The following is a 105,722-nucleotide window of genomic DNA, read 5'->3' as shown; positions in this document are numbered from 1 at the left end:
CTCAAATCGATCTCTTTTTGTAAAACTCCCCCGTTAAAGCATCATGTCCAGAGATACGATAAAGTAATACACAGACTTAACATGAGTCAGTGCCTTACTATGTATTACTGTTGTGTGTTAGAGCCGCACATTATAAATGGCCCCTTCCCTGTAAGTCCAGCATTGTCCGAGGACATTAGATACTGATGAAGCCCCTCCAGTTATATTCATTTATAAACTGGGTGGTTCGAACCCTGAATGCTGATTGGCTGACAAAACATTTAATTTTACTGCTCTAATTACGTTGTTAACCAGTTTATAATAGCAATAAGGCACCTTGGGGGTTTGTGGTATATGGCCAATATACCACGGCTAAGGGCTGTATCCAGGCACTCCGCATTGCGTCATGCATAAGAACAGTCCTTAGCCGTGGTATATTAGCCATATACCACACCTCCTCGTGCCTTATTGCTTAAATAAACTCTACTTAGAACACTGTGGATTGCTTCTCTGCATTACATTTAGTCTGCCCTTACAACTACTAACCCACAGATATGACAACCTTCCATGTTGGAACCATTATCTCCTGAGACAAATGGGTATAAAGACAAATATATCAGGATTCCTAATGGAGTGAAGTGATTATTGTACATTTGGTTCATTGTTGATATGTACACTGAACTGTAGTTGATTAAAAAAAATAAGACCTGATTGTAAAAATGTGATGATTACAATGCACTTGTCATTCCAGAATTGTGATGTTCTGTTTTATTGATTGTCCAGCTGTTGGACTGTATTTTAAGTGTGTTCCTTTTTATTCCCTGCTGGATTTTATCCAAAGCACATTAATGAAGTTATTTGGAACAGATTTCTTTCAAAGTATTATTATCCCCTGTTTTTTGTATTATATTTGATTTTGGTGTATTGGAGCACTTGCTGTCAGAAACGTTGCCTAAAATAAAGTTTATTTGTCTGAAACGCTGAGAATTCGGTTTTATTAAAAATCACACCACTCAAAACATGTTACCAGAAACACTCAAAAAAGTACTCAATAAAAAGGCTTTTCATAGCAATTTGGGGTTTCAGTGAAGATTCGTAGCAAATAAACACACAGAAACATGAGCACTATTTGCAACTGCATATTGTTGAGAGAATGGTTGGGCAGATACATTTATTATTACTTAGTCAGATAACCTCATCCAGAATTCATTATGGAGCTCATCGCTGTGCAGGTCCAGAACTAAAACACTAGAAGAGCAGGTCATGTTGAAACAGTCAACTGTTAATTTAGTTGTTAATTTTTATTATATTCTAGAATACGGTATGTAGAACATTGTAACATTCATTTTGGCAGACCAAACAAATGCACTTTGGTCATAGGGACTTCAGATTGCAATATTTTTTTATATCGTTTTTTTCAAAACGTTATATGATATGCTAAAGTGGGTCTGCACATATGCAGCAGGATGTTATAACAAAATCAGTCTACAGGTAACTGCCAAAATAAAGGAAACACCAACATAGTGTCATAATAGGGCGTTGAGCTGCCAGAACAATGTGCCTTGGCATAGATTCTACAAGTGTCTGGAACTCTATTATTTGGCATTTGGTTGATAGTGGTGGAGAACGCTTGTCTCAGGCGCCGCTCCAGAATCTCCCATAAGTGTTCAACTGGGTTGAGATCTGGTGAAACACACACACACCCTTTGAAACCCCTATGCTCCTTTGAGACCCCTTTTTCAAAGTCACTGAGATGTAGTCAAAATAATGGGCAACTGGGCATTTTTATACGTGACCCTAAGCATGATGGTATGTTAATTGCTTAATTAACTCAGAAAACCACACCTGTGTGGAAGAACCTGCTTTCAATATACTTTGTATCCCTCGTACTCAAGTGTTTTCTTTATTTTCGCAGTTACCTGTATATGGAATATCAGAGAAAACACATCTCTTACTTTGCATACTACATTGCACTTCAAATACAATACACAATCTTAACATTGCCAAAAGTTTAAAGGAAAGGTTGCTGTCTTGTGTTAGGCCTATAATGTGCTATCAATATTCTGAAGATTGTGTTGGTACTTAGGCTGTAATTTGTTTAAATCACCAAGTTGAGTTAAAATAGTACTGATTACATGGGTAGGCCCATGGGCAGTGGCGGCTCCTGAAAAAATTCTCAGGAGGGGCAATTTTTCTGATGATTTAGGTGACCTACACACATTTTAAAAAAAGATATGTCCAGCAACAACATGAAGACAGGGGCAGCATATAAGTCAATACCAGAAGCATTTATTGACTGATCTCAAAAGTGTTGGCTTACCAGGGTTGGTGGAGCCCTCAGTTTCATCTTTGCCTCGCAAAGCTAACTCAAACACTCCGCAAAACTTCACACACTGGATTAGCCGGCTGAGGATGTGGCGGTTCTTGCTAATGTCGTAGTAAATATATTTGTTATAGTGAATATGGAATATGATATGTTGAGTAAAATGTTGTGCTAAGATCTATTTAGGTCAGGAGCTGGTTATAAGTTCTGTTCCTATCCAATAACAATGGACAAAAGGGTCCTATCTTGTCAGCCTTGTCAGCAGGTGGCCAAGGACAACACCCACGCCATAGGCCTCTCAGTTCTTCCAACTCACGAGTTCTTGCTCTGAGGACACACACACACACAAACACACACACACACACATCATCACTGTTAAACACACACACACACACACACATCATCACTGTTAAACACACACACACACACACACAAAAATCCCCTCTCTTAGGCTGAACATTTGAAGACAGAGAACCCGACTCAGAGCCAATGCAACAGTGACAGTAGCCTGGAGGTGACCTCGCCCAACTCATCAGGACCAATCAGAAGATCAGAACTACTAGATTGAACCTACTTCATTTATTGCATAAAATGTCTGCACACAATGTTTCGGGGCTCTCTTCAGATAATAATAATAATAATAATAATAATATGCCATTTAGCAGACGCTTTTATCCAAAGCGACTTACAGTCATGCGTGCATACATTTTTGTGTATGGGTGGTCCCGGGGATCGAACCCACTACCTTGGCGTTACAAGCACCATGCTCTACCAGCTGAGCTACAGAAAGTGGATACTCATGGATGCGCATTGCAATTGTAAAATGTCAACACAATTGGAGACACCACGTCATTTTTGGAGACATGTTATTGACAGTAAACTATTGTAGATGCGACTGCTAACTAAATAAAACATTTTAGCTGGCTAGCTAATCATCTTAGCTAAATGTGGGGCAAACAATTCAGTTATTTACCGTTAATTTGAGGGATTGGGGTGAAAGAAATCGAGTTACATAGTGATACTTTACGATATACTGTATTGACAATATCGCAATATTTTAGCGCTAGTTGGCTGTACCTGCACCAAAACACCATTATTGTTCCTTCATAGCTTGTTCTCAATCTTTTCACATTGGGAGCCAATTAGTTTTCAGCACTTTTATTTCCATGACTGATCAAAACTCGTTCTCATGGCTTTCTGATCCCTCTGCAACAGACATATGGTGCGCAATAAAATCACAGTATCGAATCGCAATACGTATAGAATCATGAGACTCGCAATGCTGATGCATATATCTTATCGTGAGGTTCCTGGCAATTCCCAGGCCAAGTTCATTTGCCACAACAAATCTCTTCGCTAGCAAACGCGATGTCTTCTCCAAAACGACAATGTGTCTCCAGCAATGTTTACTTTTTTGACGTTCTATGGCATCTCCACTTTCCAAGCATATATGACCACATGTAATATTTTGGTAAGTGATGCAAATAGTGAACTATGTAGGGCCAGGATGTAAAATATATGTAGCTGCAGCAATTTCTCTTATCTGATATGGTAAGTAATGGGGCATAATTTTTAGCTCCCTAAGAGTTTGACGAACGGGTCCGTGAACGCGATTCCAGATATATTTACCTCTGAATAAACTGCCTTTATTACACCATATCCACATCCAGTAAACTTGTGATTATCAACACTAACCTCATCGTTGTGGCGGCGGACAGCTAGCCTGTATCCCTCGTCATCCAGTTGAGTGAGTGGCAATGTCTTTTTTCGTTCGTACCAATTTTTGGAAAATCCTCGGGTGTAGGACTTTCCGCCTTTAGTAGAAACCTGTTGAATTATTAAATTTGGTCTGGGAGGTCCTAATTGTTTCGTTGCCAATTTATCTTAATTTGTTCGCCGACAAAAAGGAACTTCTTTCAAAGACACAATCGAGTTGGACTGAAGCCTAGCCATTTTGATAGTAGTAGTGAATTGATTGAGGCTGCTACCTGGTCTTTTCTTAGTTACGTTCATTCGTGGTTACGTTATGTATGACGAAAGCGCGTAAGTGCAAGCCCACAGACACCCATAGAGAATGTATTGAAAGCTTTGAAATGTGAAAAAAATAGATTTTACATGACAGGCTATGAGAGACTTCTGGGCGATTTTCAACCTGACTGAAATCGCCCAAAAAACGGGCGGGGCCATTTGAAGCACGACTTTAGCCTGATTTGACATTTAGTGGCTGTCAGATCAGACGTGAACACTGATAACTGCTGTTGCCGTGATATAATTTTGTATACATTTATAAAAAAAATATATATATATTTTTTTTTTTTATAATTGATTAGAAAAAAAATCCCTTCCTTTTCCCGTTTGGCAGTGCGTCGCCCATATCGCCCTATTGAACAAGCCGTCCCTGCCCATGGGTAGGCCTAAACCTTTTCGTCAACTTAAACTGAAGTCCTCATATAGCAGTGGCATACTCTATGATGTAAACAGAACATAATCTGCAGTTTTCCATAGGGAATTACCATTTTATATTTGCATGTTCTAAATGGGATTGGCTGTGGTAATGTATTAACTGTAAAAGGTTTTGTCTTTGTCAAATAGAGATGAGAGAAGTATGTAATTTATACAAGCTTCATCCTGATGATCACCACGCAATTACTGTAAGTCGCTCTGGTTAAGAGCGTCTGCTAAATGACTAAAATGTAAATGTAATTAGTTGATAAGTCAATTTTACCTAAAGTAATGGTAGGCTACCTACATACATTATTTAATGGTACGGCCTGAACAGGTGCGCTTGATTTAGATCGCCCCGGGTCAGTTTGCACTTTGGAAAAGCCTATTCGTCATTTGGTAGTTCACTGCGCGAACCCCACTCACTCGGCGCGCCAGGCAAGCTCAATCAAGCGTCCATCGTGCCCAGGTGTAAAACCCCCTGGTGATTTCCCCGTTTGACTGGCACAATGGTACGTTCCTAAACTTTAAATCCCTCTCAAGCATGGGCGACTTTGGCAGGTGGCAAACATGGCACTCCACTACGGTAGTTGGGAGGATGAGTTGCAGGGACAGTTCTCGCTTTTATCCGCGACTTCGTTTGAGGTCAAAGAAGAAAGCGAGCAATGGGAGTACACACATGGAAGCTCAAACACGGGGATACTGGACTTGAGTGACGAAGTCTTTATTCTCATCCTACGACGGCTGGATCCCACGTCTCTTTTGAGAGTTGGGAGCACCTGCCGAACCCTGTTTCGAGTTTGTTCCTGCAACTCACTGTGGACAAGACACTTCCAGGTAATGTAAAAATGTATATTGAATTAGTAGTATTAGACTTAGTATTTTGAGATAGACCCGACATTTGCTGATCCTCTTGTGAATGAATAAAGTTGTTAGGTTATGCATTGCACCAACAAACTTACAGATTGTTACACGAGAATATGATTTAACCAAGATGTTTTGTATATATTACTGGCAGTTACAGGATGGGTACTATTTGGTGTAGTACAGAGAATTTTCGACCAACTTTAGCGATACTGCCTTTGCCCTCGATTCGTGGAAAGAGTATCCATGTCGTGTCCACTTGCAGTGGGTCCGTTTGAATGTAGAAAATGCTCAATTAAAAATACTCATTTTTTGCTCCATGAAGTAATCCAACAATGAATGTATGTTGCGATCTTGTCTTTTTCATTTTCTCATTGAAAGAGACTGGTGGGTGTTTAGACCAATATCGGACCAAAGGCCTTTACCGTTACTTATAGTCCAAGGCCCATACATATTCTGTTTAAAGGCGGAATTGGCTCTGGAAGCCAAAACAGTCAAATACTCAAGCTGAACGTGACTCGATTCTCAATTGCTGTACAGTTCCGGAAACATAAATCCTATCTACTTTTTTAAATCACATTTAAAATAATTTCACAGATGCAAAATGCACACTTACAGTACACTGTTTTAAGTTGCAGCTGACAGTATTTTTCAGTGACAACACGTTTGTGGGGTCGTACTAATTAGCCATCTGCGTCGATTTGGAGAAACAGATGGCTAATTAGCACAGGTAGGCTGTTTTCTGTAGACATGCTCTGTAACATGGGAATATGGCGTTGTGGGAACCCTAACCCTATAAAGGTGTATCAATTGAACCATTTTGTTTTTGAAAATGATTTCTCACAGATATGAAAGATGAGGTTCTTATGCTTCCAAAACCTTACCGCAAGCCATGCCTGTTAATATTCAGACCCAGCGTCAGGGCTCTTAAAGCTGCAAATTGTAACTATATGTGTGACTGACAAATTCTCATAGAAATGTCAATCTGTTTTTCTCAATAAAAGCAAGTATAAGAAGTGGTAGATCTGTTCTATTTGTGGCATTTTTTATATGCTTTCCATTAAGTTTAGTTTGTCTTAGTTTCAGTTTTGTACACCAGTTTAAACTACAATATCTTTGGTTATGGAAAAGAGATTTCACAGCGGTTTAGATGGCACAATGATTTGCTACACTATCTTGCTGCTTGTTTTGTCACAAACTGAAATTAAGCAGACTTGGAATTTCATCAACCAGGAAACATAGTGCATCTTTAACAAAACTCCCCTGTACAGAAGACCCCTCCATCCAATGACTTATGTGTAATGTAATGGAACTGAGTCATGATCAAGTGCTAGTGGGTGTCCACCCCAAGGTGCTGAATGTCATAATGACAAAAACCTTTCTCGATCAATGAGAAGATTTGAAATAGACAAGATGGCGGCGTACACATTGTTGGATAACTTCATGGAGCAAAACAAAATCTATAAAAAAACGTTCATTTTCTCAATTCAAATTGACCCCCTGCAACTGGAAAGACATTTTGAGACGTGTTTCCATGAATTGAGGATGAAGACTGTATCGCTGAGGTTGGTCAAATTCTGTGTTACACCAAACCGTACCGATTCTGTAACTCCTAGTAATGGATACCAAACATCTTTGGTTAAATCACATTATCTGGTGTAACAATCTGTAGCTAGCATTGCACGTTCACTTGTAGGCTTTTTCATCTCTCTACGCAGACCTCATTTGGAGTCCCGTTTGCCACCGCCACCTGCTCCATCTCTGCCAAGAGTGTCTTCCGTTTGATCTTCATGTGGCGAACTCTCTTCAGAAACCTGCACTGTAACCGGTCTCTTCAGGAGAAGCTCTTTGCAGAGATCCCATTCCCACCACACAAGTACTGGGTCCAGTGGCTGGTTCTGGAAGAGAATGTTCCTCTGCCCTCAGTGAGACTGCCCTGCACCGACATAGAGAGCTTATGGGGAATTGAGAAGGAAGTGTTGGAAGGTAAAGTCCAAGGTGAGTTCATTTATTTTAGCAGTTTGGCTCCTAGGCATTGCCACCCCTTAATATTAAAACATGTGCACCTGCCACTTCTCGTGAAGATAGTCATGCAGATGCGGGCAGTACAGGAGCATCATGGCAAAAACTGGCCAATAGTCTTCCCCCAGACCATCAGGCTGCTGAATAGCCACCACTAGTCAGCTACCTGCTCACACTGTACCCCTCCTGCACCACTGGACTTCCCCCCCCCCCTCCCAGTGGTCATTTAACATGTTACAGTTGTAAATGTGTATTTTTGTTTCATTCTTCCCTTTAACCTGCACTTTTGGAGCTCGGCGCTTAACCTCTTCACTGTAGCCTGCATTTACATCTGCAACCCTGTGCGTGTGACTGAACTCTAAATCTGAAAAAGTTTGTCAGGTAGTGGAGGAATGTTGTTCACTTGAATATTGAAACGGTTTTGTTCTTTGGCAGACAAAGATGATGATGATGATGCGGGCAGAATGCTGAAGTTTGAATGGAAGGAGCTGTATGCCTTGGCTCTTGAGCATCATGGAAGCATTGCCAAGCTTTTCCAGCATGTTCTCAACCAACAGAGCAATGGTAGGTCATATGGGGCATACCATCTTTAGCTTGGTACTTTTTGTTCAGTCCATATGCTGTTAATTGGCTAAAGGTGGGGTATTTTTGCTGGGATCAATTTTAAGATGTGTCTGCTTTCTACAGCCAGTTATGAATTGTAATTAATCTCTTGACTGTGACCGCAATGGAATTCAAAGGTGGTAATGTCCTTTATTGCCTTCTAAGAGCCTGCTGCCATTTGTTATTCAGATGGACTTTTTGGCAGTGCAGATGAAGGCTCCTGACTGTTGTGCTGTATTACTGGCCAACTTATTTGTGAATTCTGGCCAAAAACATGGCTGTCCCAATGGGTAAAGAAAATGTTTAGTAATTTTTTTTTGAAGTTGACACCACACCTATAAGCGACGACTTTATTTCATCTTCAAAACAGAGCTCTGCTCTTACTCATCATACTCAGTCTCTTGAATGTTGTACTGGGAAGCACAACATTGCCATTTTACTCTGGAAAACCTTTGAGCTGTATCCCCTTGCTGGATTTTGGTTTATTACAGAAACTGTCTGTTTTATGATGGAAGACATCAAGGTAAAAAAGCGTATCAATTTATTTTGCTCTGCTGAGCCGCTTCAAAGTGTTTTTATCAGCTGGTGATATGGGGAGCGGAAACTAGACGCATAGTTTGTCTGACCTGTCACCCTCCGGATTATGAGTAATGTTTTACCCTCTGGACTGAAGCACTAGCCCTGCCTGTCATATACCAACAGCCTAGTCCAATAGGCAGGGCAATGTTTAGGGCAGCTAATGGCCTACAGGCCTTACTTGTATTTATATGTTCAATTTAATGATCCCAAAATAATTACACAAACTCTAAATTACTTTGTGGCAGACAGGCATCGATCTGTCCATCGATAAATGAGTCCTGTTTTCCCTGTAGCTTTTAGACTCAGCTGGCTTTAGATGGGGACTGTTGTGATGGCCATTTATTGGAACATAAATGCAATTTTACATTTGACATGCAGAGCATCCACTTGTGCTAAAGGTTTCTACCCTGATGCAGACTTCTCTCCCCTCTCCTACCCTACCAGACCACTGTGAGCTGGAGGCCATGTTCAGTCAGTACAGCCAGTGTCGGTTCCAGTGGCTCTTCACCTATTGGTTGTTCCGCCAGCCAGCGCCCTTTGACAGGCAGCTCAGGGCCATCTACCTGCAGTGGCGGAAGCACAACAAGAGGAAGGTGGCGTCCTGGGGAGGCACGTTGTGTGACATCAGGTACCTGGCCTCATTGCACCACATCACCACCGACTACTGGAGGGGCAAGCTGGCCCGTGGTGACGAGACTGTGGGTAAGTAGCAGATGTTGCTCCTCACCCTATAATTTTATTCTGCTGTGTTAATGTTATGCACAGTCATGACACACTCTTATTTGGAGTGGATCAAATCTTTAGTTTTTTTCTGGATTTGTTTTAGAACGGTGCCCCCTCAGGTCATAAATATACTTCGCTCATGTTATATTCATTTTCTATGCCCCAAGAATATCATACCACCTTGTCTTATGACTGTTAATGATATAATGTATTTATACATTAATTGGACCAGTGAGTATAGGGCAATGAATAAGCCTCGCCATGCACAGAGGCTCTTCTATGTCGCGTTACCCTGTGGTGCTCCGTTGTCTGTTGTACTTTGACAGGTCTTGTACAAAGCCTCCCGTGATCAAATGGCTCAGCATGGAGCTCTCACGCATGCTGGCTTTCATGTCAAGTATCTATTCTCCTTCCTCCCAGGAATTCAGACTGTGGACAACTATTTCTCCATGTGTAAGTCACTGGTGGCCTGGATTTTAGGGCGTGACTGGGGCAGATTGAAACGCAAGAAGGTATGTTAAAGGAGCTTTTTTCTGTATGACCTTAAATGACTTGGTGTCAGGCAAAATGAGTGTAGTGTACCTACCAACACGAGGGCTCAAGCTGTGTTTTTGCCCACAGCATTTGTAGCACCATGCTGAAAAAAGTCATAGGTGAGACGCCTTCAGACTGCTTGTATACAAATGACATCTTGCCATCTATTCAGTGGTGTCTTTAGTATTCCATCAGTGCATCTCCTTCCATTAAGAATCTCCAGAGCATTAGCTCTGTGCTGGTGATTTCACAAGTCACAGATTGAACAGGCAGCAGGAAGCTCCCAATCTCATGTAATGGGCTGCTAAATGAATTATAGACCTATCAGTGCATGTCCCACTCAATTACACTTCATGTGTGAATACAGTTGAGCTGCAAGAATGTACTCCATAGCCAGCAATACAGTCAAGGACAGTGTTACCAAGAAAATAGAAAACAACAGATTGGCACGTAAACAGTTTATTGAAGCAATTATGACTGGGATTATTTGCACATCTGGTTTACTTAATGTATAGAAATGGAAAACCACTTGTGAAATGTAGACTCAGCGACATGACGTTGCCACGAGCAGCACCGCAGATGTTGAGATGAGCGAGATGCAAGATGTTGCTCTGTCACACAGTATTTGCGCATGTGCACGGTTTCGCTTCACGCTGTTACAGCGTGGTAGCCACGGAAGTTGAGCCTCAAGCTTCAATGTTCTTAGTAGTTGCAGAATTTACACTATGCTGTTTACGTTCTGCATCGGTCATATCGCTAAGTCTACCTTAACTTTTGCATGACCGTAGCCTCAATGACATCCGTTCAGATCATCAAAGCTGGTTTCAACTCCCCTGGTCCATAATCCCTTCATAATGACTTAACTTTTTTGATTAGCCTGTTGTATTGAGTTGTTACTGTGTTACCTGCTCAGTGTACTTGTATACTTTGAAACGTTAGTATTTTATTAGTCTCTCTCTATGAAATGTTATGTGCGGCTATTTTGACATTTCTCTTGAAATAGATTTTTAATCTCAATGAGACTAACCTGGTAAAATAAAGAAATACAGACGTGGACACCCCTTCAAATTAGTGGTTTCGGCTATTTCAGCCACACCCGTTGCTGACAGGTGTATAAAATTTAGTACACAGCCATGCAATCTCCATCGACAAACACTGGAAGTAGAATGGTCTTACTCAAGAGCTCAGTGATTTTCAACGCGGCACCGTTCTAGGAGTGGTGTAAAGCTCGCCGCCATTGGACTCTGGAGCAGTGGAAATGCGTTCTGGAGTGATTCATCACACTTCACCATCTGGTGGTCCGACAGACTAATCTGGGTTTGGTGGATGCCAGGAGAACGCTACCTGCCCGACTGCGTAGTGCCAACTGTAACCTTTGGTGGCGGAATAATGGTCTGGGGCTGTTTTTCATGGTTCGGGCTAGGCCCCTTAGTTCCAGTGACAGGAAATCTTAATGCTACAGCATACAATGATGTTCTAGATGATTCTGTGCTTCTGCACAGAGCCTTGACCTCAACCCAATCGAACACCTTTGGGATGAATTGGAACGCCGACTGCGAGCCAGGCCTAATCGCCCAACATCAGTGCCCAACCTCTAATGCTCTTGTGACTGAATGGAAGCAAGTTCCTGCTGCAATGTTCCAACATCTAGTGGAAATCTTTCCCAGAAGAGTGGAGGCTGTTATAGCAGCAAAGGGGGGGGGGGGGACCAACTCTAATATTAATGGCCATGATTTTGGAATGAAATGTTTGATGTCCACATACTTTTGGTTTGGTCATGTAGTGTTTTATTTTCGCTATTCAGCTTTTAGCTGAACTAAAACGTAAGATGTAGTGTTTGATGCTCCTAAGTGTTACTGTATGTGGTGACTGAGTTCAGGTGTATGAGGACACACTGGAGGGTGTGTACCTGCTGCTGAGGAGGGAGATGCAGGAGACCCTGGTGGAGCATGAGAGGTTCTGGCAGGTGGCCAAGGTCCAGATGACCCGAGTGTGCACCTTGGAGGAGACTGCCGCGAACTACGTCAACTGGAAGATGATTGAGACACTGCCCTACTACAAGTATGTTTCTGTGTTCCAAAGTTTGGGACTCGTAATCAGGATTTCAGATACTTATTGAGGGAATATGGGATTACTGGTTGGGTTTGGAAGAAAACTGTTAGCTAGAAAAGCCTCTTGACCTCTTAGCAGTCACTGCTTGACTTCAATAACCGTCCCATTTTCAAAAAGTGTCCTTTGGTTTGGCTCATATCCTGGGCTACCTGATGAGAATTCGGCCCATAAGACTGTTGCGTGTGATTAGCTATAAAGTGATTATATTCTACTATTAAAAAGTGAGAGTTGCGCTACTTGAGGGGCGTGCTGCTGGTATGCTCTTTGACAGGGCTTTGAAGCCTGGGTGAAAAAGTGTTGAGTATCGGGGCCCTGGTGGTAGCTTCAAACACAGCGCCCGCAGCGCAGCACCCAGCGCTAGCCACTGTCAGTCTATGATGTTTGAACTTAAAGACCGCTCATCCCCCTCGACCTATACAGTGAAGTTCATCAGAAGCACTCAAACCCAGAGATGAATGACATTTTTCCAAATTGTGTTTTTCCCCTGCCTTAAGGAGAGGGGAGCTGAAAGAAAGCCCTGACTGGCTGCAGGACTGAATTTAATGACTGCTTGAGAATAAAAAGCCTTTCACAATGGTATTATCAATGTAATATTTAAAATGCCCTTAGTATTCAGAGCCTCTATCCTGGCTGGGTGAGTCACTTAATATTCTGATAATCCACATTGACACTTTGGCAAGATAGGTTGTTAGCATAACGTGAGCTCTCTGAAAGTTACTTTGGCCACACCACTTTCCTCCTCCATCACAGTAGACATCCCTAGAGATTTGGGTCTTGAATATAATGAACAGTTTCTTCTAAGAGATGACAAATCGCCTTCATGGTGTTATCCATTTTATTTTTTACTCTGTATTCTTGCACATGCTATTCTCCAGTCCCTATGTGGTTTGATAATGTGAAATGTGTCCCTGCGTCTAAAAGAATGATGTGCATATTAGCGATTGGCTCAAAGAAACTGAAAATACTCTTTCCTTGCTACTCCAAAGGGTCTCAATACGGGGCCACCCACCTGTTCATATCTGCATTTTCTGTGTTTTGTTTCACTCTAATTTCTTTTTGTATCAGGAACATCTGGAATGTATTATCTGTCATTCTTTAATATGCATTCATTTTAGCGAGATTGCCATTAGAACTGGCTGAAGTGTAACTCTCTGGCCATCCCTCAGGCTGTACATGGTGTCAGGCAATGTGGTGTACCTGGACCACGTGCAGGGCTTCCTCCACAGGAAGAGGCTGGTCCAGGACTGGATCTTCATGAAGGAGAACACCTGGGTCAGACAGCTGCTGCCTGGTGACCTCTACCCTCTGCTGGAGTTTGACACCAAGCTCTCCCAAGGTATAGTAGGACCTCTGTTCTCCTGTATATATCCACCCTATCAGCCACAAGGTTGTTCTCCAGTAGACAGTGTACAAAACATTAGGAACCTTCCAAATATTGAGTTGCACCCCCTTTTGCCCTCAGAACAGCCTCAATTCGTTGGGACATGGACTCTACAAGGTGTCGAAAGCGTTCCACAGGGATGCTAGCCCATGTTGACTCAATGTTTCCTACAGTTGTGTCAAGTTGGCTGGGTGTCCTTTGGGTGGTGGACCATTCTTGATACACACAGGAAACTGTTGAGCGTGGAAACCCAGCAGCATTGCAGTTCTTGACACAAACCGGTGCGCCTGGCACCTACTGCCATACCCCATTCAAAGGCTCTTAAATATGTTTTGTCTTGCCCTTTCACCCTCTGAATGGCATACATACACAAACATATCATCTTTAACCTGTCACTTTCACCTGGTCAGTCTGTCATGGCAGGTGTCCATAATATTTTGTACACTGTATACTCCCCCACCACCCAATCAGCTACAGAAGGTTGTGTTTTCCAGAACACCCACCCCATCAGCCACAAAAGGTTGTCTCTGAAGACTCCAATGCTTAAATTTCCCTCTTTCTATTGAGTTTTTCAAAGCTGTCCTTTCTCATTTAGTTTCTTACTATACTGAACAAAAATATCAATGCAACGATTTTACGGAGTTACAGTTCATATAAGGAAATTAGTCAATTGAAACAAATTCATTAGGGCCTAATCTACGTATTTCACATGACTGGGCAGGGATGCAGCATGGGTCATGGGTCACCAGCCAATCGGAATGAGTTTCTCCCAACAAAAGGGCTTTATTACAGACATAAATACTCAGTTTCATCAGCTGTCTGGGTGGTTGGTCTCGGATGATCCCGCAGGTGAAGAAGCCCAATGTGGAGATCCTGGGCTGGCGTGGTTACCCGTGGTCTGCGGTTGTGAGGCCGGTCGGATGTACTGCCAAATTCTCTAAAACTACATTTGGCGGCGTCTTATGGGAGAGAAATGAACATTACATTCTCTGGCAACAGCTCTGATGGACATTCCTGCAGTCAGCATGCCAATTGCACACTCCCTCAACTTGAGACATCTGTGGCATTGTTGTGTGACAAATCCACAAATTTTAGTGGCCTTTTATTGTCCCCAGCACAAGGTGCACCTGTGTAATGATCATGCTTCTTGATATGCCACACCTGTCAGGTGGATGGATTATTTTGGCAAATGAGAAATGCTCACTAACAGGGATTTAAACACATTTGTGCACGATTTTAGAGAAATAAGCTTTTGTGCGTCTGGAATTTCTGGGGTCTTAATTTTAGCTCATGAAACATGGGACCAACACTTTTTACATGGGTTTTTTTATATTTTTGTTCAGTATAGTTTAACTTTGTAGCGTTGAGGTAGATTTTTCAGCCTTTAAGGGCTCTATTCAATCTGCATCGGAAGTTCAGGTTTACAGCCCGATTTGCCTTTTACATTTCAATGTTCCCACTTTAGCGGAGACTACGTTCACGTTAAACGCTGCGTATGTCGGCACCATCTGAAGTGACCTTTACATTTCTATCGCTGAATCTTTAATGCTTCAGCTTTACAGATTGAATAGAGCCCTACCATGATATTGATCGTAATCAGTATGTTATTGGGTGGTATGCATTCCTCCTACTGTACAACGGGAGGAAATCCCCTCCAGGGTGGGAGGTATTGAATGCAAGTGGTTTTACATCATTTACCCTGGGCTGTGCTACAGCCATCCATCATTGGATCCCGAGTGGCGCAGCGGTCTAAGACACTGCATCTCAGTGCTTGAGGCGTCACTACAGACCCCCTGGTTCGATTCCAGGCTGTATCACAACCGGCCGTGATTGGCAGTCCTATAGGGCGGCGCACAATTGGCCCAGCGTCGTCCGGGTTTGGCCGGTGTAGGCGATCATTGTAAATAAGAATTTGTTCTTAACTGACTTGCCTAGTTAAATAAAGGTACAATAAATAAATTGGCCATGAGGTTGTCAACCCTGTAAAATGCCTTAGTTAGGATTTAGTACCTTGGCCTGCCCATGGCAGACTGACCCATGGTCCTGATGATCATAGATGGACACAACCAAAGAGGCCATTTGTCTTGTTTACAAGCTTCAAATAATGGCTTTTCAGGTCTGTTCCTTCTGCTGCACCTGTAGTGCTTCCAATACACACAGAATGTGTTCCTAGGAGGGTTTCCTGTAGTGGATGGCTACACAAATGCTTTTTTTTCTTCTTATACACAGGCACACAAAGGTGTGGATCTGCCAATATTGTCCTGGTTTGGTTGGAAGATGTGGTGTTTGCATGGCATTCAGTACGGTTGATGTGGTTTGTGGGGCTATTATGTTTCTGAGGGTATAGTTTCATCTTCACTGTTGTGATGTGGTCTACTGATATGTTGCGGGGCTATTGTCTGACCGTGTCTCCCTTTACAGACAGCCTGCATGGCGACTCCATGCCAGCCCAGCTGAGCAGGGTGATCTGGCTATACCTCCACTCTGGACAGCCGCTCTACCTGGAGGCAGTGAAAGGCCTGGTGCTGCAATGTGCTCAGGCCAGTCTGGGCCACTTCTGCAGCCTCTCCCCTGGCCTCTCCATACAGCCCCATGTCAGCTAGCTGGCTAACACAGATTGACCACCAGACCACTGTTTTTAAGACGCTCTACGATGTACAGTACCCCTTTTTATATATTTTTTTACTGGACCCAGTGTCCACAGTGCTTTTTCTATCACATTCAGCTTTTAGCTATGGCTGGTGAGATGGAATTGCTCTTGATTTTAAATGACTTTTTAAACTTTTTAATCTTGATGTGCAGTAGTTTAATTGATTTTATGTACTTTGTAGTAACCTAGATTGTAGAAACCTTGTTTGCTGTCATGTAATTATGCTACAGCTAACATTTGGGCCAAACCACTGACATTTTTGAATTGATCAATCATTATTCTCCTCAAATGGTGGTAGTGAATTGATTCAAAGCCTAACAATGCTTGGCCAATTTAACAACAACAGGCTAAACTTGTAACAGTGCTGGGTTGCTGTATAATGAATAAAACAACTCATTGACAAACTGATTTTTTTATTTTCTGAATTGTCTGATTAGAAGTAGTGTATATAGCTGAGTATATTCCACCATATTGGCCTAGAGAACACACTCACAAACAGTTATAGAAAAATATTTTATTTGCAATCTGTACAAATGACAATCACACCTTAAAAAATTCAAAAATACTTTTAGGAACACTGTATATAAATAAACCTTTTGGCATTCATAAAAACTAGCTGCAAAACTAAACGCTTAACATTACAGAGAAATTCCTATGTACAGTAAAGCCAACCAGTGGCTCCTAGTCCAGTGCGCACAGCCATGACAACCACACCCATTTTCCTTTAGATGAGCACAACACTATAGCCTCACCATAGACCTACACGTCACAATGGATGCCATACATGGTGCCTAACTGTTCTGTGCATCTGAGTACATTCTTCAGGTTTCACAAGAGCCTGCTATGGCTTTACTTTACCTGAGTGGCACTATATATAAATATTCTTAGCATTTCTGTAATCATACAGTGTAAAGGGTAGCCTAATGTCCTTCAGTCCTATTTACATATGATGCAGAATAGTTAGTTACATGTCTCCAGACACGTCAATAGAGATATACAGGCGCTCTTATCTGCTGCATAGATTTAAAGGCACAATAACATTTCATATCTGCTACTGAATGGGAGGCGCTAGCTGGTGCATGTGACATTGCATAGTATATTAGTTGCCATCTAACACTTAGGACTAGATTCAATCTGTACTGCTGAAGACCTGTGCAATTTAACAGCAATGTTTGCAGAGACTGCAATCATGGTAAACGCTGCATATGTCAGCCCAATCGGAAATTGCCTTTACATTTAAATGGCGCTATAACTCGGATCTTCAGTGGTATGGTTTGAATCTAGGCCTGAGTCAACCTTTGTTCCTTAGCTTAACCTGCCAAAACATTTTACATAGCTCATACACGTTTCCTTTTTTTAAGATTGGGAATACGACGGTATAATGGAATACTCTGCAATGTAAATTGTTCTTAGCACACAACTACATTTAAGTCCCTTTAAAACCGGTTACTTCGAAACATGCTAAATATACTTGGCTCTAAACTGATTACCATTTCTAACACCATTTGTCACCAGGATAAATGACAGTATCTGTAGATGCATACATTATAACCTTATAGCAGGGTTTCCCAAACGTGGTCCTCGGGACACCAAGGGGTGCACATTTTGGTTTTTGCCTTAGCACTACACAGCTGATTCAAATAATCAATCTTGAGTTTGGGAAACCCTGCCTTATAGCAAACAGTAATGTGTTGGTTGTCATGACCGGCTCGCTAAAATTCACTTTCCAATTAGTTTGAGATCAAGCAAGAGGAGTATTCCTATGACAAATAGTGGGAACGACAGCAATCGATCAAAGAAGTAAAACAGAATAACCAATGATTACACCATGGATCCATTACTCTAAAGAGCCCCCTCTACTGTGTGGTAGAGGTTGGAGGCCTATATTGACTGAATAAGATACGAGTCCCAGTAGGTAATGTAATGTGTGCCTACACTGTAGAAGTGATGCCTTTGTTTTTTTTTTTGCATTAGGTCTACAGTCTCAATCAAATAGGTGTCTATGGCTGTGTTTAGACAGCCCAATTTTGTTCTTTTTTTCTTTTGAACAATCAGCTCTGAGAAAGATCTGTGATTGGTCAAATGACCAATTAGTGGATAAAAGATCAGAATTGGGCTGCCTGTGTAAACGTAGCCCATGGAACTCATGGGAGGCAGCATTAAGCCCTGACCTTACCACAGTCATTTTGAGCTCCTAAAAACAATTCCTGAATTTAATTTGGTTAGAAAAACACCTGAATATTACCTGATGGGTTAATATATTGCTTAAGATGTTCACCAATACAACAGCAAATAATATGAATGGGGGTATTATTGCCATGCTGTCATTTCCTTTTCATTAAACATAACTATCCAAATAATCAGTCTGGGGAGATCCACATCACTGAAATCTTCCATTGAAAACCATTCATTTCCCAAATGCCGAACCATTTGCACACAGGCCCACACAGAAGAAACGCCCATAATGACAAGGCCCACACAGAAGAAACGCCTATAATGACAAGGAACCGGAAATACTGAAATGGAACGCAAGCAGTCATCTTGGTTGGCCAGTTTGTTGTGGAAGTGTGGGCATGTTGTGGAGCCAAGGGAAGAAGTGCCACTACGCAGTGTCGACTTGCGACTATGAGCAACAACTGAGGGAGTTTGTCTTTGGACAACACACGTTGCGGAGATGATGTGTGAGAGGAGAGCCATGGGTTGCCGTTGGAGACAACTTAGGAAGAGGACAGCTGGTTAGTGGAGAAGCAGTCACACACGAAGGCACTTGACAGCAGCAGTGAGTCAGTTTCCTACTGGCCGGTGAGATTGTGTGGGAGTGGCCAAACATACGCTCATACTCCCTTCTGTGCATCTATGAGGCCAGGGGTCTCCAGGTCTAAATAAGTCTGTGCATGAAGCGATGTACATGATCATGCAGGAATTCATTCTATTACACAGGAAGCACAACTGACATTTGAAAAATCAAAACATCCTATTTAAAAGACTTTCTTGTAAACTTTATTCACAGCTTGATCCTACATTCAGAAAGCTGGAGATGGATACCTCCATCACGTAGAACTGGATAAAAAAGAAAAAACTGCCTCTTGACACAGTATCTAGTTTATTATTCATTTTTTAACGCTGTTCTTCCTGGTTGTCCTCCAATCAGGATTTTTCCTGTCCTCACTGGCTGTGAAACCGTAGCCCTGGGGAGAAGGAGGGAGTGGGCACGCCATCGCTGGGCGGTGACAAGAGAAGACGGGCGTTGGTGCCCCTCATGGCTGGTGTATCATTGTCATTGCGTCACACAGTTGTCGCCCATGTCCTGTGCGTAGCGGTCAGAGATGGCGGTGCGCAGGTCGTCAATGTCCTTCCTCAGCTTGCCAACCTCCAGCAGCTTGGCCCGCAAGCTGTCCTCCACCAGAGAGTTGTCATTCTCCTCCCCTGACATGCTCATCGCTACGGGGGTCAGAGAGTCAAACACACTAAAATCTGATGGGCTTTAGCTCAAATCTACCATTGCAAGATTTCAAATTCTGTCAATGAGCATCATGTTGGACTGAGTGAGTGTGAAATACGCTCGATTTTGAGATGCTGAGTGTATGTGTATCTTCTGTCAGGTGTGTATTTTTAATCATACTGTGGCTGTGCAAAAGGTTCTGTCGAGTGTGTGTGCTGGGTACTCCAGTGAGGTTGAAGGGGGGAAGTGACAGCTCTTTTATCTAGTCTAGAGTGAAAGAAGTGTACATGTATTCAGAGGAGCTTCTTGTTGTGAGCTGACAGCCTGGACAGCCTGACTCCCCCTCTGTGTTCTTAGGGGAAATAAGTGCATCCTACTGCCGACGTGGACAGAATAGAAGGTGGGACCAAACGTCACTTTCAAAAGGAATTCAAGTAATTTGACATCACAAAGATGGTTGGGAAGTCTTCATTAACTGTAAGGTAGCTAGTGAAGTAACATCTTCCTCAGTGGAAAAACCCAATTACTGTTGATGCCAAAAAACTATGAAGTAGATATTCAGTAGCCTACAACTGAGTAGATTAGCTAGTCCGAGAAGCGGATGTGGGGTTTGCATATGGCAGTAGTTTGTGGGAGGTGTGTGTGTGCAGATAGGAGAGGCCGGAATTCAATCCGATCGTTCTTTGTAATGTTTCTGCGTTTGCGGAGACCACATTCACTGTAAAACGGATTGAATCCCGGCCTAAGAGGTTTAAACCAGACATATCTACTTACATTTGATGCCCAGTAGCAGTGCCAGGTTGGGCTCCTTGCCCTGTGTCATCTGGGTGAGGATGCTACAGAGGGCCTTGAGGTCCAGCAGACACAGGGACATCTCCTTCAGCAGGGGCCCTGCCTCTGGCCCCTGGTCCCCACAGCCCTGACCAACCACCACGCCATCCTCCAACTGCCTTTGGTTCTGCAGAAACACACGTGGCTTAGAGACCAACACTGGGTTTATTATCAAACACGGACGCAAATTCAGCAGAGCTCAGGAGTGTTCAGTAAATTAATGTAAAACACTAAATCCCCCCAATATTAATAGGATTTTGGCACCAGTTCAGAGTAGATAAAGTGTTGCTGAATTGAGAGACAAATTGGCTAAATCCTTTGTGCTGAAAAGCGTCCTTTGTATTCTCTGTCACTGCAAGATTGCATTTATTAATAAATACACATTGTAAAACGCTGGAGAAGGGCATTTAGTCGCACGCAATTAAAACTATGACAGTCATACTATTATTTCTGAACAGAAATGGATTTGTCCATTACAGTGTACTTTTGTGTTACATTTGTATTAAAACTGTGAACTTGAGAGGGAGAACTGCTGAAGAGCTGCTCAGTGTGTGTGCCTCTCCCTGTGTGTTCTCCTCTGTAACCTGTGTGGATCATCAACACTTCCAACACCCTCTCTCTGGCTTTCCTTTGAAACAGAACAGTTAAAATATACACTTTCAAATGAGTCTCTCTAAATGTCTCACAGAATACCAAGTAGAAAATTAGAATAATAATCACCATCATTATAACTCAACAGGATAATGTGGTATCGTAGCAACACTAACACCCACAGAGGGGGCAGAAAGGTAATAGTTGTTGCAAAGTCATTTTAGGACCGATTATCCAACTTCTTGCTCTCCCAAGATGGAGGCCATTTCACCACTAAAAGTTCTCTCTTTCATCTCCATTTCATCTCCATGTAACGAAAGGCACCCACCCATGTGGCTCAGTTGGTAGAGCATGGTGTTTGCAATGCCAGGGTTGTGGGTTCGATTCCCATGGGGGACCAGTACGAAAAAGTATTCCCTCACTACTGTAAGTCGCTCTGGATAAGAGCGTCTGCTAAATTACAAAAATGTAATGCTGGGAGTGAAATCGCTCTACACGGTGCTGGAGGGGACATAGAGTATGTGTCCAGGTAAATACCCAGCTTCCAACATTCACGAGCCACACAGATTAGTGGAGGGCACGGTCAAATTAAAACCAGTGATACTACGTAGACTACCTCATCTTGTCATGTCTCTCTGTCCCTTCAGACACGAGCTGCCTGGGAGTCACACTGCAGAGCCAGGCAAGGTCAGCCAGCCAACACTCCTCCATTCTCTCCAAACCAGCAACCTTCCCTTGTGGGAGCCAGGCGGCGGAATCTTCCAGCTGATAATTGCCTTTTGTGTCCCTGTCAGAGGGATAACGTATGGTGCTGTGGCGTCAGCCGTGTGTGTGTGCACTCTACCTCTCCTATGTACAGGAGACACACACACATTCCCACCTGCATGAATTCAGACCTTTTAGCGCCAGGCTCATCCTCACCTTGAGACGGGCGGGGGAGTTGAAAAATGACACCATGAATTCTAATTGGGTCCGTGTAGTAGTGGGGGGTGCTGAAGGGGCCATATTGGGTTATTCATGACTCTGCTGCTATGAAAAGATATGAGGACAAAAAGGGCCTGTAGAGGAACAGAATGGTGGTGAATGGACCTCCCCATCACCAGCTAAACCTGGGACAGAGAAAACTGTCTGTCAGGATGTAGAGTGGAGAGAGAGAGGAAGCTACTAGCTACAGTAGATACTAGCTAGCTACCCCACTCTAGCCCTGGGTTGGAAAATCAGATAAATAAAAAAATGTCAGCTCCCAAGAATAGTCCTACTTTGGGGTGAGTAGCCTTCTTTACATGAACATATTTGTAGAGGCAGCGCAGGGCTCGTCCGTGTGGGGCTGGTTACCTGGTGGAGGGTGTTGGAGAGTGAAGCCAGGTCCTCGCCCTTCTCCTGCAGCTGTTTCTGGAGCTCTTGGGAGAGACATCGTTCCTTCTGCAGCCTCTGCTCTACAGCCTGCAACAGAACAATAAGACAGCCGTCACATACTGTATAATGCTCTGATGACAGTGGTGATTTATCATCATCCTCTTCGTCATCATCATCTTCAACATTATTATCATCATCTTCTTATTCATAGTCATCATCACTCACAGACACACTCAAGGACAGACGCACAACATTACTACTACAACAGCGCCTGATTGAAGCATACTGTGGACCAAAGTAAAGTCTAATAACAGGTAAGGGTGTAACGGTACATATTGATACCGAACCGTTCAGTATCTGGACCTCGTTTCAGTCCGAACTGTGAACAAGAAAATAAAAACACTAGGCCTATAGGTTATGCCTCTGGATTAAATCTGAGTTAAAAAAACATTTCAGGCTATTCCGTTAAAACAACTAAATCCTATGCGCACGTTGTTATCAAAATTAAAAATCTTAATTGGTGCATTTCAAACTGTCCTTTAGTGGGGCGCAGCCGGGAACTAGTTATGTACAATGGCGAGTGGTGTGGTCGATAAACCAGGAGGATTCTCAATCATTATTTAAATCTTCAGTTTGGGAACATTTTGTCTTCCCAGTAGATTACAACGGCAATGGACAGAGAGAGTATGTCGCCACTGCCCAACGAGAATGGCCTATGCAGCTGCCAACACCTCAAACATGTTGACGCATTTACGCCGACAACACCCCAGTATTCCTACCACCAGAGCATGATGGAAACGCAACAAAAAAAACAACACAACTTCGATTTCCACTCTGCGTTCAAGCAGCTATTCGCAGCTGATTCTGACCCAGCCAAAGAAATTACAAGAGCGATAGGTATGTTTACAGACACGGATATGCTCCCATTCTCAGTGGTTAAGAAGAATAGGGGGTTTCAGCACCTCATGAAAGTGCTCGAGCGACGTTACGAACTGCGCCCACTCGCACTATATAAGCAAGCTAAAGCCGAAATGTGTCAATGAATTGGCTAACGCACCATGTGTTGCGCTTAGTACATATGGATGGACCTCCAGGGCTACAGAGAGCCACTTAACAGTGACAGCCCTTCACATTACCCTGGAGTGTACCGCGCTACAGACGCGCTCCCTTTATGAGAGTCACATATTTTTGTCTTTGTAAGAAAACATTATAGCATAGTCGTGGTCAAAAGTTTTGAGAATGACACAAATACTAATTTTCACAAAGTCTGCTGCCTCAGTTTTGATGATGGCAATTTGCATATACTCCAGAATGTCATGAAGAGTGATCAGATTAATTGCAAAGTCCCTCTTTGCCATGAAAATGAACTTAATCCCAACAAAACATTTCCACTTCATTTCAACCCTGCCACAAAAGGACCAGCTGCCATCATGTCAGTGATTATCTCGTTAACACATGCCGTCATCATTGCTTTGCACAAAAAGGGCTTCACAGGCAAGGATATTGCTGCTAGTAAGATTGCACCTAAATCAACCATTTATCGGATCATCAAGAACTTCAAGGAGAGAGGTTCAATTGCTGTGAAGAAGGCTTCAGGGCGCCCAACAAAGTCCAGCAAGCGCCAGGACCGTCTCCTAAAGTTGATTCAGCTGCGGGATTGGGGCACCACCAGGCAGAGCTTGCTCAGGAATGGCATCAGGCAGGTGTGAGTCCATCTGCACGCACAGTGAGGCGAATACTTTTGGAGGATGGCATGGTGTGAAGAAGGGCAGCAAAGAAGCCACTTCTCTCCAGGAAAAACATCAGGGACAGACTGATATTCTGCAAAAGGTACAGGGATTGGACTGCTGAGGACTGGGGTAAAGTCATTTTCTCTGATGAATCCCCTTTCCGATTGTTTAGGGCATCCGGAAAACACCTTGTCCGGAGAAGACAAGGTGAGAGCTACCATCAGTCCTGTGTCATGCCAACAGTAAAGCATCCTGAGACCATTCATGTGTGGGGTTGCTTCTCAGCCAAGGGAGTGGGCTCACTCACAATTTTGCCTAAGAACACAGCCATGAATAAAGAATGGTACCAACACATCCTCCGAGAGCAACTTCTCCCAACCATCCAAGAACAGTTTGGTGACGACCAATGCCTTTTCCAGCATGATGGAGCACCTTGCCATAAGGCAAAAGTGATAACTAAGTGGCTCGGGGAACAAAACATCGACATTTTGGGTCCATGGCCAGGAAACTCCCCGCACCTTAATCCCATTGAGAACTTGTGGTCGATCCTCAAGAGGCGGGTGGACAAATAAAAACCCACAAATTCTGACAAACTCCAAGCATTGATTATGCAAGAATGGGCTGCCATCAGTCAGGATGTGGCCCAGAAGTTAATTGACAGCATGCCAGGGCGGATTGCAGAGGTCTTGAAAAAGAAGGGTCAACACTGCAAATATTGACTTTGCATAAACTTAATGTAATTGTCAATAAAAGCCTTTATGGAATGCTTGTAATTATACTTCAGTATACCATAGTAACATCTGACAAAAATATCTCATAACATTGAAGCAGCAAACTTTGTGAAGACCAATACTTGTGCCATTCTCAAAACTTTTGACCACAACTGTAGGCCTATACAATGTCTGAGCCCTGTTTACATATTGATTTCACACACACACAAGTGATTTCAGTCACTTACTTATTTTAGTGTTGTTGTTGATGAGTAATCGGGTGTTTTCATTTAAGAAAATCCAAATTGTTGTTATTCCTGATGGTGCTCTCATCAGGTATTATGACTCATCAGAAACTGAACCGTGACTCCAAAACCGCAAAATGTACTGAACTGTGGGTTTGGTGAACCGTTACACCCCTACTAGCAGGGTCTTACCGTCAGCTCAAGGGTGAGTTTTCCAATCTGGTTCTTCTGATTGTCTATCAGCTGAAAAAGAGCAGAGAGGCATTGTAAACATCTGGTAGCAGCCTGGCTCATCTCTCTGAGTGACCCTGTGTGTGTGTGTGTGTGTGTGTGTGTGTGTGTGTGTGTGTGTGTGTGTGTGTGTGTGTGTGTGTGTGTGTGTGTGTGTGTGTGTGTGTGTGTGTGTGTGTGTGTGTGTGTGTGTGTGTGTGTGTGTGTGTGTGTGTGTGTGTGTGTGTGTGTGTGTGTTGTGTTGTGTGTGTGTTGTGGTGTAGACAAGGAGATACATTAGTTCTCAGTCTTTTAAAAAGTTCCAGATATGTCAACAAATGACAAAGCTTGAGACTAAGCTTGAGAATGTTCAAACCTTCTGCCAGTTGGGAATAACCGTATAGTAGGTAAGACAGTTGGGTTGTTACTGATACAGTAGATTTTATTATCTTAGCTTTAAGTGTGTGTGTGTGTGTGTGTGTGTGTGTGTGTGTGTGTGTGTGTGTGTGTGTGTGTGTGTGTGTGTGTGTGTGTGTGTGTGTGTGTGTGTGTGTGTGTGTATGCATTCTGCGTCTCACCTTGGTGGTGGTGGCTTGCTGCTCCTGTAGCTGTGAGTTCTCTACCTCCAGCTCCTTTAGGTCCAGCATGGGAAGCCGGACCCCGTCCTCAAGACACTGCTCCACCTTCTCCTGCAGGCTGGGGGAACCAGGGAGAGACACAACTGTCATCAACACAACCACAACTAACCAGCTTTGACACGCTGTTACAACTAGAAAGAGGAGTTGCAGAGGAATATTGCTATTGTATTTCTATCATACCTCTGTACAGCAGCCACCAGCTCCTTCTCCCTCTTGCACTGGGTCTCAATCAGGTCCTCTTTCGCCTGCAGCACGGTGCAGCCCTCCTCCAGACTCTTCTCCAGACAAGCCACTGTGTCCTGCAGACCCTGGGCCTTCCCCTGAACCTCCTTCAGCTGATTTATTATTATAAACACACACAGGAACAGAAAATTAGGACTATACACACACTATCTGTGACTGTCCCAACCACACACCACAGGAACATAAGTACAAAGAGACCACTAACTAAGACTGACCTGAGCAAAGGAATATCAGTACACACTACACACAAACCACTAAATAAAATTGACACTGTTTGGTTCTTATTACCATTAACAAATTGAATCTCGTTGTCTGACAATGATTTAATTATCATTCCAGTAAAGATAGACAGGGCAAACACAATAGGAGACATCATCTATTATCTTCTTGTTGACCGGAGGCTGTTAATAGCCACTCTGAACTCCCATCTCATCCCACTCCACTACTACCACTAATGCAGCCTGAAATGGCTGATCTTATCAGGTCTAATGAGATTACAGAGCTGTAATGAAGATACGCCTCCGCTCCATTACCAGGTGTTAGCTTAGTACTGAGACGCTAGCTAGCAGAGACGCTAGCAGGGTCTCACTATCTGGCCACGCTAGAGGGGGCAGAAATAAGGAGCTTTCTGACCAGTGACCACAAATCCAATTAACCACTAACCTTAAACTTTAACCCTCACTAGAAACTTGCCTTTAATCTTAACCCTATAACTACATCAAGATCATACAGGCTAGCCCATGTACTTTCTCATAATAATACAAAGAAAATGTTCTAACATGGCCATCAAATGACTAAGAAGCTTAGCAGAGATGCTAGCAGAGATGTCAGTAGAGATGCTAGCAGAACCCCAGCGGTCAGCCAGTCAGACGACACCCTGAGGTGTCCAACTACCTGTTGGGCCTGGGTCTGGACCTCATCGAGGGAGGGCAGGTCAGCCAAGTACTTCTCCAGGGTCTCTATCCTCTGCTGCTTTTCCTGGTTCTGCTCACTCTCCCTCAGACACTTCTTCTTCAGGCTGCTGATGTAGCGGTCGCGCGTCTTCATCTGAAGGGCAGGAGAGAGGGTTGATTACATTCATTAGGGTTAGGATTTTGACTGGGGTTGATCCGGGGTGTGGACATGAACTAGAGTTAGGGTTAGGATTAGGGTTGTGGTGAGGCTAGTGTTATGGTTGATCTGTGTAATGTGCCCATTGGTCACCTTCTCTTCCAGCTTCTTTATGTCCTCTGTGTATTTCTGGGTGTTCTGTTTGAGGAACTCGTTGAGGTGAATGACCTCCAGCTCTGCAGCGGCCAGCTTACGGCCCAGCTCCCCTTTGTCACAGCACAGATGGCTCACCCTATCTGGGACCTGGGGCTGGGGATGGAGCTGGGGCTGGGGCTGGAGCTGGGGATGGAGCTGTGGATGGAGCTGTGGATGGAGCTGTGCCACAGGACTGTCATATGGAGACTCCTGGAAAAGAGACGAGATACATTAGTTCTCAGTCGGTAGCAGCCTGGCTCATCTCTCTGAGTGACCCTGAGTGTGTGTGTGTTGTGTGTGTGCTGTGGTGTAGTTCTCAGACAGTTGGGTTGTTACTGATACAGTAGAATAGGCTTTATTACCTTAGCGTTAAGTAGATAGGGGTCGTCACAGCGCCCCTTCTGGCTCTGGAGGACCTGTTGCGCTCTCAGCTCATTGTCCCTGATCCGGGCATGGAGCTGTAAGATCTGTTGCTTTTGTCTGGAAAACACACATCAGACATAACATGTCAGTGACACATCACCATTGATTACAGAAGCAGGTATACTGATATCCAAGTCATACTAACATGTAAAAACATCTTATGAGGTACACAGTAAAATAATCAATGGTCACACAGTGCCAGCTCTCTCCATTATCCATATTACACAGACAACAGGCCAATGAATGCCCACTCTGTGTGGATCATGTAGGACAACATATAATAACAATATATAACAACATCCATCTCAATGCCACTAGAGTTTATAGCATATAGCATAAATATCTAGCCCTGTGTACTTCTGAGTCAGCGTTGTGGACAGGTGGTAATATACGGTGCTCTCTTCTGGGCCCTGGTTGGCCAGTAAAACATGAAGATTAAGGCTGTGTGACACAATCTCCTCTCAGTGTAAATCACTTGTCTAATATTTCTCTCTTGTGGAGGGTGCTGGCTGCATGCTATCCTGATGAGACAAGCACAATGTCACTTCCCTAACCCCCCACCCTGATTTTTTAAAAACATATTTATAATCAGCTCTTAATACCTGTATGTAGCTCTTTCCTTGACATTTTCTGCCTTTCAGCAAAATAAAATGGGAGTGTTGATTAATGCTACTGGATCGAGATAGGAATACTAAATGCTGTGTACAGATATACTGTATTAGTTTGACCACTGTTTTGTAGTGTATTCAAGGTTTAAAAAACCTTCTAAAGTTTGTAATTCCCACTTTAAAATGTCAGACTTATCCTAACAAAAAATTTATCAACCCCTATAAAAATTTACATTAATTATAATCCACATTTCCTGTTGCTGCAGGTTTATTTTCCTTCTGTAAGAAACTGGTCAAATTACTGGTCAAACTCAGTGTACACAGGTACACTGAGTATTCAAAACATTAGGAACATCTGCTCTTTCCATGATATAGACTGACCAGGTGAAAGTCATGATCCCTTATTGATGTAACTTGTTAAATCCACTTCAATCAGTGTAGATGAAGGGGAGGAGACAGGTTAAATAATGATTTAAGAATTTTTTTTTGTCATTTAGCAGACACTTTTTTTTCATACTGGTCCCCCATGGGAAACAAACCCACAACCCTGGCATTGCAAACGCCATGCTCTACCAACTGAGCTACACGGGACTGCACATAGATTGTGCATGTGTGCCATTCAGAGGGTGAATGGGCAAGACAAAATATTTAAGTGCCTTTGAACGGGGTATGGCGCACCGGTTTGAGTGTGTCAAGAACGGCAAGGCTGCTGGGTTTTTCACGCTCAACAGTTTCCTGTGTGTATCAAGAATGGTCCACCACCCAAAGGACATCCAGCCAACTTGACACAACTGTGGGAAGCATTGGAGTCAACATGGGCCAGCATCCCTGTGGAACGCTTTCGGCACATTACAGAGTCCATGCCCCGACGAATTGAGGCTGTTCTGAGGGCAAAAGGGTGGGGGGGGGGTGCAACTCAATATTAGGAAGGTGTTCCTAATGTTTGGTATACTCAGTGTATGTAGGTTTGGGTAAGACTGCCACCTGGTGGTGAAATGAGCTTGTTTTCTCATTATTTTGTGTCACATTGAGGGTGATAATCAATAAGGAGCCATACACTTGAGAAAGTCCTGACTTGAACACCCTAAACAGCCTACTGTTAACCCAACTCATGACTAGAAACATAATGGTAGGAAACCATTAATGCCATACCTAATGCACATAGCATCTTGTCTAATTCACTATAACGCCTAGGTACCACCAGTTGACCAGTCTAAAGAATGTGTAGGCTGGGCTCAAATATGTACTGTATATAAACACTGGATTGCTGATGCTATGTATTTGCCATTGAGAGGCTTTGAAGCCACCGGTCAGCCATATTGGCACTCCCCAGTAGGAGCAGTCCTCCATAGGAATGAATGGAATTCTACAGTATTTCAATTAAATGATTCAAGGACAAAATTACATGTATTTAAGTATTTTGTTGTTGTAGTGGGGCCAGTAACATTAGTAATCTCAAAAAATTATACTTTAAGGAAAATGTTTTTATATATTTTTGCATTTTTCTGTTTAGCTCACATAATACACTGAACAAAAATATAAATGCAACATGTAAAGTGTTGGTCCCAAGTTTCATGAGCTGAAATAAAATATCTGGGACATTTTCCATACGCACGAAAAGCTAATTTCTCTCAAATTTTGTGCACAAATTTGTTTACATCCCTGTTAGTGAGCATTTCTCCTTTGACAAGATAATCCATCCACCTGACAGGTATGGTATATCAAGAAGCTGATTAAACAGCATGATCATTACACAGGTGCACCTTGTGCTGGGGACAATAAAATGACACTAAAATGTGCAGTTTTGTCACACAACACAATGCCACAGATGTCTCATGTTGAGGGAGCGTGCAATTGGCATGCGGACTGCAGGAATGCCCACCAGAGCTGTTGCCAGAGAATTGAATGTTCATTTCTCTACCATAAGCTGCCTCCAACGTCGTTTTAGAGAATTTGGCAGTACGTCCAACCGGCCTCACAACCGCAGACCACGTGTATGGCGTCGTGTGGGCGAGCGGTTTGCTGATGTCAACGTTGTGAACAGAGTGCCCCATGGTGGGGGTGGGGTTATGGTATGGGCAGGCATAAGCTACGGACACAATTGCATTTTATCGATGGCAATTTGAATGCACAAATATATAAGGTATCTGTGACCAACAGATGCATATCTGTATTCTCAGTCATGTGAAATCCATAGATTATGGCCAAATGAATATATTTCAATTGACTGATTTCCTCATATGAACTGTAACGCAGTAAAATCTATGAAATTGTTGCATGTTGCGTTTATATTTTTGTTCATCATATAATTTTTAAGTATGCATTAAGGTGTCTGTAATAGAATAAGTGTGGCAAAAATGAATGTAGACATTAATAAATGCATTTCTATAGCTTCCAAAATATTTTTTACAATGGTGGGGGAGTTCCAAGATGGAGACACGGTGGCTCCAACACAGCGTCCCCTATCAGTCATCTAGTGTATATATAAATCAATGGCTGGGTTACACACTGATCTCTCCAATTCAAAGCCGGTCCAGCCTTTCATGTTAATGCCAGTCTATGTGTCGGTGCGGCAGGGTAAGTCTCTGTGCTGTGTGTCTGCTTTGTGCCTCTGCCTGTATTTCCTACAGTAATATATGGGTGGGGGGTGGTGGGTGACCCTGTCCTGTCCACTCCCCTCCCCTGGCACTGCCCAGCCTGTCCTGTCAGCGCCAGCCTGCCACTCTGAAAGGGGACACCTCGGACGTGTGTGGCCGCATGCCCCAACACTGACATCTGCTCAAGGTCATTGAAAAAATGTGTGTCTGTGTGTGTATTTGTGCCTCGAGGGGGTGACCGTGACAGTGTGTGGCCCATAGAAAAATTAATGCAGGATGTCTGCGGTGCTGCCCCATCATATCAGAGACTCCAGTGCACTAAACCTTCCCCTGGGCAATGACAACCCTGAAAGGAAGGGACACTTTCTCTCACAATGTTTTTCCTACTGTGATGAACAGAGTCAGACACAGTGGTGGAATATAATGAGGTGTATAGAGACTCAGACAGACATGTTTGCTGCTCCAACACAATAAGGCTGTTGGTGTGTTCCTCCTAGAATTGTTGTGGTGTGTTTTTCTCCAGCCTAAATTCATTCCCCTGCTTGGCCCAATGATTCAGTGCAGCCCTGATGGTTTAAATGTCCACCCTCCTCTGTACTCTGTATTACTGACCTGTCAATCTCTAGCTCTCTCTGTCGCAGCAGGCCCTCTTTGATCTTCACCAGAGTGTTCACAGGAAGGGAGGCTCCGCCCAGCATCTGCACAGGAAACATACACGTCGATCAGCGCATTTACAATAACATCTAGTAAACAGGCCGATACACATCATCATCATCATCAATATAAAGGTTTAACTAAGAGACACCCAAGCAAGAGATTACTGTAGTCCCTATCCAAACACACGAGCCACAGCTTCATTAAAACGTTCCATCTGTCTTCAAAGCTCATGTACACCTCCACACACTGTGCCTTCACACATTCCTACAGTATATCCTGTATAACCTAGCCCTCCTCTATGCAGGCGTGTGGGAGAGGGTGTTGCGGCCAGGCAGGCAGGCGTCTCTTTAACATTGCATCAGTGGGTGACTAATCTCTTGTAGCATAACAAGGCTGTATAGCATAACAAGGCTGTATAGCATAACAAGACTATATAGCATAACAAGACTATATAGCATAACAAGGCTATATAGCATAACAAGGCTGTATAGCATAACAAGGCTGTATAGCATAAAAAGACTATATAGCATAACAAGGCTGTATAGCATAACAAGGCTGTATAGCATAACAACATAACTGTCGCCGGGGAGGCGGGTAGCTTAGTGGTTAAGAGCGTAGGGGCATTCCTTACTGGTTAAGAGCGTAGTGCCAGTAACCGAAAGGTCGCTGGTTCTAATCCCCGAGCCGACTAGGTGAAAAATCTGTCGATGTGCGATGTGCCCTTGAGCAAGGCACTTAACCCTAATTGCTCCTGTAAGTCGCTCTGGATAAGAGCGTCTGCTAAATGACAAAAAAAAAAAAAAAAAAAAAAAAAAAAAGACTATATAGCATAACAAGGCTGTATAGCATAACAAGGCTATATAGCATAACAAGGCTGTATAGCATAACAATGCTGTATAGCATAACAAGACTATATAGCATAACAAGGCTGTATAGCATAACAAGGCTATATAGTATAACAAGGCTGTATAGCATAACAAGGCTGTATAGCATAACAAGGCTATATAGCATAACAAGGCTGTATAGCATAACAAGGCTGTATAGCATAACAAGACTATATAGCATAACAAGGCTGTATAGCATAACAAGGCTGTATAGCATAACAAGACTATATAGCATAACAAGGCTGTATAGCATAACAAGACTATATAGCATAACAAGGCTGTATAGCATAACAATACTATATAGCATAATAATAATAATAATAATATGCCATTTAGCAGACACTTTTATCCAAACAAGGCTGTATAGCATAACAAGGCTGTATAGCATAACAAGGCTGTATAGCATAACAAGACTATATAGAATAACAAGGCTGTATAGCATAACAAGGCTGTATAGCATAACAAGACTATATAGCATAACAAGGCTGTATAGCATAACAAGACTATATAGCATAACAAGGCTGTATAGCATAACAAGACTATATAGCATAACAAGGTCTATGTGCCAGATGGCTGGGCTGAAGCAGGGCCCCTGGTGAGGAGCTGTCACAGAGATCACGCTATGCCCTTCTAACAGGGTGCTGAAAAGGTCCCATTATAAGGTCAGGTATGTCCTCGCTCCCAGCTACTGCAGGAGCACAGGGCACAGGGCAGAGAGAGCCGAGTCATGTTCAGTAGGCATGATCGTCTTTTTAATCGGAAAGACAAAAATGAGTTATTGATATAATATTTGACTAAAACAGAATAATTACAAACCTTGCATTCATTTGTATACGATCACATGTATCTCTCTATTATGCGTGGGAATACTTGGGAACAGATTTTCAAAATTACAATCACTTGGAGCTGATTTCCTGGTGTTTTTATAGTCTTTTATGTCTAACAATAAAATAAATAAAAAAGTGGCCTCCCGAATGGCGCAGCGGGTTCGATCCCGGGCTGTGTCGCAGCCGGCCGCGACCGGGAGACCCATGAGGCGGTGCACAATTGGCCCAGCGTCGTCTGGGTTAGGGGAGGGTTTTTAGCGAGTCCTTGTGGCGGCTGAGCGCATGCACGCTGACTTCGGTCGGCAGCTGTACGGTGTTTCCTCTGACACATTGGTGCGGCTGGCTTCCGGGCTAAGCGAGCAGTGTCAAGAAGCAGTGCGACTTGGCAGGGTCGTGTTTCGGAGGACGCATGGCTCTCGACCTTCGCCTCTAACCTAATCCGCACGGGAGTTGCAGCGATGGGACAAGACTGTAACTATCAATTGGATATCATGAAAATTGGGGAGAAAAGGGGGTAAATATATATATACAGTTGAAGTCGGAAGTTTAAATACACCTTAGCCAAATACATTTAAACTCAGTTTTTCACAATTCCTGACATTTAATCCTAGTAAAAATTCCCTGTCTTAGGTCAGTTAGGATCATCACTATATTTTAAGAATGTGAAATGTCAGAATAATTGTAGAGAGAATGATTTATTTCAGCTTTTATTTCTTTCATCACATTCCCAGTGGGTCAGAAGTTTACATACACTCAATTAGTATTTGGTAGCATTGCCTTTAAATTGTTTAACTTTGGTCAAACGTTTCGGGTAGCCTTCCACAAGCTTCCCACAATAAGTTGGGTGAATTGAGCCCATTCCTCCTGACAGAGCTTGTGTAACTGAGTCAGGTTTGTAGGCCTCCTTGCTCGCACACACTTTTTCAGTTCTGCCCACACATTTTCTATAGGATTGAGGTCAGGGCTTTGTGATGGCCACTCCAATACCTTGACTATGTTGTCCTTAAGCCATTTTACCACAACTTTGGAAGTATGCTTAGGGTCATTGTCCATTTGGAAGACCCATTTGCGACCAAGCTTTAACTTCCTGACTGATGTCTTGAGATGTTGCTTCAATATATCCACATAATTTTCCTTCCTCATGATGCCATCTATTTTGTGAAGTGCACCAGTCCCTCCTTCAGCAAAGCACACATTTAAGCGCCTTTGAACGGGGTATGGTAGTAGGTGCCAGGCGCACCGGTTTGAGTGTGTCAAGAACTGCAACGCTGCTGGGTTTTTAACGCTCAACAGTTTCCCGTGTGTATCAAGAATGGTCCACCACCCAAAAGACATCCAGCCAACTTGACACAACTGTGGGAAGCATTGGAGTCAACATGGGCCAGCATCCCTGTGGAACGCTTTCGACACCTTATAGAGTCCATTCCTCAACATTATTGAGGCTGTTCTGAGGGCAAAAGGGGTTGCAACTCAATATTAGGAAGGTGTTCCTGATGTTTTGTACACTCAGCGTATAGCTCAACAGAAACATTTAAAACCCTGAAACCATATCTAAAACCCTGGAGAATCCCGTAGGTATCCTGATATGGTGGACTGGACATTGTATCTACAACACTAGGATCTCGTTCTGACAACTGTGGTGGTCTGGCAGTCACCATCCACTTCAGCCTTAGTAGCCCTAGGTGCTATGGTGCTATGTGCACAAACAATGCACACCAATAACATGGATCCTGGACACATAACCACATTCTTCGTTTTACAGCGCCTCTTATCAGATGTGTGTAACCCCTCAGTAATCCTCTCTTTAAAATAGTTCCAGTGATGGTCAGACTTTGAGTTAACCTGCCTGCCACCAGGTTAAAAATACATCTCTTATTAATGCCCTCCCCAGCAAACCGGGAACATTACCAGGACATTAGCTAACATTCCCATTAAACCTGCAATATTTGGGCGACCTGACATAATTCACGTAGAAATGTGCGTTAAAGATCTGTGATTCTCATTGAAAGCAAGTCTAAGAAGCAGTAGATCTGTTCTATGTGCGCTATTTCTATGCTTCCCATTCTTAAGTTTTGTTTTTGCGTCTTTTACTTTGGTTTCGTACACCAGCTTCAAACATCTGAAAATAAAATATTTTTGGTTACGGAAAATAGATTTCAAAACGGGTAAGATGGTACAATGATTCTCTACACTATACTTGCTTTTTTTTGTCAAAAACTGAAATTAGGCGAATTATTAGAATTTTAGCAACCAGGAAATGACGGAGCGATTTCTGCATAGTGCACGTTTAAGTTCTATTTAGGATTCTATCTAACATTAGTATGATAACATCCCTAAAACATTCAAATAATGTTTTTGATAACAAAATGTTTTTAAATGGAATGTTCTCCTAAAACTCACTAAAATGTTGTGCACAACATTTGTAACAACCACCATAGAACATTCCCGGAAGGTTCTTATTAGGTTTCCAGGTAATGTAATAACACAATGTCCCAGTAATGTTTTTAGAACCGCAAACAAAATGTGGGAACATATCTCTTGTGACGTCCCCATGCTGTTCCCACAACCTAATGAAACATTCTGGGAACCTTTAAAGAACAGACAAAATGTGTTCTGGGAACATTCTTGCAACATCAGGCGAATTATTTATACAAACATTGTATAATCATAAGCACAACTGGACAGTTTTTGTGTTATTAGAACTTTTGGGGCAACCTAATGAATGTTGTGGGAACATTCACAGAACCAATTTTGGTTTGCTGGGTCATATATCAGCTGTACAGCTCTTCTCTCTGTCTCTCTAGCCCTGGTAGAACACGGTGCTGAGGACGCACCCCCACGAGGCTTTGGTGTAGTGACAACAAACAAGAGGTGGGGAGTTTCCACAACACTGAGCAGCTGTGTGAAGAGGACAGGCCAGGGTAAGACAGGACAGGACAGGACAGGGTAAGACGGGACAGGGTCTGGGTGCCACTGCTGGCTTTGGCCCTCTCATCACCACACAGACACACAGCAGGCCTGGGACAAGGCTAAAAACATACGTCAATGCTCGTTAGCTCTGACAATATCGCCAAGCATTAGTGTTTACATGTTTGTTTTACGTGTTTTGCTGCAAAGGAAATGGAGGAAAGCCGCAACTCCCTTTTGTTTTAGGCTGGTCTAAATAGAGCGTAAATACAGAGCATGACAAGCTGAGGAGATGTCCCTGTGTAGAGGAAACTCTGTGTGTCTCTGGGAGCAGGAACAACCCTCAGGGAGCGGAAGTCACTGTCCAAACAGACCACGGTCTAAATTAGGACTGATGGTTTCTGTCCTGTCCTGCCTCTCTCAGTGACATTGCTGTGAGAGAATGAGGACACAAGGGAATGATCTGGGGATCCATCCAGCATAAGGAAATTCCCTATTCAGTAGATTCTCCATCACCCTTAAGAGGTCACACTAGTCACTAAGGCACCAATACTGATAAAACAGTCCACTATCGAACTCTTAACAGCCCTCTTTACTTCATTGACATTTCACTCTTTGATCATCTCAGTTAACAGGAAGAAACCCACTGGAGTGTGGCTCTATAGCCGCTGAAACGACATCGATTTTGTACATGGAACTAAAAACTAAATGGCATTGTATGCTGGATACCACGTTCTCTGGGAATCAATGGTGAAAGAGATCAGCCTGTTCACTTGAGAGGGAGAGACAGAGAGAGCGCGAGAGACACACAGAAAGTGAGAGAGTATGTTAAGAGGGAGGGGATGAGTGGAGGGGTGGGCTTGTGTGTCGCCATTCAGTCGGAGGCTCTTGGGCCGGGCCTGGGGGGGATTTACTTTAACATCAGGGGTGAATGCCTGGTCTAGGGCATAGCTGTCATCCCCTACCAGCTGATAGCACGCAACACAACACACCCACCGCCCTTTGGCTGAGGTCATGGGCACAGCAGGGGTGATGGTGTCACTGCTAACCTCGCACACGTTTTTATACTGCATCGGTTTTATTTCATACACCAACCGTCGAGAGACCTAAGCCTTACCCCAGCAGCCAGCCCTAGACCCAGTATCAGGTTACTTCTCAGTGTCACTGGTCCTAGAGCAAGACCATACTGTACATCTCTGTCTACCCGGCAACAGGTTTTCCAGTGGTCCATCTAACGACCATTTTGTTGCTCTCTTTCTCCACACAGTCATTCCAACCAATTACATTACCAGAAGTTAACAGCTGCTCCAACTGGGCTGCTGCCTGCTGAACGCTGGAAATGCCAAACAACAAGTTTCAATTAGGAAGCTGGGTTTATTTATCTGCCCAATACAGGGAAATAGAAACACACACACAACGAGCCTAAAGAACCAGGAACCAAATCATCTTGTATAATATGTCCCACATACACTGAGTGTTAGGGCTGACCCCATTTAGTCGACAGGTCGATTGTTTGGTCGATAGGCTGTTGGTCGGCCGAGATTTCTTTAGTCGAGCAGTCGCATCTATAAAAAAATGTTTCATGGTGTACAAGACACCTGTCTGATTGGCTCCTGTCTGAGTGGACTGATCCATAATGGAGGCCACAGGGATGGCATAGTCCATCACTCTAAGACATGTGCTACTGAAATTGTATATGGTTATATTATGTAAAAATAATGGTGCAAAACTAATAAATATAATATTTTATAACAAATGCGCTTTCTCTAGCGTTGGATACGGTCGCTGCCTGTGGTTCTGAAACATAATCTTCAGTGCGCCGTAGAATTGGTGCCTTTCCTCCCTATGTTGCTATGTGCATAATAGAAAAGTTAACCAGCATACTGGTGTTGAGAACAATGCGGCGGAGGCAGCAGCAGCAGAGACGAGGAAACAGCACCTGCCTTATAGGTCTATAATCAATAGCCTAACTGTTAATTGTGCTTGGCTTTATAAATCATCCATATATATCTACAGAAATAAGACAGATCCTGCTTCTGTTGCCTGTTTGAGTGTTTGTTTAATAGCCTACTGATTCCGTGAACACCAAGCCTCACGCAACAACAAGTCAGATAAACAATTTCATAGATTTGTCTGTGTTTAATATTTGCTATGCTGTAATAAAGGCTTTACCATTTTTCTCTCATTAGAACAGACTGGTATTACTTATAATTCATTTAGTGTTGTTTACACTGTTCCAAACAGGCAGAAAAATGATATTGTAATCTAACAGCACCTGTTTGTCACACATAATATGCACGCAGCTCTCGCTCATACACCCTCCTTTTTCTAGATCTCCTTCTTATTGTTATTATTACTATTATTATTATGATCATCATTATAATAATAAGTAATGTCATTATCATTAGTAAGCTTAGTATAGCAGCCTTGTATAACCACCATGGAGCTGTAGGCCTAAGAGTGCGTCCTGTTTAGTCTTAATACCGTAACTTACTTAGGCATATATTTCAATATTTATATAGGCTACTGTATCAATCAATCAATCATTCATTCATTCATGCCATCACACAGCATACGAGACATTCATGCTTTGAAATGCAATCAAGCATTTTAGTTTTTAAATTAAATAACAAAGGGAGCTTTGAATAATTAGCCTAAACAATAAATAAACCACAATTCAAGAATGCATGCAACTGTTTTTAGTCGGCTGTAATAAAGGCTTTATCTATATTTTTTTCCCATTAGAACAGACTCTCTGGTAAACGTATTTATTTAGTGTTGTTTACACTGTCCCAAATGGTCAGAAATAATAATAATATTGTAATCTAACAGCAACTGTTTGGCACACATAATACTCACGCAACGCTTGATCCTATACCTTCCTTTTTCTTGATCTCCAGTAGTTTCCACAACTAAGTCAAATGTCTTCTACAGATCTGATTTTCCCTCCTGAGCAACCAGTAAACATTCGCCCGTTTGGAGTTTATTTTTCACGTCCTCCGCATTCATTTTGCTGTCAACATTACTGTGTTCAGAGTCTGTTATAACCAACGTCTTTAGGTGATTATGATAGGCTATACAGTGGGGGAAAAAAGTATTTAGTCAGCCACCAATTGTGCAAGTTACCCCACTTAAAAAGATGAGAGAGGCCTGTAATTTTCATCATAGGTACACGTCAACTATGACAGAACCACACGGGGGATCTAGTGAATGACCTGCAGAGAGCTGGGACCAAAGTAACAAAGCCTACCATCAGTAACACACTACGCCGCCAGGGACTCAAATCCTGCAGTGCCAGACGTGTCCCCCTGCTTAAGCCAGTACATGTCCAGGCCCGTCTGAAGTTTGCTAGAGTACATTTGGATGATCCAGAAGAGGATTGGGAGAATGTCATATGGTCAGATGAAACCAAAATATAACTTTTTGGTAAAAACTCAACTCGTCGTGTTTGGAGGACAAAGAATGCTGAGTTGCATCCAAAGAACACCATACCTACTGTGAAGCATGGGGGTGGAAACATCATGCTTTGGGGCTGTTTTTCTGCAAAGGGACCAGGACGACTGATCCGTGTAAAGGAAAGAATGAATGGGGCCATGTATCGTGAGATTTTGAGTGAAAACCTCCTTCCATCAGCAAGGGCATTGAAGATGAAACGTGGCTGGGTCTTTCAGCATGACAATGATCCCAAACACACCGCCCGGGCAACGAAGGAGTGGCTTCGTAAGAAGCATTTCAAGGTCCTGGAGTGGCCTAGCCAGTCTCCAGATCTCAACCCCATAGAAAATCTTTGGAGGGAGTTGAAAGTCCGTATTGCCCAGCGACAGCCCCAAAACATCACTGCTCTAAAGGAGATCTGCATGGAGGAATGGGCCAAAATACCAGCAACAGTGTGTGAAAACCTTGTGAAGACTTACAGAAAACGTTTGACCTGTGTCATTGCCAACAAAGGGTATATAACAAAGTATTGAGAAACTTTTGTTATTGACCAAATACTTATTTTCCACCATAATTTGCAAATAAATTCATTAAAAATCCTACAATGTGATTTTCTGGATTTTTTTCTTCTCATTTTGTCTGTCATAGTTGACGTGTACCTATGATGAAAATTACAGGCCTCTCTCATCTTTTTAAGTGGGAGAACTTGCACAATTGGTGGCTGACTAAATACTTTTTTCCCCCACTGTAGGTCAGGCCCTATTGGTCACATGCATGTGATATTGACATGTTTCACGTAAAGAGAGTAAGGGTTGAGGGAATAGGGAATATTTTTCGTAAACAAATTAGTGATTTCGGTAACAGAACTTTTCAGTCAGAAACAAATAAGAAATGAAATGGCTGAAATGATGTTGCAGCTTCAGCACGGACAGCACAATAAACACTTGCTGTGCTGTGGTGCCTTTTGGCTGCAGTAGGGAGGAGAGCGAGACAACATGCGCCAGTCACACAGCGGGATCATCGGGCTCTTTCTGGAGTCATTAGTCTGTCTTAATTATTAAATCAAACAGTGTGCTTAAAGCATCAGACAAGCTCAGTGCATATGTAGTTGGTTTCATTCAAACACATAGAGCGTGTCTGTCTATATATGGAAAAACAAGTTTCAACATTTAGCACAATAGATTGGTCGAAAGAACAGGACGAGTCTTGGTCGACCAAGTTTTTTTTAGTCAGGGACAGCCCTACTGAGTATACAAAACATTAAGAACACCTGCTCTTTCCATGACATAGACTGACCAGGTGAATCCAGGTGAAAGCTATGATCCCTTATTGATGTCACTTGTTAAATCCACTTCAATCCGTGTATATGAAGGAGAGGAGACAGGTTAAAGAAGGATTATTAAGCTTCGAGACAATTGAGACATGGATTGTTTGTGTGCCATTCAGCGGGTGAATGGACAAGACAAAATATTTAAGTGCCTTTGAACAGGTTATGGTAGTAGGTGCCAGGCGCACTGGTTTGTGTCAAGAACTGCAACGCTGCTGGGTTTTCCACGCTCAACCGTTTCCCTTGTGTATAAAAAATTACACAACTGTGGGAAGCATTGGAGTCAACATGGGCCAGCATCCCTGTGGAACGCTTTCGACACTGCATAGAGTCCATGCCCCGACGAATTGAGGCTGTTCTGAGGGGAAAAGGGGGGTGTTCCTAATGTTTGGTATACTCAGTGTATGTCAGTATATTTATACTTAAAGGCATTGTTACTGGGAGGTCTTTCACCCTGTCAAATGACTATCTTCCTGGTAGAGCTTGTTACTTAAAGATCAGATTACAGCAGCATACTGTAATTCTGTTAGGCCTACTGTTCAAAGGCGCTGCTGGCTAGTTAGTGAGGCTTGAGTTACAAGTTACATGGCACAGCTATGACCCAGGTTACACTAGGAGAAGTGAACATTGCTAGATTGTTAGCGCCTACTGCTACTACATCTCACTAGCTAGAGTTACAAAATGTATCAGCTTCCTCATACTTCTACTTCCAACAGAAATAGCCTGTTTCACCAAGTCTATCTTGGACCATCCTGTCGAGGTCAGCATTTGGCTTTGGGGCAGGTTTAAGCTGCATCAATATGTTACCATTTAAAATGAACTTGGCACATTTGGTACAACACAACTTCCATGACTTCCTGTGGAGATGGCTAACTTTAAATGACACCTGAGAGCCAATCAGGCTAATGACTGGCTCTCTCTAAGGCTCTCTGCTGGAGAGAAGGAGGTCTAGGAGGGCCCTGGAGACCTGACAAGCAGGCAAACTCATTATACTTTAGTATGCTGGGGCAGTATGGAGGAGAGAAAAGCCTTAACCTCTCTCTCTCTCTCTCTCTCTCTCTCTTTCTCTTTCTCTTTCTCTCTCAAAATTCAATTTCAATTTAAGGGCTTTATTGGCTTGGGAAACGTATGTTAACATTGCCAAAGCAAGTGAAGTAGATAGTAAACAAAAGTGAAATAAACAATAAATATTAACAGTAAACATTACGCTCACAAAAGTTCCAATAGAATAAAGACATTTCAAATATCATATTATGTATATATACAGTGTTGTAACAATGTGCAAATAGTTAAAGTACAAATGGGGAAATAAATAAACATAAATATGGGTTGTACTTACAATGGTGTTTGTTCTTCACTGGTTGCCCTTTTCTTGTGGCAACAGGTCACAAATCTTGCAGCTGTGATGGCACACTGTGGTTTTTCACCCAGTAGATAAGGGAGTTTATCAAAATTGGGTTTGTTTTCGAATTCTTTGTGGATCGCTGTCATCTGAGGGAAATATGTGTCTCTAATATGGTCATACATTTGGCAGGAGGTTAGGAAGTGCAGCTCAGTTTCCACCTCATTTTGTGGGCAGTGTGCACATAGCCTGTCTTCTCTTGAGAGCCAGGTCTGCCTACGGCGGCCTTTCTCAATAGCAAGGCTATGCTCACTGAGTCTGTACACAGTCAAAGCTTTCCTTAAGTTTGGGTCAGTCACAGTGGTCAGGTATTCTGCCACTGTGTACTCTCTGTTTAGGGCCAAATAGCATTCTAGTTTGCTCTGTTTTTTTGTTTGTTCTTTCCAATGTGTCAAGTAATTCTCTTTTTGTTTTCTCATGATTTGGTTGGGTCTAATTGTGTTGTTGTTGTTGTTGTCCTGGGGCTCTGTGGGGTCTGTTTGTGTTTGTGAACAGAGCCCCAGGACCAGCTTAATTAGGGGACTCTTCTCCAAGTTCATCTCTCTGTAGGTGATGGCTTTGTTATGGAAGGTTTTAAGTGGTTATAGAATTTAACGGCTCTTTTCTGGATTTTGATAATTAGCGGGTATTGGCCTAATTCATGCATTATTTGGTGTTTTACGTTGTACACGGAGGATGTTTTTGCGTGTTTTGGTGTTTGTCCCATTTTGTGAATTCTTGGTTGGTGAGCGGACCCCATACCTCACAACCATAAAGGGCAATGGGTTCTATAACTGATTCAAGTATTTTTAGCCAGATCCTAATTGGTATGTCAAATGTTATGTTCCTTTTGATGGCATAGAAGGCCCTTCTTGCCTTGTCTCTCAGATCGTTCACAGCTTTGTGGAAGTTACCTGTGGCGCTGATGTTTAGGCCGAGGTATGTATAGTTTTTTGTGTGCTCTAGGGCAACGGTGTCTAGATGGAATTTGCATTTGTGGTCCTGGCAACTGGACCTTTTTTGGAACACCATTATTTTTGTCTTACTGAGATTTACTGTCAGGGCCCAGGTCTGACAGAATCTGTGCAGAAGATCTAGGTGCTGCTGTAGGCCCTCCTTGGCTGGTGACAGAAGCACCAGATCATCAGCAAACAGTAGACATTTGACTTCAGATTCTAGTAGGGTGAGGCCGGGTGCTGCAGACTGTTCTAGTGCCCTCGCCAATTCGTTGATATATATGTTGAAGTGGGTGGGGCTTAAACTGCATCCCTGTCTCACCCCACGGCCCTGTGGAAAGAAATGTGTGTGTTTTTTGCCAATTTTAACCGCACACTTGTTGTTTGTGTACATGGATTTTATAATGTCGTATGTTTTTCCCCCAACCCCACTTTCCATCAATTTGTATAGCAGACCCTCATGCCAAATTGAGTCAAAAGCTTTTTTGAAATCAACAAAGCATGAGAAGACTTTGCCTTTGTTTTGGTTTGTTTGTCAATTAGGGTGTGTAGGGTGAATACGTGGTCTGTATACGGTAATTTTCTCTCTCTCTCTCTCTCTCTCCCTCTCTCCCTCGTCTCCCTGGCTACTGCCGTGGCAAGGCGAGGTGAGCTCCACTTTGTCAAATAGCACAGCTAATAATCTGCTGCCTATTCCCAGAACGTTATCGCCCCTGCCGCCCTCCTCCCAGGGCTCTCCAGTCCAGACACCCCGGCTTTCAGCACTCTCTCCCAGCCTTGCGCACACACCTCCCCCGAGCATTGACACACCTCCCCCGAGCATTGAAACATTGGGACAGGGTCTGCCCTGATCTGAGCAGAGAATGCATTAGGCTATTCATTCAGAGCCAACTCCACCATATAATGTAGTTACAATGGTCAAGCATAACTGACCCACATGGCCTTAATGGCTCAAAATGGTGCCTGCTGGACTGCGTGTCATATGACTTTCAGACAAGTGACCACAAAACCCAGTAGATTAATCGCTGTCCACATGCTTTGGTGAGGCTGGAACTCTGTTAGTCACTTGGAGCTTAGGAACAGTGTGGCCTAAAGGGTCTCTCTGTACAGCAAAACTCAACCCATTCATTGGAAACCACTTCACAGTGACAATAGTCATAGGACACTGGTTAATAACCCTTTACATCATACCCATGTATAAGGGTTGAATATGGCTGATTTGTGCACTAATAAGCGCCTAAATTGGAACATAGTGGCTGTACAGTAACATACTATACATGACGTCAGAGCTCTGGCTCTGTGCTTCACAGCGCTGTATGGGTTTTGTCTGACAGCCGTTCTGAACTTGAGCACCACACGCAACAAGAAGTTGCCCTCATCCCTCCCGGTATTGGATTGCGTGAACAACAACAGTAACGAAACAACTACCAGTGTGCTTGCTCTACTTCCTCAACGGCACAGCTAGGAGAGCTCAATAAAGCACCTTATAGTTGAAGACTCTTCTTTGAGTCATAAAAAGTGCATTGATATTACTTAGGAACTGTGCACACTGTGGAGAGGTGTGTGGCTACTTGGAAACACCAGTTAGTCCTCACTCAAATCCTTAAAATATTTTTGTTATATGTTGCACCTACCCCACATTTTCCAGGAATAGTCTTATCATGTTACTGAATGTATCTAGAATGTTTTCAGATTTCGTTATCAACAAATGCGCAGAAAATTACACTAATGTAAAATGCACAGTGTAATGTTTGGATTCAGTCTTGTGTCCGGTGAACTGTTGTGTCCTCAACTTTGGCCTAATAATTATTCCCATAATCTCCAAACTGTCCCCTTTAAATTGCTACCATGCTTTTGCATATGCATTTCATATTTATTCTGTAATACAAATGTCAATTTAGCCCTATCCATATAGGCCAATTGTCACAAGTGTAAAAGGTTAAAAGTGTGTGTGAATGCGTACGAACACGCACACCTGCACAAATGTTTACATACGTTTCCCAAGCCAATAAAGCCCTTAAATTGAAATTGAATTTTGAGAGAGAGAGAGAGAGAGAGAGAGAGAGAGAGAGAGAGAGAGAGAGAGAGAGAGAGAGAGAGAGAGAGAGAGAGAGAGAGAGAGAGAGAGAGAGAGAGAGAGAGAGAGAGAGAGAGAGAGAGAGAGAGAGAGAGAGAGAGAGAGAGAGAGAGAGAGAGAGAGAGAGAGAAGAGAGCCTGAAGGAACAATAGGGCATCAGGCAGGGAGGAGTCAGTGTGTTGACAGGTGAGGGATAGAGCGGTGTGGTCTGGGACACAGAGCCGAGAGACGTGGATGTTCTGCTCCTAAAGCATGGCCTTGGCCTTCACACACAGCCAGAGGGCACCGCCATGCCAGCTGCAACGCACTGTGACCTGCTTATTACCTGTCTCTCTCTGTGTGTGTACGCATACACACGGCTGTTACATGCACTAAGCACAGGCTGCAAACCAACCCAAAGAACACAGAAGGTCACAGTTAACGAGACCCACACTCGTGCTTGGACTTTAATGAACTAGCTAAACAACAGCTTCCAATATACACCTATGTGGCTCTCTCTCTCTCTCCTACCCCCCCAGGGATAGCAAGCTTTGGGACAATGCCCTGCAGAGATAGGTATGAATGGAGTGTGTGTGTGCTTTGTTTCTCCACTCCAGTGTGTGTGTGTGTGGAGAGTACAATCGGTAAGCCACAGCTCAAACGCACAATGCCCCTGCTCGGGTGACATGCTTCATTAAACCTCTAATGAAAGGCACCGACCGCTGGCATCCAGCATGTGAGGGCATACCTGTGCCACCGCAGGAGGGGGTGCCAAGAACAGTACCCACCGATGCAGAGGAAACAGGGACGAAGCATGTCGCCCTAACGTTATTCGCCCCATTCGCCCTTCCTCATTCTCCAAACCAACAGCCATTTTGGAGCTTGTTTTGATCGAGTCAAGACCCAGCTCAAAGCTCCTTTTAAGGAAGACAGAAGAGCCAAAAAGGCAGGATATCTTTTTCTGTTTTGGGGCTGAAAAACTGTGCAGGAAAGTTTCCAGATCCAGAGTCCCTGGAGAGATTGATGACCACTGTGTTTTCTCTGATACAGCGGCATAGAGGACTGACTGCATGAAACAGCAATAGACAATCCTTCAAACACAAACAGGGTCTATGTGGGTTAGGAAGCATGCACACACTGGAGCTGGAGCTTTGAGACAAGCCATCCAAACCTGTTTGAATGGAAGCCAGAAAAGCTGATAGAGAACAAACTGCAGCTGTCAAAATGAATTCTCAATAAGAAACAATTAAGTAATGTTGTTGATGATTCTTTTCTCAGGAGACTTTCCAAGGACACCCGATTCATTCTCCTGAGAGAGAAAAATAACATCAACAGCAACACTGTCATTTCAGCGTGTAATTAGCAACAGAATATAGCCAGCCGTTCATGGAAATTCTCCTGAAAAACCAACAACAACCACAACATTGTGCCTTTCAGTTGTGGCTGCTCATGACTTTCATGAGTGATAATCAGGCTACATTTGTAATTTCAGAATGACCCAGTGTAACCTAATTAGCAGACAAGACTGTGAAGACACACTGTGAACTCCTCAGGGGTTTCAGATGGTTTAGGTCCTCCAGCAGCAGGCTTCCTCCTAGAGAGGGAGGAAGAGAACCAGTCCTGCTCACATCAAACCCAGTGGTAATAACCTATATATGCCAGGTGAGAGGGGTGGCCACTGGCTCTGCCCATCCATGCCAACCTCTTCCACAATAGAAGGATCAACAGACCACATACCAGTGATACCACTCCCCCCCCCCAGGCAGCTACATCCCTCTGTCCCTTCCCTCTCTCCCCCTCTCTGTTCTCTACTCTCCGCCCATCTGATTTTCCTCCCATAAACTAGGTGACATAGTGTAGAGAGCTGCCAGAGAACCTTCTCGCCTGCTGGACCCACAGCCTTTCTCCCAGCCTCCTCACCAGACTGTCTGTGACCTCCAGAGCAGAATCTATCCATCCATCTATCGATCAATCCATCCACCCCGCTGGAGCAGGTAAGAACACAATCCTGATGATTTCTCTATGGGAATGTCAACTTTTTCTGTAGTAAGGTGAAGAGGAAAAAAAGGTAATATTGTTCCAGCTAAACGTGGGCTAAAATTATAGTATCTACATTCATTTGAAACTAAAAGAAAATGAATTTTTGGAGGGCTCCAAAAAGTATCTTAAATGTAATCACCAGGTCCAGCTCTAATAGGAGTTCAAATAGATAAAGAAACTCACAAAAATACTTGAGAAGTTATACTTGTCAATAGTGTTGTTATCAAGGCTAAATCCTGAGACAATGGTGAACTGCAGTCTGGGACTAAACAGTTTTGAACATAACTGTCCTCCTGTCTAAACATACAAAGTAGTGCACAGCGCTAGAGACACACACACGAATCAGAGGCCAGCCGTGACCTATCCACAACACACACATTTGCATCTGGCAAAGGCCTGAAATGTGCATTTATTGAAATGAGCCGACGGGATACAAAGGTAGTCTGTGGACAAGAAAATGTTACCACCAACCAACAAACCACACACTGGAGGAGAGAACAGGAGATCACACACCTTTATCATGAAATGACCCATTCTGGCTTGCCTCAGTGCAGTGAACCAACCAGTAATTAGGGTTGGGCGGTATCCAGATTTTCATATCCTTATACCGCCCTTCTCTCACACCGGGATTTACGGTATTACCGGCTTAGTACACAAGGGGGCGCCAAAAACGCAAATAAAAGCCCATTGGGCGTCTATTACCAGAATGCTAACAAAATTAGCACAAGTAATAGCAACTTTCCATGGCGGCTGCTAGCTAAATAGGCTAACGAGCGCAAACGAATATAAACGAATTGCAAAGACGGGCAATCCGGCTCACAAAGTTATACATATATATGTTATTTTGATCAATCGATTGGTTGTAATTTAACATGTATTTTTCCATATATAGACACATCCTATGTATTTTAATCAAATCAACTATATGCACTGAGCTTGTCTGATGCTTTAAGCGCACTGTTAGATGAAATAATGAATAGAGGTAGTCCAACCACATCGATTTGATTGTGCCGGGCCGGGCTCAGACTTGCAGCGCTGTGTAAAAAAAATGACAGCGAGTGACAGTGTGACTAGCACCCGACTAGCACTCCCTGCTGCAGCGACCACCACAGAACAGTGTTTATCACGCTGTCCGTGGTGCTGAAGCTGCAACATAATTACTGCCATTTCTGGCTGAAAGGTTCTGTTACCGAAATCCCTCATTTGTTTAGGAAAAACATTCCCTATTCCCTCAACCCTTGCTCTCTTTACCTGACACATGTATGCATCGCATGCACATGACCAATAGGGCCTGAATTATAGTATATCATAATCACATCAATAAATTGGTTATAACAAACAAAATGGATGCAGAGGACGTGACAAAGTTAACTGGTTGCTCAGGAGGTAAAGGGGAAGTCAGATGTGGAATAAATGTGACTAGTAATACTGGAGATAAAGAAAAATAAGGTAAGGAGCAAATGCTGCGTGCATATTATGTGTGCAAAACAGGTGCTGTTAGATTGCAATATAATTTTTCTGACCGTTTGGAACAATGTAAACAACCCAAAATAAATTCTAAACGTACCAGAGAGTCTGTTGTAAAGTTTTTTTGGGTAAAGCCTTTATTACAGCAAAGACTAAAAACTGTCGCATTCATTCATGAATGCAATTTTCGAAATGGAACGGTTAATGATTGTTTATGCTAATTATTCAAGGTTCGCTTTGTTATTTTATTTTAAAACTAAAATGCTTGATTGCATTTCAAATCATGAATGACTCGTATGCTGTGTGATGACATGAACAAATGAATGATTGATTGATACAGTAGCCTATATAAATATTGAAATATAGGCCTAAGTAAGTTACGGTATTAAGACTAAACAGGATGCGCGCTTAGGCCTACAGCTCTATGGTGGTTATACAAGGCTGCTATACTAAGCTTACTAATGATAATGACATTACTTATTATTATAATAATAATAGTAATAATAACAATAAGAAGGAGATCAAGAAAAATAAGGGTTATTATTATTATAAATATTATTTTCCAGACAATTTGGAACAGTGTAAACAACACTAAATAAATTATAAGTAATACCAGAGAGGCTGTTCTAACGAGAGAAAAAAAGTGTAAAGCCTTTATTACAGCATAGCAAAGATTAAACACAGACAAATCTGTGAAATTGTTTATCTGACTTGTTGTTGCGTGAGGCTTGGTGTTCACGGAATCAGTAGGCTATTAAACAAACACTCAAACAGGCAACAGAAGCAGGATCTGTCTTATTTCTGTAGATATATATGGATGATTTATAAAGCCAAGCACAATTAACAGTTAGGCTATTGATTATAGACCTAATTAATTTGGGGTTTCCTCTCTCCTCACTTTTCTTAGACAATTAAGGCAAGGGCTGTTTTCTTGTCTGCTAACTCCGCTGCTGCCTCCACCGCATTGTTCTCAACACCAATATGCTGGCTAACTTTGCTATTATGGACATAGCAACATGGTCTAGGAAAACGAAGGAGAGGAGAAAAACACAAGGAATTCAAGCTGCAGTGGCAGCTGTACAGATAACTCATTCAAAGGGCTTTGACTTCTCAAACATGGCAGAAAGCTGATACCCCTGACCTTATTCATTCAGCCACTTACTTAGATAACTAGCTAGTTACAGTTAGTGGTCGCCCTAACTAACTAGCTAGTTACAGTTAGTGGTCGCCCTAACGTAGAATTCTTTGCTTTTCAAGCAGGAATAAACTATAAAATGCAGAAGAAATATCAGGCATTCAATCAAAAGACTACTTTTCTCCAGTTATTTTCTTGGTGTAGCCAGCCTACTTTTCTCCGGTAAAATGCACGATTAACTTTAAGCAAAACATTAGGAAATGTAGCTGGTTACATTGTTTCTATAATAAACATTAGAAATATGATGGCCATGCATCGTTTTTAGCAAAAAAATACCTTGCTTTTTCATTGTAAGCTCATTTACTTGTGTGTCTGCCAGCCAAATAGTGTTGCACTTCTGTTGTCATCTGATGAAAATGAAGATATTTTCTGCCGAATGTGTTGCACTAATGTATTTTCTGTGAAGGAAAATTATAGATGCACGTCTCTGATCACTCTATTGAAGCATAAAAACACTGTTGAATTTCAATATAAAACTCAACCCTGTCAATACACAGCTGGACTCATCTGCTCCCGCTTTCTCCTGTTGTGCTATTTACAAGCTAACACGTGACTGGCTCAACTGTGCTGGGGAACTACAGTAAGCTTCATAATGTAAAATAATGTGACAGGTGAAATGAAGAACACAATCTGCATTATCTCCTAACGTATTGCACAAGTTGACTGCAGGTATTTACTTAAAAAGTAGCTACAAATATTAACATTTATTGCAAAATTTGGTTTCAATGGTATTGAAAAACCATCCCGTGTCTATTTCCAAATACCATTGTATACTGCCCATGCCTACCTGTAATCATTTATCATATTCATTGTAATCCTATATTTCAATATTACTAGGTGGAAGAGGTTGATATGAAGAGGATTTTTGTTTGAATAGAACAGACATTTTCTAGTCGTCCATTCATTGACCACAGTTCACACTGCTGTATGTTCTGTAATTGGGTCTGTTTAACCCTAACCCTAACCCTAACCCTAACCCTAACCCTAACCCACTGTTGCCTGTGGAGGGCACTAACTAATGCCCTCTCCTGGGCCAAACAACCACAGTGATGCCCAGTTCCATGTACATTGCTGTGTGACGCCATCATGGAATGTTCAGTTTAACGGCCAAGTCTATTGGAAGCTTTCCTCTCCCTGCCTTCAGATGACTTTATTATCACAGCAACTATGCCAAGAGAACAGAAAATACAAAAACATGAACATTATTGGCCTGGGAATGCTTCTACCAGGCTTCAGAAGGATTTCCTTCTTAGGTTTGATTAGATTTAATGTTCTTCTTTGTTTTTCACCCACTGGGTCCTTAGAACCATGCAGACATTTTTATGATGAGGAATGGTGGGTTTGGGTTTTAAATCCAAACAACGTCCCCGTTGGGTTTCAATTAGGTGTACCGATCTCGTCATACTCATATTCGTAATCACTTTGACTTTCGAGAAGAGCAAAACATCTCTCTCCTGACACTTTGCCTATGCCACAACATTTGTACAATCAAAATAAACTATCTACATTTGTCATTTTTTATCTAATGATCTGTCGCTCAGTAACCGTGCCTGGGCGAGAATAAATAACAATAGCAAGCAAGCATGGGCTTGGATCACGACATAACCACGTCAGCAATGGAATAATTATACGGACAGACAAAGTAGGCCTACTGCCAAGTTGACAGACAAAAACAACCATATGGCCTCAGCAAAGTCTAGCTTTGATGACTAGCTACGGATTCTGAATCATACACGATGTTTGGAGAAGTGGAGACTGTGCTCCGAGACGAGTGACTGTGAGTGAGTGAATCCGAGCCGCGCGTCTGTCTGGGGTAATGAGCCCTGAGGGAGAGCGGCTTGTCCTAATCCAATCGTTGCAGCAGGCTCAACTAATACCCCGCCCCGTTTCTTGACAGACAGAACAACTAGCCAATAGTTGTTTAGAGCACACAGCGTTTCACACTGTTTGAGTGAAAGAGATGCGTGCTGGCAGCTGTAATTTACTTTTTTCCGATCACGGATAATTACAAAAATTACCTGTGTCATAATCGTATTCAGAAAATTCTCCATGATACTCGTTTTGTCCAACTATTCGGCACACCCCTAGTTTCAATAACAGCTTCTATTAGTTTGGCATTTCATCAAGCTGGGTTCTGGGCCTCCCCTTCAGAAGGCCCTTGTAAGGGTGGGTGGGTGAACCCAGGGTGCAGTGAATGAGTAGATGGTGACATGTTTAGTGGTGCCAGGGGAGACCTTATTATTAATGAACTTATTATGCCCCCCTGTCTTGACATGAGGGTGGCAACTCTCATGACCACTCCAGAGCTGGAAGCTTGGGGGCATCTGGTGTTGAAATGCTGCTCTATGGCCACTCATCTTCGATGTTGTCATGCGTTAATTACCAGGGTGAGGCTCCGGTGTCCCCTTCAGTGTCTCTCAGGCTGGGGGCTCCAGTGAAGTGGCCACTAGTGATCTCCTTAGAACAGCAGGAAATAGCCGAGCATTCCTCTCAACCACAATGGAATGTAAACAACAACTCCAGAAAATGAGAAATGTACAAAGATAATGTTCTATGAGCTGAGAGTTCGTTGTCTGCTCTGAGACAGACTGCTCTCTTAGTGTTTTTGGCTCTGTAGCAGAGATCTATAGGAGATCACAGAGCAAGTGATCACAGTGATTAGCCAAGTGCTATAGTGGATAGAGGAAAGGCCCTTAGTCATCACAGATTTATTATCAAGACTAGAGATTCCTCAGATTCAACATCCTTACCCATTAAATCCACACTCTCCTGCTCTCTGCCCATGCTTGGCACCCCTCTCCCAGTTCCCCTCCCTCCTCACTGGTGGTGTCCACGGGGTCAGGTCAGAGGCATGTTTAAGAGGGGTTTAGGTTTGGCTAGAGTTGAAATGGACTCCACCCCTGTGAGATAGCCAAAGGTCAGCCCTAAGAATACCCGCTGGCACGTAGCTGGAGCCGGGCAGATAACTGCTGTCAGCAGGTCGTCAGCTGGCCCAGCCACCGCCTCGCCTAACTTCTCCCTCCCCTCTCCTCTGGAGAGGCAGGGTACCAGCAGGGCCCAGGGGAAGAGCTGGGAGAGTGACTCACAGATCCTCACTTTCCCTGGGCACGCCCATCACTGAGGAGCCCCTGTGGGGAGAGAGGAGTCTGGAAGGAGGGATAATGCCTGTCTGGATGGACTAGAGAGAAGTGGGGCTGCTCTGACGATCACAATGCAGTGCACATATTCTCGGCACAAAATGGCAGACAGTTTTACCCACAGTAATCTCCTTAACAGCCCCACCTCAGCCACTGAGAGGTTTGAATGGAATCTCCAGTCAGAAGTGTGCATTCTGATAAGGCGTGCGATCTCCAGCAGGTTTTTTCCTTCCATATTATGCACTGGCTGAGATAATGCGGTGAAGCCAGATGAATAGGACACACCTTATACAACTCCCATTATCTCCATAGTTGTCAGAGACACAGCAGAGAAGTGGGATATTCATTTATCTGATGTCTAAAGCTGCTGCAGTACATATTCCACATATAATCATCCACCTACAGCATCACAACCGTCAAGAACCCTGTATTAAAATATACCAAAATATACAAAGGCACATTTGAAAAGAAACCAAATACACCATGAATACCAAACTGAAACATCCACGGTACAAACATCTCTTCAAATCTAGCTCCTGACTCGATAAGCAACTTATAAACCTCTTAGAGAGAAAAGTACAAAACCGTTCTCCTTTTAAGAAAAAATAGCGGTGCATCCTTCACAAGTTCAGACAAGATTGGCCAAATCCAGCCAGCCAGAAAATATCATTTATAGAGCGGAAGACTGGAGGTTGGAGTCTATTTTATCATCAATCTACTATCCTCCTCTCTGTGTCGTCTGCCCTTGAGAGGAGGGCAGAGCAGTCCAAACACACCGGACTAGAGAGCAGAATCACTAGGGACAGGAGATCTGTGATAGACTATAAAGCCGGAGGTTATGGGGCCCCCAAAGTGAGTGGTGTTTGATTATTATTCATTTTGTTGGCTATGATGTGTTAGGGTGGAAAACAATGTCTCCTCCAGTTCAACCAGTGAATAATGAACAGAATGTGACTGATAATTTCCTTCTGACTCCGTTCCACAGTGTGTTTCTGTTTGTGTCTTCTGCATGCTCACTGACTCCACCTTCTCTGCTGCCCCCTACCCCCAGCTCAGCTCCACCAGACCCCTGGGCACCGGGACCACTCCTGTCACCTCCACCACCTCCCTCCTTCACCCACCCCACCACTACACTATCATCTGCACCACCTCTCTGTCTATCTGTCCTGCACTAACCTCCGGCCACCACCAGAGCGCACTCTTGCCCCTTCACGCCCTCTCACTGCCCAGCACCGAGCCCCAGGCATGGAGAAGGTGCAGCACACGATGCGCTCGGCCATCCGCAGGGCCTCCATGGCGGTGGAGGTGCCCCCCCAGGCCAAGCAGAACATGCAGGAGCTCTTTGTCAACTTCAGCCTCATCCTCATCTGCCTGCTGCTCATCTACATCATCGTGTTGTTGATGTGAGGGCCTCAGGGGGCCGGGAGGGGCCAGACTACAGCCCAACAGGGCCATGACCTCTTAAGAGGGCCAAACAATGGAAGGGGAGGGGATTGGAGGGGAGGGGATTGGGTGGCAAATATATAGATTATCCAAATATTTTGTAAACTGGTTTTACATTTAAAGGAATTTGTGTATAATAAGATCAGATTCTGTTTTTGTAGAGTTTGTTCAATTCTGCATGATTTTTTAAATTACACATATATAATCACTCATTATAACACTATAAAGTTGCAGTGTGTGAGTTGCAGTAGAAGATGGTCGGTCCCAGATGCAGTATATGTCAGTTGTGTGTCACACACGTCACCCTCCTTTAGGTCTGTCATCCACAGCATGTCACCACCACAGTGCCTCTGCCACCCCTCACTAGAACCATCCACAGCATGTCACCACCACAGTGCCTCTGCCACCCCTCACTAGAACCATCCACAGCATGTCACCACCACAGTGCCTCTGCCACCCCTCACTAGAACTCAGCGCCTACAGTTCCCTTCTGCCACCTGGCTACACTGGGCTAGTCACACACACACACACAGACAAAATACATTTACTGCCAATATTAACCCAAGGGAATCTGACTTGTATGTGTGTGATGATCACGTGTATGTCTGTGTAAGTGTACCAGTGTCTCACTGGGCCCCTGTTTTCCCCCCAGACCTCTGTAGCTGAACCAACAACCTGCACAGCACAGCCACAGCGAGGGCTAAGCAGGGGGAGGTAACGATCCATCAAATCATCCATCCATCCATCCAACCATCTCCATCACTGGTCTTCCCGAGGACTCCAGAAAACCCCTCTTAACTGAAGAGCTTTGCCCAGAATTGATCACTCTGCCTGGGGCATTTGCAGCCTGAACCCAGCCTCTCCATGTCAAGTGAAACCATGGACCTGGTCAACAACCGCGGTCTCAACCTGATGCTCAACTTCCTGCTCATCGTCATCATGCTGCTCCTCATGCTTGTCCTGGTCAAACTCATGTAACCTCTGACATACAGTATGACCTCATGGGATAGGTTGAGCAATTCCAGTCCCCAAGGGCCACAGCGTCTGATGGGAGTCCCTCTACCTCTGATTTGGTCATATAAATACACCATGGCTTCAACTAATTATTATTCAACAGTTCACATCCAAAATCACAGAATAAAGGCCATTGAACCTGTTGGAGTAGAACAGAAACATTGTGAGCTTTTGGAGAGCAGAAAATAGTCTGGGATTCCATGAGATCGTTAAATGGGATGGCAAGATTAAAAATATGAATTGACAGGAGAATGAAACTCCATCCACAGATGGTAGAGAACTTAAATAATGTTGACATGGCATGATCAATAGAATGCCCTCCTTTACGGTTAGTTTACCTCCCTCTAGTGGTAGAATCACCAAACTGCACCACATCTACTTCTGGCCAGGGCACTCAACACAGCGATAAATCCATGCTCTCTGATCCTCATTGTAGAGTTGTGGTTTATATGAGCCATAGAGAAAAAGATTTTCAAAGCTTTAACGCTCACAGTCACTGACTATTCAAAGCTATTAGGACCAAAGCACAGAACACGCATGATGCAACTGACAACTGAAATGTAACAGAAAATGATTAAAGCCATACACAGTCCTTTGCTGTGTGATGTAAGTTATGTATGCTGAAATCACAGAGTAACTGTTGAGTGAAGCCTAGGGTCCTTCCTTTTGGAGACTCTGGTTGCTTTTGAACACAATATATGAATTTAAACATATCCACACTCTGGCTAGTAGTTGTTATTACAATATCCTAACATAATTGTGTGCTGTCGTGCAAATGTTTTAGTGTTCCGTAGTAGTAGTAGTTCATTAATTTGTTTTGGCAGAGTAATGAATAGCTACAGAGTACACCAACCACCTCCAGTCTGAAGATGAAACATGCATGACTACTGCAGAACTGTTGTTTGTTGTCTGCCGGCACTGGCTCCACTTTACACTTTCTTATGTCATGCTGCATTTTGTAAAGAATGTTATAAAATAATGATCAAATACACAAACTATAAAGCATTTGTCTGTCTTCATTGAAAATTGTAACGACTTCATGACTTAATTAAAATTATGGAATGGAGGTGCAACTTGTATCTTTGGTCTGTAGCTCAGTTGGTAGAGCATGGCGCTTGCAACGCCAGGGTTGTGGGTTCGTTTCCCATGGGGGGCCAGTATGAAAATGTATGCACTCACTAACTGTAAGTCGCTCTGGATAAGAGCGTCTGCTAAATGACTAAAATGTAAATGTAAATGGTCTATAGGATAAACGACAATGATTCAGAAGCCCAACAGAGGGCGCCATGCTCTCATATTTAGTCCTACATGAAAGTGCACGATTTGGAGGTAAGTATTGACCAGCTTCGAGTACAGACTCACCACATATTGTGCTGAAAATCTGGCAGGTTAACACCCACAACAACTAACTAACATCCTTCAGTTTACTTGACAGAGTCCCCTGACTAGCTGTCTGACAGATACATTAGCCTACTTCCCCATCCCCTCCTCTCACCTGGTTGAGCTCGACCTCCTGCCGTAGCCTCTCCCTCTGCTGCTGCTCCTGTTGCCAGGCCGACAAGCCCCCACACTGCTCTGGCCCAGGTCCGGGAGGCCGGTACTCCATCTGCTCACTCAGCCACATCTGGGTCCTCACCGCCGGCTGGATGGGGGACCCTCCTACTGCCTGGTGGCCCAGCGGCAGGCCCCTCTGGCTGGGTACCGTCAGCCCGACGCCAGGGTGCTTGGTCTCCGGTAAGGCACTGTAGGTCAGGTCTAAGGTGTTGGGTTTGAGCGGGGATGAGCAGGCAGAGTGAGAGTCTGTCTTAGTACTTAGGGGGTACTTGTACCTGGCCTCGGCCCCTGGGGAGCGCAGGTGGAGCCCCTGGGATAGGTAGGGGTCCGTGGGGCGCAGAGGGTCCTGCCTGTAACCGTAGAGCACCCCTCTGTCCAGGGAGCCGTGGGGGTCAGTGCAGTACGCTGGCCGGCCCACGGGGCTGGACTTCTCCTGGACACTGAGGCGGGTGAGGGAGGCCCAGCGGCGGACGGGCCGGGGGTCCTTCATGTCCAGGGGGCTGTCGAGGGGCGAGGGCAGCTGGCAGGAGGACCAGGGGCTGCCCCCAGGGGAGGGTACCGTGCTGAGCTTGGAGCCGGAAGAGGGCGAGGGCATGATGTGGGCCGTGGGGATGGCACCCTGGGAGCGCAGTGGCTGGAAGGACAAGGTGGTGCTGGAGCTGGAGTGGTCTGGAGGACAGGAGAGAGGGAACCACAAATAGACTTTAGAGGAGGAGAACAGAGGAACAGTGTGTGGGTGGACTCTTTCAACTATCTTACTTATTCAAACTACATACATTTCTATAATACAGTGGGGGGGAAAAGTATTTAGTCAGCCACCAATTGTGCAAGTTCTCCCACTTAAAAAGATGAGAGAGGCCTGTAATTTTCATCATAGGTACATGTCAACTATGACAGACAAAATGAGAAAAGAAATTCCAGAAAATCACATTGTAGGATTTTTTATGAATTTATTTTCAGATTATGGTGGAAAATAAGTATTTGGTCAATAACAAAAGTTTCTCAATACTTTGTTATATACCCCTTGTTGGCAATGACACAGGTCAAACGTTTTCTGTAAGTCTTCACAAGGTTTTCACACACTGTTGCTGGTATTTTGGCCCATTCCTCCATGCAGATCTCCTCTAGAGCAGTGATGTTTTGGGGCTGTCGCTGGGCAACACGGACTTTCAACTCCCTCCAAAGATTTTCTATGGGGTTGAGATCTGGAGACTGGCTAGGCCACTCCAGGACCTTGAAATGCTTCTTACGAAGCCACTCCTTCGTTGCCCGGGAGGTGTGTTTGGGATCATTGTCATGCTAAAAGACCCAGCCACGTTTCATCTTCAATGCCCTTGCTGATGGAAGGAGGTTTTCACTCAAAATCTCACGATACATGGCCCCATTCATTCTTTCCTTTACACGGATCAGTCGTCCTGGTCCCTTTGCAGAAAAACAGCCCCAAAGCATGAAGTTTCCACCCCCATGCTTCACAGTAGGTATGGTGTTCTTTGGATGCAACTCAGCATTCTTTGTCCTCCAAACACGATGAGTTGAGTTTTTACCAAAAAGTTATATTTTGGTTTCATCTGACCATATGACATTCTCCCAATCCTCTTCTGGATCATCCAAATGCACTCTAGCAAACTTCAGACGGGCCTGGACATGTACTGGCTTAAGCAGGGGGACACGTCTGGCAATGCATGATTTGAGTCCCTGGCGGAGTAGTGTGTTACTGATGGTAGGCTTTGTTACTTTGGTCCCAGCTCTCTGCAGGTCATTCACTAGGTCCCCCCGTGTGGTTCTGGGATTTTTGCTCACCGTTCTTGTGATCATTTTGACCCCACGGGGTGAGATCTTGCGTGGAGCCCCAGATCGAGGGAGATTATTAGTGGTCTTGTATGTCTTCCATTTCCTAATAATTGCTCCCACAGTTGATTTCTTCAAACCAAGCTGCTTACCTATTGCAGATTCAGTCTTCCCAGCCTGGTGCAGGTCTACAATTTTGTTTCTGGTGTCCTTTGACAGCTCTTTGGTCTTGACCATAGTGGAGTTTGGAGTGTGACTGTTTGAGGTTGTGGACAGGTGTCTTTTATACTGATAACAAATTCAAACAGGTGCCATTAATACAGGTAACGAGTGGAGGACAGAGGAGCCTCTTAAAGAAGAAGTTACAGGTCTGTGAGAGCCAGAAATCTTGCTTGTTTGTAGGTGACCAAATACTTATTTTCCACCATAATTTGCAAATAAATTCATTAAAAATCCTACAATGTGATTTTCTGGATTTTTTTTTCTCAATTTGTCTGTCATAGTTGACGTGTACCTATGATGAAAATGACAGGCCTCTCTCATCTTTTTAAGTGGGAGAACTTGCACAATTGGTGGCTGACTAAATACTTTTTTTCCCCACTGTACATGACCACAACTTTATTGGAAGTTTCTTGCCTGGCAACTGCAGACTTGCCTGGCAACTGCAGAACAAAGGAGGTGCTTCAGAGTGATTCTTCTAAACATAGTACTGCACAGAGTGTTCCAATACATATTACATTTCCATTTTAGTCATTTAGCAGATGCTCTTATCCAGAGTGACTTACGTGAGCAATTAGGGTTAAGTGCCTTGCTTAAAGGCACATCGTCAGATTTTTCACCTAGTCGGCTCGGGGATTAGAACCAGCGACCTTTCGGTTACTGGCACAACGCTCTTACCCCACTAAGCTACCTGCCACCCGGGGCATGATGTTTTCTGAACATGTGTCCTGGTTCATAGAAGGCTGCAGTAGGTCTAAGTCATAGACTGTTCTCTCTGCAACCGCACGGCAAGTGGTACACCAAGTCTGGAACCAACAGGACCCTGAACAGCTTCTACCCCCAAGCCATAAGACTGCTAAATAGTTAGTTAAATAGTTAACCAAATAGCTACCCGGACTATCTGCATTGACCCTTTTTGCACTAATTATTTTTACACATACGCTGCTGCTACTATCTATTATCTATCCTGTTGCCTAGTCACTTTATCCCTACCTATATGAACATACTGTATCAAGCTCCATTACCTCATACCCTTGCACATCGACTCGGTACTGGTACCCCATGTATATAGCCAAGTTATCGTTACTCATTGTGTATTTATTCCTCATGTTATTATTTCTCTCTCTCTGCGTTGTTGGGAAGGACCCGTAAGTAAGCATTTCACTGTCAGTCTACACCTGTTGTTTACAAAGCATTTGACAAATACAATTTGATTTGATTCATAGGACACACACGGCCAGTCACACACATAGAAACACCGTGGGGAAACGAAAGGTTGTGTTTATGGCTGACTGGCTGAGCCATTCTAAACTACCAAAGCAAGACATATTAGCTCCCCAGATCACGTCTGAAAATGTATGATAGTATAATATCTTAAAGCCACATTCTGTAATTAATAGGAAGAACCCTATGGACTAGTCCTACTGTAGACCTTAGCACTAAAATACAGCCATTAGCTAGCCATGAGTATGGCAGGAGTGGAATCCGAACCAATAATCAGTTCAGCCCATTACATCAGCACATCATGGGAACCATGCAACCACCAGTGGCCCATATCCAACTTTCATCATGTACAGAAATAGACTAATATCAAGACATCAAAGCCTCCACCAGGGCTTCCGTGCTTCTTCTTAAAACTAGAGGACTCTGCAACTCTTCCAGAAGTACTGTAAGTAGCCTGGCTTTGTTTGGGGGAAGAGGGAGAGTAGGGGAGAGTAAGCCACAGAGACAGGGAAAGAGGAGTCTGGAAGCTGGGGCAGAGTGGGTGGACAGTAGCTTGTCTCAGCTCCGGGCCAACTTCTTTGTCATTTGTTGTCATGCCCTTATACAGAGAAATACAGTTGGCATGGTAACTTACACCACAGAGGACTGAGGAGTTGGCTAAACTAACGCACAACGATCTGCCACCAGACGAGGAGGACAGAGGACCAGCCTGAGGGTGACAGGCCAGGGCAGTCCTCCAACATCCCACAGTCCTCCAGTACAGGCAGCACAGAACTGCTCCTGGCCAACACAGACCCCTGTGTAGTGTAATGTCCCCTTCAACTGAATCTCAATGATTGATGACCAGAAAAACAGAGAGTCCAAAGAACCTCTGGCAAAAAAAGAGCATTGCAGGCCAAGGACACTGACTGCCCTGTACCCTGACAGCTTTGGAGGAGGAGCCAGCCAGTCAGGGCAGTGACAGAGCAGTCCTTCTGTCAGCCCACGTCACGTCAAATTAGTCATTAGTGCCATTCACACATCAGCACATCACATCCCCCAAACGCACATGCCTAACGACCGGAATGTTGTCAAATATGGGCAAAAAGGGCACAGGGGGATGCATTAAATGATCCATTATGATTTTATCCTTGGTTGAGTTATAAGGTCAATCAACTTAAAACATTGTCAGCAATATTTTGAAAGCAACGTTAGTTCAGAATGGAGGTCAATTGCACTGGTTTACAAGTATTGAAGTAGCCTACTTTGACTGACTAGGTACTGAGACAGACCCTGTTGTCATGCCACCAAACCACCCAGATTCTGTTGGTCCATGTGGGTTTTCAGTTCCCGCTCACCTTGAGCCCCGAGAAACCATTAGGTCAGGGCGCTAATAGAGACACTGGCACGCGGCTAGTTGAGTTTCTGACAAAGTGCTCCTTTGTTAGTGTGTGTCAGGGCAAATCCCAGAGCAGCTGGAGGGGCTGGGGGTTGAGGAGTGGTGGAGCTAGAGCAAGTCATTCAGGCTCTGAGACAGTGCATTCCACACAGGACCGACTGCCACTCAAATCTCCAAGTCTCACACAACACACACTTCCTCCCCTAGCTGGCTGTTTGCAATAACCTGGTCTGGGACGGGGTTATTCTAAACCAGACCTCCAGAACCACTAACCCAGCCTCCCACAGGCAGTCTGGAAGGCGTGATGGCTCAAAGTGAAGAAGACAGAGTCTGGCTGGCTACTGTTGGAGGCTGGGACTCAGACCTGCTCAACTGGACACAACAGGCTAGCCGTTAGCTTCTCCTGCACTGCAAGCCATCTGGAGGCTCTGGAAGCATGCTACACTGAGCGCTAACAACCTGGAAAGGCATTCAGCCGCACCACACTGACTGACTGTGCCTGGGCATTCCAATGGCTACTGGAGTAAACTCGGCCACTCTGGATGGAAACACTACAAGGCTATACAGCACACTAAGCACTGAGAGGTAGGGTACAGCAAGGAGGTCTAGTGGAGAAGGGAAAGTCCATGTGGGAAATCCAGAGGGCAGTATGTTAACACTGACAACCATCTCTGACAGCCTGATGATGCTGCCATGTACAGTAGTTGACGGTAACTGATATGATAGTGGGCTACCAGGGAGCAACCACAAAGAGATAACACCACAGAGTGGTGACAGGACTGGTGGCAGGGAGGATATGTTCAGGACAAAGAGGAGAAATAACCGAGAACATTTGGCTTTTACAAGTTTGGGAGTGGCATTACATTTGTAAACAATGCCAATAAGCTTGTTATTGGAGGAAAAGCACAAAAAAAGGTGCTCTGAAAGACTACACAGAGTTCTGAGGCCCAGCAGGCTTGAATAAAACTATATTAAATACCTGGGCCTTATTAAGAGGGATTTCAGATGTTATTGTATGAAACCAAAGAGGGGCAAGAGCCTAAAAAAAATCACTCACACACATACACACTCACATTTTAACAACTGTTATTCATGACACAATATAAGAAGGGAAGTTGGGAGGGTCTGTGTTTTCCACCCTTATATAGGTAGGGAGGTAGTAACTGAAAAGCCTCAAGTTTTCATAGAAGTCTAGTTAAACAGGATGGATGGTCATTCCAGACCGGTGGTTTAATGCACCCAGAATACACTCATCTGGTTCTGATTTGCATTACAGCAATAGAGGAAAAACAGGCCAAAAGAGAGATATTGGAGAGAAAGACAGAGACAGAGACAGAGACAGAGACAGAGAGACAGAGACAGAGACAGAGAGAGACAGAAAGACAGAGACAGAGAGAGAGACAGAGACAGAGAGAGACAGAGACAGAGACAGAGAGACAGAGAGAGAGAGACAGAGACAGAGACAGAGAGAGACAGAAAGACAGAGACAGAGAGAGAGAGACAGAGACAGAGACAGAGACAGAGAGAGACAGAGACAGAGAGACAGAGAGGGAGGGAGTAAGAGTGCACTGCAGTGGATTTCACTTCAGTTGCAGCATTCGCGCTAAAATATAGCGCTGTGCAGTACTGCTTCGGCGAGAGACAGAGACAGAGAAAGACGGCAAGCGATGGGGTCTAGGCCTACAGAAGCCTGGGACTGGTAGTACTCAGCTCTCCCCCCCACAGCTCACATAGCTGGGGAGAGCTTCCTTACAATGCTCCTGCTTCTAACAATCACAATCACAGCCATGGAGTCCCAGATACCGGTCCCTGTACACACGGCCTGCTTTCCCCAGCAGGATGGATGGGTGTGCACGGCTCATTTGTGTTCCTGGCCCAGTTACAGCCAGTAACAGTCAGCTGTAGAATGTAGAGATAGATAGAGATAGATAGAGATAGATAGAGATATAGATAGATAGAGATAGATAGAGCTAGATAGAGCTAGATAGAGCTAGATAGATAGAGATAGATAGATAGAGCTAGATAGAGCTAGATAGAGCTAGATAGAGATAGATAGATAGAGCTAGATAGAGCTAGATAGAGCTAGATAGAGCTAGATAGAGATAGATAGAGCTAGATAGAGCTAGATAGAGCTAGATAGAGCTAGATAAAGCTAGATAGAGCTAGATAGATAGAGTTAGATAGAGCTAGATAGAGATAGATAGAGCTAGATAGAGATAGATAGAGCTAGATAGAGCTAGATAGAGATAGAGATAGATAGATAGAGCTAGATAGAGCTAGATAGAGCTAGATAGAGCTAGATAGAGATAGATAAAGATAGATAAAGCTAGATAAAGCTAGATAGAGCTAGATAGATAGAGTTAGATAGAGCTAGATAGAGATAGATAGAGCTAGATAGAGATAGATAGAGCTAGATAGAGATAGAGATAGATAGAGCTAGATAGAGCTAGATAGAGCTAGATAGAGATAGATAGATAGAGATAGATAGATAGAGCTAGATAGAGCTAGATAGAGCTAGATAGAGCTAGATAGATAGAGTTAGATAGAGCTAGATAGAGATAGATAGAGATAGATAGAGATAGATAGAGCTAGATAGAGATAGATAGAGATAGATAGAGATAGAGCTAGATAGAGCTAGATAGAGCTAGATAGAGCTAGATAGAGCTAGATAGAGATAGATAAAGCTAGATAAAGCTAGATAGAGCTAGATAGATAGAGTTAGATAGAGCTAGATAGAGATAGATAGAGCTAGATAGAGCTAGATAGAGATAGATAAAGATAGATAAAGCTAGATAAAGCTAGATAGAGCTAGATAGATAGAGTTAGATAGAGCTAGATAGAGATAGATAGAGCTAGATAGAGCTAGATAGAGCTAGATAGAGCTAGATAGAGGAGTACTGCCCCATACATCTTAGAGGATGATGAGGTTTGGGAAGGAGGAAACTGATGGAATGTGTGTCACCCCGTCCCCGCAATGCGCTGCTCAGCACCCCTGCTGTGGCACAACCACTCATAAATCACACTCCTCTTTCTCTCCCCCCCCCCCCCCCCTCTCTCTCTCTCTCTCTTGCTCTCATCCCCCCATCCACTCGTGTCACTGAGGAGTATTCCCCCTCCTTCTTCTCACCGTAGACTCATCTCGCTGCTAAAGCACACATCACCACCTCTCATCCCCCTCTCTCTCTATCTCCCTCTGCCTCTCCATCTGTCCTACAGCAGGGTACTCATCTCTATGCTAAGCTAATGAGCAGCTTGTGTCTTTACCATCACAGAGACTACAAATAGGCCGTATCATTTAAACAAGCCTGTGTCACCTAGCTAGCACGCAATGCAGTTAGCATAGCACTGCTAACCTGTGCCTCTCTCTATGCAGTGTAGAGCCTCACTCAGTGCAGTTAGCCCAGAGAGTTAGACCCCCTGGCCCTCTGTACCCCTGACTCAGCTAGGTTAAGGTTAAGAACGTTGGGCCAGTAACCAAAAAGTCGCTGGTTCGAATCCCTGAGCCGGCATGGCAGTTAATACCCAACAACAACTGCTCCCCGGGCGCCGATGATGTCGACGTCGATTAAGGCAGCCCCCCACACCTCTCTGATTCAGAGGAGTTGGGTTAAAGACACATTTCAGATAAATGCATTCAGTTGTACAACTGACGAGGTATCCCCCTTTCCTTTCCCTCTCCTCTGTGCAGGCAAGCAGAAAGGTGCAGTACTCACTCACACACCCACCACTGCCTCACAAACACCAGCAGGGTCACAGCGAGCCACCCACCCAGGTCAGTGGCCTTTCCCAGCAACCCTGCTCACTGCTGTCCGATGGTCTGTGACAGTCTCTGGGGGCAGCAACGATCCCACACTGTGATCTAGCCAACACAACATCCACAACACAGGTGGAGGCTGCTCAGCAGGGTATTGGCCTGCAGTGCAAGATGGCTCCACATGTCATCCCAAGCATTCAGCCTGCTAAATATACTGTACACATCCCATAATTCAACAGAAACAGTTCTGTGTTTATTTTCGAGACGTCCTGGAAATCACTTGGCCGGGAGAATAAATCAACTGTTTTAAATCAACTGTATTTCCCCAAACCCCAGTTCCAAATCAACTGTATTTCCCCAAACCCCAGTTCCATGACAGGATAGAAGGGTCCAGGGCCAGGCTGTGGCTGTGCTGCAACACCCAAAAGAGGAAAAGAGTGGATCAGGTTGATCTCTGTTAGCCTGACCAGAAACAGAACAGGGCTGGATTTGGACTGGATCAGGTTGATCTCTGTTAGCCTGACCAGAAACAGAACAGGGCTGGATTTGGACTGGATCAGGTTGATCTCTGTTAGCCTGACCAGAAACAGAACAGGGCTGGATTTGGACTGGATCACATGGTCACAGCATTCCTCTAGGCCTAACAGTATCAAGTCCAAATTAGACTGAGGAGGAAATGAGGTCCTTCTTAAATCACACGCCAGAATCTTGAACAGCATCTAAACACGTGGCCCAACACCCAATGAGTGACATCATGAAGTTATCCTAGATGGTATCCTCAGTACAGGACAGGCCAGGACAGTGAGTCCAGGTGTGGACAGCAATGAGAAAGCAATTACACAATGGGATAAAGGATAGAATGGACAACAACAACAACAGCATGACCGACTGTTTCTTCTCAGATCAACAACAACAACAGCACGACCGACTGTGTCTTCTCAGATCAACAACAACAACAGCACGACCGACTGTGTCTTCTCAGATCAACAACAACAACAGCATGACCGACTGTTTCTTCTCAGATCAACAACAACAACAACAGCATGACCGACTGTTTCTTCTCAGATCAACAACAACAACAGCATGACCGACTGTTTCTTCTCAGATCAACAACAACAACAACAGCATGACCGACTGTGTCTTCTCAGATCAACAACAACAACAGCATGACCGACTGTGTCTTCTCAGATCAACAACAACAACAGCATGACTGACTGTGTCTTCTCAGATCAACAACAACAACAGCACGACCGACTGTGTCTTCTCAGATCAACAAAAACAACAGCATGACCGACTGTGTCTTCTCAGATCAACAACAACAACAGCATGACCGACTGTGTCTTCTCAGATCAACAACAACAACAGCATGACCGACTGTGTCTTCTCAGATCAACAACAACAACAGCACGACCGACTGTCTTCTCAGATCAACAACAACAACAGCATGACCGACTGTGTCTTCTCAGATCAACAACAACAACAGCACGACCGACTGTGTCTTCTCAGATCAACAACAACAACAGCACGACCGACTGTGTCTTCTCAGATCAACAACAACAACAGCATGACCGACTGTTTCTTCTCAGATCAACAACAACAACAACAGCATGACCGACTGTTTCTTCTCAGATCAACAACAACAACAGCATGACCGACTGTTTCTTCTCAGATCAACAACAACAACAACAGCATGACCGACTGTGTCTTCTCAGATCAACAACAACAACAGCATGACCGACTGTGTCTTCTCAGATCAACAACAACAACAGCACGACCGACTGTGTCTTCTCAGATCAACAAAAACAACAGCATGACCGACTGTGTCTTCTCAGATCAACAACAACAACAGCATGACCGACTGTGTCTTCTCAGATCAACAACAACAACAGCATGACCGACTGTGTCTTCTCAGATCAACAACAACAACAGCACGACCGACTGTGTCTCTCAGATCAACAACAACAACAGCATGACCGACTGTGTCTTCTCAGATCAACAACAACAACAGCACGACCGACTGTGTCTTCTCAGATCAACAACAACAACAGCACGACCGACTGTGTCTTCTCAGATCAACAACAACAACAGCACGACCGACTGTGTCTTCTCAGATCAACAACAACAACAGCACGACCGACTGTGTCTTCTCAGATCAACAACAACAACAGCATGACCGACTGTGTCTTCTCAGATCAACAACAACAACAGCATGACCGACTGTGTCTTCTCAGATCAACAACAACAACAGCACGACCGACTGTGTCTTCTCAGATCAACAACAACAACAGCATGACCGACTGTGTCTTCTCAGATCAACAACAACAACAGCACGACCGACTGTGTCTTCTCAGATCAACAACAACAACAGCACGACCGACTGTGTCTTCTCAGATCAACAACAACAACAGCACGACAGACTGTGTCTTCTCAGATCAACAACAACAACAGCACGACCGACTGTGTCTTCTCAGATCAACAACAACAACAGCATGACCGACTGTGTCTTCTCAGATCAACAACAACAACAGCATGACCGACTGTGTCTTCTCAGATCAACAACAACAACAGCATGACCGACTGTGTCTTCTCAGATCAACAACAACAACAGCACGACAGACTGTGTCTTCTCAGATCAACAACAACAACAACAGCACGACAGACTGTGTCTTCTCAGATCAACAACAACAACAGCATGACCGACTGTGTCTTCTCAGATCAACAACAACAACAGCATGACCGACTGTGTCTTCTCAGATCAACAACAACAACAGCACGACAGACTGTGTCTTCTTAGATCAACAACAGCACGACCGACTGTGTCTTCTCAGATCAACAACAACAACAGCATGACCGACTGTGTCTTCTCAGATCAACAACATGTAGCCTGATATAACAGTTGGGTGGTGATGGTGATGATGAGTGATTGTGAAAGAGAAGGTTACATCATCATCATCATCATCATCACTGTAAATAGAACCCTGCTGTAGCTTCATGTTGTGTTCCACCAGCCAGGCCCTGTTGAGCAACCACTCACGTGTCTGTTAGCCAATCAACAGCTCTGTGCTGTGGCCTCCTCAGTATTTGTGGTGTGGAAGAGAGAGAGAGAATGTGTAGTGTGTGTGTGTGTGTGTGTTTGAGAGAGAGTGCGTACATTCTGTGGCCTTGTGAGCATGTGTGTGTGTGTGTGTGTGAGAGCATATGTGTGTGTGTGTATGTGTGTGTGGGTGTGTGTGTGTGTGTACGTGTGTGTGTGTGTGTGTGTAAGAGAATATGTGTAAGTGGATGAATATAAGAGAAAGTGGTGTGTGAAAGATGGTATGTATTGTAGCCAATTGTTTCTTTATTTTTGTATTTTACCTTTATTTTAAGTAGGCCAATGTGTGCATACAGTATATGGTTAAGAGTGTGTGTGTCACACTAAATGCTAACATGGCTGGAGATGTACTTCTCCCCTTTTACAGACAGCCATGCTCCCTGCTAGCGTTCCCGCCACATTAGCATGTATTTAGCCACAGTTATCTGCTTTCACGACACTGGGCTGTTACCGAGGCGCCGGCGCCAAGGAGACGGGTCACCGGGGAAGAACACACGACTCAGGAGCTCTGGACGTTCCATTCTCGTAACCAAGGGCCCGGCTAGAGGCCAAGAAGGAGGTGTTGTAGGGGGAACAGGAGGGGGCGAGGGTGCTATATTGGCCTGTTGCACGGCATACTGCGGAGGGAGGGATATAAATGGGATGTTTTGATTCAGGTTTAATTTGGGACGGGTAAACATCCTATGGTCCAGCCACAGGGCCGTGATGTAAGGAAGGACCCCTGGGTTAAGGTAGGTAGCCTATGTCCTGCCGGTCACAAACACAGGAAGAATAAGGTGACTGGACAGTCACATGGTAGGCTTAAGATGTGTCATCATATGACTCAGGATTTGTTTACACCTTTGAGTAATACTCCCTTACCAACAGCAGTACCATGGACAGCTCACTGCTCCAATACCTTTCAGTTGTACTGATCCAAACATGCTCTGATGTCAGTCAACATCATCATTCATCAGACTTTTGATGGTTGTTTACAGACCAGCTCACAATGATGTCATTCAATCTGCAATGACAGCCATGTGGTTTATAACTCAACATCTTAAATGTCATTCAAAGCATATCAATCTAATCTACTTATGTAGTGAGAGGGAATCCAAAAAAGGGAAAGCAGTAGCGTTGACTTCCTGGCAGCAGGCGCTCCTTGTGACATGCCTGTCCTGCTAGCTGTCCTCTGAGCAGCACTGGAAATCCCTCTCCACTGGTGTTGCATCACCATCACCACAGGTAGCTAACCCCGCCGACTTGCTCATGTCCTGGACTTAACGGCAGGCTTAAGGGAAGAGATGTGCTGACGTAACCAGAGAGAGGTAGATAGGACACGAGGTAGGCAGACAGAGACGGAGGCAAGGGCACCAGCTGAAATATGAGTCAGCACATAGGACAGAAGAGGAGAGGGGAGAGGGTAGGTGGGATGTGCTATCTGAGCATTGGTCAAAGAGGATCACAGTTTAGTGGCCATAAACAGAGATGTGAGCTAGTGTTATGGCTGTTGATCTCAACTCTAAATAGCCTACCGGTTATGCATTGCGCCCATCAACATTAACAAGCTCTTGGCTAATTCTTAGTGACAAGTAGAGAGCAGTGGGGTCCGATCCGGTGCTTTTAAAGGGGTTGCATAAGACCTTTAGTGGCCAAGCAGCAGCTTTGATGCGGTGTGTTTGTGTATGCCCAGTCTTTGTTTATGTAATAGTTCTCCAACCCAAAGTTCATGTAAGAATCCTCAGGCACAACCAGCAATGGAGTGTAAACAAGTGTATGCAGTATACTGTAATTCTGCACAGTATGTGTGTACAGATGTAGGATCTTCATTTGATTACCCTATTGCAGGAAATGTTAAACTTGTAGTGTATTTGAGTTTAAAAAGGCTTCTGAAGTTTCCACTTTGAAATTTGAGACTTGACTTTCCCTTACGAAAAATGTATCAACCCCTACAAAAATGTCCATTAATTATAATCCACATTTCCTGTTGCTGCAGGATTATTTTCCTGCTGTAGCAAACGGGTTCAAATTCAAATCATACATCTGTATGTGCCCAGATTAATATAATGTGAGAGTGGTGTGTCCACATGGCTGGATCACGGCAGCACTAGTCAATAGTCCCACCCAGGCCAGCGCTGTGTGTGTGTGTGTGTGTGTGTGTGTGTGTGTGTGTGTGTGTGTGTGTGTGTGTGTGTGTGTGGTTGTGGCCCAGTGTGTGTTTATATGTCCCTCTAATCTCCCAGAGGAGGTTCATGGAGCCCTGTTGACGAAGGGATCCTGTGGGAGAGACAAGCTAGCTGGATGTATGGAGCTAGATCCTCTCTCTTTCTCTCCATCCCCCTCTCTCTCAATCTCTCTCAGCAGCCTAACCAACCTGAAGCAGAAACACAGGGCTCAGCAGTCAGCATATCCTTAATGAGAATGGTTGGCTAGATAAAACAAGCCTGAACAGGAGAGGAGGGGAGAAGAGGCTGGCTGGCTGGCTGGCTGACGCTTTGGAGAAGTGCTGAGGCATCAGGCCTGTCAGAGCTGAGAGATGGACTAAAGAGAGAGAGGAGATGTATGACTGGGCTCTGCTCTCCAACAACCCCCTGTCATTCCTAGAACTCCATGCACCAAGCCGATCCATCGATTACCTCAGTTGAGCTTAGTCAGATCTACCACTGTGTTCTCTCCTCCTTCCTGTAGCTATTCACATCCTTCTGTCAGCAGCTCACAGGAACGCAAACCCAGCAGCATGTTGCAGGCCATCAATATGCATAACACCGGACTGGAGTATCAGTGCATATGGATCTGTAGTCTAACTACAGCCTTGCTGCTGTATCCTTCCCTTAACTCATTAAACACACATTTTAATTAGAGCCCTGCCTTTAACACTAAGGGGATAAGTATTCCTGGTGTATACCATAGAGCCTGGGTGGAGACTGTAATACCCTGTTAGCTATACTGTAATAAACTCCTGCCATGCTCATCTTGCCTCTGTAATGAAGCAGGGCTATAGCTCTCCCCTCATCCCTGCTTCTTCCATTCATTAAGTCCAGGGTGTCTCACTTCATCTGTATGTGATGGCATAGGCATCAGCTTTAATTGAGAGAGGCTATATGACCATACTCCGAGAGAGGGGGGAGAGGGATCGATTGGCCATTTTCATTCTGTGTAGCTAGTGACAAAAGGGGGAAAGGAGAGCAGAGAGGGCGAGAAGGGTAAAAAGTCAGACAGCGAAGATGGTGAGAGGAGATGCATGAGTTGACTGTCTCTGTGTGCATTCCTGAGGGTGGGAAGACAGAAAGACAAGCAGGAGGGAGAGGGAAGGGAGGTGAGAGAGAGGGAGGGGAGGAGAGAGAGAGAGGGGAGGAGAGAGAGAGGCAGGAGAGGAGAGAGAGAGGGAGGGAGGGGAGGAGAGAGAGAGAGAGAGAGAGAGAGAGAGAGAGAGGGGGGGGAGGGAGGGGAGGAGGGGAGGAGAGAGAGAGGGAGGGGAGGAGAGAGAGAGAGAGAGAGAGAGGGGGAGGGAGGGGAGGAGAGAGAGAGGGAGGGGAGGAGCGAGAGGGGGGGGGGGGAGAGAGAGATGGAGGGGAGGAGCGAGAGAGGGGGGGGGGGGGGGAGAGAGAGAGGAAGGAGAGAGAGAGGGAGGCGAGAGAGAGGGACAAGAGGAAGTGGGATCCTGCGCCTGACTGCACCCGGACCCAGAGGAATAATACACCAACAGAACATGCCTGGTTTCTGCTCCACCTCCAGGTAGTGTGTGTGTGTGTGTGTGTGTGTGTGTGTGCCAGCTCCACCTCCTACCCAGGGGGTTCTGAGTGACAGGTAGGGTGGGGTCATGACTTCATGTCCCCCAGAAAGGCCCTGAAGCTGGGGCAAATTGATGAATGAAAGACCCCTGGCCCCCATCATACACTGGGCCTTAAAGTGCACCCACCACAACAGCTATCAAACCCATAATAGCTTATATAATTTGTGACCCATTTCAAGAAGCTAGGCGTACGTCGCACGTCATTAGAACGTAATCTATATTTTTTATCTAAATGTGTTTTTTGGCAGAAATGCCTTCTGGAACGTGAACTTTCATGTGCCTTAATAACAAACTTGTATGCCATCTGTAAATATGAATAAAATTGTTAAATTACGAGCCTAGTTGGTTTAATCATGGAAAAAGAGAGGAACCTTCCCGCTAGCCATGACTGGCTGAGATAATGGGTGGGCTGGACATGCTGAGAGAGGAGTTCGGATTGGTCTGCCATGTAGCATGCTTCTGTCTATAACATGAGCTGCTCAGTATGTGTAGATAATCCTTGCTACTGCGGCTTTTTTGAAAGATATAACGTTAGCCATGGAGAACTGCAAAAGTGTTGCTACTGCTCTCAACAACAATGCTGCCCTGAATTTAGCAGGTGCTATCAACAAAGATCAGTGGGAAAAAGTTGTGATGGACTACTTCCTGCACACGGTCAGTGTGAACCGGAGTGATTTGACACAATGGACCAAACAAGCAGTAGCTAGCTACAAACCAAACGGAAAAGGCACGCTGCCGTGGCTAGCTATGACAATCTGTTTGTACTGTAGCTATGGGTTGGGATTATAGTTCATTGTTTAGCTAGCTAGCAAGCTACATGTCTAAAGACTCCACTTCGCCAGATGATTACATGACCCATCAAGTTAGCCAGGTGTGTCTGGGGGTGATTACAGCCATCTATTGTATTTCATGAACATGTGTATACATCTAGACAATAGTGACCCATCCACTTAGCTAGATGTGGCTGGGGGGTGGTTATAGCATTTCTTTCACATCAATTTAGACAAGTGTGTCTGGGTAAGCATCATCTAATAATTATAAAATATTTATAAAATATTTTTATCTGGACACTTTCTATTTTTGATATTGCTACTACTCAAATATGCAAGTAACCATTTCACTGTACCATTTATACCTTCTGTATCCTGTGCATGTGATAAATAAACATTGATTTTATTTGATATAGTGTGTGTTTACCAGAGACAGTAATGTGAAGAACAACATGACCTGCACCAAAGTCAAATTAGGATATAGGCAAGGACTAGATAAAGTGTATCTTTATCTGGATTTTTTTCTTATTGTAGGCTACTACTTTCACCACTTTTAGTCTTGAAATCTTTGGTTGTTTACTACACTACCTTACTCACTCTGTTTAGCACATGGCCTCATGTGAATCCTTAAAGAAATGGGTGGGGCTAAGGCTTAAGAGGGTGTGAACAATGCTGAATAGGTGTAGATAAGGAAGAGCTCTCCAGTAGGTGTATCAAAACATTCAAGGGCCATTTTCTCAAAAGTAGGGTTACAAGTTTATCAACTTTCAAAGCAGAATTACCTTCCCGTTGTTCCTCAACTGCAGTGTATGATATACCGTTTTGTAGCTCTGAGTCTCTACTTTAATCCAATGTAAAAAAAAAAAAAAAAAAGGTTGCTACATAAGACCGAATTGAGGTGGTCGGTCACAATTATTGTTATTAGCCTACAGCAAAGGGAAGATGCCATACTGACACCAGAAATTACTCATCGCTAGGCTAAACCCTACAATCTCAGAGCAAGGCTGTTGCTGAAAAACCGTGAGAAAGCTAAAAATAAACAACTTTCTGGGTTTTAGAAGAGAGGAGATTAGCGGATTGACCTCATTCAGTGCCCCCATTCATTTTCAGAAGGATACTTTTTTTGTCCACAAGGTCTTTGGTTCTGTTGAAATACGCCAATTGGAGACGATTTAGATTTGAGAAATTGTTCATTCATAGACTGAGACCGGCAAAGCTTGTTAATCTCTGTCATTTGAGACGTGAAAACTTTCAAGGTCAATATATATTATTCATTAAAATAATATTCAACATTTATTGAATGCTTTGAGAAGCCACATGGAGGACATAAATCAGAAAGTGAAACAAGATGAGGGCGTGCATCTCATGCGCTGAAAACCACCATGACTCTTTTTTGCCAACATGCAGAAGCATACTAACTAGGCCTAATTCCATGGCATTTGGCCCATTCCACTGTCTACCAGTCCAAACCAAATACCAGCACCATCTTTTCCCACTTCATCTCCAGCTGGGTACTGGTAAGCCTATTTTCAGAGCCTAGCTTTTGCAATAAAATGTTGTGCCTCTCTCCAAGAGATGTCACTGAAAGAGACCATGGCGATGATGATGCCTACAAACCCCCAAAGAACATCAGCCTAAAGAATGTCTAGACATTCTGGCTTCATGTAGCCCGATAACGTCCTGTCCAGAGATGTTGAGAGAAAATCTGATATCCAGCTCCCTGACTCTTTCCCTTTAGTCTTCTATACTGAACAAAAATATAAACACAACATGCAACAATTTCAAATATTTTACACCATTACAGTTCATATAAGGAGATCAGTGAACTGAAATAAATTCAGAAGGCCCTTATCTATGGATTTCACATGACTGGGAATACGGATATGCATCTGTTGGTCACAGGTACCTTTAAAAAAAGGTATGGGTGTGGATCAGACAACCGGTCAGTATCTGGTGTGACCACCATTTGCCTCATGCAGCGCGACACATCTCCTTCGCATAGAGTTGATCAGGCTATTGATTGTGGCCTGTGGAATGTTGTCCCACTCCTCTTCAAAGGCTGTGCAAAGTTGCTGAATATTGGCGGGAACTGGATCACGCTGTAGTACACGTCGATCCAGAGCATCCCAAACTTGCTCAATGGGTGACATGTCTGGTGAGTATGTAGGCCATGGAAGAACTGGGAAATTTTAAACTTCAAGGAATTATGTACAGATCCTTGCGACATGGGGCCTTGCATTATCATGCTGAAACAAGGGGGATAGAGGTAGATGAATGGCACGACAATAGGCCTCAGGTTCTCGTCACGGTATCTCTGTGCATTCAAATAGCTTGCAATTGTGTGTGTTGTCCGTAGCTTATGCCTGCCCCTACCATAACCCCACCGCCACCATGGGGCACTCTGTACGGCCTCACAACGCTGACATCAGCAAACCGCTCGCCCACACGACGCCATACACGTGGTCTGCGGTTGTGAGGCCGGTTGGACGTACTGCCAAATGTTCTAAAACGACGTTGGCTTATGGTAGAGAAATTAACATTAAATTCTCTGGCAACAGCTCTGGTGGACATTCCTGCAGTCAGCATGCCAATTGCACGCTCCCTCAAAACTTGAGACACCTGTGGCATTGTGTTATATGACAAAATTGCACATTTTAGAGTGGCCTTTTATTGTCCCCAGCATAAGGTGCACCTGTGTAATGATCATGCTGTTTAATCAGCTTCTTGATATGCCACACCTGTCAGGTGGATGGATTATCTTGGCAAAGGAGAAATGCTCACTAACAGGGACGTAAACAAATTTGTGCACAAAATTGGAGCGAAATAAGCCTTTTGTGAGTATGGAAATTTTCAGGGATCTTTTATTTCACCTCATGAAACATGGGACCAACACTTTACATGTTGCGTTTATATTTTTGTTCAGTGTATTATCAAACATTCAGCAGGACCCTAACCCTAACCCAGCGAGTGTCCTGCTGCGATAGATTATTCTTCCTATGTGTCCTTCCTCCTCAGAGGGGTGTAATTTAACACAGTGAAAAGCAGGCTGCGTATCTGGAGAACTGACCTGGGACACGGACGTCTGGTCTCTCTTCCTGTCTGTCAGAGGATTGGCTTTCCAGGCCGACCCTCTCTAGGGGAACACATCATTAAGCTGGCATGGAGACTGGCACGGACACTTCCTGTGTGTGTCATCTGAGTTACATGTTCATATCAGGGAATAATTCAGAAAAATGAGACACTGAACGACAAGTCAATCCATTCAAAGAGGAATATGAAATGTATGTAATCCATTGAGTGGTGTTAACCTGGTTTTGACTCTACTCATCATAATCAGATTTGCACACAATTCAGGATTTCCCTTTAAACTCTGCAAAATGAATCAAATCTCAGATCGGTTCAGGATAGAAGATAATCCTATTAGAAATGCATGGATGGTGTCTTTATCTACAGGGGTGGCCAATCCACTGACTTCTCTTGAATGTTACCAAAATATCCACAGAAATAATGTAGCCTACATTAGCACCATTACCTTGAAACATTGTGTCACTGTGGAATTCCCTCATTATTTTCAGTTAGCTAGAGAAACATTGACTGGAAAATTTACTTGAGATGCATCCAGGGAATAAAGAGATGAAGAGCTGTTTTTAAAGTGCACACAGTGGCGAATGGAAAACTGACAGGGAAGTGCTAAGGGCTGCCAGAGGGAGAAAAAGGAAAGTTTGGTTTCCCTGGGAACCCTGAAGGAGGTAGGAGGAACTGGTGAAATGTTGAGTGAATATCAATCAAGCCTTCATCTAGAAGACAGCCATTGTGTGTTGTGTTTCGAGCCATCCCCTTCACACTGCTAGAGGGGGAAACAAACCATCCACAACCAATCACAGACACACACACGGTACCCTTTCCCTCATTCCTCTTCCACGCCACCCACACTAGCCTGAATCAGGGTGGTGACGATGGACAGTGTGTGTACCAGGCATGGACTGACAGTCAGACAGACAAGCTGCGTTCTGTCATTTCATTGCCTCTAGATTAGGGAGGGGGGTCCACTAATTACAAAGGGCAGCGCTGAAGGCTTCAGAAGGGCTCCATATGCACACGGCTCAACTCCAAGTCTAATGACTAATCCATACATGAACTGGACCTCTTCCTGTCTAGACCCCCCCTGCTTGTCAAGCCCCCCTAAACTACAGAACAGATTCAGAACAGTTGGGGGCCTCCGGTTTATTTAATAAATCCTACTAATAACATGAGATTATGTACAAAGAGCAGTTTTACAAGAGCCACAAAATGAGGTGTTAATCAAGTTGGGATTACGTTCCTTGAAAGGGTCCAGGATTGGTGCAAGAGGGTTCTGTTTTGATTAAAGGATTATTTATGGGAAACAGTGTTTTGCGGTAACAGCACCATGTAAATAACAGAATGTAACAGAATGCTAACATGCACTGTGGACTAGCTAAATGGCGACTCCAGGTTGGCATGCAAGCTAGTAAAGTAGCTTATTGTCCTTCGCAATTTTAATTGGTTGATCTGAGTTTCTGTTCCTTAAGGTGGTAAATGATTTATCCTCTTCCTACAACCGCATATTTAGTCAGAAGAATACGTGTTAATGCCAGCAGTGCAGGGATAGGAGCCAACAAACGCCTATAGCACACAACAAAAAATGCATATGTCTGTGCCAGAAAGACACAAACTATACTAAACTCTACAGAGCCACCTTAACACCAGGTCCATTTGATTCCCTCCACAGCGGTACCATAACAGCAGTACCGAACTGGAAAGCATCAGGGAGACCTTTCCCTTTGTTAATGCAGATGTCCAAGTCATCGTCGGGTCACATGTGGTGCATAAAAACCACGTCACCAAAGCCGTCTCTCTGTGAAGACGAGGGAGGAAGATGGAGCTGAGTTCAGCCCAGCTGTGACTCACTGTAAAGCTGAGAAGGATAAGACACTCTTTACAGGCGGACAGGCAAATCAAATCAAATCGTATTTGTCACGTGCGCCGAATACAACGACTGTAGACTTTACCGTGAAATTCTTGCTTATGAGTAAAAAAATTATAAAAAGATAAATAGTAACACAAGAGGAATAAAACACACAAGAATGAAGCTACAGTATATACAGGGAGTACCAGTACCAGATCAATGTGCAGGGGTACGAGGTATTTGAGGTAGATATGTACATGAAGGCAGGGTAAAGTGACTAGGCATCAGGATAGATAATAATAAGAGTAAAATAAAGAACAGAGTAGCAGCAGCAAATGATGAGTGTAATCGTGTGTGTGTGCGTGTGTTGTGTCGGTATGTGTGTGTGTGTGTGTGTGTGTATATGTGGATGTGTGTGGGTTTTGTGTGAGAGTGTCAGTGTAGTGTGTGTGAGTGTGTATACAGTGTACATGTATATATAGTATTGTGAGTGTGCATAGAGTCAGTGCAAAATAGGGTCAATGCAGATAGTCCGGGTAACCATTTAATGAACTATTGAGCGGTCTTATGGCTATTTAGCAGTCTTAAAACCTCTACAGGATCGGTGTCCCTATACCGGGACGGTTGCTGCTCAATATGCGATATGTGACTAGAATGGCGTTGTAAACAACAGCCAACTTTCCGGAACATAGACATGTCTTATATGGGCAGAAAACTTAAATTCTTGTTAATCTAACTGCAGTGTCCAATTTACAGTAGCTATTACAGCTAAAAAATACCATGCTATTGTTTGAGGATAGTGCACAACAACAAAACACTTTTGTCACGGAAACTGGTTTGATACATTCACCTCTGAAGGTAAATAATGTACTTACATTCAGTAATCTTGCTCTGATTTGTCATCCTGAGAGTCCCAGAGATAAAATGTAGCATAGTTTTGTTTATATTCAAATGTAGTAACTGGCCATCTAGATGTGTGAAGGTTAGTGTATTCTCTGTAGGGAAGCTAATGATCCATCATGTATGACATTCCTGGGAGTGCGTAAACTTAAATTCTTTATTACCATAGCATTTTTGTATATTCTCTATAGTTAGGTACTTGAAAATGTATAAATTGACCAATTCTGAACATTTGGGAAAAATCCTGGCAGACTTGATACAAAATATTGTGTAGTGATGTAATCCTTCACTGGATCAATCTGAAACTTTGCACACACAATGCTGCCATCTTGTGGACAAAATCTAAATTACACCTAGATTCCTACATCACTGTCTGGCCTTTCCCTTGCATTTCAAAGCTGATGCAACAAAAAAATAAATAGAAAACGCATGTTTTTTTGTTTGTATTATCTTTTACCAGATCTAATGTGTTATATTCTCCTACATTAATTTCACATTTCCACAAACTTCAAAGTTTTTCCTTCCAAATGATATCAAGAATATGCATATCCTTGCTTCAGGTCCTGAGCTACAGGCATTTCGATTTGGGTATGTCATTTTAGGCGAAAATTTGAAAAAAAGAGTCCGATCCTTAAGAGGTTTTAAGGCTTTGGGGTAGAAGCTGTCTCGGAGCCTGTTGGTCCGGTCGGTAGCAGAGTGAACATTCTATGGCTTAGGTGGCTGGAGTCTTTGGCAATTTTTCGGGCCTTCCTCTGACCGCCTGATATAGAGATCCTGGATGGCAGGGAGCTCGGCCCCCGTGATGTACTGGGCTGTCTGCACCACCCTCTGTTGCACTTTGCGGTCGAGGGCGGTGCATTTGCCATACCAAGCGGTGATGCAGCCAGTCAAGATGCTCTGAATGGTGCAGCTGTATAACTTTTTGAGGATCTGAGGGCCCATGCCAAATCAAGCACTGAGCCCTGGTCCCAGTGGATAAATTAACTAGCTCCAATTCATCCGTATCTAAGACAGAGGCTCAGAGAGAGCGAGAGTGAGCTATTGAGCAGAAGAGGCAGGGGAGAGCCAGGGGAACAAAGGAACGCTGCTTATTTATTACACTATTAAAGCTAACCGCGCTAGCTCGCTACTGTGTGTTAGTGTACTGCTACCGGAATGGCTGATATGCTGGCTAGCAGTTAGCATGCAGCCCTAACCTCACAGCAGGATTACCATATGAAAGCAGGGCTGATTGGAAAACAAATACCCTTCTGCTTATGCATGAGTGGGCAGGGATTATAGGCTCATACAAATATTTAGGATGTGTTTATTCTGCTATTAGACCTAACCTTTACCAAATAGCCTAGCCTACATGCATGTGAGTGGATCCAATAACAGTAACCATTCGGCATACACAAAACAAGAATCTTCATAACATTGCTGACCTTTTTAACTCCAAGTGGCTAGATTCTAATTTCCAAGACTAATCGCCCTACATCCGACATATTACCCAGTGGGAAATGTCATATTCTGGTACACAATAGCTAACCTTTCTAACTTAGGGGAAGGACGGTCCTTGCTAAGGCTTTGTGTGGCCTGCCATGCCTTAACCCATCATTAGTGAGATGGGGTGGTAGCAGCTGGTTTAGCGGACATGTTAGGGACTAGAGGGTTGATAGGGGCAGGGCTCTGGGGGCCTTGGCCAAACAATACCCCTCCTTCAATCACAGCCTAACACTATTACCTCCCTCACAGTCAAACACTAATGAGATGAGCCCCAACTGGCCGAGTGGGCCTGGAATGGTGCAAATCTACACTAAATCTAATTTTAGAGGAGCCTCTTCACTTAGGCCCCTCCTGGGAGGTGAAAACTAGGCTCGGATCAGCAGGAGATTTAGACACTTGCTCCAAAATGGCAGATGCCTCCAACCTCCTAGTAACTGGAATTCTATACAGCTAATCTACATGGATGGTTGAGCTGCCTAAATACATTAGACACCATTAAAAGCACAGAGGGAACTGGGAACAATGGTTCCAGAATTACCTCCAAAATGTGAGCCTATCCTGGGCCTACCTTCCAAAGAAATGGAATTGGTCATACAAGGGCTTGCAAGAGTGGGGGACTATGAAGAATCAAACATAGACATGTTGAGCTATATACCTGACACCCACTATTGATACACAGGTTTGAGTGTTGAGTGTAAAGCCTTCGTGATGGAGTGAGTGCTGAGGTGCCCTTCATCAATACCTATGAAAGTTCTCTAGTATTAATAGCACGCTCAGGGGAATGACAAGCATCCTTCCTGCATGTCTTGGGCCACATCTGTGTTTATTGCTGGCCCATAAGTCACTGGGCTCAGCTCATGTTGCGTCTCCAAACCGCTGTCCTCTCCATGGTAACCTAACACCGCAGTAATGGCCTGGGCTCGACCTGCATTACGTAAAGCACTCCATTGACCTGGATGTCTCCACGGAGCCAAAATAAGAACCTGAGAGCCTGGTGGTGCACCTATAGTGACCTCGGGACTCAGGAGAAGGATGGTAGCTGGAACTGAAGCATGGAATCCTACTACACTGTCCATGTCACGCCACAAACAACTGCTGGTCTAATATCAGGAGGACTTTCACTTGGTCTTGACTAAGATGTTAACCGTTCATGGAGCAGTAAACCCTGGCTGAACATTTCGCCAGACATTCATTGGAGTCATTGGAGACGTCAACAGGAAACAGACTGTTGACATGAACCAAAATCACTCTGTTGAACACTGATATGTTCTCCTCTCACCATCCCCCCACAAACCCCCAATCAAAAGCTTTACAGCCTGCTACTCCAACCGTCTGACGGGCCTGTTTTACCCACAACCACCGTAGTGATGTCAAAGGCACCCCATAGGTAATTATGAGGAGGCTTGCTGCTGTCACGGCCATGTATAATTAGAGAGGAGGGTCATGGGGCGGCCTGGTTCCAAACTGGAGGAATTTCCTCCTTGTTCTAGGTCACACGTGGAGGAGAGCTAATTTAGAAACGGGGAGATTCTATAGAAGGGCTCCTGGATTCTCCAGAGGTCCGGGAAACTGTGTCATCCGTTACAGGTTGGTTGACTCAGAAAGACGATGCATCAAATAGTTAGCTCAATTCAATTTGACTGAAGAGCAAAGACAGCAAGACGGCTTTTCCATCCATTTTTCCGGATTTGATCGTTTTGTGGAAAACCAGGTCCACCAGAGAGTTGGAGAGAGGGTTATCCGACACCCAACTGGATACAGAGATTCCATCTAGGAACAGGAAGAGACAACCATAATCGATATATCTTGCTTACAAATGCAGCTCTCAAAACGATCAGGAAAGAGAGCGCACCATTACACCAATGTCCCATGTGCCTAGTAATTCACCAGACAGGGTCTTTCATCAGAGTTCTCTTACATTACCCCAGCGTGAACACGTTCCATCTCCGCACTTATACTGGGAGGCAGGAGCCAAAGCATTACATCATAGATGTAAATATCCAAGCCTGACATTGCTAAGACTAGAAGTCTAGAACACACTAAATGTAATTCTAAACTTGTCAGGGCTCAGATGAGCGCATGTATGTGCAACCCTGAATACAGAACTAGCCTACAGCTGACTTCATGCACCAATCAGATGGCTCCGAGCGGGCTGCTGTAGACAGACAGCCTAGCACGCTGGCTGGGATGGATGACCTATATTTACATTAATATTATGTCTGGAATTCTGAGCCTGGTCACTGGCCCCTTTCAGCTGAGCCTGTGGTTTGGCTACTAGGCTACACCCATTGGTCGTTGGCATTGGTGTCTGTCCATCAGAGGTCACTCGTGTTGTGATATGGGACAGAAACCAGGGAAAAAGCAGTGACCTGAATGCAGCTATGTCCCCAGGCGAAGCCCATCCATCCACTGTAGCCCACCTCTTAATGAAGCGGAATCAGGCCGAGAATAGTTATCAAAGGCACAACATTTAAACACACACAAAGCAGGCGTGTTATATAAGCATGCTTTGCAATGATGACGTTGTTAACCCAATCATTCCCGAGACCCACGCAAAAATCGGCTTTTCATTTATCTGCATGTTCAGCCCCTTATATTTAGCCTTACAATGAAGTGTTTTACCATTTTATTTTCAGGACAACCAGTGCTACAAGTAGCACAAAACAATTTGCCATAAATAGTTTTGCATTCATGAGTTTTATTGACAAATGTCAACAACAAAAAAACGGTCTGCCAAAGCAAAAACCTGATCAAAATGAATTTATATGAATGCTGTAAGTACAGAAATTGTTTGCTCACTTGGGAATGAATATCCAACTAGTCAGTGACAACTGTGTGGAGTTTGTGTCAGAAACTACTGTATGTGAGCTTATTACAGTATTATAGACACTATGTCCTGGGATTTCCTATGTAGAAGAACCCCTTTCCTTCTAATGACTCTTGTGTAGCTTGTGAGCGTCATAGAACAAAATGTGCGTGTTCGTGAGTCTCAGCTTTTCATAGATCACTTTTAATAGTTTATAGCTCAAATCATTTGGACTCTCCAGACATTTTTGTAAAAAGGCCTGGCCCCGTGCCCCTTGTCTCAAAAGCATCGCTCTAGCTCAGCCCCCATTAATCACACAGACTAATGTATCTACAGATGCAGAAGAAATAGACAAATCCAATGGTACAACCCAGAAGTCTGTAGCTCAAACACACAATGTTTAAAAGGGGTTAAAAGTCCAAAATGCGCCAGCGTTATGGTGAGACTCATTGGATTAAAAGAAATAGAGCCGTTTGTGTCAGAAGAAAACCGAGGGAGACAGAGAGAGAGAGAGACAGAAAGAGCTGAGGAGTGCATGAGATAGCAATATCTTGATAGGGGGTATACTGTCAGTACGTTTTGATTGGATTTGTGTAAAACCAGATTGTTCCCTCATATGGGGAGGAAAATGGAGGACAGAGAAGATAAGCCAATTGATGCAGTGATTATGCAGTGGCTCCCGGAATAGAATCCTCCCTTTGTGTGGATTACAGCCAGTCCGCACAGAATAACTCCTCCAGAAACCAAGTGTTTGGAGTCAAAACACCAGCGCTGCATAAATACCACCCTTGAACCGCAGCTATACATTGATATTAGAACAAGGGGATTAGTTGTAGCCCTGCTTGAACTGTATGGAGAGAAAGACAGATTGACAAGAAGCTCAAATGTCAGCACACTGATATGAGGTGGAAATGTGTTCAATGCAGGAGATCCAGCAAACTGGGGGTTTAATAGCGAAAAGGTATCTTTCAAAACGTTGAGTCCTAACAAAACAAATAAGAAAAACGGAGAATTCAATCATCCCTTAATGACTAGACCTTTGTTTTATATTCATATTTTACAGGCCTACAGAGTCCAGTGGATTAGCCACTTACGCCTACAACATTTACATCATCTAACCTTATCTTGCCTCTGTTTGTCTGTAGTTAGCCTAGCTACAGTATCACAAGATGTAGTCATTCTATATGGTGGTCACAGTCTCCTCCTAATGTGATGGTGATAGCAGAGCTTCTGATCTATCCACTTAGACAGTACAGACATTGTCATGGCAGAGTTACCCTAATTCTGATTCCAGCACTCTCTCTGCCTGTAACGATTCACATCCCCAGTTGTTACGGCATTCAGTGAGGGGGGGGGTTACGAGAATACACAAAGAAAAACAATTCAATATTTGTGGTTTAAAATAGGCAGGATACAAGAGCCAGTACAGGTCATCCTGAAAGACAAATCGATGTTATCCCACGTTCTCCTAACACGCCAGCCAGCCTGGGAGAATGAAAGAGTAACAGCAGATTAAAAAGTGAGAGGAGAACTGAGTCTGACCTTGTTTCTGGGCAACTGCAGTGCCTGGTAGGCTGCTGCACTGAAGATATTGAGATCAATTCAAAGCAGAGCTGCTGTGATCAATGGGAATCTGACAGGCCCGTGCTCATCAGACGGCCGGGAGGGAGGGGGGGCTCAGTATTAGTTAGCTCCCCACACACACGCACAGACAGGCAGGCTGGCAGACAGGGGCATCAGAGCAGCTCCAGATCCAGCCAGGCTCCAGGGGGTGACTGACTGTGTGCCCTGGCCAAGTGCCTCTGGCTTGGGGGGAGGATGGAGGAGGACAGGGTGCCAACTGCTGGGTGCTGAAATAGTAGGCCAGCTGGGTGTTTCCGCAGGTGAGGACACACAGCACGTTGGCGCCAAGGGAACCAATCATCGCCAAGGGTAACAATCATCGCCAAGGGTAACAATCATCGCCAAGGGCACCAATTAGGAACTGTTGACTGCTCGTGTCATAATTAACTAGGAGGGTTCCCACGGTAACGGCACTTCCTTTGTTTGTGTACAGTCAAGTTGTTATGGGGGCTACCGGGACACAGAGGTCTCTAAATCGAATATTCTGCTCTGCTATTGGGAGAGTCACTCTCCTATTCACTTTTATACGCATCTCTCACAAAGCAGTGACATTCACGAGCGTCTGAAGCTCTCTCTGTGTGTGTGTGTGTGTGTGTGCTCCTAAAGAAATACAAAATCATTCTGTGAGCTTGTTTAAATTATCCTAACAAAGCAAGGCCTTAAACTGATCTCCTCAGCGCAGACCACAAAATGTCTCAGTGACCTGAATGTAGAGTATTTGTTTGGGCAGCCCTGGACTGTGGCTGGCCAGCTGTTAATGGTTATAGTGGTTATGGGGGCTGGATGGCCAGTCCAGAGAGCCCCAGTCCCAGCTCCCCAGGGAAGGGAGATGGTAGAGGGGGCTGTCTGGTTCCTGACATCTGGCCCTGTGAAGGTTACGAATGTGGAGCCAGCCGCTGTACTGCCAGGGGGCTGCCGACAACACCCTCTGATCTGGCCAATCCACAACACCCTCTGATCTGGCCAATCCACAACACACTAGGATGTAGGATACAGTAATACAGGGAGTAATCAATCCAAATGTAAAAGCTGTAGTCTTGACTATTGGAAAGAATACATATCTTCCAATGTAGCTAGAAACTAGGAGGAGAGACAGGGATAGCTAAGAAAGTGTGTCCCAAACCATCAAATTGGGGTGGTTTTGGAGTCTCCCCTAAATCTCAGTTCAATTCCTTCCAGTTATCCAGCCAGTTCAGCCACATTACTGCAAAAAATGACATTTCTTTGGTTTCCATTTGTGTTATCATTACTTTCCTTTAGAAACACCTTATCTGGGACAACACTGTGGAGAGAGTCGAACTAGCGTCCATAGCATCAGAACTATTAATTTATATAACAGAAGAATCTTAGCAAGAGGATGAAGTGAAGCTAAAATCAGTAATACAAGAGAGATGTTCTCTCTCTCTCTGTGTTGCTAATGATGATTGTGCTGTAGAGTGTTATGGATGGGTGAACCTCCTATCTGTGCCAGTCCTTACCTTCTGCACTGTCAGAGCAGGAGGTGCCGATGCCCGTATCACCGCTGTCGGAGGCCGTGCTGTGGCGTCGTCCACGGTTACTGTTCCCGGGGGCCGAGGAGGTACCCTGCCATGGCGACTCACACCCCGGGACCCATCCAGGAGGGCTGGTGCTGGAACCTAAAAAACATGACCCGCGGTCAGGGAGGAAGGCATTTCTTAGTAACACTCATTGTTTACTACACTGTAATAGTCCGTTTCAGTCCCAACAAAGGTCAAACTGTCAAACTTTCTACCTTAACAATCCTGTGTTTTCATAACGGATAAGATTAATTAGCCTACCACCCAGGGTAACCTAACAGCTAACTCTAAGCCAATAAATGTTGTCTTGGTGGGTTACCTTATCTCTAGCAGATAAGAGGATCAGGATTGTTTGATCATTATTAGAGTCAGCAAACAGAATCTGCACAGCTGGAGACCCTAATAACAGCTGCTTAGCTCTGCTGGCATATGTTTTGGTTGGAGATGGACAGACTACATTTCTGTTGCTCTACACCCCCTCCCCCATCTAGTAAACACACAACTGCTAACTAGTTGGCAAAAAACAGACCCTGCTGTCTGAAGTCCGGTTGTTCGTTACAACTAGGCTAGATCTAAATGTCTCTTAATTACAGTCAATGTAATTGTGTTACACAGTCAGATATGGAGATAGTATTACTCAGGGGGGTAGTGTTGACGGTTGACTGATACAGCAGTAATACAAATAATGACTAGGAAATACTCCGTTCCTGTGGAGAGATTAAACCCAGTAGTACAACGTGACATATTTTCACGCTACAGAGACATCAGGAATGTGACCTATATGCACAGGTCAAAAATGACCACACAGCTTAAATTTAAACCAACTTCTTTTCCAATTCAAAATACTGGATTTTCTTCAACATTTCAGGGGGTTGCTTCAGATGGAAAACACAGATAGGACTGTTTAGTATCAAACAAAAACGTGTGGATTGTAGATAAGTAAACCACTCTGTGATAATGACTAAGAAAAACGGCAAAGAGTTAACATACGAGACAGAGAAGCCAGACCAGAAATGCCATGCTACTGATGTCCTGTCTTCCCATGCTACTGATATCCTGTCTGCCCATGCTACTGATGTCCTGTCTTCCCATGCTACTGATATCCTGTCTGCCCATGCTACTGATGTCCTGTCTGCCCATGCTACTGATGTCCTGTCTGCCCATGCTACTGATATCCTGTCTGCCCATGCTACTGATGTCCTGTCTGCCCATGCTACTGATATCCTGTCTGCCCATGCTACTGATGTCCTGTCTGCCCATGCTACTGATGTCCTGTCTGCCCATGCTACTGATGTCCTGTCTGCCCATGCTACTGATGTCCTGTCTGCCCATGCTACTGATATCCTGTCTGCCCATGCTACTGATATCCTGTCTGCCCATGCTACTGATGTCCTGTCTGCCCATGCTACTGATGTCCTGTCTGCCCATGCTACTGATGTCCTGTCTGCCCATGCTACTGATGTCCTGTCTGCCCATGCTACTGATATCCTGTCTGCCCATGCTACTGATATCCTGTCTGCCCATGCTACTGATGTCCTGTCTGCCCATGCTACTGATGTCCTGTCTGCCCATGCTACTGATATCCTGTCTGCCCATGCTACTGATGTCCTGTCTGCCCATGCTACTGATGTCCTGTCTGCCCATGCTACTGATGTCCTGTCTGCCCATGCTACTGATGTCCTGTCTGCCCATGCTACTGATGTCCTGTCTGCCCATGCTACTGATGTCCTGTCTGCCCATGCTACTGATGTCCTGTCTGCCCATGCTACTGATATCCTGTCTGCCCATGCTACTGATGTCCTGTCTGCCCATGCTACTGATGTCCTGTCTGCCCATGCTACTGATATCCTGTCTGCCCATGCTACTGATGTCCTGTCTGCCCATGCTACTGATGTCCTGTCTGCCCATGCTACTGATGTCCTGTCTGCCCATGCTACTGATGTCCTGTCTGCCCATGCTACTGATGTCCTGTCTGCCCATGCTACTGATGTCCTGTCTGCCCATGCTACTGATGTCCTGTCTGCCCATGCTACTGATATCCTGTCTGCCCATGCTACTGATATCCTGTCTGCCCATGCTACTGATGTCCTGTCTGCCCATGCTACTGATGTCCTGTCTGCCCATGCTACTGATGTCCTGTCTGCCCATGCTACTGATGTCCTGTCTGCCCATGCTACTGATGTCCTGTCTGCCCATGCTACTGATGTCCTGTCTGCCCATGCTACTGATGTCCTGTCTGCGCAGACTTCTAATCCAATTGTTCCCCTTGATTTATTGAAACACAAAATACCTTTTGCCTCCTGCAATATTCAGCTTTTACAGATAGTGTGCTTGTCCCTAGTCTGGTGCTAAACTACACCAACCCATAACTGTACAAACCAGTCAGTCGCCCATTATAATAACAGTCCTCCTCTAGTAAAAACAACCCCTCTCCCAGGCACATGGAAATGAAAGCAGAGCCTACACAATATTTCCTGAGTAATTTCAGATGACAGGAGGGATTTTTGGTTTCAGATTCCTTGGGTTCATTCAGGCATTTGCCCTTGTCACATTGAGTAACAGTAATGTGTGTATGGGTAATGACTGAGGTCAAGTTGGACAAGGTGAGGACCAGGTGAGTCTGAAACACACTGTGGTGCATCCCAACAGTCCATCTCTGTCTACAGTCGTGGTCAAAACTTCTGAGAATGACACAAATATTAATTTTCACAAAGTCTGCTGCCTCAGTTTTTATGACGGCAATTTTCATATACTCCAGAATGTTATGAAGAGTGATCAGATTAATTGCAATTAATTGCAAAGTCCCTCTTTGCCATGAAAATGAACTTAATCCCAAAAAAACATTTCCACTGCATTTCAGCTCTGCCACAAAAGGACCAGCTGACATCATGTCAGTGATTATCTCGTTAACACAGGTGAGAGTGTTGCCGAGGACAAGGCTGGAGATCACTCTGTCATGCTGATTGAGTTAGAATAACAGACTGGAAGCTTTAAAAGGAGGGTTGTGCTTGAAATCATTGTTCTTCCTCTGTTAACCATAGTTACCTGCAAGGAAACACGTGCCGTCATCATTGCTTTGCACAAAAAGGGCTTCACAGGCAAGGATATTGCTGCTAGTGAGATTGCACCTAAATCAACCATTTATCGGATCATCAAGAACTTCAAGGAGAGAGGTTCAATTGTTGTGAAGAAGGCTTCAGGGCGCCCAACAAAGTCCAGCAAGCGCCAGGACCGTCTCCTAAAGTTGATTAAGCTGCTGGATCGGGGCACCACCAGTGCAGAGCTTGCTCAGGAATGGCAGCAGGCAGGTGTGAGTGCATCTGCACGCACAGTGAGGCGAATACTTTTGGAGGATGGCCTGGTGTCAAGAAGGGCAGCAAAGAAGCCACTTCTCTCCAGGAAAAACATCAGGGACAGACTGATATTCTGCAAAAGGTACAGGGATTGGACTGCTGAGGACTGGGGTAAAGTCATTTTCTCTGATGAATCCCCTTTCCGATTGTTTGGGGCATCCAGAAAAAAGCTTGTCCGGAGAAGACAAGGTGAGCGCTACCATCAGTCCTGTGTCATGCCAACAGTAAAGCATCCTGAGACCATTCATGTGTGGGGTTGCTTCTCAGCCAAGGGAGTTTTTATTTTTATTTTTTATTTCACCTTTATTTAACCAGGTAAGCCAGTTGAGAACAGGTTCTCATTTACAACTGCGACCTGGCCAAGATAAAGCAAAGCAGTGCAATAAAAACAACACAGAGTTACATATGGGGTAAAAAACATAAAGTCAAAAATACAACAGAAAATATATATACAGTGTGTGCAAATGTAGCAAGTTATGGAGGTAAGGCAATAAATAGGCTATAGTGCAAAATAATTACAATAGTATTAACACTGGAATGCTAGATGTGCAAGAGATTATGTGCAAATAGAGATACTGGGGTGCAAAAGAGCAAAATAAATAACAATATAGGGATGAGGTAGTTGGGTGGGCTAATTTCAGATGGGCTGTGTACAGGTGCAGTGATCGGTAAGGTGCTCTGACAACTGATGCTTAAAGTTATTGAGGGAGATAAGAGTCTCCAGCTTCAGAGATTTTTGCAATTCGTTCCAGTCATTGGCAGCAGAGAACTGGAAGGAATGGTGGCCAAAGGAGGTGTTGGCTTTGGGAATGACCAGTGAGATATACCTGCTGGAGCGCAGACTACGGGTGGGTGCTGCTATGGTGACCAATGAGCTAAGATAAGGCGGGGATTTGCCTAGCAGTGATTTATAGATGGCCTGGAGCCAGTGGGTTTGACAACGAACATGTAGTGAGGACCAGCCAACAAGAGCGTACAGGTCACAGTGGTGGGTAGTGTATGGGGCTTTGGAGACAAAACGGATGGCACTGTGATAGACTACATCCAATTTGCTGAGTAGAGTGTTGGAGGCTATTTTGTAAATGACATCGCCGAAGTCAAGGATCGGTAGGATAGTCAGTTTTACGAGGGCATGTTTGGCAGCATGAGTGAAGGAGGCTTTGTTGCGAAATAGGAAGCCGATTCTAGATTTAACTTTGGATTGGAGATTCTTTATGTGAGTCTGGAAGTTGAGTTTACAGTCTAACCAGACACCTAGGTATTTGTAGTTGTCCACATACTCTAGGTCAGACCCGTCGAGAGTGGTGATTCTAGTCGGGTGGGCGGGTGCCAGCAGCGTTCGATTGAAAAGTATGCATTTAGTTTTACTAGTGTTTAAGAGCAGTTGGAGGCTACTGAAGGAGTGTTGTATGGCATTGAAGCTCGTTTGGAGGTTTGTTAACACAGTGTCCAATGAAGGGCCAGATGTATACAAAATGGTGTCGTCTGCGTAGAGGTGGATCTGAGAGTCACCAGCAGCAAGAGCGACATCATTGATATACACGGAGAAAAGTGTCGGCCCAAGAATTGAACCCTGTGGCACCCCCATAGAGACTGCCATAGGTCCAGACAACAGGCCCTCCGATTTGACACACTGAACTCTATCTGAGAAGTAGTTGGTGAACCAGGCGAGGCAGTCATTTGAGAAACCAAGGCTATTTAGTCTGCCAATAAGAATGCGGTGGTTGTCGAAAGCCTTGGCCAGGTCGATGAAGACGGCTGCACAGTACTGTCTATTATCAAATCAAATCAAATCAAATTGTATTGGTCACATGCGCCGAATACAACAGGTGCAGACATTACAGTGAAATGCTTACTTACAGCCCTTAACCAACAGTGCATTTATTTTAAACAAAAAAAGTAAGAATAAAACAACAACAAAAAAAGTGTTGAGAAAAAAAGAGCAGAAGTAAAATAAAGTGACAGTAGGGAGGCTATATATACAGTAAAATAAAGTGACAGTAGGGAGGCTATATATACAGGGGGGTACCGTTGCAGAGTCAATGTGCGGGGGCACCGGCTAGTTGAGGTAGTTGAGGTAATATGTACAATCGCGGTTATAATATCGTTTAGGACCTTGAGCGTGGCTGAAGTGCACCCATGACCAGCTCGGAAACCGGATTGCATAGCGGAGAAGGTACGGTGGTATTCGAAATGGTCGGTGATCTGTTTGTTAACTTGGCTTTCAAATACTTTCGAAAGGCAGGGCAGGATGGATATAGGTCTGTAGCAGTTTGGATCTAGAGTGTCACCCCCTTTGAAGAGGGGGATGACCGCGGCAGCTTTCCAATCTCTGGGGATCTCAGACGTTATGAAAGAGAGGTTGAACAGACTAGTAATAGGGGTTGCGACAATTTCGGCGGCTAGTTTTAGAAAGAAAGGGTCCAGATTGTCTAGCCCAGCTGATTTGTAGGGGTCCTGATTTTGCAGCGCTTTCAAGACATCAGCTGTCTGAATTTGTGTGAAGGAGAAGCGGGGGGGGGCATGGGCAAGTTGCAGCAGAGGGTGCAGAGTTGGTGGCCGGGGTAGTGTTAGCCAGATGGAAAGCATGGCCAGCTGTAGCAAAATGCTTGTTGAAATTCTCGATTATTGTAGATTTATCGGTGGTGATAGTGTTTCCTAGCCTCAGTGCAGTGGGCAGCTGGGAGGAAGTGCTCTTATTCTCCATGGACTTTACAGTGTCCCAAAACTTTTTGGAGTTAGTGCTACAGGATGCAAATTTCTGTTTGAAAAAGTTAGCCTTTGCTTTCCTGACTGCTTGTGTATATTGGTTCCTAACTTCCCTGAAAAGTTGCATATCGCGGGGGCTATTTGATGCTAATGCTGTACGCCACAGGATGTTTTTGTGCTGGTCAAGGGCAGTCAAGTCTGAGGAGAACCAGGGGCTATATCGGTTCTTAGTTCTGTATTTTTTGAATGGGGCATGTTTATTTAAGATTGAGAGGAAATTACTTTTAAGGAACAACCAGGCATCCTCTACTGACGGAATGAGATCTATATCCATCCAGGATACCTGGGCCAGGTCAATTAGGAAGGCCTGCTCGCTAAAGTGTTTTAGGGAGCGTTTGACAGTGATGAGGGGTGGTCGTTTGACCGCGGACCCGTTACGGACGCAGGCAATAAGGCAGTGATCGCTGAGATCCTGGTTGAAGACAGCTGAGGTGTATTTAGAGGGTATGTTAGTCAGGATGATATCTATGAGGGTACCCATGTTTACGGATTTAGGGTTGTACCTGGTAGGTTCGTTGATAATTTGCGTGAGGTTGAGGGCATCTAGTTTGGATTGTAGGATGGCTGGGGTATTAAGCATATCCCAATTTAGGTCACCAAGCAGTACGAACTCTGAGGATAAATGGGGGGCAATCAATTCACATATGGTGTCCAGGGCACAGCTGGGGGCTGAGGGGGGTCTGTAGCAAGCAGCAACAGTGAGAGACTTATTTCTGGAAAGGTGGATTTTTAGAAGTAGAAGCTCAAACTGTTTGGGCACAGACCTGGATAGTATGATAGAGCTCTGCAGGCTATCTCTACAGTAGATTGCAACTCCACCCCCTTTGGCAGTTCTATCTAGACGGAAAATGTTATAGTTGGGGATGGAAATTTCAGAATTTTTGGTGGCCTTCCTGAGCCAGGATTCAGACACTGCTAGAACATCAGGGTTGGCGGAGTGTGCTAACGCAGTGAATAACTCAAACTTAGGAAGTAGACTTCTGATATTTATGTGCAAGAAACCAAGACTTTTGCGATTACAGAAGTCAGCAAATGATAGCGCCTGGGGAGTAGGAGTGATACTGAGGGCTGCAGGGCCTGGGTTAGCCTCTACATCACCAGAGGAACAGAGGAGGACTAGAATAAGGATACGGCTAAAGGCTTTAAGAACTGGTCTTCTAGTGCGTTGGGTACATAGAATAAAGGGGGCAGATTTCCGGGTGTTATAGAAAAGATTCAGGGCATTATGTACAGACAAGGATATGGAAGGATATGAGTAAAGTGGAGGTAAACCTAAGCATTGGGTAACAATGAAAGAGATAGCATCGCTGGAGGCATCAATTGAGTCGGTCTCCGCGTGTATAGGGGGTGGGACAAAGGAGCTATCTAAGGCAGGTTTAGCTGGGCTGGGGGGTCTACAGTGAAATAGTACAATTAGAAATAACCGAAACAACAATAAGCTAACCATGTTTGGGCTGAGGCTAAACATAAACAGGATGTAGTACCGTAAAAAGGAACAGTCCAGCAGACATCAGCTGTATAGCTGAGTTATCATAAGGTCCGGTGAACAGCAATAGGATAGTTCGGAGGCTGCTAAAGCACTAGCGAGTAAGAGGCCACGGCTAGCGTGTGCTAGCGGGCCGGGGCTAGCAGATGGAATCTTCGTGGTTAACGTCGTAACCACATCAGACAATTTCATCGGCAGACCAGTCGTGTAGGATCGGCGGGGCTCCGTGTCAACACTAGGTGGTCCCGTCCGGTTGACAGAGAGGTAGATAGCCGGGAGATGGGCCTAGCTCAGGATGATTAGCCAGACCACAGCGTCCATTTTGTTGCAGCTAGCTGGTAGCGATGAATCCGGAGTTAAAGGTCCAGTGATTCAGTGATTCCGGCGGAAAAACTGATATGTTCTGGGTCGATAACGCGCTGTGCAGACTGGCCGAATATCCGGTGATTAATGTCCAGTGATTAAATTAATTCCGCAGAAAAAAATCCAATGTTCTGGGTGAAATACCGCTAGCTGTGGCTAATAGCAAGTAGCTAGTTAGCTGGCTAGCTAGTTTCAACTGGAGATTCTAGATAAAGGTAAGTCAATAATAGAATCCGTTCCACATTGAGTGAGGCGGGTTGCAGGAAAGTATATTTTGTAGAAGGATGAAAAGTCTGATAGGGAAATATGTACGAAAAATACAAAAAAACTGGGTATTTACAGGCTATTTACAGACACACGACAAAAACAGAACTGCACTACTACGCCATCTTGGAAAAATATGGGGCTCACTCACAATTTTGCCTAAGAACACAGCCATGAATAAATAATGGTACCAACACATCCTCCGAGAGCAACTTCTCCCAACCATCCAAGAACAGTTTGGTGGCGAACAATGCCTTTTCCAGCATGATGGAGCACCTTGCCATAAGGCAAAAGTGATAACTAAGTGGCTCGGGGAACAAAACATCAACATTTTGGGTCCATGGCCAGGAAACTCCACAGACCATAATCTCATTGAGAACTTGTGGTCAATCCTCAAGAGGCAGGTGGACAAACAAAAACCCACAAATTCTGACAAACTCCAAGCATTGATTATGCAAGAATGGGCTGCCATCAGTCAGGATGTGGCCCAGAAGTTAATTGACAGCATGCCAGGGCGGATTGCAGAGGTCTTGAAAAAGAAGGGTCAACACTGCAAATATTGACTCTTTGCATAAACGTAATGTAATTGTCAATAAAAGCCTTTGACACTTATGGAATGCTTGTAATTATATTTCAGTATACCATAGTAACATCTGACAAAAATATCTAAAAACACTGAAGCAGCAAAACTTTGTGAAGACCAATACTTGTGTCATTCTCAAAACTTTTCACCATGACTGTACACACTGCGGGGGCCATCTGTCCTCTATCTGCTAATTCTATTCTGACTGTGTAATCCGTTAAGACAGGAGTCATTAAGGCTGTCCTATTTTGTGCCAGAAGAGGAGGCAGCAGGTTGAAGAGAGTGCAGCTCAGATCTGCTATGTAATGTTGCTCCACAACATGGAGAGGTGACCGCCCTACTGTCCTCCTGCTCTGCTGTGACGATCACAAAGGCACCTGCTGAGGCACTCCAAAATACACTTCCAAAACATCTATCAAAATGGTGCTTTAGAACAGCAGAAATAATATTTCAGAACAGACTGCAGGGCTCAACATTAACGCTTGTCCGCTTGCCCAGGGCAAGTAAAAATAATTGATGGACAAGCAGATTATAGATTAAATTGTCCAAATGGACAAGTAAATAAAATCACGCAAAAATCACAATATCAAACAATTAGGTTACTCCAATCAGAAGTGGATCAGAATTGGATCAAACTTTCCACAGGCACTCGTGTAGGCTATAACCGCAAATGGCCAACATGCAGTTGATGAAACCCATGCTACATACTCCGGCTGTAAAACGCTTAGCGTTTTATTAACTGCATGTTAGCCATTTGCGGTTATAGTCTACACGAGTGCCGGTGGAAAGTTATTTTAGGACATCAGACATGAATATGACATTAATACATGCTAATAGCTAAATAGTTAACTAGCGAGATAACCAGCCAAACTAAACAATATGTGTTGAATTTGCTATCTAGTTAGGATTCTCATCTATTCAATACTGGTCATGTTATTCTGAAAGTTAAACAATATTATTAGAATAGCCTAATTGACAAGTAGCCTAACTCGTATGCTGTCAATATCTCCATGGCCTGAACACTGAATATTTTAGACTTACAAATAGATAAACATTTTAGTTAGCTACCTCGCCCATCTTAGCTATTGGATCCCTGGTTCACTGAGTGAGAGAATTATTTTATAAAGACATAAAAAGTATTTGGTGGTAATTGTAATGTTGCAGGGTGGCCAACCATCCTCCAGGAGAGTCCCGGAGAGCTACTGTGTGTGCATGCTTTTGCTCCAGCCCTGCTCGAACACACCATATTGTAAAAAATCTGCCGCTCAACAGGACCTTGATAAGCTGACTGGTGTGTTTGAGCAGGGTTGGGACAAAAGCCTGCACACCCAGTAGCTCTCCAGATGGAGGGTTGACGGACCATATGTGTTTTATACAGTAGCCTATCAATGCAGTATTTGACTTTGTGGGGGGTTAAGTGCCTTGCTCAAGGCCACAACGGCAGGATATATAATACATGGCATCAGAGACCAGCAGCCTTCCATTGTCAATACCAGTGATCATAATTCATGTTATTTTGTGAAGTGGTTCCTTGCATCATACAATACACTTTTCAGGCACCTATTTTGCCCATTGTGTTACAGACCATTTTGGGGGGGGGCAAGTGACTTGAACTTTCAGACAAGTAAAAAATCAGTCCTACTTGTCAGAAGGACAAGGGTCTAAAACGGTGAATGTCAAGCCCTGGACTACACTGGCATGTTACAGTGTAGTTCAGGTGGCAGAATTATTTTTGATAGTTTTTGTTATTACACAAGAATAACGACCTGTAGTGGTATTACATATTTGTAAAAAAAAAAGTATTTAGTCAGCCACCAATTGTGCAAGTTCTCCCACTTAAAAAGATGAGAGAGGCCTGTAATTTTCATCATAGGTACACGTCAACTATGACAGACAAAATTAGAGAAAAAAATCCAGAAAATCACATTGTAGGATTTTTAATGAATTGATTTGCAAATTATGGTGGAAAATAAGTATTTGGTCAATAACAAAAGTTTCTCAATACTTTGTTATATACCCTTTGTTGGCAATGACACAGGTCAAACGTTTTCTGTAAGTCTTCACAAGGTTTTCACACACTGTTGCTGGTATTTTGGCCCATTCCTCCATGCAGATCTCCTCTAGAGCAGTGATGTTTTGGGGCTGTCGCTGGGCAACACGGACTTTCAACTCCCTCCAAATATTTTCTATGGGGTTGAGATCTGGAGACTGGCTAGGCCACCCCAGGACCTTGAAATGCTTCTTACGAAGCCACTCCTTCGTTGCCCGGGCGGTGTGTTTGGGATCATTGTCATGCTGAAAGACCCAGCCACGTTTCATCTTCAATGCCCTTGCTGATGGAAGGAGGTTTTCACTCAAAATCTCACGATACATGGCCCCATTCATTCTTTCCTTTACACGGATCAGTCGTCCTGGTCCCTTTGCAGAAAAACAGCCCCAAAGCATGATGTTTCCACCCCCATGCTTCACAGTAGGTATGGTGTTCTTTGGATGCAACTCAGCATTCTTTGTCCTCCAAACACGACGAGTTGAGTTTTTACCAAAAAGTTCTATTTTGGTTTCATCTGACCATATGACATTCTCCCAATCCTCTTCTGGATCATCCAAATGCACTCTAGCAAACTTCAGACGGGCCTGGACATGTACTGGCTTAAGCAGGGGGACACGTCTTGCACTGCAGGATTTGAGTGGCGGCGTAGTGTGTTACTGATGGTAGGCTTTGTTACTTTGGTCCCAGCTCTCTGCAGGTCATTCACTAGGTCCCCCCGTGTGGTTCTGGGATTTTTGCTCACCGTTCTTGTGATCATTTTGACCCCACGGGGTGAGATCTTGCGTGGAGCCCCAGATCGAGGGAGATTATCAGTGGTCTTGTATGTCTTCCATTTCCTAATAATTGCTCCCACAGTTGATTTCTTCAAACCAAGCTGCTTACCTATTGCAGATTCAGTCTTCCCAGCCTGGTGCAGGTCTACAATTTTGTTTCTGGTGTCCTTTGACAGCTCTTTGGTCTTGGCCATAGTGGAGTTTGGAGTGTGACTGTTTGAGGTTGTGGACAGGTGTCTTTTATACTGATAACAAGTTCAAACAGGTGCCATTAATACAGGTAACGAGTGGAGGACAGAGGAGAAGTTACAGGTCTGTGAGAGCCAGAAATCTTGCTTGTTTGTAGGTGACCAAATACTTATTTTCCACCATAATTTGCAAATAAATTTATTAAAAATCCTACAATGTGATTTTCTGGAGAAAAAAATCTCAATTTGTCTGTCATAGTTGACGTGTACCTATGATGAAAATTACAGGCCTCTCTCATCTTTTTAAGTGGGAGAACTTGCACAATTGGTGGCTGACTAAATACTTTTTTCCCCCCACTGTATGTTGGCCCGCTTTAGAGGATGTAGCTAGTAGGCTAGCTAACTATGAATCTGGCCACATGACATACTGTAGCTATAATAATTGACAACGCAGATAGCCGTCACTGACTCACTGCTCAAGAGAAGAGGACGCGCAGTGGTCCATTCATCATAATAGAATTCTAGCGACATAATGTAGCAAGCTACATCACAATGTTACAATGTACGTTAGCTTGGCTAGACATCTTTCGAATCTCAGTCCAGAAACAGAAATCGCTATCAGGACGAGCAGAACGCTAAATCCCCCGATGATGAAAATACTCTGCTCTCTCTGCAAACTGCATTATTTTGTCATGAACAATTGATAGTCATCTATTCAGGCATTTCCGTTACAATGTCTCATCAACAACGATGCTTCATCATCGCATTATCAAGAAACACCAGATGCCCCGGGAGAGGGCTACTACTGCTAGCTAGAGAGCTAGCTGCTAACGCGCCACGGAATCCGCAGAAACCCCCCTATCCATTAGTTTAGCATCAGCTAGCTAGAAGCTAGTGAAGACGTACACCGATAAATGCATGAGCAAGGCTCTCGTCCGTTCAGACATTATTGCTATAAAAATATCAACAGATGGGGTGTTATTCTTTAATAAAATCTAAATAATAAGATCTTACCTGTTTTAAAAGTATCAAATCCATCCTCAAATTCGTTTCTCCCCCACATTATGACTGATTTCATGCGCCCGATCGCAGTGAAACTCTGAGGGTAGATTCCACAAGAAAAAAGCTGAACGTGATCACACAAAAGGTGGAGAGAATTCCTCAAGAACTTTCCATGATTACATGGCGCGAAAGGACATCCATAGCTTTAAAAACGGAAACTTAACTGTTTCTTATAACATGTCCTATGCCCAAAACGAGCTCCATAAATCGGAAATCTGGGTAACGTTGACTGAAGAACTAGCTACTATCGAATTTATGACAACAGCAATGCATGCAAGGAGTTATCTCACTGAATGTGTGCCACAGCTCCTTGCGAAAGGCTCAATCTGAGTTTAGTCTCCTCCCCCCCTCCCCTCAAACTCGGTCAGTGCTGAGACCACTGCAGCTAAGCAATGGTTGAGTGCTATACATCAGTGGTTGGGTGCACTGCCTTGGCGACCCTAAACATAGGCAACCGGCCATCATACACAGTATTCTCACATTCTGAGAAACGTTTTATTGTCTGGATTTTTGCCCTTTTGTTTTTGAGCTGCTGTATGCAGTCAAAGGAAAAGCGCCACAGCCTGACATTCGGAAGTCTTGGTGAAGTTTCAGCCCATAGGTGCGCATCATGCATACATTTTGAAGTTTCTTGGCCCGTTGTCACTTTTGTATTCTTTATTTATCCAGGTGGCGTGTATTCATGGATTCCAAGGGAAGCCAGGCTTCCCGAAAAAAAATTGTCCTTCAATTCGCAAGAGGCTGAACGTATCTCAGCGGAGCGCGTCGTGTGAGCATACGATCGAGAAAAACAGCGCCCCTCTGTCTCTGTATGTAAAGCCATCTTTCTGATGCTGTCTGGTCAAAAAGAGTATGATATTGTTGCTGCCTGTAGCATTGAATCAAATGGAAGACAGCAAGCATTTGGCCTCCCTTGATAAAAAAATATATACAATAATAGCCAATCAGTGTTGAGCTAAACTGAGTTCAACTGTGAATGGTCACACCAAAAAAAGTGTCAAGGGAAGCCAGTTTGGATTTGGCTTCACACCAATCACATCACATCAAGCCAAATGTCATTGACAGAAAAAAACTTGAATTGTTGCATCTTCTGTTGTTGTGTTGTTGTCCTCCGGTGTCTAGCTAGCTAAAATTGTCCCTTTCCTAAATTAGCCATGGATGGAGATAGGGATTTGGACTTGTGGTTTTACTTAATTCTCCGTACTGGCCAATGATTATAACGGCGATTCTGATCCAACCACAAATTCATACACTGTGCCTCTGGCCTGAGAGGATGGAAGTTCAATATGTAGCTAGATGTAGTAGGCTAATGTTAACTAGCTGGCTGATCGTTGCACATGAAAGGAAGTTAGGCTAGCGAGCAAGCATTTTAGCTAGGTAGCCTAGGACAACAAAAACTTAAAGCGTGCACTGTATGACAATCATAGACCGTTTTAGCAACATGAAAGAGAGGAGGATGGCATTGGCGTTTCTCTACAAGTAGGGTGAGTCAACATGTTTTTTTTAACTTACGCACACACACACACACACACACAAATCAGTACCATGGACAGCCACATGAAATTTAGCTTACGTTGATTGGACTAAATTGTTTTTGGAATCTTTTAGTTGTCACTGTATTAGACTAAGCATAGGTGATTTGATGATGTTGAAACGTTGAAGTTGAAATGGTGCTGGAATAGTGGAGGCAACTCCTCTTTTCTTTGCAACTACTCTCCGGTGTTCTAAATCAATAGTTGTCGGAAACATTAACTTGATTGACCATGCAACTGTTTGTTACATGCAATATGCTTTGTGGACCACCAGAAATATGTTTCTCTCCGGTTTTGTGATGAAACAAAAGGTATGGTTGAATTTATACTGCCACTGTGTCTTCTTATTGTCTCGGCCTTAGGCCCACGATGGCAAGGCATATGAACTAACAGGTTATAGAGCAAACAACGCCATTATCACAACACATAGGTTGTAATATGTTTTTGTTTTTTTCTGGCCAGTAATTTTATCCACGCACCGCTACTGGCTGAATCCCAATTAAACAACAAACAATATACACTACCAGTCAAAAGTTTGGACACACCTACTCATTCAAGGGTTTTTCTTTCTTTTTACTATTTTTTAAATTGTAGAATAATAATGAAGACATCAAAACTATGAAATAACACATACGGAATCATGTAGTAACCAAAAAAGTGTTAAACAAATCAAAATATATTTTATATTTGAGATTCTTCAAAGTAGCCACCCTTTGCCTTCAAATCAAATCAAATCAAATCAAATTTTATTGGTCACATGCGCCGAATACAACAGGTGCAGACATTACAGTAAAATGCTTACTTACAGCCCTTAACCAACAGTGCATTTATTTTAAACAAAAAAAGTAAAAATAAAACAACAACAAAAAAAGTGTTGAGAAAAAAAAGAGCAGAAGTAAAATAAAGTGACAGTAGGGAGGCTATATATACAGGGGCGTTGCAGAGTCAATGTGCGGGGGCACCGGCTAGTTGAGGTAGTTGAGGTAATATGTACATGTGGGTAGAGTTAAAGTGACTATGCATAAATACTTAACAGAGTAGCAGCAGCGTAAAAAGGATGGGGTGGGGGGGCAGTGCAAATAGTCCGGGTAGCCATGATTAGCTGTTCAGGAGTCTTATGGCTTGGGGGTAGAAGCTGTTGAGAAGTCTTTTGGACCTAGACTTGGCACTCCGGTACCGCTTGCCGTGCGGTAGCAGAGAGAACAGTCTATGACTAGGGTGGCTGGAGTCTTTGACAATTTTGAGGGCCTTCCTTGATGACAGCTTTGCACACTCTTGGCATTCTCTCAACCAGCTTCACCTGGAATGCTTTTCCAACAGTCTTGAAGGAGTTCCCACATATGCTGAGCACTTGTTGGCTGCTTTTCCTTCACTCTGTGGTTCGACTCATCCCAAACCATCTCAAATGGGTTGAGGTCGGGGGATTGTGAAGGCCACGTCATCTGATGCAGCACTCCATCACTCTCTTTCTTGGTAAATAGCCCTTACACAGCCTGGAGGTGTGTTGGGTCATTATCCTGATGAAAAACAAAATGATAGTCCCACTAAGCCCAAAACAAATGGGATGGCGTATCGATGCAGAATGCTATTGTAGCCATGCTGGTTAAGTGTGCCTTGAATTCTAAATAAATCACAGACAGTGTCACCAGCAAAGCACTCCCACACCATAACACCTCCTTCTCCATGCTTTACAGTGGGAAATACACATGCGTTCACCCACACCGCGTCTCACAAAGACACGACTCCAGACCAAAGGACAAATTTCCACCGGTCTAATGTCCATTGCTCGTGTTTCTTGGCCCAAGCAGGTCTCTTCTTATTATTGGTGTCCTTTAGTAGTGGTTTCTTTGCAGCAATTTGACCATGAAGGCCTGATTCACACAGTCCCCTCTGAACAGTTGATGTTGAGATGTGTCTGTTACTTGAACTCTGTGAAGCATTTATTTGGGCTGCATTTCTGAGGCTGGTAACTCTAATGAACTTATCCTCTGCAGCAGAGGTAACTCTGGGTCTTCCATTCCTGTGGCGGTCCTCATGAGAGCCAGATTCATCATAGTGCTTGATGGTTTTTGCGACTGCACTTGAAGAAACGTTCAAAGTTCTTGAAATTTTCCAGATTGACTGACCTTCATGTCTTAAAGTAATGATGGACTGTCGTTTCTCTTTGCTTATTTGAGCTGTTCTTGCCATAATATGGACTTGGACTTTTACCAAATAGGGCTGTCTTCTGTATACCCCCCCTACCTTGTCACAACACAACTGATTGGCTCAAATGCATTAAGAAGGAAATAAATTCCAAAAATTAATTTTTATGAAGGTACACCTGTTAATTGAAATGCATTCCAGGTGACTACCTCATGAAGCTGGTTAAGAGAATGCCAAGACTGTGAAAAGGTGTCATCAAGGCAAAGGGTGGCTATTTGAAGAATCTCAAATATAAAATATATTTTGATTTGTTTAACACTTTTTTGCTTACTAGATGATTCCATATGTGTTATTTCATATCCCTTGTCTTATTCCACATTTTGTTGTTACAGCTTGAATTCAAAATGTATTTAAATTATTTTTTTCTCACCCATCTACACATAATTCCCCATAATGACAAAGTGAAAATATGTTTCTGTATTTCATTTTCAATAAATGCGCAAAACTTTATAAAAATAAATATCAAATTTACATAAGTATTCACACCCCTGAGTCAATACTTTGTGGAGTTACTACACGTGCATCAAAGCTGGGACCGAGAGAATGAAAAACAGCTTTTATCTCAAGGCCATCAGACTGTTAAATAGCCATCACTAGCACATTAGAGGCTGCTGTTGCCTATTGAAATCACTGGCCACTTTAAGTAAATGGAACACTAGTCACTTTAATAATGTTTACATATCTTGCACTACTCATCTCATTTGTATATACTGTATTCTATAATATTCTACTGTATCTTAGTCCATGCCGCTCTGTCATTGCTTGTCCATACATGTATATATTCTTACATTTTACATTTACATTTTAGTCATTTAGCAGACGCTCTTATCCAGAGCGACTTACAGTTAGTGAGTGCATACATTTTTCTTACTTAGATTTGTGTGTATTAGGTATATGTTGTGAAATTGTTAGATATTACTTGTTAGATATTACTGCACTGTCGGAGATAGAAGCACAAGCATTTCGCTACACCCGCAATAACATCTGCTAAACACATGTATGTGACAAATAAAATTTGATTTGATTTGAAGCACCTTGGGCAGCAATAACAGCTGTGAGTCTTTCTAGGTAAGTCTCTAAGAGCATTCCACACCTGGATTCATTGTGCAACATTTGCCCATTATTCTTTTCAAAATTCTTCAAGCTCTGTCAAATTGGTTGTTGATCATTGCTAGACAACCATGTTCAGGTCTTGCATTCACTGTCTTCTTGGTAAGCAACTCCAGTGTAGATTTGGCCTTATGTTTTAGGTTATTGAAATGTCTGGTGGAAAGCAGACTGAACCAGGTTTTCCTCTAGGATTTTGCCTGTGCTTGGCTCAATTCTGTTTCTATTTTATCCTGAAAAACTCCCCAGTCCTTAACGATTACAAGCATACCCATAACATGATGCAGCCACCACTATGCTTGAAAATATGGAGAGTGGTACTCAGTAATGTGTTGTATTGGATTTGCTCCAAACATAACACTTTGTATTCTTGACAAAAAGTTAATGGCTTTGCCACCATTTTACAGTGCCTTGTTGCAAACAGGATGCATGTTTTGGAATATTTGTATTCTGTACAGGCTTCCTTCTTTTCACTCTGTCATTTAGGTTAGTATTGAGTATCTACAATGTTGTTGATCCATCCTCAGTTTTCTCTTATCACAGCCATTAAACTCTGTAACTGTTTTAGTCACCATTGGCCTCATGGTGAAATCCCTGAGCGGTTTCCTTCCACTCCGGCAAGGAAGACTGGGTGTATTGTTACACCATCCAAAGTGTAATTAATAACTTCACCATGCTCAAAGGGATATTCAATATAATTTTTTATCATTTATTATCTACCAATATGTGCCCTTCTTTGCGAGGCATTGGAAAATCTCCCTGGTCTTTGTGGATGAATCTGTGTTTGAAATTCACTCCTTGACTGAGGGACCTTACAGATAATTGTATGTGTGGAGTACAGAGATGAAGTGGTCATTCAAAAATCATGTTAAATACTAATATTGCACACAGAGTGAGTCCATGCAACTTATTATGTGACTTGTTAAGCAAATTCTTACTCCTGAACTTATTTAGACTTGCCATAACAAAGGGGTTGAATACTTACTGACTGAAGAAATTTCAGCAATGTTTTTTATTTATTAATTAGTAAAAATATCAAAAAACATATTTCCACTGTGACATTATGGTGTATTGTGTGTAGGCCAGTGAAAAAAATATCTAAATGTAATTCATTTTAAATTCAGGCTGTAACACAACAAAATGTGGAAAAGTGAAGGGGTGTGAATACTTTCTGAAGGCACTGTATGTGTAACTAATGTGTAATATTAGTACTACCATGAATAGGTTACCAAGGTTACCCTAAAAGGCAAGGCTCAGTGAAAGGAAAGGGGATACCTAGTCAGTTGCACAACTGAATGCATTCAACCAAAATGTGTGTCTTCCACATTTAACCCAACCCCTCTGAATC

At 43.9% G+C, this 105,722-nt stretch overlaps 3 protein-coding genes across 4 annotated transcripts; 2 read left to right on the top strand and 1 right to left on the bottom strand.

Annotated features, from left to right (window-relative positions):
- Positions 1 to 5,314: 5,314 nt before the first annotated feature.
- LOC311108710 (uncharacterized protein) lies at positions 5,315 to 16,165 on the top strand (the record flags this gene model as incomplete). The annotated part of the gene is made up of 8 exons (XM_084151429.1): positions 5,315 to 5,581; positions 7,327 to 7,606; positions 8,066 to 8,194; positions 9,257 to 9,514; positions 9,956 to 10,047; positions 11,949 to 12,130; positions 13,348 to 13,517; positions 15,984 to 16,165. 8 exons carry the CDS (start codon positions 5,315 to 5,317, stop codon positions 16,163 to 16,165), a joined length of 1,560 nt encoding a protein of 519 aa, XP_084007555.1.
- A 546-nt stretch (positions 16,166 to 16,711) lies between these two features.
- Positions 16,712 to 99,829, bottom strand: LOC311108030 (centrosomal protein of 85 kDa-like). 2 transcript variants are annotated; one of them, XR_014610481.1, is made up of 14 exons: positions 99,483 to 99,805; positions 86,580 to 86,738; positions 57,303 to 58,030; positions 31,694 to 31,779; positions 27,816 to 27,933; positions 27,412 to 27,663; positions 27,103 to 27,255; positions 26,146 to 26,300; positions 25,906 to 26,023; positions 25,310 to 25,360; positions 22,412 to 22,519; positions 20,429 to 20,612; positions 17,883 to 19,653; positions 16,712 to 17,764 (listed from the first exon to the last, which is right to left on the bottom strand). XR_014610481.1 is itself a non-coding variant. In XM_084150667.1 (13 exons), exons 1-13 carry the CDS (start codon positions 99,544 to 99,546, stop codon positions 19,490 to 19,492), a joined length of 2,340 nt encoding a protein of 779 aa, XP_084006793.1. In that variant the 5' UTR covers positions 99,547 to 99,829; the 3' UTR covers positions 16,712 to 19,489. The 2 variants fall into 2 exon arrangements, 1 of the variants encoding a protein (XP_084006793.1); XM_084150667.1 differs by having other exon boundaries at positions 16,712 to 19,653; positions 99,483 to 99,829.
- On the top strand, positions 54,459 to 55,474 carry LOC311108031 (phospholamban-like). Its single transcript, XM_084150668.1, has one exon. It carries the CDS (start codon positions 54,596 to 54,598, stop codon positions 54,755 to 54,757), a length of 162 nt encoding a protein of 53 aa, XP_084006794.1. The 5' UTR covers positions 54,459 to 54,595; the 3' UTR covers positions 54,758 to 55,474.
- Positions 99,830 to 105,722: the final 5,893 nt, after the last annotated feature.

Source organism: Coregonus lavaretus, assembly GCF_964263955.1.
Source record: "Coregonus lavaretus genome assembly, chromosome: 33".
NCBI lineage: Eukaryota > Metazoa > Chordata > Actinopteri > Salmoniformes > Salmonidae > Coregonus > Coregonus lavaretus.
Note: the sequence above shows the minus strand (reverse complement) of the source record. Positions and strands in the feature narration are given on the sequence as shown.

Excerpts from the sequence above, each read along its gene's own strand:
- LOC311108031 (XM_084150668.1), top strand. The coding sequence starts at position 54,596 with ATGGAGAAGGTGCAGCACACGATGCGCTCGGCCATCCGCAGGGCCTCC.
- LOC311108030 (XM_084150667.1), bottom strand. The coding sequence starts at position 99,546 with ATGAAATCAGTCATAATGTGGGGGAGAAACGAATTTGAGGATGGATTT. Across the intron at positions 58,031-86,579 it reads CTGCTCTGACAGTGCAGAAG|ACCACTCCAGCTCCAGCACC; the intron begins GTAAGGACTGGC and ends CCTGTCCTCCAG. Across the intron at positions 19,654-20,428 it reads ACTGCTACTGGGCATCAAAT|CGATGAGCATGTCAGGGGAG; the intron begins GTAAGTAGATAT and ends TGACCCCCGTAG.